The 144,179-nt window shown below is 41.6% G+C and overlaps 1 protein-coding gene across 7 annotated transcripts; it reads left to right on the top strand.

Annotated features, from left to right (window-relative positions):
- The first annotated feature begins 65,258 nt into the window (after positions 1-65,258).
- fgfr3 (fibroblast growth factor receptor 3) lies at positions 65,259-133,246 on the top strand. Of its 7 annotated transcripts, none has more exons than XM_026151206.2 (18): positions 65,259-65,719; positions 69,964-70,189; positions 88,467-88,739; positions 93,584-93,637; positions 101,118-101,287; positions 109,496-109,619; positions 109,781-109,971; positions 115,992-116,136; positions 116,763-116,938; positions 120,410-120,558; positions 120,743-120,864; positions 121,036-121,146; positions 121,234-121,424; positions 121,790-121,912; positions 122,319-122,389; positions 126,962-127,099; positions 128,079-128,184; positions 128,491-133,246. In XM_026151206.2, exons 2-18 carry the CDS (start codon positions 70,042-70,044, stop codon positions 128,653-128,655), a joined length of 2,457 nt encoding a protein of 818 aa, XP_026006991.1. In that variant the 5' UTR covers positions 65,259-65,719; positions 69,964-70,041; the 3' UTR covers positions 128,656-133,246. The 7 variants fall into 7 exon arrangements, with proteins under 7 accessions (XP_026006991.1, XP_080149910.1, XP_026006989.1 ...); XM_080293784.1 differs by having other exon boundaries at positions 93,584-93,649; positions 116,766-116,938; XM_026151204.2 differs by having other exon boundaries at positions 93,584-93,649; positions 120,413-120,558.
- Positions 133,247-144,179: the final 10,933 nt, after the last annotated feature.

Raw genomic sequence — 144,179 nt, 5'->3', positions numbered from 1 at the left:
TGAGAATGGCCCTGACACCATTCCAGTCCAGTTTTGAAATCCTGGTAGGGCAAACTAAAGCTCAATTCATTTTAAACAGCAGCCCTATATCTAATGTAGGCCTACTGTGTGTTTCAGTGTTAACAATAAATTTTGTTGAAATGTTCTTAACTTGTATTTTCATTGATTTGACAGTCTATTGTTCATACGTTCAGATATTAATTTGCACTACCTGCTTGCCACACTGTTAAACTCAATATTGTCGTCATTACTCTAATCCAGTCTGCTTTCTTTGAGCCAATCAGCCTCCACCCTTCATGGTTTGTGCTCTGTGCTCTCCATCATTCTCACTTTCAGACTCGCATTTGTGCAACCCACATCCTCCCTGTCCCAACCTCACAGACACCACAGCTGGAGCTCCATCCAAGCCCCAGTCTTCATCTTTACCACTCATCTACACTCCAGGCGTCCTGTCCTAAATCCTATCACCGCTTGGATTCCTCTGTGCCATAATGGGTCAACGGAGTCTAATTGTCAAATATATTAATTTCTCTATGTCAATAAATCATGTTTAAGTCTTTCTGAATATCTTTCCTTACTGAAGGAAGACAGTAAAAACAAAAAGCAATAATATGGAGTCCGTCTGCTATCAGTTTACAGTTCAATGAGGTTAAGTTGGCACTCTGTACTTGCGATCCATGTGTGATAATCTGGTGATCAACTGTGAAAAATTGTCAGAAATCGCACACACATACACAGAAATTTGCAATAAATACAAACTGATATTAGCTAAGCTACATAAAGTTTAACTCCAACCAGAAACTCAAAGATTTGAAACAAATTCTTCCAGAAATAGTTACAAAGTTGCTACAGGGTGGGTTTAATACTACAAGCCACAGGAGCTAGAAGCGCAACCAGCTGGCAACTACTCGAGTGCTCTTTTGCAAAAAGATATGTTGTAGATAAGTTGGATCATCTGCACCGACAAAGTCAGACTGATGCTGGCAATCAGTCAGTGTTCCTGAGAGTGATTGCAGTCAGTCCGAGTCGGACCACAGTTCTTTGATACAGGCTGCTTCTTACCAGGCGACCTGTGCAATCAGCTTGCAATCAAAAGTAGTCGTTGCAACTACTTGCAATCATTCTCCAACAGCCCAAATAATTTAGTGCAAACATCAGATTTTTTCCTGGTCACAAGGAGGTTGGCATCTAGCATTACTAACTCATAAACATGATTGGTCATTGGAACTACAAGTTTTAGCTGTATACACCACTATAGTGGGTTTTAATTGAGTAAATCAACACAGCATAATGTTAAATATAAAGATTGTTTTTAATACTTCGATGAAAATCCCAGTCAGTTGTTTGGTTTTTTTACATTGCACATATTAAGGTTTGCAGAAACAGTACCTCGGGCTACGTGTTCTTTCAGTTCTCAGTGGTGTTGCACCACAGCATGCGTTGGGCCTGCTGGTCCTTCCAAAATAAAATTCTGGAGGAGTAATTTACTACCAACAAAAACACTCAGTGGTGCACTCTGAATATTAGTGTTATTGAAACTGAAGTTCCATAAAAGAAAGAAAAAACAGACATTCAGAATCAGTTCAACTTAAGCTTATTTCTAAATACAGAAATGTCACACTGCATTGAACAGATGTTACTGTAAGCAAGTAATTTGATATTCTGAAGTAATTTTATATATAAATAAAAGTGTACATCAATTAGGAGATTTGTTTCCTAGATGAAATGTGACATTGCATTAAGATTGTTGAGCCAGCATCCTGCAACACACAGTGGCTCGGTCTACATGATGGTCTGTGTTTTCAAAAGTAAAAGTAGAGTATTGCTTTTTTACCACTAGAAAACAACATACGATTATATTATAGCCAGTTTTTTCCCAACAATTCACTTCTTAAAGGGCGAATGCCTACATCGTCCTTTCACACAACACTGTGGTGCTTCATGTGCCAGATACGATCCAGCAGGTAATGGCTTACTTGAATGACTGGGGGAAACAGATGGTCAACAACAGCCCAGGAGAGACGTCTTTGAGTGGGCCACAGCACCAGGAGCTGCCAACAAAAAGCTCTTCAATCCAAAGTCCAGGGAGGGAACAAAAGGCCAAACGCAGGGTGAGTCAAGCCTTATTCACTCAGCAGCTGGCTGGGAACCAACAGGTCAGCAAACCCAGCACTTCTCAAAGACAACAAGAGAGAAACTCAGTACAGTGTGGCAGAGACGGATGGACAGCACATCATCGGAGAACCAGTAAAATCACTGATTGTTAGAAAACGTAAAAAATGGGAAATGTTAGATGAAAATTTGTAAATCTTGCAGGATTTGAATTTGCAAAAAGCAGAAACACATGCTCCTGATGAAATAATAAGGAATTTTTTCTCGCTCGTGTTTTTGAATGCAACCCAGAACTTAATTGACTGCTATTTGCTCTCATGCGGATACGTGAAATAGATAGAAATACAAATCGGTCCATTTAAATGCATTTTGAGTCAAAGCCGAAGCCTCGTAGGGCATCAGAGTGTTCATTCCTGCTGTAATTCATTCAGATTTTGATAATTATTTCTCCTGGGCAGAGATAACCACTACCAGACAAGTGAGTGTTTAATTTAATCTGTGCATTTGCAGACCCTCAACCGCAGCTGTGATCAGTGCCAGTGTTTACACTGAGACAACAGTGCAAACAGCCACCTTGTATATTTTAGAAGGCTTGTGGTGTGATTTATAATACAGTACAGTAAGATTGGCTGTAACTGCCTGTCTACCTGCCTGGCTGCCTAATTACATTTTTTCTTGTCTGTCTGTCTCGCTCTTTTCTCTTTTTTTGCTAGATTCAGTAGCCTGACTGAGCCCTGTTAAAGTTAATAGCTCTCCACAAGCACAGACGCCCAGACAAGCCAACACTAATAAAACTCAAGCAAATTATATCAGAGAAAAGGAGGCACCGAGGAGTCATTTTGTTATTGGGTTCGGCATTCCTCAGCTTCGGAGAGGGACTCTTGCGTCATGCAGAACTCGCTCCGAAACACTATAAAATAACAAAAGGAATAATGCAGACTGTGGGATTGAATATGCACATGGACTCGGAGCATGACTGAGACATTGTTGAGGCCTGGCAGCAACATCCCGACAAGGTGAAAAGTGTGCTGGCAAAGCTCCTGTCCTCTTAGCGTCTGTCATACACCATATCCTGTGGCAGACTGCTGGTATTAGACATCTGGCTTGTTACTGTCTGCCAAAATACAATTATCACAAAGGTCAGCAGAATATAAATGTTAAGGCAGCACCACGTTCACTGTGATTAAAGCAGGTTGAAGCCAGGTAATTTGATTAAAAATTATCCTGGAATCTTGAAATATAATTTCTCCTTTTGTTTTTTAAGCCATTGTCTGAGGTATAAAAATAACATATCAAATAAACTCACTGACTTCTATAAGTATCCTTTCATTTTGTTTTTGTGTTTTGGTTTTTGTCCATTAATCTGTACACTTAGCTCTGCATCAGAGCAGTCTTCCAAGGAATTACATTCACACTGGGCAATAATACAAGATGGTTTGCATCCAATTCCATGTCCAACGTCAGTGCAGGAAGTAGTGTGTCCGGTGCATGGCAGGGGAAACACGAGGTATTAAGCCTACAATGTTGAACAGTTCCAGAAGTCAGCATCTGCATCAAAACTACTGGAACTATGTCTTTTTCAGATTATGAAAACCAAAGCAGAAAGTCCAAGAGGTCATAGATTATAATTACTCTTGACCACAACAGGAATACATTATTTATGAGTTTTTTGGGTTTTTTTAAATCATGCTTACGCTTTGTTTGATGCAACTGTTCATATGTTTGAATTTTAGTCATCTAAACCTGTCCACTCAACCTGTTCGTGAGTGGCTGCTGGAGATTGCTAGCAGTTGCTGTGGATTTGATTGCTAAACCACAGCCACACAAGGCTAGAGACTAGTCAGTGACCAACTGGTAACCACTGGTTGCTAGTGAAAAATGCATATTGCTCAGTTGGTGAGTGGTTATGGGAGGTTACTTGGTGTCTTTAAGTAAAATTTATGGCAAAGAGGTCTAAAGGGCTGCACTGAAATCTCCTTGCTATTATTTAGTTCCCTAACCGATTGCTACTGCCATCTTTAGTTTGCATGGAAGGCTCTTACTCTTCTCCAAGCACTCGTCAATTACTCGCTAAGCGGTAATAAAATTAGCTTCACCGCTTTACCATGTTTCAGCATTAAAGCGCAACTTTTATTTTGAAAGGGAACATTCTAGTTGCACTAATTTGAACTTTTAATACAGTTTGGAGATAAAATGGCGAGCGTGCATACAAGTTGGCGTCATTCATGCACACTGTTTGCCAACCTGGCGACCAAGCTATCTGCTAGCAACCAAATATTTTTGTGCTACACCCTCTTTGGCAACAGCCAGCAAACTCCAGCAAGCATTCACCAACCAGTCGGGGTATCCACATTTTGCAGAGAAAGGCCTATAAAGTGATTTAACATAAGTGACATTGGTTCCAAGTGAAACTGGATACAATACCAGTAGTAATGCAGTTCTGTTCAACTCGCAGAGCTTCATGTTGTGGCGCTGACACACAGTTTGGCTCACTCCCCCAGCCTGGCTGGCGGTGTGTATCCCTGTCTGAACAAGAAAGACTGGGTCCAACATTAGTCACTGATTCAACAGAGATTAGCGTGTACCAGAAGTGTTTATACAAAGAAACACTGTATATGAATTGAAAAGTTGAGAGTGTAGCTGTCTGTGACCGACAATGAAGCAGACACAAAAACCTGTGGTTAACTCACCGTGTAAACAAATGACATATTCACAGCTACTAGTGGAGCGCTTTCTCTGTGTAATGAGAGCTCACAGTTCACCAAGGCCCAAAACCTCGGGCAGAGGCTCTGCCAGGCAGTGTAAATATTTAGGGTCACCTGTCGCACAATGGAAAATATAAGCCATGACTTTCACTGCGCGTGTGTACGTGTGTTTGAGTGTGTGTCCAACAGAGATAGAGAGCCCTTAGCATGTGTGTGTTTCTCTGTTAGCGTATATACTAGAATCCACGTCTGTCTGAATTGCGTGTACGTGCGCGCATGCACGTGTGCGTTAGGTCTCTGTGGACAGAAACCAACAGCAGACACTTGCACATGTTCGACTAAAAACTTTGATTCCCCCTTTTTTAAACTTTTCAGCTCTTCCCTCCTGCTGGTACTTTGACAGGAGGCAGAAAACAGTTTGTGTGTGATGTGGAAGCCGTGACATTTGGGGCACCACATTAATCACTGCTCGAGAAATGCCTCTCCGCTTAACATAAACACCATCCTCTAGAAACAGATCATGACACATCGTAGTGCTGAATGCACCAATGCTCGCTTTTGTTTCGTCACTCAGCAGCTTCCGTCCTTTGGCTCTCGTTTGAACTGGGAATTTTTACCTTGTATCTTTTTCTTGTGCATCTTATCATTTATTAGTCCTCTGGCGGAATTAAAGTGCCTTTTAGGTGTTATTAGTTAAAGCTGTAAGGCTCATTTTTTTATTTCTGTTTTTTATTGTTTGATCTGTTATTACTAAGTAGATTCAGCACATGATTATGTTTTACCAATAAAACACCTTACAGCTATGCTCAGATACATATGCACATAACCAGCTCTAATAGCTCTGCCATAATAACTGCCTTAGCTTAGTCAACAATTTTATTTGCAGATCATTTGGTCATCCTTGGTTCAGCGTGTCAGTTTTCTCTTTTGTTTTCCTGGCTGGTTAGCTATATGTGCTCCTTGCATCTTCTTTTATCTATGCTTCTTGTGTCGTTTGGACTGTTCTGGATAATTACTCAAAAGCCCACATTTTCAACTTTTCTGCCTCCAGGGCCCTGCGCTTGGGTCTTTATCTTTGTAACCCATGACAAAAAAAGAGGGTGAAATTGAATTGATTAGCTCATCCTTCACTGATGCTTTCACCCTTCAACCCCCAGAAGATCCCAGCATGGTGGGCAGCAGAACTAGATTTCTAATAAATCCTGCATATATGCAGCAGCTTTCTCACAGAGCAGATTTAAGAGCAGAAGGTTAAGTGAACAAACTGGGGGAAAAAACTGCAACTAAAGTTGAAAAAGGCTTGACATATTAGAGCACATAATACAGAAGCACTGTTAGTTGGAGGCGACGGCTGTGATTTGGGAGGACGGGGGCGACTTTCAGAATAAAAATCCAGTGTTGTCAGGGAACAGGGTTACACTAGGAGCATTTATAGGTGCTTTGAAAAGAGCCTCACAGCCCTTGCGACGAAAGAAAAACTAGCTGGAGACATGGGGGGATAAATATAACTTTGTGTGTGTGGCCTGCGGTGGATACCCTGCTCCTGTTTAACACCGAGCCCACAGGGCTCATTCGCTCGCCGAGAACAGACAGCTTTGACCCCACAAGGAGTCACGGCAACTCTGAAACCAGCAAGTCATAATGTTATCGTCACTCTGCCGTTTTACAGGGGACAGAACAAGGTTTCAGTCTCACATCTGCAACAAATTGAACTTGATAAATAAACTGCAGAATCAACACATGTGTTTGTTGCCTGTGTAACTATCCTGAATGGTCCATATTCAGTTTATACCTTAACAGGTCTGCCTTGTTCTGCGCTGTGCCCGACACTCCCAGAGACATTCACCCGGTTGTGATCCTCTCAGTCATAAGCAGAGGTGGAAAGTGCCTGATACTGGGAAGTTCTTTAGTTAGTCATCCTCCAGGATGGAAGTAAAGTGTATTTATATAGCACCTTTCTACTGTATATAAGGGTTACAAATTAATTCCCAAAAACAAACAGCAAATAAAACACAAGTAATTAATACAACAATCAAGCAGTATCCACAAGTTATTAGTTCTGTTTAATACTGCTCAAGTTCAATACAGGTAATTTCAACTAACTCAAAATAGCATTAATCAGTATTTTGGCAAAAAATGTAGTTTTTGGCTAAATGTTACAATATTATATTTAAGTAGCTGCTGCTCAGACTACAGCTACACTAATCTGGATAAATCTGAAATTTTTTCAAATTTTCTATCGTTTTCATCCACTCTGAAAACACCTACGTTCCTGTACTGTGCATGCGTGAAATGTAAGACAATTTGACCTGCATCATTTCTGTCTGCCGTTTATTTACTTTCCAGTTCTTTGAAACGTCACGGCAAAATGTCGAGGAAAAGTGCCGAGTTTTTTAAATGGACTAACAATGAGGTGAAGTTGTTGCTGTGAGTAACACAAGAGTAGAAAGCTGCAAAAGCGAGCGAGAATATAGACTTGCTCTCTCTCTCTATATGTATATATATATATAAAACAAAGCAACTGCTGTACAGTGCCGTCCGCCATCTTAGTTGAATTGGTCACGACTGCCTCATATGACTAAAATGCGTATCGTTTTCGAAAGCCTCCGTTTTCACAGTCCACACTGCGAAGCGGAAAAAGCGTTTTCAAATGTATCCACTTTGAAGAGCTCAAAAGGAGAGAAAAAGATGCATTTTCAAACAAAAACGTCTTAGTGTGGACATGGCCTTAGTTAACATCACACCTTAGTTATATACAGGAAGTTTGGGGGTTGCCTGAATTTCTTTATTCTGATTATTTGCATCCAAACTGAGATCATCCCCCAACAAGTCACGGCAGATGGCTTCTGGAGCTTTCTTCCTGTTAAAAAGGAATTTTGCATTCAGGCGACTGTTGTTGTGACTCTGCAATATACAAATGAAACTGAATTGAATTGAATGACTTACTTTCTTGATCATCCCCACTCCATAAACTCCATAAACAATCCCCATCAAATTGACAAAAAGTTGAAAATATAAATCATTCACCTCTGGAAATATCAAAGTTGTCATTCATTTCCAGTGCCTGGCATCTTTCAGGCTTCTCACAAGGAGTTTTAAGCAACTGTGACATAAAATATATTATCTGCAAAAGCTAAATTAGACTCGGGTGGAGATGCAGAGATACATTTTTCATGAGTTTCAGCAGACTCAGCTGTAATTTAGGTCATCCCACATCATTCTAACTGATTGGAGGCGAAATGCAGCCTCTGTGTCTTTGTCAGCAGCTTTCTTGCTGTAGCTGAAAATGAGAAGAAGCCTGGCAGCTTTGATGACTGATCAGGTTAAAGAGTCTGGAAGTGTTAAGAGCAGCACTGATGCGGAAAGTGAAAACTGTTTGACGTCATCGGACTTAAATACTGATGTTGAAGCAATGATGTAATCTTTTTTCCATTGTCATTTTGAGAATGTGACATTTAACACATTAATACGAAATATATATCTGAAATATCATCAGTTAGAAGTTTGAAACTTACCTTTAGCCTCTGGATTTGAGCAATGTTCGCATGAGAGATTTCAATTTTTTTCTGGTTAGTCTCAGTAACCCTGATTAGTGTTACCAATTTTTGGTATCGTTTAAAAAGATATATCTATAGATATATGGATTACCTTCCTTTACTAATTAATTCAACTAATTCAGAACTAGTTAGGGTAAACACCACTTTTGTAATCATAAAATTCTGGACCTGTACCCGTACTGGTAATCGCCAGTGCCACCCTTAAGAGTCCTAATAGACACACCTATGGTATCGATTTCAAAATCCTACGTTGCTTTGTTCTGAAGTTATCGCATTCACAAGAGTTTCAGAAAATTTACTTTGACCTTGAGGTCAGTGAGATTCAAACTCATCCAAGATTTTTAGCAGATTCACATCCGATGCGATCAATTTCAAGTCCAACGTCGCCGTGTTCTCGAAGTGTCACAGTTGCAAAATTTTCAGAAAATTCGACACCCGACCCTATCCTGGATGTCCTCTTCTGGCCAGTTGTGTTTCTGCCGTCCACCATGGATCTCTTGCACTTGTCAAAATAGCGACCGTAGAGCTGGAATTTCATTTAGTCAAAAAATGCTTTTCAGGAGTCACTGAACTTTCTGATTGAACCTCACAGCTCTCCTTTATCAACTCACCAGGTGTTAGGCTCTAAATAAGTCTGTGAGGAGTGGAGAGCCGAAACACTTTTGGAGGGGGGCAAATCTAATCAGCTCTTACGCCAGGGGAGATTGATGAGTCCTCGCAAAAGGAACAGATCTATTTCAAATACTAATAGCGGTTCAGCCTGGATTTGTCCATTAGACAGTGCCGAGCTCAAGTCTTCTATTAGTTTTTAGAGAGAAAATGTAAAGAGTCTGCAATATGGATTCACTTTAAAGAAACAGGCTAATATATCAGTCAGCCATTTAACAGGGGTGTGAATCAACATTAGTGACTCAAAGATTACTTTGGCATGTTGAAACGTCTGGCTTTAAAAATTCTAATCTGTTCTGCAACAAATGCTCCACGCCTGTTTTGATTTTTGACACGTAACTCAACAGCAACGCCACCCAGCCTTTTGACTGGTGATTTAACTGGCTGTGCACAAAAAAATAGCCAGCTCATGTCTCTCTCAGTAAGTGTCGTATAGGTTTAAAAGAGGAAACGTGCGAGGTGAGAAGAAAAGGCACCAGTCTAGTGGTGAGGAGTTTATGTGCAACAAATAGATCTGCTGATGGATTTCAGTATGAAGCATTACTCAGAGCATGAATGAATGAATGATTGAATCAAAGTAAATGAGCACAAGATGACAACTGAGGGGGTTTTTGTACATTAACGCGATAAATCAACTGTCATTACAAAAATCACCAAAGTCAAATTTATTTATCACATGTGAAACAACAAAGATTACCAAAGTGCTGCACATTAAAAGTATATAGCCCCAAGAAAAATGACACACAATCCAGAAAAATTCAAAGACAATAAATAAAATAAAATAAAAAATAAAATCAGCCAAAAGGATGTCACACTAGACCCAAATGCCAAGAAAAGTAAATGTGTTTTTAATAAAGATTTGCGTGTACCACATGCACTGTGTGGATATGGAAAGGTCGCCTTGATCGCCTCTCTGCTTTGAACACCACTGCAAACAGCAGGTAAAAACCTCTGCAGTCCCTTCAGTCCGTATGTTGTCTATTTATAAAATAATGTTTTTCAAGATGGACTCTAATTTTATCCTTTTATTTTCATCCACTTATCCAGGGGTCGCGTGGCACCTATCCACTATGTCACCATAGAGTGAAAGGACTGGTCGCCAATTTGTCAGAGGGTAGCACGGGGAGACAGACATAGCTTTAAACCTAATGCCAATTTCAAATCACTTAACCAGTTAAAATGCACGTTTTTGGACTGTTGGATGAAGCTGGAGTACCTGGTGAGAACCAACGCAGTGCTAACCAGTGTAGTTCCAGTTAACGACAAATTCAGATTCATAACAAACCGTGTATGACAGCTTTTTCATGTCTCTAAATAAATGTTGGTTTTTCAAATGGAACTGTTCCTTTCTAATGTGTCCTTTCCTCTTTGTTTTTTTTTTGTTTTATTTTATGCCAACTGTCTACAAGTCGGTACATCTGCTGTAGTGGCCTCGCAGTGACTAAAGTTAGAGTGTTTTCCTTTTCTCCAGCAGCAGAGGTCTTTCACCCTCTCTAAGTTTTACTTTCTGGAGCCACACTATATAATTTTCTCTAAGCCAGCTGAGTCTCTATTTTTTTCCAACCACTAATTAATTATAATTCAGCGCAGTTTGATGCAGTCAGGCCAAAGGAATGCCGGAGCCTGCAAGTCGAGTTGGAGAAGAGGAGGCGGCTGACAGAGGGATGGATAGAGAGTGGGAGGGGAGGGAGGGAGTTTGTGGTTTCTATCTAGCTTGAATGCCCGGCCCATTGAAGGGAATTAATTACTTATATGACCAAAGACTCAGAGGCAAGGACATAACATACTGCTGTCTGCAGAGGTGTGACTATCGCGCCACAGACGATTACCGAGCCTTGTCTAACCTCGAGCGCTTAATTGCTCTAGTCCCGAGCTGGTGTTTGGATAAACCAGAAGAGCTGAGGAACAGACACTTAGCAACAGGTCTGAACTCTGACAAAGCCACTTAGCTGCCACAATACACTGTGTATGAGATTCATGTTTCCAAGCAATTATGGTGGAATCAACACATGTAAATGGACAATATACATATACATATGTATATATATGTACACGATTAATCCAAAACTGGGGAAATTTACTTGTAAATTTGAGACAGAAGAATAAATAAATAGAAAAATAGACACAAAAAAGCAAAAATATTGTACAAGACAAATTAGAGTTACAAAGTTACTATACACAGTAAAGTCCACTAGAATACATGTCACAGAGATTTTTATATGGACATAAAGTGCAGTGGATTAAATACACTTTTTTTTTTAGCAGGTGTTTATCAGATATGGTATTTTACAGTCTGACTGCTGTTGGTTCTACATCATCTGTTGAACCTTTAATCTAATGTGACGTCCCATGCCATGGATCAAACATAATTTACACAGTGATACCAGAAGAGAAAAGGTAAGAGTTTGTGTGTTCTTTGGCAAACCTTAACATTGCAATTTTTTTTCAGGTGTATTTCTCTCTGCTGACTTGACAAAACTGACGAGACTGCAGTTATTTCACTCATGTTACTTAGGACATCAGCTCCAGGTATGCAAACAACCCACCTGAATGTCAGGCAAGAACATCAATATTGACAAAAAAAACACCAATAAGAACTCCACATTACAGCATATGATTGCATTTTGTATGACCAAGGGCCTGCTACTCTTTTTTAAAGTAAAATATAGTCTGCAGCACTTGTGTGTTGAGAAAAATGATAGATTTGCTTCTTAGAACAGTGGATCAGTGTGTGATTGCAGAAAATGTGAAAAGCATGAACAATGTGCAGCTGAATTGTGGAGATAGACAATTCAAGTGTATTAAACAGTTTTGTTTGAAGAACTTTTTGGGCTGAGCAGAATCGGTCCACGATAACGTCCCAGGGTTGTTTCTCTGGCATGACCCGCCCCTTAAAACTATAACGTTATAAATACCAGAGCGCATTGGCACCAGTGGCTCCCGCTCCCAGCTCGACTACACGTATCGTTTACACGTCTAAATGTTAGCATTGGTTGACAATCATCAGGTGCCAAATCGCCCACTGAACTTTAATTCCTATGAATTATAGGCTGGATATACTAGTCGCAGTGACACTGCCAGTATTTCATTTCCAAGAGCAAAATAATGAGTGAGGAATACGATGTAAAAAATGGTGCGATGACCCACAGCAGAAAACAGATGTTGTCAGCTATATGTTCTGACACATTGATTTTGAGTTTATTTCCAACAAGATCTGAGTCAGTATGATTTGGGGAAAAAACATTTGCTATAGGTTTAAAGAGCAAGCATCCTTTAATACAAAAAACATATGTCCATTTTTGCAGTGCTTAAAGTGGTAATTTATGGATTTGATTTACTGGAAGACGATATTAATGAAATGGGCCGCTTGCACTGAGGTGTGAAACCACAGCGTGGACTGTTGCACATTCTAACTGCTCACCCTGAGAGTGCAGTCAGAGAGGACGTGAAAAGGTCCACGTGAGCTCTTTTCTCCTCGTCAGAAACAAAAAAAAATTGCATCTCCAAGAACCTACAGTAGCAAATTTTCTGTGATTTCTTTTCTCTGCACAGCCACGGAATCAGCAGTTTGCCAGATCTTTCACCAAGCACACGTGTCCTGTTCTGCTCAGTAAAAGCTCTGGCTGCTGTTTGTGCACGGTAGCAAGAAGTACTAGCTAAATAATAAATATTCAAACCCATTTAAGGACCCTCAAAGCTGATGATTGAAATTCAGATGTCTGAAGGATGTGCTCATGTGTTATTCAGAAATATGGCCAAAGAAGGTATTCCTGCATGATGGAATTAGTGCTGTCAAAATTAACATTATTGTTTTATGTACTTTTATTTGTATCACTATATTTTATTTATTTGCCAGTGTTGATGTCTAAAGTTATTTTCTTTTAAGAATTAAAACACAACTGTGAGTACTGCCTGGAGGACCTATATAATCTTTTAAAGAGGATGAAAATAATTTCTCTTTTTAAATGTTTTTGAAAACGTATCACTGAGGGTGTCAAAGAACAATTTTTAGATTTTGGGAGTTGCTGATGGAAGAGTTTTGGTTTTTTTTAACACCTCTGTGTTCCCACAAAGCAAATATCAACAGAAAGTCTTGATGTTCCAGAGCAGTTAATGATACATTAAATTTCACTTTGTCATTTTCGTGCAGTCCATTAGAGAACCAAAAATGCCCCCATTTCCCATGTTCTACATTTCTGCGGTAAGTCTTTGTGCGTGCACTTACACAGCCTCAATAAAAATTTCCTCATTGATTTAGCAGACGGATCTCAGCTTCAGCCTGCTAAATCAGTGAATTTGCTGATGTAGGCCCGTGTGGGTGGTCTGGCTATTCTGTCTTACATTACGACTTGTTCTACGGGGCCGACGATGTCATCACTGCCTTGTCTGCATTGAGTTCACACAGTCATCACACACTTAGGGGTTGAGGAATATGATGAGGAGGGGGGGAGGATGATTTATGAACACTTTCAGTGTGTTCCAGTTTGCTTTCACACTGTCACTGACTGTAGTGCATTCAAGCTTGAGATACACATTATTCATCTTTCGCTCTGTGTTCATGAGAAGAGCAGCAACCAAAGCAGAACTTAGCCGCAGGGCACTTTGGTCAAAGCAGACTTTAAATTGAGCAGAAGATTCTGCTTTGCAAATATTTTGTGAAGCTGAAGTGAAGTTTAATGAGACGCCTGCAGATCTTTGCTTTGTTTAACTGTATGTCAGGTGGGAAAAAAGAGAAATCAGCGCCACCGCAGACGTGGACCAGAATCCCTGTAGGAGAGCTGGGTGCAGAGAATGGGAGTGGATGAGATGGAGCCTCCTGCTGAAAGATCAATATTCTGAGCTAGAGTTGTCACGATAGTCACAGTTATTGTGACCAAAAGAATTCACAGAAATTCACAACTCACAAAAAAAGTCAAAATTATGCTTATTTTTTAGTTTCTTTGTCTTTATTAATTCACTATCCGGTCTTGAAGTGATGACGTGATGAATCCTGCTTCCAGGTCCAAACTCTACTCTGCGTTTATTAAGGCTGTTGTGTTGTTAACATGTTTTAATGCTTTGTACCTTGGTCTATTTAATCTGAACAAGTCCCTAAAAAAGGCAGTGATCACTGTCGGCCTCTCTCGGTTTTTATTACAACTGTTCATTTTAAAGCTCAGTTTTTAAAACCTTACGATCTAACTACAGCCCAGCCCATGCATAAATAAAAAAAATTATAGCCTGGTATTGTGGATGGATTATCTCAGTTGATCTCCTGACTGAAGTTTGGTCCGTTTACAGCATCCTGCCATACAACTGCATTTGTACCTACCACTGGGAACCCTCACGCTAACTTTTATCAAGTGGGAAAAAGTTAGCGTTCATCCTCCAGCTTCACTGTGCAATGTGTTTATATTATGCTAACCATAGCTGTGTAGCTAGCCACCACGTAGCACATCATTATATACAAGCTAGCCCAACTTCAGTAACCCTACAAACGTCACTGCTGTTTAGTTTCAAGTCTTCATTTATGTCAGAAGTGATAGCAGAGCTGTATGTTTTAATTTTTTCAGAAATCTCTCGGTCAGAACATGCTATATTATGTTTAGGTGGAAACTAGCGAGCTAACTCCCTGCTAACTCCGTTAAATTTCATTGTTTCTCATGGATGTTTGGATTTTAAACTTAATTGTTACACCTGGTGGAGCAGTAACAAGGTGAATTAACATGTCTGTTTTTTAATATGTGAACAAAGCAAACAAGCCCCACAAGGCAGTTTTTGCTATTACTACCCGTAAACTTTGTTATTTTTCGTTTTTGTCTCTTGTTCATGCAGGTTATTTCCTGAATAATTTGCTTACTTGAAATGACTTGAAAAGAATCGATATGATTGAAATCCTTGATCTACAGGAGGCCCTTCACTTCACAGAATTAATAACGTGTCTGACCTTTCTAACTTTACAGCAGGGCATCGGTAACAGTGGGTTGAATCCAGTAAAGTAGAGCCAGTGTTTTGGTCAGAGGTTACGGTAAGAAGCTCCCCGAATTGCCGTCCAGTTATAGCTCAGCAGTCTGAATAACATGCTGCCCAAATAACCCAACATACACACATAACACTCATAGAAAATACATGGTTAGCATCCTGAAAAACAGCAATATACTTTCACGCAAGAACCAATGCAGCTGTTTTACTCTCCCATTTTGGGGAAAGGCAGCTGTGCCGTGGGCATCTTCACCACAGGGTGGTTGTTTGCAGAGACCAGTTTAGACCTGTTTGTCTCACATCCATCCCTCCGGGCCCTCGGGTGGAAAAATTTCAGCCCCGTCCTATTACTGTTCAGCACCACAAAACCTGTACCCAAGTGCTTGATCGTAACTTCTTTCAAAATGAGCCCAACAAGAGAAATGCTTGGACGCGGAAGTTTGAGATCTCTGACTCAGGCTGGGTCTTCATAAACACAGAGCTGTATGTTAGAGAAAGACTTTATCCGGGATTATTTTAAACTTGAGTTTACCAGAAATTTCCGTTGCTGGACTGTAAAACTTGCCGTTATCCTCGGCTCTGTCAGACAGGGCATTTAAGGGTACTGATTTGTTTCTGGCAGTGTACAGAGAGGACTTTATTTGAACACCTTCATTCACACTTGTCCACATTTCTCTGACGTACAAAATGTGCACTCTCCCCCCCATTTCTTTCTAATTTTTTAATAGATATAAATACACACCCAGTTAGTCTGTTGTAAACCAGTTTTTAATGGGACATAAAACTTTTTTCCATCAACACCACGCAACTGCTGCTGCACACAGGAGCATTTAGGAGGTTTATACTTAAATACCTCCACTCAGGCTCCAGAGGAATTTGTCCATCACAAATTCACAAGAATTCCTGCATCACAATCTTCTCATTGTTTTCCTGACTGGCTCCTCTGTGCTTAAACTCTCCTGGAGCTCCAGCCTCACTTTCCCTGCACAAATTACGCATTTAACCTATGAGAAGCGTGTCCTAAGGAAAGAAGGGAGAAAATAGAAGTTTGGCAAGGAATCAAGGAATGTCAGTGCAAACAGTGGTGTTGCTCTAGGCGAAACAAGGTGTGGCAATACAAGTTTCAGATTAAGATGATACTATAAATAGATCTAGCTTTAACTCTGATTGCTAATGCCAATCATGTGGGAAACCTTCAAAAGACATTTCCCACCAGAAATGGATTTTTTTTTCAAGTGATCAGACTGTTCTGAGCCTTTTTTAACTGACGATACGTGGACTCTGTGGAATTGCTTTTGCAGGATAATTCAAGAAACCCTCGCAGAACTGTTTAGTACTGAATCACCAGTAAATGCATTTTTAAAAGGATGTTAAAGGGAATCTTGAGTTGCATACAACTTGATCAGTTTTAATTATGAGTGGCAATTGGGGAAAGAGCTATATCGTGTCTTTCAAGGTTACCGAGGAGCGTCAAAAAACTGACCTTGATGTATATTCGCCATACCCAGTTTAAAACCAAAACCAAGCTCAATGGTTAATGACTTTTGAAGTCAAAAATTGTAAAGCGGTGAATTTATTAGAGCCGAGGGCTGTTAGACCTCCACACAACCCAAAGTGTGCTTGCTGCTGGAGGAGTTGCCCTCACGTCTGCCCATTAAAAATAATCCAGGTTTAAGGCGCTTTATTGTTGGCTTCTCTTTACTGACCCAGAAAGCTACATTATATTGCTATTCAACTAGTCGCGCACATCCCCAGTTTATAATATCTTGAACCATGGCTTTGTAAGTAGCCACAGGATAGCACCTAGCCCAATTTCAACAACCCTAAAACATTAAAACATTCAGTAACCCTAATGGAGTTTTCTGTGACAGAGTCAGTCAGAACATGGCAATTTATCTTTAGGTGTAAATTGGCAAGCTAACTTCCTAATAACTTCTTACACCATTTAACATGGTAAATCTTCTTTTTTGCGGATGCCTGGATGTTCAACTGTATTGTAATACCTGGGAGAGCAGCCACACTGGTCGTTCTCTTACAGATGAAAAAATTTGGACTGTTTTTATCTCTCATTGATGAACTCTGTTGCAAAAAGCATGTGTTTGATTGTGGAAACCAAAGAAGAGTTTGGACTCGAAAATGGCTGATGAAGTCAGACTTAAAAATCAGACACTTCAGTATCTCGGCCCCTCCTGTACCAGATTTGTCCAACATGTTGTTGTTGGTTTTTTTTTAAAGAAATGTATCCTGTGTCCTGTTCCGTTGTTTTATCCATACTGTTACTTTGTCATTTTAATCCAGTTGACGATAGCTTTTTAAAAGTAAAAAATAAATGAAGGCTAGTCTTAAACAAAAGGTTTGATAGCTGTCATCAGGATGTAGTGACCAAAATATTAGAAAGTATAAGAGAATTGCCTGAAACATAATGACTACAGGTGATGATTACATATTCAGCACAGTGGATGTTCATTTCCATATGACGCGGCATGCACTGCACCGACCGCTAGCTAGAGCGAATGACCAATAATCTGTGTTGCGCTGGTCGCTGCGCTCTGCTTGTATGTCGTTGTTTTTGTGCCTGCCCTATGTGTACTAGATGTCTCGTAAAGAAGAAAGCTGTGTAACTATCGCTTTCCACTATCAGCAAAGCGATAGGAATGAATGGGTTTTACAGTGCGTGGCCATGTGTGCTGCATCCTTCGTGAAAGGGGCTTTACAGATGTTTTCAGTCAGTCAGTTGCTGTTCCCTTGCGTAATTCTCACTGATGGCTAGACTAAAATAAACACCCACTCTTACAGTAGAAGCGGCCATTACTACAAAGGTCAGAAGTCACAACAACAACCCTTGGATTTACTGAGATAGCAGCTAATAAACATGTCTGTGTTTCGTCATTTATACTACACTTTTTTTTTCTTGTAAGACATGACTGATTACAGCAGTCTGAGAGCTGTTTGTGTTCAGCAGTAGTATAGTGTTACTGCTGAATTGTTCATTTGGCACCGTTAGTGAGGATCTGCAATATGAGTCACACCGTCAGTGAATCATGTTTTGCCATTTCCAGGGATTATCTAAGACTGGCACATGAAAAAGATAAATGTTTCCTTTTTCACCTTTCCCTCCTTTGTTTCGGTCTTTCGTTCACTGCCTCTACTGTGTTTTAAATTGTTTCTGTCACTTTTATGCCTTTTTTTTAACTTCACGCTCCATAGATGCCTCTCCCACTCACACTTGCCTCTTTCATCCTCCCCTTGTGGCCTTCTTCTCATCACATCTTTTTCTTTTTGCTGTTTCCTCTTTAGTCTCTTTTCTTCAACCTTCTCTTCTTCCACCCTTCTCCTTCATGTTTCTTCTGTCCTCCGTCCCCGCTCAAATCCTTCTCCAGCGTTGTTTGTCGTGCTCCTCGCCCCATCAGCTGCTGCTGTGGTGGCTAGGAGGTAGACAGACAGCCTCAGGAGATATTTGTGGTGCCAGGAAGACATAATAAAAAATAAAACCGGAGGGACGGATAGGAAAATCTATTAAAGGGACTTATTCACGTATAATGTGGCAAATATTGCTTTTGGTATCCCTGAATAATATTGTTATTATCCAGCAAAAAAACATCAGCCAAAGACTGTCTAACAGGCGGGAAACAAGAAGAGGCATTTAACTGCTGAATGTCATTCCCAGCTTAAATGAGTCTCTCTGAAATAAGGCGTACAAACAGATGACTTATTCACACCATACAATGCTTAACGAAATATCTGTTAAGTTTGTAGATTGTGTAACTGATGGTGTTTGTTTGTATTTACCAGGAGAAGTTAGGACCTCATGGTTAAAATATGAGGCTTCTTCTGAAGTGTTTAGTGTCTTTTAATTTGAAATTGCACACTTTCTTGTAAAATCTAAAATAGGCAAAAACTTAGAATCGGACTTTCCACATGTAATAAAATCACTAAAACTATACTGTGATGTAATAGGAATCTAAGAGTCCAATAACTGACAAGCACAGTAACTGCCACACACCATTACCACAATAGCTTCCTGTTCAGTGCTGACCCAGAAAGCTCAGTGAATAATGTTTTAAAGAGTAAAGGAAACTAGTATTCCTTACAGGGTATTAGCTTTATCTGATATGAGATAAAGTTGACATCACACTGAACAACCTAGCTCTGTTTGTGCGCCTTTAGGCACGGGAGTCTTTTAAGCTAAGTGTTACTGTTAGCATGCTAACATGCTTGTAGAATGCTAACATGCTACTGTTAGGGGTGGGTTTGATAATCGATTTATCAATTAAAATCGATTCTAGCTTGGATAACGTGATATCGATTCATTAGAATCCTGAATCGATTTTTTAATATAAATTTATTTTGCCCGAAACACCAGAATCTCAGGTTAAACCTCACAAATTTTCAACAACCACCAAACAGCTAAAACAGTAAATGAGAGCACGTACACGGATTCTGTGCAGAGATGTAAACACAAAGCGCGGACCCGACGGATCAGAATCAGTGAGATGTCGCCTTTTTCACACGACGGCACGGACACGGTCGGGGCTGAAAGCCGACAGCTCGCTGATTCTGATGTTTCGGCGGGTCCGCGCTTTGTGTTTACGTCCTTTTTGCGCTAGATTCAGAAGTTGTAGCTTTTATCTCTCTCCAAACAATATTCACTGAACCAGCAGCAAAAGAAGATCCAAACTACGCTTCACATAAACATCGTCATGAATCCCCTCTTCCTTTTGCTGTTTTGTTTCCACCATGATAAAATCACACTTCATGCACAGCTCTCTCTCTCTCTCAGTATACTTCAGGAACAGTTTCCCATCTAAAAATCTGTTTTCTGCATTATTCGCTTGCTTGTTATGCACAAGTCTACCGTTGTTTACAGCGCTGTCGGCCGCCGTTTTTTCCTTTTACTTACTTCCGAAAAGAAATCCTCATTTCTGCTGTTCAATACTGAATAAAATTTAAACTTTAAATTATGCAAAATTACCAGGAAAATCACCTTCATGTTTTTCTGTGTTTTATCCTCGGCTACTTTGACACAAAGGCATCTGCTGTGATGCTTGCACCTTTGATAAACTCTCGCAAGTGTTAGCTTTCTTTTTATAGATATAAAAATATAGTAATGTACTGATGCATGATCTCAATTATAATATTTCTGACTGTCTGAGGCAAAATTTCCCCGATTCGGATCGAATCGAATTGAATGAAATCGTGGGTCGAATAGATTTGGGACCTTGTGAATCGGAATCGAATCGGTTCTACAAATCAGTGACGATACCCGGCCCTAGCTAGCGTGTACATATTTAGTAAAAACAAAACACCAATTGTAGCCGAGGCTGATGAAGATGTGAAATTTTGAGGGGCTTTTTTCTTTCACCAGCATGTTGGACAAAATCACATCTTGATGTGATGACAGCATTGTATGCAATCTCTGAACCAAAGTACTGCACAACCAATCAACAGATTAGCTTTCCCTGAAGTAGCAGGCCTTAAGGATGGGAAAGTGACTAAAAAAAACTATAGTTAGGCATGAGAATGTTGTATTATCCAGTTTATACTTTGCAATTTTGTTTAGTGATGATGTATAGTCTCCTATGGGGTGTGTATAGGGTTGCCAACCGTCCCTTAAAATACGGAATCGTCCCGTATTTAGAAACAAAAGTACACGTCCCGTATTGAGCTAATAAGGGACGCACTTTGTCCCGTAATACAGTGAGAATCAAAAGTAGTCTATAAATGTTTATGGAATTAACGCTTTGTTTGAAAACATAATTCCCAGCCCCTCTCCTGCTTTGTGACCAATGAGCTGACAGCACACTTATGACAATTCGAGTATGACAATTCAGATTACCGCTCATCTCATTGGTGGAGGAAAGGTCGCTTGCGGAGAAAATACAGGAAGACAACAGATGACCACAACAAGAAGCATGGCCAACAGGGGAACAAACGCCGACTCTGCGGTGCAAGTCTCGGATGACAGTACACCTAAAGCTGGGCAAACACTGTGCGATTTTTTTCAGTCACGTTATTCAGCTCCTGCTCAAACTGCACGATTGACTCGCAGTTGGTAGGTCACGATGCAGGTCTCACACTATACCGCCCGATGCTCTGATGCGACCTGAGTGCTCACACTGTGCCTCCATAAAATGAAGGTTATAACAGAAAATCTGTCGCTCGCTCTGTCTTTCACTCACACAGACACACACACCACCACCATCAACTTTGCTAAATTGCTAATGAAAAACATTGATCAGGCAGCTGTGACTGAGCAGCAGTGTAAATCCAACTGTTTTCACGGTTGTTGTGGTCGTGATCATTTTGTGATGCCACATCGAAAAGGCTCGGATGAGCTTTCCAAAGTTCTACAAGTTGTGCCTCCATCGCTTGTGTCCAGATCACACGCTGCACAGCCGTGCTGCGCCGTCTTTTTCACCAACGTTTACGTTTACGTTTGCGAGCGATTGATGATCGGGAGCTGGTCGTGAGGTGTTAATCACTTCTCGTTACCCCACGTATACTACACGACGCACGATGAAGGCCAAAATCGGTCCGATCACTCAAAAATCGGCTCAAAATGGGCCAAAAATCGCACAATCAACTTCAAGTCAAATGGTTAAAAAAATCATTTCACACACAAAAAAAGAGCTAGAAAATTCACCACACTGGGAAGGGTGAAGACAACTGGGTCGCCCGGCCCTGGCCACGAGGTGTCCCTTATTTATTTTTCAGGGAGTTGGCAACCCTAGGTGTGTATGACGAGTGTACTAACTGATTTAATATCTTTACTCAGCATGTTTTATCTCTTTGCATCAAGTTGTAACATATAGCTTCATGCTACATGCCTTCATGTTATTATTTACCTAGAGTGCAGCATCTGAAGCCTGTAAGTTCTTTGTATTCCCATGACTGTATGAAGGTGGTGACAGCACCAGTGGTGGCCGCCAAGGTGACGGGATTTTAATTTGTCTCGCTCAGCCTGCTGTCTGGCAGCGTATGTTAATCGCCGAGATGCCACTCTAACGGTTTAACAATAATAACGGACCTGTTTAATAGAAATGAATTACCATCATTATACAGCGAGGGCCTGCCAATCCCAGCAACTGTGAGCACTGACACAGTCAGAGGGGGGTAGACAGTAAGCTGGAGCTCACTTCTCTCCTCTGCAGTAAAGTGATAAATGAGGCTGGTGGAATACTGAAGACCTGGCTGCATAGATAGGCAGCTGTCAGGGTGAAAATATAGTTATACGGTTGCTCTCTTCACCACTTTACTTTTCTTGTTATTTAGCAGGTAATTGCACCAATCAAAGTAATCTCTACTATTTAGTTGATATGATAAAAGTGACTGAATACGATCTAGTCACGGTCACTTTTAGGATTACTGGGGAAATAAAGTTAGCCAGTATTGATTTCTTTCATAGCGTGAAATGGTCCTTTGACAGGCAACACACAAGAGCAGGGCTCAAAATGCATGATGCAGAACAACAAGGGTAGAGGACAAAAGGCAGCTTTTTAATGAGCAAAGAGGGTTCAGTAAACAGGACATCAATCCAAATCAAGCAAAGAAATCCAACACAAAGTACAAGGACAGTCTGGCACGAAGAGAGCAGAAGACAGACGAAATACAAAGAGGGAAGGACAACTAAACACAGATGGCACACTTTAGAGAAGGGCAGTTAATCACACAGGTGGGAGAACACAAGGACAAGGAGTGGACAGTCTAAAACAAGATAAAGTTCCAAATTAAAACATGGAGCTGACAAACACGAACAGAGACAACACATGACTAAAGGTGGCAGTTTTCTTAATTAATTTCAAGTAACTAAAAATTCCTCTTGGACAACGAAAAGTTATAGCACACCTAAATCCTGATGAAGTTCACATTTCAGGGTTTTATCCTTGCTCTGCCCTACATGGATATAAAAGATCAAATTAAAACACTAAAGCTGTGTGCATTTAAAACCACAGTTGGCAGCTCATGGTGCTTAATGACAGCTTTTGGAAAAATCATCTTTTGTTGCTGTCTGTCAAAACAGCCCGGTGACGGGTGTTTGAAATGCTTCTGTTCAGGCAACATTTCATGACAGACAATAAAATTAAATTAAGTTCAAACCACAGATCAACAAAGCCAAAGACACAAGCGATACATTTAAAGAAGCCAGAGCACTGATATGACAAAGAAAGAGGATGTGGCACAAATTTGCAGGTAAACATTTATTTTTACCCTAATATGCTGGATAACAATGACTGGAAGACCTCCAGCTCGTTCCCCCAACACGCAGCGAGCAGGTTCGTGTGCCTGCACATTTATGGCACGCCACCCAGCCAAAGAACCATTGTTTTATTGTAGCTTTACACAATGCGAGTTGTTAAGCCTGAAAATGAACTCACATTGAATCAACAGCAGCTTGGGCTCGGTTCACTTTCTACGATTGCTGTTGCAGGGGAAGAATGCGTCCACTTTAACAGACTATTAGGAGCTTAAAATGCACCTGCAGAAGAGCTGGTTTAATATTTTTACATGTTTTTAGAAACTCTCCAAGGTAATTTTTCAAGATATCATGTCTAAAAAAACTATAATTTGGTGTCCTTTTGTGTTGGCAGCTACTTTGTCTTCATTGTCTCATTTGTAAAAGAACACTTTGCACTCCTCCCACATACCCTCATTTATTTTGCTGAAACTGAACCACTCTTTTTTAAAAAAACCAAAAAAAAAAAAACCCAAGAGGATCATCTTTCATCATAAATTCCTGATGAGTGGAGCTGAAATTATCTCACATGTAATGTGGTCATTGTTATGTTCTTACTCCTACAACATTTCAGAACGCTTCCACTTGTCAAAAGCAGAAAGCAGAAGGAAACAAACCGCGAGAGGCTGATTCACAGATCCCACCGCTGCAGACCTGTCTGATTCCATAAAGTTGTATATGCAAACAACGTCCCGTGCAGCCAAACTTCTTTAGGTAACAGGGTTGAGTGATTTTATTTTTGTCACCTCTCGGGTATGTATCTAGGTTGTCGGAACAGGTTTGTGCTCTAGCGCTTGGCGGCCTGGCTCTTTCGGCTCAGCTGCTGGTGATTAATGAGCTGTCAGTGTGGAGGGAGGCTTTAAAAGACAGCCTTCCCCTGGTCAGAAAAGATAATTACTGTTGATCACTCGCGCCGTAAGAGTAATAACTGTCTGCCTGTCTCTCTGCACATCTGCCTCTGCCTACGTGACTGTGTGCCTGCTTTTCCAGACTTTACCTCCTACCTGTCTGACTGTTTAGCTGTCTGCCTGTCTGAATTCGTGCCAGGGGTGTTACCAAACGGGTCTTATTGAAATTTTGTTTCCCATCATTTATGATTAAGCATAACAAAGCCTGGATAATAGATCTGGTTGAATTCTCTCACTGAGCTTTAACACAGAATGCGGGGGCACTAGTGGAAAAGGCTAATCAGAGGAAACTCAGTCAGAACTTTTGTTTATTTCCACATACAAAAATAGAAAGGTTAATAATTTTGAAAAGTTTCAAAGTTACTAAAAATGCAAAAATTTTCAATGTTTTCATTTCAGCATTAAAGGAAATCTGTACATCAATCCGTATCAATACATTGCAATCTTTACACATTTTAAATTAGAGTAGCAGTGTGAAGATTAACCTCAGAGAAAGTTTCAGGCTAAGGTCCAAACTCAGACTCAGACAGGATGAGACAGAGAGAGAACGGTTTATTGGTACATATTCAAAGGGAGACACAGTCCAGACTTACAATTAGATGCAGAACACTTGCAAAAGCAAAATGCAGAAAAAATCGTTTAAAGGTTCAAACGCAGCAGGTATGTCAAAACAGACGAGGGTGAGGACGGGGAAGCAGGGGAGTCAGCTACTGAACTCGCACTCATGCTTTCTGCATCATCAATAATAAGTAATATCAGGTGAAAACAGTGACAGTCTTTTATAGTTTCAATCCAAAAGAAAAAACAGCTTCAGTCTTAGAGAGCATATTGCAACTGAGTTATATAAGGATATAATAAAAAAGGGTGTCTGCAACTCTGCTATTTATAAAATTTGTCTTTTCTGCTGATGCTGTAGGTTTAAAGCTTCAGGAAGTCTTCAGTCTCTCAGACTTTGTTCACAGTCTTTGTTCTAACTAGGAAAACTGAGAGCTTGCACATTGCACTGCAAAATATGTGCTATATTTTAGCTAATGCAGCTGTGCCTAATGAATTACTGAGCTATACTGTTAACTATTAGGTGACACCAGCAGCATACAAAGTGGTTTCAAACTAAAAATGCCATTGATTTAAAGAAAATAGCACAACTTAGCCTGAAAGTTTCCATTTTTCTATGTTTTCTAGAATTGCAACTATAGTCCAGTTATTGCGTTTCTGTCTGAACCCAGGCTACAGCCACACTCTGTGTGAACATACAGGCTTATGTGTGGCTGTAGCCTGTTTTTCCTCCTGATCCTCACTTTGAGATATTCTTACACTGTAAAACAGACAAATGTGGCAGATCTTGCCCGAGAAAGCATTTGTGTGTCTGATTGCCCTGACAGTGAACAAACGTAAAAGGACCCAGTTCCTTCCTGTGTTTCTGCTTCCAAACTATGTGACAACAGGTTCTTTTTTGTAAGCAAAAATCAGCTATGCAGTGCACGCTGCACACCTGGTGGCTGCTTTGAGCTGCTTAGTTCTGCACACACATTTGTCGGGAAAATATACTGAGCAAGTGTTTGTGAAGAGCTGCAAATGTGTAAATATATTATAAATTGATCCTCTGCAAACCAGAGGAGAGGTTTTGCCAGAAAAAAAAGAGGCTGCTTTAAGGGTATGAAGCTCACAGACATGCAGTAATGGTCTTCATCTTAAAATATCATGTGCTGTAAATTTTGAAAATCCTAAATTTCAAGTTCAAAAATGTTATTCTTAAATCATTGATGATTGTCCGATGAGCCCCTCATCCTCTCTGGATGCCCTTTTTATAGCACTGATACTGGCACTGACCTTTATTAGTATTATTATTAAGCTTAGTGCCACTCTCCAAATTTTAAAAATGTTTTAGTTGCATCAAATTCAAAATAAGAACATGGACTTCTAAAGACAATAAAAAGACACAACTGATATCCTGTCTTTATACAATTTTAATTAAATATTTGCAGATCTTTTTTTTGGAAAGAGGATTGTGAAAATCAGTTTCATTTGAAGTAGTTGCTCACTGTCCCACTTTGAGCTTCTGCTTTTTCTTAGATTTTTCTTTTCCCTAAATCTTTTTATGTCCTCCCATTCAAACAGTGCCACTGTGCTTCATTTCCATTCTGCTCAGAAATATAAATATAGAGAGACAAAGATAAAGACCTTATTTGGAAAAGTGCCATTTATTCATTTTTGCACAACTGAGGCTTCACGCATCAAAATCCAAAGACTGCAAAGATAAAACTTTGGTTTAAAAGCACAAGTTGGTATTCCTCTTGAACTTTCAGTAAACATGCTTCCATGTGGCTTTTCTTCTTTGTCATCATTTCTCTGCAATCTTCCTTACCACAGTGCATATAGTAAGTTTACATATAGCTCTATGTTATGAAGCTTTCCATATATTAGCCCATATAAATCATCGCTCTGACAGCAAACTGCTCCAGCGTAATGACCCCTCTTTATGTGGGTTCTTCAGAGCCAGTCCTCGGTGCACATACAGATGCAATTACTTGAAGGATGACATGGCTTTCATGTGGTGCAAGCTTTCCCTCTATTGATTCACTTCATCTTTCAACTTGACTATTATCAGTTTGGATGTTTGTTTTTTTAAATCGTGTGCTCCTTGGAGAGCTCAATTCCTAAATGTATCGCCCTTTTGAATGCACTTTCTATAGCTGATATATAAGTTCAAGTTCAAAATGGCACAACGCTCTCTCTGGTTTAGGGAGAGAAGCCACCTCCAGTGGGGGATTTCACGGTCTCATTCATGTGTGATGGGAAGGCAGGGCATGAGTTGGACTGAGTTGGTGCAACGTCAGCAGTAATGCAGTACAGCAGAGTATTAGATGTTGCAGTGAAAGATTTACCAGTCCAGCTGCATTCCAACCCTCACCTATGGTCATGAGATTTGGACAATGACCGGAAGCTTAAACTTGCAAATACAAGCGGATGAAATTAGTTTCTTCTTTTAGATTGAGGAATTTGGACGGCCAGAGCAATCTCTGAGTTCAGATAATAATAATGGATTGGATTTATATAGCGCTTTTCAAGGCACCCAAAGCGCTTTACAATGCCACAATTCATTCACTCTCACATTCACACACTGGTGGAGGCAAGCTACGGTTGTAGCCACAGCTGCCCTGGGGCAGGCTGACAGAAGCGAGGCTGCCATATCGCACCATCGGCCCCTCTGGCCAACACCAGTAGGCGGTAGGTAAAGTGTCTTGCCCAAGGACACAACGACCAGGACAGAGAGCCCGGGGATCGAACCGGCGACCTTCCGGTTACAGATACGCTTCCCAACCCCCTAGATGAGTTATTTCGATCTGTAGTAGGCTACTGGTGTGAAGTCTTTGACCAAAGAATCAAAAACAGATTTTATGAGGGTCGCCTGAGAGCCATGTGCTATCTGTCTGGCACTGTGGAGCCATAGAGTATCAGAATTGGCAGATCCATCACTGGCACCCTGTGCTTTTCACAGATGAGGGCAGGTTCACCCTGAGCACAAGTGACACACATGAAAGGGTCTGGAGAAGCTGGGGAGAACGTTATGCTGCCTGTAACGTTGTTCAACATGACCGTTTTGGTGATGGGTCACTGATGGTCTGTGGAAGCATATCCATAGAGGTACACCCAGACCCAGGCAACGGCACCCAGGTATCAGGATGTCCTTGTTCCCAATGTCAGACCCTACGCTGGTTCAGTGGGTCCTGATTTCCTCCTGGTGGAAGACAATGCCAAGCCTCATGTGGTGAGATTGTGAAGGCAGTTCCTGGAGGATGAAGGAATTGATACCATTAATTGGTTCCCACGCTCGCCTGACCTAAATCCAATACCACACCTTGGGGATATTATGTTTTGCTCCATCAGATGCAACCAGGCTGCACCTCAGAGTGTCCAGGAGCTCAGTGATGCCCTGGTCCAGATCTGGCTGGAGATCCCCAGGAAACCATACATCGTCTCATTAAGAGCATGCCAATCAGTGAAGTATCTATCTACCACACATCATTCCTTGTATTTTACTTAACACTGTAAATGATTGCAGCATGCCCCCTTCTCAAACAGCCTGAAGAGTTTTCATGTTTTCACTAAAGACACTAATCATAGTTTCCCATTAGGATCTAAAGTGCATGGCAGCTGCCAAACATAACATTAAGTCAAGCTGACAGGAATGCAGAAATTTTCTATATATCCAATATCTCAAAAATACTTGTTTTTCTTCTTGATTTCACTCTCACTGTGACCTCAAAGTATTCCTTTTTGAACATCAGGTCATCAGTTCAACACATGCCTCTGAAATTGGCTCCTGGCACCGTCCTGCATTATTAAGTTTAGGGTGGGAAGCAATATTCCTCCTGCCCAAGAGCACTACAGCTTACTTGGACATCCTCAGCTGCTGGAGCCATATACAAACATTGGTTCCTTTAATTAAGGGTGGCAATGAAAGTGCAGAGTAATTAGTCACTGCTCGAGTCTGGGGGAAGAATGCAGCTACACCTCCACGAAGACGGAAAGATTTAAAGCTGCAGACCTCCAATAAGATGTGTTTATCTTTGATTATGTACGGTTCTCCCTTTTCTTTGTTTTGGCATTTAAATTTCTTGATGCGTGAAAATGAGCACTAATTACCCACAGTCGATATGATAGATGTAGACAAAAGAGGTCACATTTTTAAAGACTATCTGCCTGCCTACATTAAAACGGCATTGAAGTAGCATTAAAACTTGATTACTGATGACCTGAAGGCTAGGGATTAACCTCCAGTCTTTGGAGCTGATAATAGTTCATTAATAGAACCTGATATTAATAGCCTCAGTTGCTGCTGCTGCCAACCCACATGCATGTGCAAGCAACAGTTTTGGCTTCTTACAGAGAAAGTAGTTGTCTCTGAGATATGCAGCCAAGAGACATGGATGAGTGTGGGTTGCTGGGTGTTGTCTGAGATGGTATATTAGTGTGTGGGTGTGTATATTGTACTGTATATTAGTGGTAGCAATGTGCACTTTTAGACATCTGTAGTGTTATGTTTGGGGTTCAAAAACCGAACCAGCCACTGCCTAAGGACTTGGCATCGTCTTGCTTTTAGGTGCAACAGGCATGGACTTGCAAAGTATGTAATTACAAAATTGGATGTCTTACCAGCAACACAGCGATTTTGGTCTACTGCAGGTCTGATTAGCGCTCAAAGTGGCTGTAAAGGGATTTCTGGGATACCAGGATTTACAGATGCAAACAAGCAAAAAGCTGTATCCTGAAATGAGATTTGCTCACCTAAAAACTCTAATAGTCTGCCAACACCCATTAACCCCACAGATTTTTTTCATTAACATCCCAAGTTCATCTGCACTATTAAAAAAAAACATCTTAAAAAAACAGTAATGTTCCAGCAGCTGGGGCGCCAAAATAATACCGTAAAATAACAGAAAATAACTTCCTCATAAAAACACGGTTATTTTCAGTAATGACAATACAATTTGTTGCCCTAATTTTACATGGGATTTTGCCTTTTCCAAGTGCTTTTAAACATTAAATTTGGAACATTTTAATGTGATTAAACAATGAAATTACCTATAAACAAGGTCAATGAATGTGTCAATATGAATAATAATGCTTAAATTCACAGAAATATACAGTTAACAGTTGGGTTAAATAACATTATTTGATGTAAAAAAAAAGTTGTATATTCAATTATATTTGATGTAATACTACATTATACAGCACAAAATAATTTGATTTATCTTTCAAAACATGTCAAAAAACTAGATATTGGCTTTAAAATTACAATTCACTGTTAATTTTACATAATATCACACGTAAATTTAGATTTGAAGCGTAATTTAGCATAAATTTCCTGAATATTTACTGGACTTTCAGTTTGAATTAAGTGTGCTCCCTGTAAGATTGTGGGTTTTATCTGTCACAAAACACCCAAAGAACCCTTATTAAACAAAACCCCTGATTATAATTACATCAAGATTATGTTAATTCTTGATCATATGTTGTGTATGAGCAGTTTGTAGATGTTTATTTTACTTATAAGACATGAGACATTGTTTCAATCATTAACATGGATTTTACTGACAAAAGGATAACCCTTCCTGGAACAATCCAAGAACAACTAACATTTATGCATAAACAAAGGCACGTAGAAAAAAGAATGTAATGCAAACGCACATTTGAGCCCCAAAGAAGGGGACGATGCCACCTCGAACGTTCATCTGCCTCCCCACATCTGGAGCAACGAAAAGGGGTATATTTGAGGCACATAACCTGCAGGTTTAGAAGTAGCTCTAGCTTTCTGAAAGTCTCACATTCAGGGCTGCTGCTGGCCATTTGGGTTCCCTTGGAGAAATTTGCAAAGTAATCATATGCAAAGAACAACTCGAGTAAAACAAAAGCCTCATTGTTATGCTGATTATACTTAACTGATAAGTATTGATATGTTGTAAGTTGTCACTTTAACACAAACTTTTACCAAAATAACTGAACGAATGGGACTGTGTTTGCAGAGCAAGCACCACAAGTGTCAATGCCTGTTACAATGAACTGAGATGAAGATGATACTTAAGACAATGCTACACCTAAAGCAGGACAGAGTGACAGAGAGCCTGTCAGCAGACAGTAACATACCAACTGGCTAGCACTAATGCTAGCTAAATGTGAATAGGATTTGCAGCCTATATTTCACTTTTCCTCTCTCAAGCAGGCCACCCGTGCTGTTGACATTGACCATGAACCAGAGACCAGTGTTACTGAACAACAGATATAGTTATCCTCAGGATAAAAATAAGAACTTTTTATGCTCTCCACTCATAGTCTGCAATCAACGTCAGAACCTTTGGATTGACTGCAAGGTTTTTCTTAGACGTGTTCCACTCCACTTTGGATCCCTTGTCGGGGTTTATCATAAGGCATCTGTCGAATGAAAAACAACAACTTCTTTAAGAAACTGAGGACTGGACTGTATGTGTTTTTTTACATTTGGGCTACTGGATAAGAAATGTTCGTGCAGTAGTAAGAGCCAAACATCAGGATAAGTGCGTCGCTAAAGATAGTGATATGGCCATTCACAATTGCCTGGTCCACAGATAACATGAAGTTCTCGGCTGCCAAAGTAGAGTTTCCTGTTGTGTACATGAACAAGAGACAAGGGGACAAAAAAAACAAGTCCACACATGACTCAAACAACTAACTGCAATGTTACAACTAGTGCTGTCAATAGATTAAAAAAAATTAACTAACTAATCTCACAATTTTCTGTTATTAATTGCGATTAATCTCAATTCCTTTATTAATAGCCTGGCTCCAATTACATTTTTTTATTCTTTATATTTTAAGTAATTATCGTTGTTCACCGAAGTCCAGTGGTCTCCGGTGAGAGCGACATTCCTTACTTGCACAAGCTTGCTGGACTGCTGAGCCCTCTGGTCCCCATACAAAGTGTGCAGTCTCGACACAATGGTTCCTCTCGAGGGCAGATTGTAACACTCATCTCCTGATGCAGCACGAATGACTTCTCTCAGTCCATCATCTTCTACTATGCTAACTGGTCGGCAGTTTTTAGCTATCCAAACAACCAAGGAATTGGTTACCTTTTCTCTCACATTTTTTGTTATTCGTCCACAAGCACCATACTCCTGAAGCGTAGACTGGCGAGGTCCCGTAGAGGTGGATTCAGTTGGGTGTTTTGCTCTCAGGTGATACGCCAGTGATGAACTGCTTCTGTGGTACTTGAATTCAGCGTTGCAAATTGTGCATCTTACTCTCGTTTTGTCCAACAAGCCATCAGGCAACTTCTTAAAGAGAAACTTTCCACCCAAAAGTCCGCCCTCGTCCATGCTTGCGTGTGTTAGCTAGTGTTAGCTAGATAGTAGCATGGTGTCACTTCTTCTTCTTCTTCTAATCATTTCTGTCAGGCCAAACGCCAGCATAGCACACTGTTGCCCCCTCCTCCAGAGGTGCTCATGACTTTAAAGGTCTTAGATTACAGGAAATTAATAAAAAAACAAAATCAGCGTTAAATTTTTTTAATGCATTAAACATTTCGCGTTGATCTTAACAATTAACGCGATAATTTTGACAGCACTAGTTACAACTGATGTATATCAATTACGTACACTGGCATGCAGTTTGGGCCCTACGATCAACTACAAGGTGTCTAAACTTTTGCTGAGGGCCTTTTCCTTTTCTGTTTAAAAAAGTATGAAAATGATTTTATTTAAAATTAAATGTCATCTATAACTTTAAGCCATTTGGAGATTATTTCATCTTCTACTTGCTTAACTGTTCACATGAACTTAAATGTTGACCATGGGTGCCCAAACATTTACATTAAAGCACCACAACTGCGACAGGTGTAATCTTTTGACATCCTTAAATGCAGCAATACTCACCTTTACAGCTTACTGAATAAATTTGAGAACTCACGCTACTAATCTGCAGGGGAAGAAAAAAAACCTTATGAATCATGAAACCTGCCAAAATCCAAATACATGTATGCAATGTACGTTTAAATGTAGTCAAATAATTCGCCTCAGCTGCTTTAGCCCTACTTCCTTTCCACAAAATAGAAGGAAATACCTGGCTTACATGTTCATTTTATTTTACAGGGCAAAGCTAGCACAGTGGGCTACTTCTATTTCCTATTTCTCTCACTTCCTCTCACTTCATCACGCAGCACATCTTGGCACGCACGAGCTCTCTACAAGAGTGCAGGTGCGTTGCTAGAGTGGAACAGGTCGCCTCTTAGCTCTTAAGTTGCATACTTACTTTCACATTAAGACAAATGCATCAGTGGCAGCTGTCATCATGGGCCCCCTAACGGGTATTAGCGGTGTAGGAACTATCCACATAGCAACTGCTGTGTTTACACGGTCACAGAAAGCTGGCAGCTAACAAATTAGCGAACAACAACTCTGCTAGCTAGCAAGATAGCGGCTGGTCTAGCTGTATACTAACTGCACCTACACCTTTGCCTTCAAAGCTAGGGATTCCATGCTCAGTAAACTACGAGCCATAGTGGTCAAGCAATGCCAAGTTAATTCTACTAAGCTGAGTTTGATATACTTGCCTTGCAGCACTGCATGGATGATCTTTCAATCTCTCTCTTCCACCGCGCTTTCCACAGCCATACCCGCGACCTTGTGGTTGTCAGTTCTAATTCATTGGCCGATGTTTATGGTCATGTCGTTATGTGTCCGAACATCCAATGGCATGTCACATTGTTTTCATGACCGCGCCCTCACCCCAGGTGCAATGTATTTTCACAATCTAACTATGCATATGTACAGAGAAATATATTTGGGTAACAAGGAGATTATGTTTTATTACATTTACAGTGATTTTATGTTATTTTACATTTTACATGTGAAATCACAGTCGATTTATGTAAATTTGATGATATTGTGGAAAAACAGTACACAACTGTAAAATACACAGTAAAATAATTTGACATTACTATTTTTTGGAACAGTGTGGCTCATTGAATTGAGAATTAGGATTCATCGGTTACAACCATTTTAAAACCAGACATCTGCCCACTCATAAAGCATGGTAATAACTCGCAAATGTGATGGCAAACTCTAATCTGTTATTGAATAATGACTAACCAGCCCTGAAGTCTTAGTGGCTTTTATTCATACAAATATATTACATGATGTATGCACTTTTAGTAGATGTGTATTTTATCAGCTTTAAAATAATATTATCTGTAATCTGAGCAATTCTTAAAATTATTCAGCTGCTTTCAGATCTTTTCATGCCAAATGCACTGATGGCAGTGAAACTGTTACTTGGCGGCTCAGTAGCCAAAACTTTATACGACTGCAAACACATTTTTATGATTAATGATGCTTCTTGACTTAAAAATAAGTGAAAGTGCAAACAGTTACGTAAAGGAGTTTTACATTCAATCTTTTTTTCCCTATGTGATTCATGTACAGCAGAATGGACAATGCTGATACTGAACACTGTAAAAGTTTGATAATGAGATCCGCTTATGTGCAAATAATCTGAGTGTGTTAAAAACTCAGACTGACCAGCTTCAGACAGTTTTTTCTTACTCTTGGATGTGTTTGATGCCATAAAAAGGAAGCATCCTTAATATAGTCATCCAGGTCAAAGCCATAGCTATGAATGTAGAGGCCCCGCCCACCTGCTTTTTAAACCCACTGTTTATAAGGGGCAACCAATAGGAAGAAGCTGCTTATAAAAGTGGTTCTCAGACTTTTTTAGCGCACACCACTTCAGAAGCTTAAAAAAAAGAGTTCAACCTCTATCAAGATTAACTTTTAGTCCAATTTCTAAAATTAAAATTTCAGTTCATTTTCTCACCAAAAATAATGCTAACAGCTAACGTTTTCCTTGGGTTTATGATAGTTGTCTTGATGTATGCTCCAAGTAAGAAAATCCCAGAATTTTGATACGGTTCATCTGGACGTTGCAATCTAAGCAATTATGCATTTTAAATTTTCTGGGATTAATGTAGGTAATCCCCTGGTCACCAACACCCTGACTACAGTGGCTCTATGCCCCACCCGGTGGGACCCACCCTATCGTTTGAGGAGCACTGGCTTAACATGGCTTATTTCAGGCACTTCCTGAAGAGGCTACTTCAAATATAAGAAAATAAAGGATTATTTTGAACTGACTCATCCAACACCACTCTAGTAGAGTCCATAAATACAAATTTGGAACATAATAGCCACCTATTATGTTTTAAAAACCCAGCCAGTCACATGATCTACCTTATTGATGGGAATTTGCTCACTTGATGTGGAGATAACTTGAATTTTATTAGATGATATACTATCAGATAACAGGCATGTGAAACGGCATATAATTGGTACCAACAGTGAAGACATTAATGTGTTCTTCGTTTCCAAACTATACACCAAACTAAAGCTGTTTAAATTAAACCAAGCAGCCAATGGACAAAGAGTCTTGAAAATTCAGCTTGTACTGTGCACAAACCCATCAGAGGTCACCATGCATCACTGCTCTGTTAATTGTTTCTCACCTCTGGTATTTCACACCTGCCGGGAAATGTCGGCACAGACCCAGCAGCCAGCAGCTGAGCCAGGGCATGATTGATATCTGTGGTTATTTCACTCGGTCCCTTCACCCGAAGGCGTGGCTGCACTGCGAGCCTCTTCGGCTGCTGTTGTCTCCCACGCGTGTTGCTATAATTCTTCACCGTTGATTGTTCTGGCACACCTTGAATGCTTTGAGGAAAGACAGATTGATTGCACATTTAAGTGCGAGAGTTCCCGAGCAGATATTCGGAGACACGCTGCATGCACAAACATACATGTGCTGCACGTGACCTAGCTGACACACTCACAGAAGGACTTCTTTGCCCTCTTAAATCTGCTTCAGTCATAAAAGGGCGGTGCAGGAGAGAAGGGTGTTTAAATGATTATTAATCTAGGACACAGTTCAGCCAACAACCTGATACATGGCTGCAAGCCAGCACTGGGAGCTGTAATGGTTTGTGTCTTGTAGAAAGTCGACTAGTGATATCCCAGTAAGAAAACAGGTTAGTCAGAGAATATTTTTCTAGTTTCCTGAGCTTCCAATACTCCCGACAGCTGTTTCAGTGGTAATCAGGTGTACACGTTGTACAGACAGGCTGTACTGAACACACCTTAATGAGTGGCGAAACCAGACTATGAATACACAATCTGCCATTAAAATACATATTTGTGTAACAAAATGAAACAACAACAGATGAAAGAGATTTTTTGAAGTGCATTTAACATAACATGTAACCTTAAACAGTCATGTGGCCACTTGTGCTGAATGAATCATGTTACGATTTTGTTTTGTCATGCAGTTCTTTCATTAAAAGAACATTGTGGTGGGCCTGAGAGGTCAAATACAGCAACTTAAGAAAACCCCAGCAAATAGAAACTGGAACAGAAGCACATAAAACACAGCGGTTTTTGTGTGTTTTGTAATTGAACAGCTAAAACATTCACAAACTACTTTCTTGTGTTTAGTGAGGGTCTTTTTGTGAGATTTACGGCACTGTTTGTTTTTATATTTCCGTTGTGTTTGATCCAGCGTCCATTGTGCTTTGTGTGCTTTTACAGCTATTCACTATTGGGTGTTTTCTTAAACCTGTAATGCCAAGTGTATCATATTTGATATATGAGTTTCTGTGAATCTGTGAGACCTATACATCTAAATTCTAGAATTTTTTTATATTTGGGAGAAGGTTCAATAAACACTCCATTTTCAAAAAATTTTAATTTCCTGGAAATTATTTCACGGTTCAAGCTTTACACACTTGTTTTAAGGTGGATTATATACAGGGGCGTAATTTCCAGGGGGGTTATGACCCCCCCCCAATAATCAGACCAAACCAATATAACACCCCCAATAAAATTATGAACTATCTTGCATAAATAGGCTGTTGATTTTCTTAACTCATTTCAGGTATTACCAGCAAAATAGTTGCATGTTTAATCATCTGGGAATTTACCCAAATGTATTTATTTAGAGATCTTGACGCCCCCCCACCCCCCCAATGTTCAGCACAAAGTTACACTGATGATTATATAACATGAAAAACTGGTGTCAATGTATTTTGCTTTTCTACATCCAGAGAAATACTTACTCCGCTAACCTGCACCCTTTGTCTCCACGATAACCCACTTCACTGTGATGCATTTTTCTTGGGGAACTGGTATATTCAGCAGGTTAGACAAAGATTATGCGACCACAGGGAGAACATCTGTCAGAGAAATGAGACTAATGTACCACTTATTGCCAAGACACTTTTGATTAAGGCTCATTTGCATTGAAACAGTGAAGGCGCGTAGCTGAATTCAGGAGCTACCACAGCTGTTTACTGAAGTGTACTGACATGCATAGCTGCAAATTCATATTTATGAAAGACTGCACATTAGGAACACTTAACTTAAAGAAGACAAGGAGTTTGAAGGTACAGGGATGGAGACAAACATCCCTTTCTAAAAATAAAAAATACATAAACCTGTAAATTGCTACATTCCCCTTTGTGTTTTCTTCACGTTAAAGAGAGAGTCGAGTGTCTTGTTGCCCTTAACTCTTAATGCTAGTTTAATTGCTCTCTGACTCTGGCAGTGGTGTTGTTGTTAACAAAGCAGGAGAAATCTTCTCCTCCTGAAACAAAGATGGAGAAAATTCAAACAAGAAATTTTGCTCAAATGAATGTTTTTTTTTTATCCAGATATTACAAAGGCTCATTATAATCCTTCACTGATGCTCTTCTTGTGTTTTTCTTTCAATAGTTTGAATACAGTTCAGTCATAAGTGGCTAATTTATTTACTTAGAAGTAACATGAGTGAATCTGTCCAGTATGTACCTTAAATTTTAACCAGTTATTATTTAATTAATTAGGTGTTTGTAGTAAATAGTTTCATTAAACTTTTGAGCATTTTATCACACAAACAACATCAACTTGCACTGATTTCTGCTTTCTTTGTATCATTTTTAACAAAACCTCCCCTTGCGGTTTGAGAAATTGGAATTTACTACAAATTTACTCACTAATACAACCTTAAGTCACGACAAAAATACATGCATGCTCATTAGTTGCAGGTGTCTCAAAATCCCTGTCACTGTCTGTAGTATTGGATGTTAAGTTGCATATTGGATGAATGACAGAGAGTGTATTCTCAGCCTGCATGAATTCTTTCTAATAAAGGTACAGACGAGGAGAGACAGGTTAAAGATTCAGTGCAGATTCAGAGTCAGACCGGGCTTTATCTTTGAACAACAGTAGTCAACCGTTTCAGTAAATCCACCAGGAATGAAACATAATACTTTTGGGGTTTATTGTGGGAGGACTGACCAGCACTAACACCCTTTCCTCAAAGATCCTTTTTGTCTTAAGTGTTCAGTGGTGGACAGAGCAGAGCTAACAGGCGCTCCTAGCGCTTAGGCAAGCAGTTGTGAAAACACATGAACCCCGGCGCCAGGGATCTAACTGTGCTTTTTTGACCAAAAGCGAGAAGCTCTGGTTGAGATCACGGGGCTTGGAGGGGGCAGTGGGAAGGCCAGAGTGAAGATGAGGGGCTTGAAATTGTGGAAGATTATTGTCCGAGGCCTTAATCGGGTTTTTGAGGCAAGGCTCAGCGCCTTTAAAGGGGGCGGTTTGGAGTCAAATAATACTCACTCCGTCTGGAGTGTGGAACTCCTGTCAAAACAAGCTATCGTGAGAATGCAAGGCCTGGCTATTAGAGGGCACAGGGGAGGGGAAAAATCCTACCCACAAGACCAACAAAGGTGATTTATATGAAATAAAAGAGTGGAAGAGTGAATTCAAAACGGTTATTCAACGAAAAAGAAAAAATTATGGAGTGATACTTTATACTGGCAGTATTCAAACACTATCTATCATGGTAATATATGAAAAGGTATAAAATCTGCAAAAGAAATAATTGCAAAAAATGTGTTAGTACTTTACTGCTTCACAGTCTTCTCCATTAAACTGCTCAACAGAGAAATATAGTTTCATTAGAAAACAGTAGAAAACAAATACAACAAATTTACTTTGCAGACTAATCATGATCTCATTGCCCCATCCTTTTAGTTTAATTCATTTCAATTTTATTCATATAGTGCCAAATCACAACAACCCTCACCTCAAGGTGCTTTATACTGTAAGGCAAAGACCCTACAATGATAGAGAGAAGGACCCCTACAATCACAACCCCCTATTAGCAACCACTTGGCGACAGTGGGAAGAAAAAACTACCTTTTAACAGGAATAAACTTGAGCTATCAGCTACCTGCCACAACTGGTTTGTGGTGAGCGGAAATACAAGACGGGACAGGAAGATGTGCTGTAGAAGAGAGGCACAGAGGTGGAATCGAGGCACAGAGGTGGTTGTAGCTTAGGAGGTAAAGCAGGTCATGTACTAATCAGAAGGGATGTGGTTCAAACCTTGGTTGCTCCAGTCTGCTTCCCAAATATCCAAATTCTTCTACTCTGCACCTACTGGAGTCTGAATTAAGATTAAAAAGCATTTTTTTTAAAGTGCTTGTGTGAGTATAGGTGAATGCTCAGGTAGAGTAGAAAAGCATGTCATTGGCTGGGTCTTTTGATCCGGCATTTTGAGTTTCATACCTTTTTGTATAATGATGTCCTTGCTTGTATAGTTGAGGCTGTAGTTAGTTCTGTTTCCCTATTTAGTTCTTGTCTGCCGAGGTTCCTCTCATTCTGTCTTCCCCACTATGTTAGTTATAGTGTTGTGTCTTCAGTGTGCAAGTCTGTCATGTCCCCTGTGTCAGTTAGACGCCCTTTGTGTGTCTCAGTGTGCCTTGGTCCTCTGTGTCCCTTTCTGTGTGTCTGTGTTTATGTGCACATGTCCCTTCTCAGTTTATGTCTCCATGTTTCTTGTTTTATTTTGAAAGCCTTGCGTTTCATGTTCAGTGTGTTTAGTTTTGCTTCCCCTGTGGTGTCATGTTCGTTTGTATCGGCTGTGTTTCCCGTGCGTTTCCACTTCCCTCATTACCCTGGTGTGTGTTTCTGTGGTTGGTTCACCCAGTTTATGTTGTTGTTTAGTTTCGCCTTGCCTCTTGTTGTGTATGTTTCTTATTCAGGCATCAATGAATGGCTCGCCCTTTGTTAAATCATAGTTTTGTTACAAGTGTCTGCATTTGGGTCCACCTCCTCTCTCCGCTGTATAAGAACCAGTCCATCTACCATTAATGTGCCGGACAAAGTGCATATCATGAGGTCTGTTTTATTTATTAGTCCTGAATATGTTTAAATTAATCTTCCTTTTTTCTATTGAAGTTCAATAAAATGCCTTTAACTTCAGTATGGAGAGAAAATATTTCTTTGGAATCACGGCATGTATTTATATCCAGACTCAAGATTATTCAAATGGCAAGCTTGGATGGTATGCACTCCTACTGCATTCCAGTGCTTAGCTCGAGTTGCTGTTTTACAGGTGTAGCATGTGTGAGCGAGCATTTCAGCTATACACAGACCTTAATGACTTTACTTATGATTGTATGAAATATTACTTTGCAGCATTAAACCGGCCAAACTAACAATAGAGTGAAACGTGAGGCTTTTAGATCAGAATTTGCGCCCTATCTGAAGCACTCTGCTGCTAGTGTTGTTCACGCTGAAGTGCTCTCAGAGCTCTTTCTATTACCATGTGTCATTTGCGGTCTTCTATTTTGGATGCGACCTATTTAAGAGTGATGTGTGTGTGTTTATGCAGTCCTTTCGCCCCCACAGAAACACTAAGGTTACTATGCTGCAGTAATTGCGCTCCCTGCTTTTAGCTGTCATAACACAAAATGTTTAGGCTCAGGGAGAACAGGCGAGGTTGTCAAACTGAACAAAACCGCTAACCAGACATAGTAACCCACGTTTAACTGCAGGGGATGGCTGGGCTGCTATATAGCATCACTTAAAGAGGGAGGGAGCATAAAAGTGGGCAACTGTCCACTCATACCAGACAATAAAAGAAGAAAAAGGGGAGGGAGACATATATATATATATATATATATATATATATATATATATATATATATATATATATATATATATATATATATATATATATATATATATATATACACTGTATGAGAAGAGGCAGAAAGGAGGGAGGGCTGACTGACCGACTTTGAACTTACTCCCAAAGAATGCTTTTGAATGTTGTTTAGCACATTTTAGATTTTGAGAGGCAGACAAAGGAAGTCAGATAGACACAAAAGCAGATGAAGTCTGGTAGACACGCAAGCTGAAATAGATACAGACAGTTAAAAAATGATAGAGCTAGCAAGGTCAAACAGAGTGATAGAATTCCCGATCAGCATGAGCTACAGTTCAGCTGTAACCTTTTTTTATTCAGGCTATCAAGCCTGGTCCACTCTGGTGTTATTACTTTGCCAGACTGGGGCTTTTCAGATGATGAGTGATACTGAGGACTCCTGGCTTTGAGTTAGCTTTGGCCAATTTTTTGTGCTCAAACAAAATTTTTAAATGAACCACAAAAGAGAAAATGGTATGAGCTTGGTAGCTGAGAAATTACCATTTCAGTTGAATATGATGGTACAAAATTCCATTTTGCTCATTAAGAAAGTAACAACATCCACTAATGTGTTACTTTTTTGCCTCTGACTCTCTGGCTTTCTGGCTGTATAAATAAATAAAGTTTTAGGGACATGATGTAGTCATCAGTGGATGTGTTCACATCCTTGGCCACAATCTTTCCATAACCTTGTTAAAAAAGTTTATTTATTTGTTTCATCCCAGCTTTATTCATTGACTTCGAGCAGCTCAGAGAACTGCCATGTGCCCCCCCACCACACACACACACACACACACTATCTATTAGAAAAATTTCTGGGGGGTTTTGTTTTGTTTCTTTTTTCTTTTTCTTTTACAATGGTTTGTTTGTTTGTTTGTTTGTTTGTTTAAAAAAACTATAAATTAACATAAAATTTCTGTTTTATGGTTACAGGACAAACTGTATTTTTTCACATTACAGGTGAGTCACTCTGACAAATTTCTTTAATTCATTACATCAGCATTTCTTGAAATTAAATGTCTTTTTATTATTTTAAATATTTTATTATAAATGGTCCTGGGTTCAGTTCTTGTTGTGAACTGGTGCTATAGAAATAAAACTGAACTGAACGTTATGATATCTCAGGAAATAAGTGTGTAATGAAACTTCTTTACACTGACAAAAACAGGCAGTTTCATTGGTCCTGCCCATTTAAGATTAAAGTAGGCCTATGTGGCCCACAATGTAAAATTAGCTTAAGAGGTTTTGATAATATTAGTGTACTATTAAACCCCTTGTTTCAGCTATTAAGGCCTCAGTCACACAGGTCTAGAGACCTGTCAGCGACCATCAGACATGAGGGAAAAGATGTATTCTCTATCTGGTGGGAAAGTAATTGGCAGGGCTAGAGAACAGTCAAAGGCCCCCTGGTAAGCACAGGTCTACAAGGAAAATTGTGTAATCTGCAACCAGTTGGCAAGTGGTTGTTGGAGGTTTCTTGCAGTTTGTAATAGCAGGTCACTGGTAGTTGGTTGCATACTGTAAACACTTGCAAGTATTTACAGTATCAGTATTGTTATGAAACCTAATATGGTCAGTTTTTTGGATTAAATATATAAGTGTAACTCTCTTGTAACATTGTGCAATGTTTTAAATGTAATTTAAAGTGGCTCTAAACATAAAACATTTCACGAGCACTAACATAGGTGACTGAAACCAAACAATTTATAATGCAGCCCTTTTATTTAATTAACAAGTTAATTAAATGCATTCATTATATTTAATTAATTGCTTTTAAAAGGAGCATGGATGGCTTATTTTGTTAAATGCCACGACTCCTCTCTCCTCGTACCCCTGTCTTACCTCCTTTGCTCACATCTCTGGTAGGAAGGACTAAGATGCCAAGAAAGGAGTCAAGGAGTCGAGGAGAGCTGTGCACCTTGAGAAATGAGAAAGTGGGTTACGGTGCAATCGATCTGAAGCGAGAAGTCAGAGATTTCAGGTTAAACGTCCCACTCAGAAGTTGGAGAAGCCACACCAAAACAGACTTCAGAGATGACAGCAGTGCATCTAAACTTATCAGTGGTGTTTTAAGTGTTTGAATCATTTCAATCAAAATCATTCGTGGATTGCATCCCACGTTATTCCATTATTGCACAGAAGCAGACAAAAACATCAGCGAGAGCCAAACATTCCTAGAAAAAGTGAATACTGCACTGAGGTATCTTAATCTATTTTCTTTGTTTCTAACTGCATTAGAGCCCAGTATCTACTCTCTTAAAGGACCATCCTCTTTTGTTTCCAAGGTAACCACCAACTGGCATCCTACTGAACCTCACCTACTATGCAACGTTAAAGTCCTTGCATGCTTTTGTATGGATTTCCAATTAAGGCTACTCGCCATTGTTAATCACACAATTACCCCCGGGACTGCAGAGAGCCTGTGAAATTGATTTTAAATCTTATAATCATGATTTTTAAATTTAGCCTCTTTGTACAATCAACAAATGAAGAATCTTTGTTGAAATAAAATTAACACTTGAGTTATTTGTGTTTTGTTTTGCGGACTGGTTAAGCACTACTAATTAGTCACTCTGCTGCGAGTTTGTTTTAAACATTTGAACAGTCTAATCATTCTTTACAATTACAGAAAGTTTTTAATCACCTGCTGTTTGCTGAAGAATTTAATTTGATCCACAAATTAAGAAAATGTTTCTGACGTGATTACTTTCTTTGTTTCCAAGTTCTTGTCACTGGAACGCAGGCTGAGTGGGTGTGTTGAAGGCAGTAGCTTATCCCCAAGGGAGGAAAGACAGGTACACAAAGAATGTAAAGACTGTGCCATATCAGATCTAAGCGTTGAGCTGTTACCTACCTCCTCTATGCTATACATATCGAGGATTCGGTTGCTTCGGAGTTTTGAAGAAAATGTACATATTTACATTGACAGGCTTCAAGAAGACTTAGATTCTCCCACAAACGTCAGCTGTCTGGAGTGACACTTTGACACCGCATTATTCTTAGCATGAGGTTTTGCATAATGTAAACATGTAGCCATACTTGTCAATGTGAATGCATATAAAATAGTACGTGTAAGCATGCTAGAAGTAGTTTAAGAACCATTTCTCCTGACTAGGTTTTTAGCGAGTTTTGGGGATCACATTTTTGTATATAATTTGTTTTTAACATTACAGATACAAATGCAAGTCCTGTTTGGACTGACATAGCAACATAGTTGAGGAAAAAGGGAAGGTAGTGATGTTTGCTATCTTGCTGTTAACTTCACTGTGAGATATTAGTTTCACAAAAAGGATCACCTAAAAGTTACAGTGCATAAATTCTCACTATAGATGTTGGTAGATTCCAGATTGTTTTTTACTTATGGCTCCCATTTCAAGTCCATTATCCTCGCTACAGTGACCACCGTAGAGCAAACAACTATAGCCTTTGCTGTAAATATGTCTACAGTGTCAATATGCCAGGTGTCTATATCTATTCTGTGAAATTTAGTGATATTTAGAAAACTCTGATGCAAGTCGATGAGCCAGTGAACATCCCTTCTGACCAAAGACAGTGATACTGAGGTCAGTTGTTGAGGATTCTGTCAGTAAGGACTGCTGTTTTTGCAGTTAGCTACTGTTAGCTGCTGTTAGCGGCTAACAGCAGCTAACAACATCCATTTTCTTTGAAGTAAATGTAACTTTATTTGACTGTGATGCTTAGTGAATAAACTCACATTTAAAATGAGAAAGTAATGAAACTGCTTATCAGATGAAAAGTGGGATTTTTAGGACCTTTAAGCCTAAAAATTATGCCTGTGGGCTGGCATAATGTTAGCTTATAACCAGTTGTTATTGTTGTTTAGCCAGCTTGTTGTCTGCAGTTTGGAGATGGAAGGATGCCATGTCCAGTCTTCTGACAATAAGTAACTGTGACAATATCTATAACAAATAATCATTTTTATGCATGTTTTTGTATGTTAGGGACCTGACTCTAAATTCAGAAGCTCGGGCTTGAGGTGAGCAGGAAGAAGATAAAGTTTTAGTCAGATGTTAGTTGTGCTTTGTCTTTCCTTGACCTTTTCACTTCTTTGGTGAAGGGAACGCCATCTCAGATAATAAAATATAGGTACAATCCTTCAGTGTATCTTTTTGAGCACATTAAACATTGTTTTTTGTTTCCAGTAACATTAAAAAAATGACTGATGAAATTATGTTGCTTTAGTCCGAGATAATTTGAAGATCCAGCTGATTAACTTCACTGACCAGAAGATTTTTGACATCTTGGTGAAGGCACTTGTTAGCATACACACATTCAAGACAAAACTGATCGCACAGTAATTGTGTATGCAGTAAATCTGAGACAGTAATTTCACATGTTTTCCAGGGAGTTCAAGTGTGAAGCCCACCAAAAATTGACCACACATATCACACGTCAACCCAGGCTGCATTTCATCTTCATCTGAAACATGCATAATGTATAACATTGATTTCCATCAAGCTTTGAAGGTTGCACATAAAAGGTTATATGTTACATAAATGCAGATCTAAAAGTGTTTTATAGAGAAATCTGTCTTTTTATTGCTCCCTGCTGCAATAATCATTGCACTGCACAATCATTATTCAGCTTCTCATGTGGTCCCTGGTGGTCTAATTTACTTGTCTCAATTGCACATGCTTGTTTTAATGCAGGCTTAAAAAAGACATGTCAGGCGTTGTGACCATAGCACAAGCTTCACAGGGTTAACAAAGAACTTAATACAGTTCTAATAAAGCCAGTGTTAAGTGTTAGAGTTACACTTACACCTGCCTTCTGTGTTACATGAAACCTGGTGTGAAAATAGACTTACTAAAGAAGCCATACATGTGTACATTTGTGTTGCACATCTACTGTTAACAAATCATGTTTGTCTTCTGGTCACTCACACTGAACGGCACATACGTGTGCATAGAGCATGTAAACGCTATCTATGAAAGACGAAGGAAAAACTTCGGTTGATGATGCATGCATTCACTTTGAACTCAACAAAAATAAACAATGTTACCGCAGCATGTTTTTCCTTCACAACCTCTTAACAACGTCTTTAAACTGTTTAAAGTTTTGTATTTGTTGTGTCACCAGACTAAGTAGGTCTGCATATAAAACACAGCAGGAAGCTTAAGTTGAGCTATTAAGTTATTCTTAGTTTAAGCAACACAATATAGTCTTTATGTCATTCAAGTTATTGTCTTTCTGATACCTTCCATGCGAGGCTCAATCCAGCTCATGGCGAATTACATTTGATTCTGTAAACTCTTTGCATATTTACTTAAGAAAAACTTAGGGTTACAAAGAAAGTGGTGTAACTGGCTAAGAAACAAAACAGACTCTCAAACCTGATTTATATAGAAACTGAAGGACAGAACTTTACTGTACAGCTCACTTTGTGTGATTGACAAGTTAACAAAGCAAAGAAAGGGCACGCGGATTAGCTCTTAGCAACAGCACGGTGACAAAACAAAGTCAGAAGAATACACAGTAACGCTTGGAAATGAATAGATGGCATTACGTGGAGAAATGTCTATTATTGCACATAAAATACGGTAAGGGCCCTACAGGTATTTTTATTCATATTTACACTATTTGGACAAAAGTATTGGATCGCACCTCTTAATCTCTGAATTCTGGTGTTTATTTTCATTGCCAAATGTGTATGAAATCAAGCATTCAGCCATGCAGTCTGTTTTACAGACGTTTGTCAAAGAATCTGTCTTTCTAAGGAGCTCACTGAATCCAAGCGTGGTGTTGTAATAGGATACCGCTTTTGCAATAAGTAAGTTCATGAAGTTTCTTCCTTCCCAGATATTAGATAATCAACGGCAAGTGGTATTCTTGGAAAGTGAAAGTATTTAGGAACCAAAGCAGCTCAGCCATGAAGTGGCAGACCACGTGACATTACAGAGTGGGATTGTCATGTGAATTGAGCCCAGTGGGAATTCTGGGTCCCACAGACAGGCTGTATGTCCATGTGGCACGCAGATTACAATCAATCAATCAATTATTGATACTCTGCATCTCAACCTGTTATGTACATAAAGCAAACCTGTCTACCTGTTATCTATTCCAGCATCTCCACCACCATGGGCAAGACCAAAGAGCTTGTCAGGGAACTTGTTAATGATCTGAAGGCGTTTGGGATGACGGTCACCAGGAACATTACTGGTAACACACACTGTTGTAATGGACGACCCCCTGCTCAAGAAGGCACGTTTACAACCCAGTCTTAAGTTTGCCAGTGAACATCTAAATGGTTCAGAGAAGGTTTGGGAAGAACAGGACAGAAACGAACAGGACAGGACGACTTCACTACATTGAGGGGCCAACAGACTGGGCTATGTACTGTAAAATTTTGTACAAGAGCTTCACTCCATCAGGCCATGTCCCACTAATATGTTTTTGTTTGAAAACGCATCTTTTCGTCTACGTTTTGGCCTTCCATCCACGTTTTCAGACGAAAACGCCGTTTTCAAATCTATCCGGGCTAGTGTGGACGTAGCCTCAGCCAGAACACTAAAGGTGGGTCATGGATAGGTCTTCTAGGAGTGGCTAAATAAGACGCACATTAAGGTCATCGAGTGCCCTTGCCAGTCGCCTGACAGAAAATTTGTGGAGAGAGCTGAAGCTTCAAGTTGCCACGCAGCAGCCAAGAAGTCTAGAGGAGTTTCTCTGAAGAGGAGTGGGTCAAAATCCCTCCTAAGATGTCTGCAAACCTGATGACCAACTACAAAAAACGTCTTACTGCTGTGCTCGCCTAAGTCATGTTTTGGTTGAGGATCAAATACTTATTTCACTCAGTGACATGAAGATCAATTTATCACTTTTATATCATGTGTTTTTTGTATTTGGTCTCTCTGAATTAAAATAAAACTACCATCAAAAAGAGACTGTTTATCTCTTTTATATATATATATATATGTGTGTGTGTGTGTGTGTGTGTAGTTGCTTTTTTTTTTAACAATTTGGAATATTCCATTATAGTCCTGCACTTTCCCAAAAGTTAGCCCATAACGTGGAGAATATGCTTAATCCCATGCAAAGTTATGACATATGGTCAGCGGCTTAAGTGATCTGGAGCCATCTTAAGATGTTAGTGGAATGCTATTCCCAAAGGTAAATAATGGAGACAATGCTCAGAAGATATGGGAAAATATTGACATGGCTGACCTCGCTACTTAACTGATTATGGCCGGTAACATGCCACAGCTGTTTATCTAATAGCTAGCAGTGTTTTGTTTTGTTTTTTAAATGTCAAAATCTCTGCTCACATTTTGGGGGAAAATCACAATTTTAAATTTGAAAACCAAGTTATGTGTTGCTGGTTTTGTGGGGACTATGTGGTTGTTAAAATCATTTTAACAACCACATAGCGTCGTTGTATTTATACACTTTAAATGCAGAAATACACCAACAAAATGAAAGAGGACAAACAGCCGGTGTAAACAGCGTAGATCTCAAAAGATTTTAGGTTTAGGTTTACATTGGTAATATAAATATAAATTAGCCTGTTTAAATGCTCTAAACTGGTACACACATCAATCAACACTCTTTATTCTCCCTCCTTTTCCCTCCGTGTAATCTTTGATAAAGGAACAGACAAACATCAGGAGACTTTTACACTTCACAAGTTACACTTCTGCACAAATAACTCAAACACAGTCAGAGGGCTAATCCTGCAGCCACAGGGCAAGAACTTAGCACAGCCTGCACAGGTCACCACAGAGACACAGATAACCATTCATACTCACATTCACACTTACAGGTTAGAATCACCAATTAACCTAACTTCACTAACCTTGTCTTTGGACTGTGGGAGACCAATATGACCCAGTATTGGACTGGTTTTAGCTGTCAGACAAAAGGTCTCGCGGTTGAGTCTAAAATACTTTGGTATGCTCAGGTCCTGTGGCTGCAAAAAACAAACCAAAATCATCACCCGTCCACCACTGTGCTAGACAACTGGTATGAGACGTTTATTCGGATATTCTGTTCTTGGTATTTCCCAAACGAACAGACATCTCTACCTTGGTCTCATCTGTCCCAAGGACATTATTCCAGAGGTGGTTTGTTCAGATGCAGCTTTGCAAACCTAAGCATGTTTTTTTAGAGAGAAGAGGATTTTACCAGACAACCCTTCCAAACTAGGAGAGGTTGGTTTTTCACACTGCTTTTGCATTTTGGCTTAGTTTTGTTACACAGATAATGATGCTGTATATTTATCTAAATTTAAGACCTGCTGGTGATCAGGTCATTTTTATCATGTGCAAAACCTTAGAACTGAAAATACTTTCTCTCACAATGACTGGCGGTCTGTTTAACTGAGATGGGTGCAGCTGTGTAAAGCACATGCTAAATTCTGATCGTATTATTTGTTCTTGTTCATACGTTCTTACTCATCTTTCTAACCAAAACTGGTCCAAGGCTGCTTCCAAGGCTTCCAATTACTGATTACCTGTGTGTTTCTCCTGACCCCACAACCCACACCATTACCGGGTTCCTCTAGTCATCAATGACGATCAATAGTCTGAATAGAATAGTCTGAAGGACACTCAGAATGTGCATGAGAATTAGGATTCGGGGTTTTATTTCAACAGCTATTCAGAACCAGATTTTAAGTGTTGATACAATAGAAAAACAATTATTCCGTTTTTTTGATTGGCATTTATCAGATAATTATGCTTGGCAACAGTTCTGCTAATTTAAATATGGGCTGCTGTGACAGTTCTTTGTTAGGCAGACATTGCGAAACTCTACTGTCTACATTTTGTCCTTTCTCTTAGTTTAATAGCAGCTGTGTGTTGTTTGGTAAGTTAACAACTGCAAACTGTAAAGAGGTGAGCACTGCAGGGCCCCCCTTTGTACCTTAGCAGAGCTGAATGGGAATTTGTCATCATCTGAATGAAGACAAACGACAAACAGTGAATAAAACCAGCCTGCAGCATGGCCACCTTCTCTAGAGCGTCATAATGTGCGACTGCAGATGTAACTACACATTTTTAAAGAACTATTGGGGGAAAATGATGGTGGTGGAGGTTTAAATTGTCTAAAAGCGAGAGAATAGCAGAAACTGAGCTGCACTGCGGTTTTAAATGAGACGTCTCTAATTGACAGCCTGCTCCTCCTCAGTGTTTCAGACGGCATCTTGTTGAGGGTTCTTCTCCGTTACGCCTGTTTTCTTTGCTGGCCTGTGAGTGATAACAAAACCCCCTCTTTAAAACACTCCTCAACACAACACCCCGCACCCACACCCCCTCATAAACACACAAACACTCTTGGTTTCACATGCCTGCGCACAGCGTGAGATGCAAGCAACACAAACCCCCCACATACATCATATCACACTGAGAAACGAGTGCAAGTGTGCACACGTTCACGTGCACGCACATGGACACACACAGCCGCATAATTTGCCATGCACACGCTCACACTATCTCACACACATGCACACACTCACTTACTCACATGCAGGGAGGGAGGAGTCAGCGCTAAAAGACTTGTAATTTGTGTTTTGCCAACAAAGGCTGGCTAATCCTGCAGTGGGCTTTGTCGCAGCTGCTATTTTGTGTGTGTGTGTGTGTGTGTGTGTGTGTGTGTGTGTGTGTGTGTGTGTGTGTGTGTGTGTGTGTGTGTGTGTGTGTGTGTGTGTGAAAGAGAAAGAGAGTTAGGGACAGAGCGAGAGAAAGACAACGTGGGGGTTAAAGAGAAGACAAATTTAAGTGAGGGATGAAGAGAAAACTCGAGGGAAAAAGTGTGAAAGAGAAAGCCAGTGTGAGAGTGTGTGCGTGTTACTCTTTGTCCCAGCTGTGTGTGCATATCTGTGGGGGGTGGCAGTGTGTATTTGTCGCCTCCTCCTCCTGCAGTTTTCTGCATGACAGAGCTCATTTCGGCTCATCTCCTTCTTATTCCCATGGCCAATCCTCCTCGCCCTAGCCCAGACCTCTGCTCCTCTGGCGGCCCATGGTGCCGAGGGGTCGTGGGGGTCATGGGGGGAGAGGAATGGAAGAGCGCAACGCTTGTTGGAGTCGTTTAGCTTAAGATGGAGATGATCTCTCTGATATCTGCAAGGGGGCCTCAGCCGAGTCCAAATAAAGTCACCAATGTGTGACAGGTGGAAAGAGAGGGAGCTAATAGCTTTGGAGAAGTGAGGGGGTTTTCCTCCTCCAGCCTCCTGCCCATCCGACTCCATTCACAGGCTTAAAGAAACCACTGAATCAGAGTTATCCAAAGAAAGGCAAACCAGCGGGAGACTAATCAGATTTAGCCAAATTCATCAGCTGCCACAAAGTGTCTTCAAGGGGCACAGGTATCCTAGTTTTCGCTAGTTTTTATACTTCGGTTTTTTCCCGTTTTAGTTCCACAACATTTTGTTGTGTCAGGTTTGGGGTTTTTTTGTTTTTTAAGAACTTGCTGACAGGCTTGTGCACTCGATCCAGTGGCCTGAGGGAACCAACTGACGTGCAATCTGTAAATGCTGCTCTTTTCAACGAGCGGCAAAGTTGCGAGCCGCTCTTGGCAAATTCCCTCTATGTTGGAGCAGAGATTGTAATCTGCGTGAGGGTTTTTAGTGTTTGTGCGCTGGTATGAGTGACAGAGTACACAGGTGCAGCTCTGTAACAGTTTTTAATCTTTAAAAAACTGACATGCAGCAATAAAGAGGAAGATGGGTAGACTCTAGCTCAGCGGTCCCCAACCCCCGGGCCTCAGACCGGTACCGGTCCGTGAGTCGTTTGGTACCGGGCCGCGAGAGTTGAGGCTCAGGTGTGAAATGTATGGTTTTCAGGGTTTTTATCGGTTTTCAGCGTTATTTTGTTATCGTTTTTATCATTAACTCGGTTTTCCTGGGTCTTTTCACGTGTGTTATGAATAAATCTTCTTTTTTCGGTACCGGTACTAGTTTTATTTTGTTGTATTTATCCGCGACACCTTAAAGGCCGGTCCATGAAAATATTGTCGGGCATAAACCGGTCCGTGGCGCAAAAAAGGTTGGGGACCGCTGCTCTAGCTGATCAGGGATTGCCATCTCAGCCACGTCATCACTTTTCTATGTGTTTTTTTTTGGGGGTTGTTTGTTCCTTTAGACCAATTTGAACCAGCGATCCCAAAAATATTCAAGCATATGTTGTGGCTCTGACAAATGCACACAGCACAATTTCACAGCAGTTTCCTCTGTGTGTTGCTGGGCATATCTACTTGTTACCAAAGTGAAGACAGAGGTAAGTGTACGTAGGTAAGTTATTTTTCTTGGCTTGTTACACTACGACATGAACTACCCTGGAATTTGTTCAAGAGTTCTGATAGGTTGAACCAGAAATCATGTTGTCACTCTTGATTGAAGGGTTAACAAAGTTGTGATGTTGTGAAATGTCACACACGTGGGGAGGAATAAAGCTTCGGAAACCTGATTGTAAGGCATCATACGTTTTAAGTGGTTTCTGTCAGCTGACTGTCTCTCCTCATTTACTTAAACCTAATGATCCTGACCATTGCCTTTATGCTCCAAAATCATAACCATGAAAGAAAAGGAAAGAGAAAGTATAGACATTAAAAGCATCATGACACTAAAACAGTAAGAAGGCCCTGGTTAGGGGATCGGAAAGGTCGGCTGCAGTGATAAGGTTTCAGAAGCTCTGCTATATCAGCTCTGTCCACGTAGAGCGTTACTTGTTAGTAACTGAATTTTAAACTCCATTCTGAATTTCCCTGGAAGCCATTGAAGGGACACGAGAAGAAGTGTGACATGTGACTGGCAGCTTGTTTTTGTTAGCAGGATTTCTGCTGCACTCTGCAGTAACTGGAGACGAGCTATGGACAATGCGCGTGAAAAGTGAATTGCAATAATCAAGGTGGGAAAATACTAAGGTGTGAGCTAGAATTTCCACATGACTGAATGACAACAAAGGATTAATACTGAAATATTTCTGGTGTGAAGGAAACAAGGCCTTCAAGAGTGAGCGCGAATCACCTAACCAGCAAACTGAAAGGAGGTGAGCACAGAAATAGAAGGTCTGTGGGCTGGTTGTTTGCTTTGTCAACTTTATGTTTATATGTAAAAACTACAAGAAAGATCATATGTGTGTCCTGATTAGGAAAGGGATTTATGTTGGTGTGTGGGTGGTGAGTTTCACATCATTTTATGGGGTAACAAGAAAGTAATGTAACAAGTAGTATAAGGCGATTCATAAAGTAACGCACTGCACGTGTGTAACAAAGTACTTCTCTTAGGTAACGATGGCAACGCTGGTCATAGAGACAAAGTTTCAGTATAAAGCTGCACCTTCACCTACAACATACAACCGTGACGTGTTCGGTGTTTCTTTGCCTTTAAGTGACAGATCGGGGACGGGTGAAAAGCACTGATGATTGATAAACGCCGTGACATACCTCCTGTCTGCCAGCAGCACTCCTTCACAGGCTCGTGCACTGCTGTTTCACAGGAATGCAGCTAAAACCAACGACCAGCAGTCGTCTATATGCAGACGCAAGGCTTTATGAATCATCAAATGCTCTTTGTTACACACATCAGAGACAGATAAAGCTTTAACTGACAGTTGCATGGAGTCTCGTCTGGACATATTGTTGAGTTCATCAGTATTATGCAGTGGCACAAGTTCATATAAACTATTGTTGCCACATAGATATGTCTGGACAATAGTGGCAGTTTTCAAAGTCGCACTGGTTTTCTTTTATGGATCAGTAAAAGAGAAGAAAAGACTGCGATTGTGGTCGTGGTTCAAAGAAATCTGAATTTCCCAGATGTTATTTTTCCTTGGGAAGCTTATTCCTAGTACAGTCCCTTTGTAAGTTTTCCCACGTTTGCTTTTGCACAAATTCTGTGCAGCCCGAAATCATAAAGTTCAAGTGTGACGCACAAGTAAATCGGTAGCATCGAAACAGTTGATGGAGTACACGTGAAGTCACCGTTGATGTGCTCATTCTGTGTTTAAACAGATTAAAGAATAAGTGCAGAGCAAAGCATGTGTGCACACCTGTTTGGAGGGTGATGAGGTAACAAGGCCTTGTTTCAATGCACAGCAGATGAGATAACATCTAGCTTGACTGGCGGATTGTAAATCAAATCTGTCTAAAGTCAGTCATCAAGGCACTCTGTATGCCTGCTTTCACCGGGGCTTTACAAACAGGTCTGACAAGCAGTGTGAGTCTCTCCTCCACCTTCACCTCTCCTCCCACGCTGCTGCGCTTGCTGTACTGCAATCCAGTGGACGAGCCCAGTTCAGTGCGTAAAAACGAGAAACCCGGGGCACAGTTCCGCCTCTCCGCCCTCCCACTCAGTCATTAAAACAAGCCACATGCAGCCAGCGGAAAGAGAGAGAAACTATCTCGCTCCCGTCAGATGAAGGCAGCACGGATGTGCTCGTGTGATGAGAACATCTGAACAGATACCACACTGTATCACAACAAAATTATGAGGGAAGGCGGTGCCATTGTGTGTGCAGCCAGTATTGTTTTCACTGTTAAGCTTCATTAAGATCGCAATACCCACAAAAATTTCTACCCCTCCCCCAGCTCTGTGGTCATCCCTGCAACACTGCCACTCCTGTGTCGGTGTAATAGCATGGATGTGCACTGGATGCATATTCTGCTGCTCTGCGAAAACCCATCTCCTTTCCCAAATGTATCTTTCTTCCAAGGCTCTTGGTTGGAGCGGAGGCTTTTTGATGTTAGTAAAAAAAACAACTGAAGGAGCGCCTAAGAAGAAAATAGCGGGCTAAAAATAGCCTTTGGATGAGGCGCAGGCGGAAAATAGCCTTTCATCTGTCTTTGCAGCGTGCATTTTTATTTTTGCTGCTGTCCTCTTTGTCAATCACAGGGAAGGAAACCCTGATAATCTGCATGATAAATGATTTTTTTAGTACAGGTGAGATCAGTGAAAAGAGGTTCCAGCTGGACAGAATGACACTTTTTCTTTTGCAGCTGTTAAAATAAGTTGTTTTGTCAAACTGTGTTAGAGATTGTCTTTTTAATTGAAACTGAAAATGCCAATTTTACACCACGTTCCATGAATAATTGAAAATACTACTCGATTTATTTGGATGAAACAAAAGCAGCAACCCCTGAAGCTGCAAAAAATTGCAGTTCCCCAATTGGCCACTTGAGGCCTTGTCCAAAATATCGACTTCCATGTTAAAATGCCCAACTTTAAAGCATTTAAAAGCATTTCACATTCCAGTAAAAGAAAAAAAAGCAGCAGCCTATTCCAGCGTATCAAATTGTAACATTGTAAATGTAACCAGTAACGTAACCAGTATGTCTTTATGGCATTTTGGCTCTTGCTGGTAAGCCGAAGAATGGAAGTGCAGCATCTAATAAGGTTATTATTATGAAAAGGTCTGTTTTATCCACACAAAAACTTTTAAATAGAATAGAAACAGTAATTATTTTTTTAAACTAACTTAAAACTGAAGTTTTGCTGTTTGTGGCCCTGTTTTCTAACCATTTGTAGTCTTTCTCACACGACAAAAATGATGTCAAATCTGTGGTGCTCAAATATGTGCACAGTATATCACAATGTGTTTCCCCCAGCTGTTATGCTGCTTAATTATTTTTATAAGAGGACCTTAAGCAGTTCCTGTACTTGATTCTGGCCTATTTCATCATCAGTTTCCACAATGACAGACTTGAAATGATTTCTCCTCCTATTACTGCACAGCAGAGAAAGTTACTCAGTCTTTGTTTTAGGGTGAGTGACACAAAACCAAACAAATTGGCATACAACAATGGTGCTGCTGATGTAGTTTCCTATCATACTTGCGCCATTCAAGCTCATCTCTCGCTATGATGCCATGATCCTCTTGCTTATTATCCTCGCTGCACGACCTCCACCTCCTTTCCACTTCTGTGTCACTGTATCAGCAGCAGCCTCAGTGAACATGCGACCAGATGCCTCTGTGCCTTTTAAAATGTAGCAACGGTGTGGCGTGATCAGAGCGCTGCCAAGGTAGAACTCAGATGCTCTGATAATGTGAAACTTTAAGGAGAGACAGCCAAGTTTATATAACCTCAATAGCAAAATGTACACACTGTTTTGGCTATGTGCCCGCTCACCACTGTGCAGTGCATGTTTGAGTAGTGAAATGTATAGTCTGCTGTCTGATGTGTGTCTTGGACTGTCCTTTGGAGCCGAACGTGGAGTCGTTTTGAATTTTCATCAGCTTCGGAGACAAAAAAAACCCTCCAAGTTGTCACTTTAGTAAAAGTAAATAACTCACAGTGGGAAATGACTGCAGTGCAAGAAAGAGAACGATACAGGATAGCATGCATTCTGATAAGCATAGGTAGGTCAAAGAAGGGAACACATATGAAATAATGAAGGGACAGACTGTGCAGCAGTGAAAAGAAAAAGAATAATGGAAGGATATACGAGAAAGGCTCAAAGGATAAAAGAAAGGACAACATAACAGTGATGTGAGCCCATAAAATCCTTAAGAATTCAACAAAAGGTTAAAATCTGCCATCAGTCAGTCTCATTTCACTAACTGATTTAAGGAGATTGGGTTTGTTAAACTGTTGTACTTCCTGCTGTATTTCGGCTGCTGTGTGAGTGTGGAGACATACAACAAAATGTTTCTCTGTAATCCAAACACACAGCAGCGCGTCTGCCATCTCCACCTTGATACGCTGAAGATCAGTAAAGCTTTTTGTCACACTGGCTGGCTGGCAGCAATGCAGCTGGCAAACTTTAAAACACTCTACAGCTGATACACAGCAGGCAGGGGTGATTTTTCCATACTCTATTTTCTTCTACTCTCTGCTTCTTGCCAAGAACTTCCAACTGCCTACTTAACCGAGATATTACTTGACATACAAGGCTAACCATCGGATAACGTTACTTCCTTTGATCAGTTTGAAATGTTTAAGTGTGTGCTGGAACTTGAGAGAAGACTACATATCAATATGTAGAAAAAGATGCCTTCCTGGAAATTATTTTCATTTGTCTGATTTTGCTTTCTTTTCTCACTCCTACAAATCTACAAAATATATATTTTGCCATGCAAGCACAGTGAGAAACTCATGCTCTGCGTCACACTCTGGCCTCACATAGAGCATTCTCTGTTGTTTGAGTTTGCTTTAAATATAAATGAATATGTGTGGCGTAGCATTTCTTTTTGTTTGCTCCTTGTAAACAGCAGATTTTCTCTGAGTTTTCTTGGATGAGAGGTAGAAATTAAGCAACCTGCTTTTTGACTCTAAGAGGTTTTGGGGGGTGAGTAGAAATACAAACACAGCTGAGGGCTTGCTTTGTTTGATCTGTTGACTCTCTGTTTTACACCTCAGCTCGTAATCAGAGCAGAAGGGAGGTAAAGCCGAATTTGGAAATGGAGACACGCGGAGTGTGCCAAGTACCCGGCATGGAACAACCAGGCCACTGTACACTGGGATAACAGAGAGATTTAGTATCTCAGTGCTTCTGTGCCAAACTAGCATTGAATAGCAGTCATCAAGGAACTTATTTTAATTCACTCAGAGGGCTGTTTTTATCCACATAAGAACATTTGCAACCTCGCACCCTCAGCCTCAGGAAGCTCCACTGTCACGCAGAGGGAAATAATCAAACTCAGATTACAAATCATAAATTTGGCCATTAAAATATGCAGATTACAAAAAGTAGCAAACATCTATACTGAGAATCTGTGTGCTAAAAGTTCAACCAAGAGATGCGTTCCTCATAAATGATGTATTCATATATTCCATCTAAAACTAAACTACAGGAAAACAGTCCGCCAGATACAAACTGAATGTTCATTAGTTTTTCGACATAAGCATAGATGAGGGAGGGAAGTGAGAGTAGTGCTGACAGCAGGAGTTTCCACACTACTGTAAAACTTGTATTTTAAAAAAAAGTGCTTTAAAGATATTCTTTTCTAAATATTGAATAATAAGCAGCTTAATAAGTAAAATACAAAATTAATGTGGGTATTGTAAGACGAGGCAACAGAGATGAATCAGACGTTAGAGAAATGTGGTGCAGTTTCTGCACCATCTGATATTTGTGCAGAGGATAGTCAGGACCTGTTTAGGGCCAAATTTATTAAATGGGACAAAATACTATGTGAGTGAAATCTCCGAGCAGCGTTCATAGGTGTGGTTAGCTTTACAGGTTATTTACAAAAGATGCAATGTTTTTAACATCAAGCACAAGAAATAAGACTTTCTCTCTGGTTTTAAATATTGGTGCAATGAGCAGCAAGCAGAATGACACAAACAGGATTTAAATATTCTCCTAAGTAAGACAGGAACTCCCATGAAGTAATGATAGTACTTTTTCTATGCCATTAGTAAATCTGGCTCTTAACATCCATAAATGTGACATCAAGTCAGCTGATAGAGGAATCCATACAGTGTGATGCTTCAAGCTAATTTCAACCAGCAGTGATGGAAGAAAATTCTCTCAGCAAGTAATACGAACATATTTCACAGCTAGCCGTTGAATATCTGTGCCACAGAAATGTTCCTTTACAGTAACATGCTTGCAACTTATTAATTACAGCTATTGCAACCCATCCACATTTCTTCCTACTGCTACGATTAATGTCACTGTCCACCCTGAAGGTCCTGAAGCCAAGTATGGTCACACTGTGGTCAAGCAAGTTCCTTCCTTCGTAGCTCCCCAAAGGAAAGTCGACCAACAGAGCTAGCATAAAAATGGCTTGTTGTATTAAAAGATTCTGCATCTGCAGGACTCTACAGAAAAAATGCCCTTTTATAATGCTGTTTTCTACCTAAATAACACGACAGTAGCTCAGCTTATAAGGCATGAGTATGTCTTTGATGTAATTAAAACCAAGAAAAAAAACCTTTAAACTAATTCTGTAGCCAACAGGTAGTCAGTGTGCTATAGCAAAGATGAAAGTGATACGTTTCATTTAGCTTGTCAAAAGTCTGGCAGAGAAGTTTGGAACAAGTTGGAACTGAGGGCGTAGTTTTGGCTGAGCCCCAGTGGAATTACAATAATCCAGACATGACAAGACAAAAGCACAGATGATGTTTTTTCAAGGTTCACTTAAGATTAAAAAAATATCAACTACAATAATACATTATTCAAGATCAATATAATTTTTTAGAGTTTGGTTAAATATAGATTTATTATAAATTTATTATAAATAAATAATAGATTAGTATAGATTTATTTAAACGATTTAACTTTCTTTGATATTCGTATGTCAGAACAAGGTTTAAAGTTAATTATTACATCTAAATCTAAGATCACAGGTTATATCAAGTCATAAAATAACAAAACATCTCTCCATTACTAACACTCAGGGGAACACATAGTTGAGTATCATCTGCATAACAATGAACATTGATCCTATAGATTATTTCTCCCAAGGAAACTATAAATAGAGTATAAAATGGGGGTAAAAATGGGGAAATGATTTCTACTAAAATTACAAAAAGGAATGAAACTAGACAACAGCAATATGATTTATAACAACATCACAATCAGTTATATCAAATGCAGAACTCGTTCAAAAGAACATGATCTGATATCAGAATCTTCCTGTTTCTGTGCTGTGGGTTTGGAATCTGGATTGCTACTGCCCAAAAACATTTTACTTCAATAAATGTGTAAGTTTAAAATTGGTTCGTTCAGAAAAGGTTAAACTCCTGCAAAGGTTATAAGCAATAAAAAATATATTAATAAAAAGATTTTAATGGCCAAAGGTCGGGCAGGGTAAATTTTTAGTAATCAAAGTGGAAAAATGTGAATTCTCTGCTTTTTAATCAGGACAGTGAAAGGTCAAAATCAAGCAGATGTCTGGAGAAATATTAATTTTGACTATTCCATTTATGATTATCTCAATTATTCTGTACAGCATGCTTTACTGTTTTACTTTTTCTCTGTAAAATTGTTTTTTAATTGTGTTTTTGGGTTTTGCACAGAGGAAGTTTACAAAATGCAGCAGTACCGAGCAACCACATTAAAGCCATTCACTTGCCATTAACAAAGCAACTTAATTTCTTTCTCAGCTGCTCATTTTGCACAAGTGACTAAACAAGAATTTTATGCCCATCCCAATCTTTAGCCCTCCTGCTGTCAATAACTTAAACATTGCCTGTTTGCTCTGATCTGTTTGCAAATGTGCAATAGGCACCCAGGGGAACGGAAGCTCAGTATGTCCAAAGTTTGTCTTGACGGGGCAATGAGTATAATCAAAAAGGAGATTTCATTTTTAATTGAAATTTGCAACTTCCAGCATAGTTCTGAAGTATCATATACTGCGTTGCCATCACAAATTTCCCAATTTCCTAGTTTTTGCATATTTTTCACACTTGAACGTTTCAAATCATCAAATAAGTTTTAATATTAGACAAAGATAACCTGAGTAAATACAGAATGGAGCTTTTAAATGAGGATTTCATTTACTAAGGGGAAAAATTATCCAACCCTGCCAGGCCCTATGTGAAAAAGTAACTACACCTCCCTTTAAATCGTAAATTAACTGTGAGTAACCATATTTTTTTAAAGCTGAGTTCAATTTCACTAGACACACCCGGGCCTAATTACTGTCAGACCTGTTGACTCAAGACATTCAAAATCATTTCTAAGGCTTTGGCATGATGACAGCCCTTATCTACAAATGGAGAAAAGGCGGTGAATGTTCCCAGGAATGCAGGTGTGACGTCACTCAGTCAAGGTCAGCGTTCATCATGAGACAATAAGAAAGAGACCAGGGCTGAAACCACTGCGGACCAAAGCGCACAAAGCCTCGTCTAACTGTTGCCAAAAAACATCCTGATGGGCCTCAAGACGTTTAAGAAAATGTTTTGTGGACTGACAAGACAAAAGTAGCAGGTTTGAGTCCTGTTACATCTGTCGTAAAACCACAGCACTTCAAAAAAGAACATCATACCACCAGTCAAACATGGTGGTGGTAGTGTGATGGTCTGGGATCTTTACCGGCACAACCACCTACTAGGTTTCGGGGTAATTACTTTTTCACACGGGGTCAGCTACGTTAGAATAATAGTTTTTCCCTTAATAAATAAAATATTTTTTTAAAACAGCCTTTTGTATTTACTTGGGTCATATTTGTCTATTTTTGGGGGGGAATTTTCTAAAACATGCAACAAAAATGTAAGACTAAGGAATTAGAAAGGGGGAAAACTTTTCTCAAGGCATTCTACTATTAATTGTCAACCATATTCTTATATTATTTAGAGAAAGTGACAATCGAGGAGTTCGTCAAAGAGACCACAGAGTCCTTGTGCGGCTCAATGCCACATTGAGAGCACAGTTATGTTGTGATTTACTCTTTTCGGTCTTTAGATGCATTGCTCTGCACAAACGTCCAGGGGCTCAGACTCAAGCTGTCTGTTTTGCAACTTCACCAACAAGCTCTCCACTCTCACAGTGACGAAAACACTAGCCCATAGAGCGAAAATGACTTGCAGCTCAGTGGTCTTCTAGAGAGGTGTAATGGCAGTGACTGTGCCAAACAGGTGGACTGGCTGTGCTCTATAACCTTTTCTCTAAAAAGCTCCCATTACGCCCAGCAGAGGAGAGACAATACAAAACTGTGTGCTGGAACCCCGCTGAGCCTCAGGAGAGTGTTCAGCTCACCTCACACTGCGCCTCAAACCTGTCAGCCTCATTTCGCTTTGAGGTGTGGGCGCCCATCGCAATTTGTGGTTACAAGGGAGTCGCTGCACGCATGCACTCGCATCGACTGTTTCCCTGTGTTCTTGGGTTTGGTCGCACAACTACTCGATTGCCAATAAGCTTGCTCTAAAAGATGCTGGGGGGAAAACGCCATACTAGCAATGCCCCAAATTATTTTGTGATCTAAAAAATAGTATTAGTATTATATTGTTGCAGGTGAAGCCCTATTGGTTGCACTGATCATGGTACATAGTAAATAGGTTGTGCTTATTATGAACCTGGCAAGCCTGTTTGTTTTATTAGCCTGGATTAATAGTCACCCATACTTCTTGAACTAATGTAAATTATGCAAATGCACCGACGTGTGATTTTGCTGCAAGCTGTCCTGTTTGCACTGAGATCTGAGGAAACAGAGCCTGATGACAAGCTGTCATGTTAGCAGCATAGCACCACTGTTTTCAATACACATAAATGGCCTCAAAAAACTCTGGCACGGTTTGCAGCTAGTGATAAAACCGAAGTGAAAGCTACAAGTTCCAACAAGTCAAACAGATATCCAACAGTCGGGGCTGTGTATAAAATGTAAATAAAATTAAGAGCCAGTTTGTTTTATTGTATAACCTCGCTTCCAGATAATTGACCTTTTTGGATTGCGCCTGCTTGGGCGCGCTTGTCTCTGGTTTCACATACTTTGTGTCTGGGAACGTTTTCTCTCAGAATAAAACTGTTTTTTCTCGTTTCCAATCCCATCATTCATCTCACAGCCCCTGTGAGTCATATAGTGTCTCGCTGGAGTGGTCTCAACCCCCTTGTTGAGAGCCGCTGATATACAGTATGTTAGCGGGTGCGTGTGACGACAGCAGTTGGTCACTAGCGTATGTGCAGGACCAAGAAAGCACTGCCAAGTGGAGTGCGAAGTGACCTCGGAGATCGACTCCCTCCCATTGTGCTGCATCTTTGTCTGGCCCGAAACTCCGGTGTTAATGATTAGCCCTGCTGCTTTTGTGCACCTCTTACAGACAAAACCAGTGCGAGTCAATTGGCTGTTGCCCACACAGGCAGTGTGCTGCGACGAGGCCCAAAGAGAAAACAATCAGGGCTGCCTGCTACTCGGGGTTATCAGTGAAAATATGTGCCGTGATAAGCTGAATAATGTAATGGGTGAAAAAGAAAAAAAAGAGAAAAACACAGAATTTATTAAAGCTGTCAGTTTCTTCTGGGCATGCTTCGGATAATCAAGTTAAACTCTACGGACTCAGCGTTGTTGTTGTTGTTTAATTTTTAACTCCATTTTAAATGAAAAGGCCTCACCTTTCATCTCCTGCTGATCTATTCCCTCGAGGGGTTGGGTGGGGGGTGGGGTGTAAGTGTCTGTATGTGTGTGTGTTTGGGTGGAGGGGGTGTGTTATGTGTGTGAATACATATGTTTGTGTGAGTTCATTAGAAGTTAGAGTGTCGTGGGGGAGCTGGGAGGAGTTTTGTTTACGTGTGTGCGTGTGAGTGTGTGTGTGTGTGTGTGTGTGTGTGTGTGTGTGTGTGTGTGTGTGTGTGTGTGTGTGTGTGTGTGTGTGTGTGTGTGCACAAAGAGGTCATTTGGTCAGTTTGCCCATCAGTACTTGAGCTGTCTGACTGAGCATTCTCACCATCTGTATGACCTCTCCTCCCGACCGACTGGCTTTTGTTCCCGAGCTTGCCTGCCTCCCACCAGCATTTCTCACAGAGCTCTGTAGTACGAAGGGTCACCGGGACTGGCCTTCATCATTAGTCTGCGCTCTTCGTCTTCACCAACATTAATGGGGACCTCTTTGTTCTTTCACCATTTGACTTTCCCATGAGGTCGGGCACGGGTACAGTATCACCTGTATGCATGACGTATGTAGAAAAATACAAAATAAAGCAGAATTCTTTGTCTATTAAAGCCAATGAGCAAATATTAAAGCACCCAAACATCTATATCATGTATGTAATTTAGATTCATGTCTAAAAACCTTCATTCACTCTCACACGTATGTCAGTTCGTGCACGTCTGACACATATTGTCACAAATCACTGACCACCTCTGCTGAACAAATAGCGGCACACTCCTCAACCTTCCTCGCAGCCACTTAGCAGAGGTCTGCTGCGCTTTATGGTGTCATAAAGTTGCCTTCTCAAAACACAGTTTAAGAGATGTCGGTAATTGGTGTGTTGTTTGACGCAGAGTCGGGTGCTATCGCCTCTGTCCTGACTGCGGTAATTAGCCAAAGGCTGCAGTATATGGCAGATTAAATGGGTGGTTAATGGTAATTTGCTCTTCACTCAGCACACTTTGGGGTCTGAATGGTCAAACGTTTGCATTGGCTGGTCTCAATCTTGAATGACAGTTCTGACAGATTATCGCATGACTTACAGTTTCCACAGTAAGCTGTAATTATTAGACAGCAATAAACCTACTTAAGGGAAAAGTACATATTTAATAATGTTTAACAGTGGAAAATAGAGGCGGTAAATTTTGAATCAGCAGATGCAAGATAAAGATCAGCAAAGCTTACTGAAAATGCATTGCTTTTGGCATGTATCCCTCAGCTTTAATGGTGCTTACGCAGAGCTACGCTGTATGCACCATGCACCCCGAAAACCACTGGCTGCAACATTCTTTGATATTGAGAATCATAGAGAACAGTCAGGGAGACGAGCAAAAGAAGTGATGGCAGCCATCAGTATTACTTAGAAGCTTTTTGAACATTGGCTACACCAGAAGCTCACAAAGGTGGGTGTTTTAGGAGAGTGTGTTTTATTTAGTTTCCCGCCTTTTAAAAAAAAAAAAAAGATAAATAAGTTAAAAATATTTTACAGTGGGGGTTTTCTCATATTTGTTATATCCAGGACAGATGGACACAATATAAATTCAACAAACTTCTGATCCAAAGACGTTTTCTGGTGTAAGTTTTTTCAGTGAACGGAACTGGTTGAGATCCCCCTCACTCTTATAGATAACTAAAAGTCTGCGGTCAGTCACCATGTGCGGACACTGTATTCATTTCCATACAGCACGCTTGTCTTCATTACATCTCAGAGCCATCTACTGGTGCCTCTGTACCCACGCTGAGTGTCAGACTAAAAATTCGGGGCTCATAAAGCAGCTCAGGATTCTCAAGTTTGAAAGAAAGAGATGGGAGGCGCTTGGACCATCCATCACTGGCTGCCTCTAGCGGACCCCGGAGGGGCGGCGCGCCGAAATCTGATCGCCCTTCCCCCGCTGCTGCTGTTTGTCCCAGCGGCGCGCAGGCTGGCAGAGGGAGGCATCGTGGACTCAAGAGGAGTGATGAGCGTCACACAATCGTACACGCGATGGTTCCGCCTTCAAAATAAAAGCTTGATATCTAGTCGCCTTATTGAATAGGACTCTTTTTGATGACTCAATTGAGTCCGCCAGGCTGATTTAATTGAGTTTGCTGCTAACGACAGCTAGCTGTGCTTCACTTATTTGTCTCCTCAGATGGCTCTGTTGGTATATCATTTTAACATATTTTAAATTTAAATTTACATATTCATTTATTGAAGAATGCATTCAGATTTTCATCAAATACACTGATTCACAACTTAACAATGATGACAGGATGTGAGCAATTAAGCAAAAAATACAATTAAAAACAGAAAAACATAATAAAGACTCTTATTTAAGTACACACAAGTACTAAAGTGCATGAAACGATACGATATAACCATTGCTGCATTACAGAGTTCCTTTGTAGATGGCTCATAGGCTGGCGAGTGCTTTTTTCCCCTTACCTTTCCTGCATTTTCATAATTGAACGAGTGCCTCGGAGCAAAGCATGCGTCATCGGATCCGAGCCAAGGATTTTATTTTGAAAGTAAACCTGGAACTCCTCGTGTTTCCCAGCGGTGCACGGTTGACGGCAGCACCTTGCAACTCCTACTTCACAGACAGCGAGAGGAGAAGAGTCACCACTCTGCGTTGGTTGATCAGAAGCGACGAAACGCACCGAAACTGGCATCTGCGCCGGAGGAGACGCAAAGGAACCGCGCATCCCGCGTCCCCGTCCGCCTCGTCCACTCTGCCCCCTCGCAGGACAGGATGAAAGGACTTTGGAGGACTGGACACTTTGGACAACGCGGACAGCAGCGCGCGGCGGAGGACGGGATTTAGTGGAGAGAAGTTGGCGAAGACACTCGCCTTCAAGTCGTGAGGGGGGGATTTGTGACTCTTTTTTTCCGCTGTCGCTAAACTGCTCTCCAAGCGCTGGAACGTGAGGATTTAAAAGTAGTTTTGTGGGTTTTTGTGAAGTTTACCGGAGACTAGAGGCTATTTCACCAAAGGAAAGCTTGGTGCCATCTAAACTCTGAAGGCTGATCTTTTCTGTCAAAACGGGATACTGTGGGTAAATATTATTATTATTATTATTATTATTATTATTATTTACAAGCAGGTTGCGCAGACTCAGACACATAAGTCTCACAGCTTCACTTCCTTGTAGATGAGGACAGGTTAGAGCTTTGAGCACTGTGTACACTGCGTGAGTCGTGAAGCAGCCCCGCGGCTGTGCCACAGCACAGGTGGCGTGGAGGTCCCTGTTTGTGCGCAATTGGCGCATCTTGGCCAGTGTCAGCAGACTCTGGAGGAATCAACAGTCAGTGCGCAAATCTATTGCCACGGGTTCGGAGCAGGAGCGCAAAGCGGCTTCTGTTGTAGCTTGTGGAGGTGTGTGTGTGTGTTGCTGAAATTACGCACGCTGTAAGAAAAAAACGAGTGGAAAAAATACTGTAAAACATATTTGGGTTGGGAAACGTGTATGCTTTTTCCAGCAGTTGATTGAGTTTGGTTGATTTTTCAGTGAGGGGAAAAAAGTAATTTGCGCTAAAGCGTTCTCTCCACATCCAAAGTCATTCCCTTCATCCTTTCCAGTTTTTCAGTATTTACAGAAAAATCCACGAATGAGGGAAACTGTGAAACTGAGTGTTTTAGAAAGAAAGAGGCCAAATGAAATCACGCACGCTTATCCTTACACAAAGGGTGGTTTGTGGTGATACCTGCCAGATTTCGTTTGAGGTGAGCTCGCTCTTCATTCAGAATGAATCGAACCTATCCTGATTTTATCTTGTTTTTTTTTTTTAAATAAATAAATAAAATCCAGCCATCCCCGTGCTCGTTAGGATGGGCACGCCGTTTCTCCTCACCGCAGTAGTGACGTCTTCTCAGGTTTGGCGCTGAAATATGAATTGCACATCTCTTTCACAGAGCCGCACTCCCCCAAATCCTCTGATCATCTCTGAAGTTAGAAAGCGGCGGATTGTCCCCCCTCCTCTCCCTCTCAGTGAATGAACTGTGCGGTTCTCTCCCCTCAGCAGCAGATCACTCATCCCCTCTTCAAACACATGCGCATCAATGGGATTCAGATGGTGATTTTTTCTTCTCCTTCTTCTCCTTTTTGGCCACTCAGCTCGGCTTTGACTCCCACCATGTCAACTCCCAACCCGAAGAAAATTATTAGATTATTGCGTCCTGCGAGAGAGACGCTGAAAATGAGATTTGGGCTCTGTTGCTTTAGCTTATTAAAAAAAAAAGAAGAAAAAAAATGCTGTCATAAACAAGCGTGCGGCCGATAATAGTTGTGCTAATGCTCCAAATTAATTGTATCTATTGACCCGAGAAATAATGCGTGCCAGTGTGCAGCTTTTTCAATCAGAGGCGAGCCTCAGACACTTTCGGTTCCAAATGAGACTCTGATTGCCTCTTTTCATTAGTGAAATTGGCCCGAGACCATCGCTCTGCTCCTGGTTTAGTGCCTTTACGTTTTCCTTCTCGTTCATAAAGAGAAGGGTTCATTAATCTGCTTCAGCTTGTCTAATTTGACAGAGAAAAAGGATCATTACTTTCATGCACAAACACTCATTTATTATTTAAAGAAAACAAACTTATGTGACCTTATCTGAGCTTTACACTATACCTCTGATATAAAATTTGTGCCTATATATGTAAGGACTTCTAGTCTTTCTGTTCCCCTGTAATTAGGATTCTCACATGTCTGAGGTAGTAAAAGCTGAGTTTATACCAACCTTAGTACGATTTATAACATTTTAATGTCCCCCAGTGTCTGCTAGCAGCACTTTATGTAGTCTTTATAATTTCAAAAGGGACTTCGCTGTCCATCTGTATCTTCTGCTTTAACACAGAGGACAAAGCCCTGGCGTTCGGATCTTTTTCCATGTGCAGGCTGAGTCTCAGACGAGACGCCGCCCGTCTGAGTGTCAGCCCGAGGTGAGCTGAGCCCGGAGTCACCCCTGAACCTCTGACAGCTCTGAAGTGCCGAGCTCTCCTCTGCCTCTCAGCTGATCAATATCTCTTCTCACCTGAGGACTCGTTCGAGCGAGCTCTCTGAAGAGAGGGTGGCTCAGCTATGAAGGCAGGCAAGAAGTCGTGAAGGGACAGGCAGAAGGGAGATGGTGGGTGTGAGACATGCATTGCATTGCAAAAGAAAAAAGCTGGAGTGGAGAAAGGCGTGCTGCAAAGGAAGATGACCCACTTGTGTGTCTCTTTATTACCCATCTAACCTCCACTTGGCTCCACTCTCCAAAAAAAACCTCTAATCTCCCTTTTTTCCCCACCAAGAACACAAAGCTGATCCGGCCCCAGCCGCTGATTATCCGACTTAATTATTAAAGATTGCTGACACTCCATGGAGGTGTGACTAGCATGTGACTTCCTCACGTCGCTCCTCACTGAGGATAGAGGGATGGCAGGGATTTGAACCCGGGTTGAAGCGTTTTTCCGCCCCTGAGCTATTACAATGTGAAGATAGTCCTGCATGATTAATGCTCATGCCTTATTCATTGCCGTAGTTGTGTTTCCCTGCCATGCTTTAAGAAAATATTAGCATGAAAATTTGAGGCTTTGAACTCCTCTCTCGGTCTTTGGGATCCATATTACCTCATGTTCTTCTTCTACTCAGCTATTTGAGGTTGTTAAGTGATATCAAAGTGTTTTTAGCTGGTTGTGCTGTATATGAGGGTTTCATTTTCAGTGAGGATATCAGGTAGTTGTGTGTAATAAGGGGCACACATTAATTACTGCTCTTGCACATGGCTGTCATTTATTTCACCCAAATGCATCAATTACACTGCAGCACTTTGCTGCTCTTCAGATTCAAACACTCGCCGTGGACTCTGGCCTAGTCTAAACCCCTACCTGACACCAGATAAGTCAATGCTGCTATTGTATTAGATCTTCTTCTCACATGGTTTGAGAGGCTGTCATGCTACTTGTCTAAACAGATCTACGGGTTGATATGAACCAACTCTGAAGCCCTGTCAGCTCTCCAAGTGTACTGCCTTGTAAAAAGCTACTATTTTATATATATATGTATGTATATATTTATTTCTGTGTGTGTGTGTGTGTGTGTGTGTGTTTCTGTGCCTGCCAGAGAAAACAAAAGTTTAGATTTAGAGAGGCCTGTAATCAGCAACCTCCACGGCCTGAGAGCGAAGGCCTTATTGTGCTATATAAACAAACCTCAGCAGCATGTAGGCGTCTCGTGTTGTAAGAAGGTGAGGATGGGCTGAGACGGGAATAGAAGGACTCCTGGGAGTTCATAAGGAGAACATTAAAGGCTGAAGTATGTTGACGGGTAAAAGGTGCGGTGGCACTGTTTAAATTAGGACACCGTGTGTGTGTGTGCTGCTTTATTTATCCACGTGTGTCTTGTGAAGTGTCCCCAGTCTGTGTTTTTCTTTACTGAAGCTCGATAACGTGCAAATGCGTCCTCGCACTTGTGCCAAGCGAGGAGTGGGTCACAGGTCCTGCAAGGGAAAGAAAACAGTACTGTTAAGACTTAAGACAACACAACCTTTCTTTTGACTGTGTGTCTGTGTGCAATACACCTCAGTGTGTGCAAGTGAAGCTCGTTCTGTAATGTTAGCATGTGTATTCAATAAACGTCTCCGTAGGAGTGTGTGTGTTAAGGTAGACGTCCCACAACCAAAGGTATTCAGAAGATTCACAGACCCTCTGACGTTTAGGTTAATAGTGGTACCATGTGTGTTTACGTGTGCTCGTGTGGGAAGATTTTTCTTTTACTTTTCTGGGCATTTCACTCACATCTCACTGGGCATTCCAACTTTTCCTTTCTCGGGAAAACTTAGGGGCTGAACACTCTGCTATCCCTTTCTGTAGCCACCATGCTGCAGTCTGATAATGGAGGGTGACTTTGTCGAGAAGAGTCCCCGGGAAAAGAGCGTCAGGCTGTTTAGCTCTGTAACAATGAGCAAGTTAACTGATTGATTGTTGAGCTTGTGATCTGAACTCACGGTAGGGTACTGAAGTTTTCACTTTGAGCTGTTCGTGTGTTGGAATTTCTGTTTTCCCATCCTAAGAACCAGGTGCTCAGAGAAAGTTTCTAAGAAAAAACTTTGAAGAGGGATTTCCCGTCTAATCTTTAAAATCTGTGTGGACTCTCAGGTCAAAACAGGTTAGCATATGCACAGACCCCAAGGCGCTTTGTTGCACTGCGTTCAATGTACAGCCATTTGATGTTGGTTTTTTTTAAGTTTCAGACTGTGTTGATTTCTGTGTTTATAGTCTCAATGGACATCCTGGCTTCTCTTTGACAGATTCTGCTGCTTGTTTCAGGTCCGTGGTGGGGAGCTGTCGGACAGATTCTTGCGGCATCTGCGGCCGCCCTTCTGCTGGACAGTATGCGAACGGAGGATGTTGTCTAAGTTGGAGTCGGGCCTCGCTGCTCTGCGTCTGACCTCTTCGCCCAGAGGAATGACTGCTCTGTGGTGCTCACTCTGGCTTTCTCTCCTCCTTCCTCTCACCGTCGTTCCAGCCGGGCTGCCCACTGCTCAGCCCACAGGTAGGAGACAGACATCCAACCCCACACTGCTGATGCCACATTATTAATTGTCCTAAGTCTGCTTAAGACGCTGAGAAAACTCATTTTGAATTTTGTGCCTCAAACTTATTGCAACATAATTTTAGAGAACAATTTGAGCAAAGATGCCCTTTAATGCGTTGTGATTTATATTATTAGCTAAAAATACCAAACTCTGAGTGGTTCCAGCTCCTTTTTTTAATCGTGATTTGAATAATCCACATGTTGGCTTTACATTGAAAGGGTAGAAAAGGTCATTAAACAGTGCTTCTTGTGCACTCTTGTTCATTGCTTTCTTTTCCATGTTCTTTGAAAGACATTAATTTTTCTGTGTTCATCACTTCAAATAATGGTATTTAAAAGTCCCATTTACTGTTTATGCGAATGGAGTCCTTTCTCTTTTTCAACAAAAAATTTTTATGACGTTTTTTGTCCGAGGAGGATTTAATTGGCCTCTTCTCGGTTCGCTGAGCTTAGCGAGATTTTCCCTCTTTGTTCTCGAGGCAGAGAAATACCCAAAGATCAATCCAAAATAAACTTTGACTGCGTTTGCTTTAATCTCTCCATATTGCTATTAAAAAAAAAAAAAACAACACAGAGTAATCTTTATTCGTAGGTGTTAGCCAACACTTCTTTCTCTCCCCTCCCTTTTTTTTCCTTTTTATGTGAGGGTTATTTAAAATGAGTCTTTGACACTCTTTACACGGTACAGCGCATTAAGAAAGACGAGGAGCCCGGGCGCCTGCTGGAGAGGGCCCAGCTGTCTTACGCAAGCTGAGACACTTTGTGCATGAGTGTAAAAGATTGTGGTATTACAGCTTTTCTAACTGCTGCTTTTGTGTGTACAGTTTGTTTTGGCTGTCGCCCAAATAACTGAGGTCAGAGCAGAGATGCAGACTTTGAGATTCAAGACTTGGACTTAAGTCACTAAAGTGGAGACTTGTGTTTGTGGGACTTAATCTGCTGATCAGTGATAATGAACACAGCTTTGAGAGATAACAGCTAAATAGCCACATTATCCTCTGCATCCAGCGACTTAAAAAGAGACTTGTCCCCCGCCCTCTCTCGTGTAAAATGCATAATGTAAGGAAAGACAATGTGTGATTCTGTCTGCCTGATTGCCTTCCCTGCTGGAAGCCATCGCAGTCTCTCATGCGTGGGATCATCCAAAAAGCTGAGTGTGTGTCTGTGTTTTTTTTTTTTACCCCCCTCTGGGTGGCGGGTGTTCAGGCTGTGATCTTCATGTACCTGCAGCCAAATGCACGCGGAGCCCACGGCTCTGAGGAGGATATTGTTTCAAGTTCCTAATGTTGGGGTGTGATGATTCATCTGATGTCAAGTGGATAGCTGTGGTGATAACACGTGCAGCAGTGCTTCTGCCAAGGACGCTTCCTGGTGCAATGTAAAGCTTTTTACCTTAGAATCAAACTGAAAACGCGAGACTCTTTGTTCACCTTCATAATTACCCACCCAGTCAAAACTTGCTGGAAAGAAATGGGTTTTGCTAGACGTCTAAACAGCTCTGAGCTTTCGCTGTTAAGCTCCCAGCATTTTTGGGTACAATTTTTTTTTGAATGTAGGACAGCTACATGAAGGTTAGATGTATTTGCCCATTTATTTACATCTACATGTAAATTTAATTCCTTTTCAATGGTGCGTTGCATGGCAACCTTATTCATTCAGTCGTCTGGATTGTCATAGCGCCTTATGACCACACCCCTAAGATAATAGACATGGTGTTTTAGAGTGGCTGATTAGCTCAACAAGCAAACAAAGTGGGTTGTGGCGATACTCCTTTAGGTCATTTTATGATATTGTGTTTCTGATGAGGGTGTAGGCACATGAGGTTGATCTAAATGTCATTTTTTGATTCAAATTGCACAGTGGGTTTGCATGTAAAGCAGCATCTTTTTCTTAAAATGTCCTTTCAGAGAGCTGGAAAGACTCTTTTTTTGTCACATTTGGCTTTTCAACCAAATCTTAAAGTTGTTATGTCTGCTAAAGTTTGTATTATTTCTTCCGGGGGGGGGGGGGGGGGGGACATTTACAGGCCCTATTTCCAGGTCCAAAACAAACACATCTTGGGCCAAATCAGATCGAATATAAACATTTTCAGTTGATATTTTTGGGCTAAAGAAAGAAAACCCTTGACTGATCGGTGTAGAAACAGCGAATACACCAACGTCTGATGTTAAGTGGGTACTTTCTTTACAGCCTTCGTGACACTTGGAAGTCCTGTTGTGATCTGGATATTATTTCTGAGACTTGTTTCGCTTGAATATCTGGCACAAATTAATGTTTGGGGGGGGGTTGTCATGGAAGTGTTGTTAGCTGTTTTTCTTTCAGTCATAGCAGAAATAGTAGTAAATACAGGTTGGTTTTGTTCACACATCATCTTAAAAGTGATCAATGACATTATCTGAGCATTGAGTTAGCATTAGCCAAGAAATTGGCTAATGCTAATGCTAAAACAAACACTAGCACACCGACAGTTATCAAGCTAACTTGACAACATGTTTATTGTGTTGTGTAAATTAATAAAGAATACACTTAAAATGCTTATCATTGGTTCAAGAATAGACTTTAATATAAAAAAAAAAACAGTTTTCCCGTTTTTTCCATTACAACAATGTGATTGGTCAGTTTGAATGTTGATCCCAGACCAACATTACTATGAAGATGCAGAAATACCAACAAGGGAATATCAGACACACCCTTACTTTGGCTAAGAGGACTACTCTGCATTCGAGGGTTAAAGCTACATTTTTATTTTATGTGAAACTATTAAAAATCCCCAAATTTCAGGTTCAAATTGATTTTTAAAAAAGTAAGAATCTCAAGTGTTGACAATTCATTGCTGTCCAGTTGGGACTGCTCCTCGTAGGCGTCTCTGGCCTGCGTCTTGTCTCCCCCGTGGCCCTCTGGCCTCCAGGAGAGTTCTCCACATCCACAGATGGACGAGCAGTAGGGGTAAAATGAGTGTTGTTTAATGGCAGATGGCACAATTTCCCCTCAGCAACCGCAACACCGGGCTGCAAAGTTGTCACTTAGGTTTTGTGTTTTCCGTGTGTGGCACTGTGTGACTTTGGGGGGAAGTGTGTGGATTAGTGTGTGTCAGGATCAGCAGGTGTTAAGGACAAATATGCCCTTGAAGGTTTACAGCTGGCCTCTAAATATCAATTCAGATCTTTTTCAGTATGTTTAAAGTGTGTAGTTGTTTTGGTTGAACTCTGGTTGTGATCACTGACCTCTGTTGGCTGCTGGATAGAAGTTATAGAAGGAAACCGCTTTATTTTTAAGCATAAACATTTTCCACAATGCCTTCTTAACAAGTAACAGTAATAGATCATAGTAGAAAAAAAGGTCGTAATTACCCTTTAAAAAGTCATCTAATGGTAATATAGTGGGTCTTTAAAAATCCTGTTTAAAGTCAAGCTGTTTTCTGGGTGTTTATTTATGTGTGTGTGAGGTAAGCAGGCCTTATGGTGTGTGTTAAGTTGTGTCAGTGCGCAGCGTTGTTTATTTCTCCAAGAGCTGGTGTCATTTGCTGTGACAAAAAAAAAAGTTTGAGAGGCCAAGTTGACTGATGTGAGAGACTGATGACATAGAACAGAGACTGTGTGTGTGTGTGTCATTCGTAACCTTCCCTGAGTATTTACTGACCACACACACCCCCTGCTGATATCCCCGCGGAGCTCTGATGGAAGTATACGGCACATGTGAATCAGCAGACATGCACATTCAGTTTTGCCATTGCATCGCTGTGTGCGCACATTTGTGTTTACGCGTGAGCAGAGTCTGCAGTTAATGCGACATTATAAATAAAAGAAGGCAGAAGAAGAAAATGTGTGTCCGCATGAGCGAGAGGAAGACGCACCGTGGTTGTGTGGTCACCGTGTCCTTCAACTAGAGAAGAAAGCAAGTTGTTTGCCCCGTTTAGAGACTGAAAATGTGTGCGTGTGAGCGTGTGTGTGTGTGTGGTCACGCCACCCCATCGGCAAGGACTGTAAATGTCAGCAGGAGGTGTTTGGGTGATTAGGCGACTCGTTAAAACCTCAGCATTTGCCGATTTACGCTCATGCTCTACAGTTCACACACACATCAGTACACAAACAAGCATGAGTGCACACACACACACACACACTCTCGTTCTCTGCCTCTCCTTGTTTCTTACTTTTTTTCTACACACGCTCACTTCTACACACTTTCGAAAACCTTTGATGTGTGCTGTTAGTCTTTGATGGTGACAGCATCTTCCTGAAGGTAACAGATCTATACCTGCGTGCATGCATGCATGCGTGTGTGTGTGTGTGTGTGTGTGTGTGTGTGGACAGAGATAGTTTCCAGTCAGTATTTATGGTGTGGTCAGCTGTTTCCCATCTCATGTCTGGAGGAAGAGTTCTATGTAATCTTTGTAATGGATGTATTGATGTGTTTAATCAGGATGTTGCTACTGTCACAGCAGAAGCGCTTTACTGTGCTGCTGTAGTGCACGTTAGTTTCTTCTATATCCACCTCTAAGCCCTTCTTCACACTCTGAGTTTGCGTCAAGCAAGCACCCCTCTAGTCAGATGTTTATTTTTATTATTATTATCATTATTAATACCCACCCACAGCAGCTCTTTCCTTTCCAGTATCCCTGAGTGTCCCTGAGACTTCTGGTCAGTCCGAGTTTCCCCTCTTTCTTGCTCAGATGTCCCTGTGGAGAATCCAGTTGGCTCTATCATTCTAGCACCATCAAGTCCTTTCCTTGTCACCTCTTACATGAGCTGTAAGTGATCTTACAGCTCATGTAAGAGGATTGTTAGTTGCCTTTGTGTTTACCTACTTAGCTCAAACGCTCTTATGTTCATAGGTCTGCACATGTTGCCAGCTGTGCAAAGTTTTCCTTAAACCTTCTTGTTTTTAACTCTTATTTTTTAGTCCTATTTCTTTATAGAGAGTGACTAAAAATAAATCATCTGATCTTTAACAAGCATCTATTTTAAATCACACCACAATGACACTGATCGTGTTGACGATTAGTCATCCGATGCACTTTCTTTCTTTTTTTAAGCCCTAAAGCAATACTCGTGTACCTTCTTGGTCTTATTTTGCATATTATTAGTATTTTTATTTCTAATTGTTTATGGTGGAGCAGTCTCCACATCGCTAGCCTGTAATTAGCCAGTTCTGTACATGTGTGGGCTCAGCGTGGCTGCCTGTTCATCACAACTTCAGCGTAAAAAGTTCCTCCGTTGTGTTGTGTTTTGGTTTTCACAGTGTCTGCGCGAAGGCTCATTTCCCCGGCAACATTATCGAGAAATCTTTCTGGCAAGTGGAGTAAATGTTCTGGCCAAACAAGCTTTGAATGATGATTTGTTAAACAATGGCACTTCTGTCCTCAGTCTGTCAGGCATTTAATCCAGTAGGCATTTCAGACACGTTTGTGGATGGGAATTAATCATTACAAACAAACTCACAAGGGATCATAGCGGGGTATTTCTCCTAGACTCTCTGCAGTTGTACAAACACTGGCACCAGTGTTCAGTTTTTACATCTGTAAACCTACACATGTTACTGTATTCACACAGTTTTTTAACAAAGAGTAATAAATGGTAGTTGATCATTTAAATCAACATTAAAACATGTTGTGTTGTCTCGTCCTTCTAAGCACGTTATGCATTAGGCGGCACTGTCTAGACGCAGTGTTTTTCCAAGGATAACACACAGCTGAGCATTAGTGGAAAAAGCCTGTTGCTTAGCAAAATGTTATTAAAGGTTTTCATATCAGATCACAGACTGAAGTGAAAATGCTCAGATTGAACTGTGCTATACTGTGAAACAAAAACCGGCTTGTATGTTGGGACCTCTGCTGTGTGAAAGAAAACCCGTCTTTGTCAGGTACGAGTTGGATGCACACCTTGGTGCACCTTCACTAGGTAGGCAAAAAAGAAACACAAAAAATTAGCAGACAGCTGTAGATCAGTAGGTCATTGTCTGCCCGCGGCCTTCGTACGAGCCGTGTCTGCAGGCCACAGCTATGCATGTATTATTACACCTCATTAATGCCCTTTGAAATCCTCTCTGCACACCGTTCAATGAATTATGGATGAAAAAGGCCCGTCTGTGTGTTCTGGTCACGTCTAACTCCCCGCCACCTTTTCTGCATTCTTCTTTGCCATATTTGAATGCATACATATATTATACAACATTTTAAGCCTTAAAGCCTCCTGTGTATCTGCTCATTTTTCTCCTCTCTGGCAAGTTTTCAAATCTCCATCAGTTTCTAAGCTCTGATTCCTGCATCCACTGCCTGCTTTTTTTGTTTCTGTTTTTTTTTTCTCCACCAGATGATGTTTGCAGCACGTACGCACACTCGCCTGCCTCGTACACACCTGTGCATGCCCTTTGCTCTACCCCTGGCTGCGGTTCAGGGCGGTTCTTAGCCCGCTGGCTGACAGTGGCATTGACATATGGTCGGGCTTTTAATTACAAAGCTTCCCCTTAAGGAAATTGTTGAGATACTTAACAGATAAGGCAGACATGGAGCAGAACAAAAAGGCTCATTGTATCACATCAGGAAGACCGCTCTCGGAGGGCACACGGGGAAAAGAGAGTTGGCGATTAGTCAACTGGAGCCACAGTTGAAGCTGACAAAATATTTTTGCACTGTGAAGTGATGGGTTGACAGGATTTTTTTTTAAGTTAGGTGTCTCACTCTTTCTGTTTTGCCTTCTGTCCTGCTGACATGTGGATTTATTGCCACCATTGGTTCAATTGCATAATCTCACCTGAATCTTCAAGATGGATGATGATTGCAAAATGTACCCAATATACACCGTGCATGTCTAAACGTGTTTGTATGTGAACAACCTGACTGTAAGCGTGTGTGTGCGCGCGCGGTTTGAGCCAACCCCATTGGAAGAGGTAATTTTGTTGCTGGCAGAGTCAAACAGATGGCAGGTTGCGCGCTGGGCTGTTAGAAATCCAGCACACACAGACACACACAAGTACCAAGAGAGTCACAGTCCTGGCTTCATGTCCCACCCATCATTAAATAGTAGCTTACGTCTGTCTTTCCACTTTCTTGTTCTTCTATTTGCACCAATTACCATTTTTAATTGCATTTACTCCACCGTTCTCACTCATACTCATCCTTACAGTGATATGAACAGCACTCATGTCTTTATTTCCTCTATACAGAAACTCAACTCAGTGGTACTTCATTTGTCTTACAGGTCTCCGCTGTATCAGAGGACACGCTGTCTAACTTATAATAAAGGATCTCGTTAGCGGGAGTCAAAAGCATATTGAGTCATTAATAACGTGTATTTTCAAGATAATTAGACTAATAAAAGTCACATGGTGAGCAAGTTTACTCCAGGCCTCCCACGTGCACTGATCACTCTCCTCCTAACAGGTCCATCTCTCTCTTTCTTTCTTTCTTTCTCACTGACCACTAACCAGAAGCAGAGCTGTCTGGCTCTGCTGCACCCCATTTACATTTCTGTGAATGGAACCAGAGAGCCAACAGACAGTGTTTAATGCCGTGTGTGTCGGGGAGCGAGGGAGGGAAGCAGTTACTGCGCAGTATGAGATTACCTCCTTGCTTGTGATTGTGTGTGCGTGTGTGTGTGATTGTGTGTGTGTGCATCTCTTTCATATTCTTCTGTCCTCTGTCTTCCTTCCCCTTCATCCCTCCTTTCCCTGTCCCGGTCTTTGTGTCTTTCCTCTTCTTCTGTGTCTTTCCCTCTGCTCTTTTATTTCGTCTCCTTTACTTTAACAGGTGACTGTGATGCAGTAAGACTGAAAAAGGTTATACATGAGCAGTAGTTTCTTTCTTTCGTTCTTTCTTGGTTGAATCATCTATTTCCTGCCTTGATCCCCCCCAAAAAAACCAAAAATAAAAGACCTGGGGTCTCCACTCACACCCTTGCATGCGCTTCTGTTTAATGCTCCCTCGCATCCAAGGCAGCTGACACATCTAATATTGAAACCAAACTCCCTCCCACGTCTCGCTCTCTCACCCCTCTCCCCCCTCTCCCCCCCTTTATGTTATTTTGCCAGGAGAGCTAAAATAATAAAGCCTTGTGCCCTCTGCAGAGCGTAAGGGAAGCCTTTTTCCTCCCTGGAAAGAAGAGAGCGAGAGCGCTCGGTGTGCTGGCTAGCAGCAGAGCAGTGACAGAAGAGCTGACTCCAGATTTGTTTTTATGTTGGTTTTTTTCTAAACCATCAGATTTTTTTTCCTTTTTCAGAACTCCCATGAAATGTTAGTTTTGAGCGCGGTGGATGTGTTAATTGGCCGTCTTTTCGCCTTGTGCGCCGTCTTTCTCCCCGTCGCCCGTGCACCATGCAGTCAGTGGTTTATCTGCTGGCTGCCGTCACAATCAAACCAGGAAACAGCCTCACTTCATTTTTTATATTATTGATTCTTTGTTTTTCCAAATGTGTCCGCTCGCTGCATTTTGGGGCGTCACCCTGCATCAGACTTCGTTAGGAGCTATGATGTCATCGGTGACCTTTATCGACTTCCTCGGCTGACAAGGAGTAACTTCAACAACGCTGATAGAACTGAACCCGATCTTTACTTTTCTGACACCCTGCTGATTCGGTGGCCTCTAACTGACAGAATCTGTAAAGTCAGACTTCCACAAAGGAGAGCACAGCTCCAGCTGATAAAGAGGCAACACGGAGCACGGCTAAATACCAGCAACCTACAGCAGCGCTCCAAAAACTGTACAGCAACACGCTTCGCTCATATGACGATGCTTTGAAATACATTTTTTTATAAAGGCTGGAAGAGCAGTTAATTTGTAATTTTATAAACTGTTGAGGCATTTCTCTCATTTTTATTTTCGCAGATAAAAGCCGCCTTCAACCCGCCACCAGCAGCAGCTTTTAGCTATCATCCGTCTCTGGCCGTTTAACTGTAAAAATCAAGTTTGAATTCTTTGCTCAGTGACAAGTTGGTGCTGGTCGAACAAGAATGCAACTGAAATTTTTCATGTGTATGCAGTGCTGTGGAAACACCAATGGATGCTAAAGGAGCGTAGGCGATCACATGCAGGTTTCAGCCATCCTGATAACTGATTTGGTTACCGCAAGTAAATCAAGCTGTCTGGGCAACTGCTAAGTAGTTAGTAATATTAGCTGCCCATGTCTTGTACTTAGAATTATTAATAAAATCAATTTTTTCATTAGTGAGTTTAAAATGAAATCCAGGCTTTTTAAAATCATCCCTGGCTCTAAAAGCCTTTTTGCACAGTGGTAACAATGTAACAGTGTAGATGTCTTCGGACAACTGTGCTCCAGTTGTTCTTCGCCCCAAACAGAGGCTCCTCTCTACGGTCAGCCTGTGCTGTGAGTGGAGGCAGGACCTGGAGGGAAGCAGGAGGCAGGGATGATGAGATTAAAGGGCTTTTCCTGCCCCTGCCCTGCTCTCATAAGCTAACATACTCTAACAGTACTTCATTCAAGGCTTTCACCGCGCTCAGACAATGACCCGCAGGGAGCTGTAATCTTGATACGTCCTCTGTGACATGTTCCTCATTTTTCCTTGTCAGGTTAGAGTGAGAACAAAAAAACGACTATAGGGAGAGCAAGACGAGAAGAAGAAGAGAGAGACGAAGTGATGAAGTGGTCGGTTGCCCAGAAAGCTTGGGATGTTTTTGACCGTGTGCCAGGTGATCTGAACCATGTGGCTGAGCCCAGCAGCAGGTTTCAGAGGAGGCAGGTTGGAACCAGGCTGAGGGAGAGACCCGCACGGTCCCGCCGCACTAATAAACCGCATCATAAACAGAGCAGTAAACGCTTTCACGTCCTGCTGATCCCAACCCCAGGTCTCATGCAAACATACACCGCAAACTCCCCCAACCACCCTGGGACACGAGTTAACAAAGGTAGACCAAATAATGCTGATGTATGCGCTGCTTGATATCAGTTGAGTTTCAATTAAATTCCCCAAAGGAACACAAAAGACATCAATCTAAAGTTTACTTAGGACACATTTATCTCCTGCAACATGTTTCTGGTTCCAACTGTGCTTACTTGAATTCACCTAAACACGGTTAATGCTTGATAGGCTAATTACCAAAACCCCAGTTGAGGTTTTAATTTTCAGCTCTTTGTTAAGTGAGAGAGAGAGTAAATACGATTACTGTAGGTTTCTTCACCAGATGAATGCACAACGCCGCCATCAAAGTTTGCACCGTTGCCAAGGGGAACAGACTAGACACGGAGCGATCCAGGATTTAGGCTTGTTTTGTAAATGTGTGTCTGAGTGCTCGAGTTGAGTACTGTGATCAGTGTTAAGGCACACTTTCCTTTTTAACACACACGCACACACATCGCTATCATTGTCGAGCCAGAGATTTTGCGGGGGAGGGTCGTCGCCGCTGGAGAGTATCAGAAGTACACTTGCCACACTGGGAGGTCAGAGTAGGGTCCTGGTCGGGGTCAGTTGAGGTCAAAGTTTAATGTTTGAATCAAGCATCTCCCTGAGGTGTGGTCGGAGATGGTTTCCATCAGCTGAGACGCCTTCAGGCATCACTTTGAACCCTTTAAAACTCTGTTTCAGGTCAGATGTGCAGTAAACGTGTTTGTGGTCCAGATGTTTAGCTGTTCATGCGTGCATTCATTTGTCTTGTTGCTAATCACGTGATGAGTTGTTTTGTAAAAGACGAAGAACATTGATGGATTTAAGCAGGAAAAGAAAAAAAGTTCTCACACTACATTTTCAGTTCTTGCAAAAACGTTTGTTTTTCATGCGTTTGCTCAGATTTTTCGAGTTTTACCTTTTTTCCGATTTCCCACATTCACTAAGTGTTTTCCGAGTACCGGTCTGCCCCCCTCCTCCTCAAAGTCTTTGGGAAATCATGAGTGATTTGACTTTCCAGAAAGTGGCACTAAAATTACTACTACTCGACTACTCGCTCTATTAGGAACACTCGAGTAAGAAGCTGTGACGTATGAATTCAAAGCTCTCAAAGCTGTGCTGTAATCAGATTGGTTCCTCCGCGTTGTTCGGGGAAGGGTGATTATGTTGTTTAGTAGGCCCCCACACACACACACACACAGACACACACACTCCGCAGACATCCTGGCCGTTGTGGGGCGAGCTTCTTACACTTGTCTGTTGAATTGAAACTAGGCCAGTTCGTCTTTGGAATTACAATTACCGTGGACCAAACCCCGGTCCTATTCTGAGGCTGAAGGGATGAAGGCGAGGTGGGGGGTGATGATGAGGGTGTGAAAGGAGCAAAGACGATTGGGCGCTGCCAGGATACCCTGTATGTACAGTAGCTTCCGATGCTCGTTAGCGCAACTGAGTAGAGGGCCAGCCACCGAGGAGGGATGAGGTGGAGGAGGAAGGGAGGGTGAAGGCTGGCACAGGCCGGGGCGGGATGTTTAGAGGCAACGTCTATCTTTAACTTGATTTTCGAGGCTCTTTTGAGAAGGCGCAGCTCAGGCTCACAGAAGAATAGAGGCAACAAGCTGGGGGAAACCTCACCCCTCTCTCTCCTCTCTTTCCCCCTTCCTCCTTGATCTCCACCGAGCCATCCCTCTTTTCTCTCCAGTCTCCTCCTGGCAGGCTTCTCCACAACGGTGTGAGGTTGTCAGGCTGGCCCAGATTAGGGGCATTGTCCGAAGGTATTTACATCCGGCCAAACCATATTAAAGAGAGATTAGCGGTTTTGCAGCACATTTCGAAAAAAGAGAAAAGCAAAGTGTGGGGGGAGCTTTTCTAAGATGAGCAGGATTTACAATTGGCATAGCTGTGAAATGGAGGAAGAGAAATGCGCTCTTTATGGCGAGGGGAGGTGATGGTTGTTGTTGCTGTTGGGGGTGGTTTGTGGGGTGGGTAGGGGTTCCACAGATCCTGTTTGAAGGTCATGTGATGCTGGCTCGTCTGGTGGGGGTGTTGAGTTTGCCAAACGGTTGGCAGCCAGTCTGGATTTACAACATAGGAAGCAGAAGTAAAAGAATCTGTTGGCGGGACACAGTGAGCAGACGGGCTGCTGTGGAGGACATCATGGTCCGAACCAAGCTGTCCGTCTGCGTTCATCGAGCTCTACGGGAAATATCTTTAGAGGGTAATTTAGTGTTTTTATAACTCAAAGTAACTTTATTTTTTTATCTTAGTGTTTATGATTTCTTTATCACGGCTGATAATTTAAAAAGTGAGAACAGTGCACGTAAAGCATCTGGCGGAGTCATAGCGAGCATGCGTCATGTGTCTTTCCTCCTGCACGCCCGACCCAGACAGGACCTTAGCCTAAATAAAAGTGATTAAAAGTGATCATATTAGTGTAATTTGCTTACTGAAGATGTGTTTTTATAAATTTCTGTCTGTTGTTTGACCTGTCCAGGATCTGCAGATTAAAATTAGCTAGTAGATAAATTTGATACAATGCATCTTTTCTCTGAGGAGATTATGAAAATCTCCTGCTGAACAAATTGAAAACATGTCCTGATTCTGATCTGGGCTGACTACATCTCAGGAGGAAGAGCGAGTCATCCACTCATGGTGGTTCATTCCCTGGCTGCTCCGGCCTGCATGCCAAAGTATCCCTGGGCAAGAAACTGAACCCCAAGTTGCTCTGTGATGTGTTCATCAGAGCTTGGATGTGTGTGAATGTTGGATAGAAAGCGCTTAGGCATAGAAAAAACCGCTTGTATGATTGTGTGTGAATGAGGGATCTTGAGTCTTAGAGTAGAGTAGAAAACCATTTTCCTAACATTGCACGTGCATATGTGTGAAAACAACTTAAGATTCAGCAAAAGTTAGTCATTCTCTGTGTAAAATCCTAAAACCTGTTTGTTGCCCTGTGTTGAATTAGTGATGTATTTGCTTAAAAAGACGAAGTCCGGCCTTTTTCTGCAGTAGAAGCAAACAACTAATTACCTTCTTGAAAAGACCATTTACTGCTAAATTGTTTGCTGCTGGTTTAGCATCGGCACGCTCCGCACATGTTGGAAACATGGCCTTGTTGTGTTATTAGCTGTAGTGAGGAGGAGGAGGAGGAAAAAGAGGGCGCTTGATAAAGATGAACGTCTCCCCGGCCCATCTGGAATCCATCACTTTCAAGAGCAGTTTAGAAGCAGATATGGTCTGAAAAAGTATGTGCTCCTGCTTTTGTACCAGGCTCAATAAAAGTACCTGTTAAGCCCTCCTTCCCCGAAGAAAGTGAGTCCTGTTATCGGTCACCATTTACGATCCCTCTTGCCTCTTTGAACCAGTTTGGATTCTGCCTTATGTAAAACAGCCCGACTGAAGCAGCTTCATAAATCAACCCGGACCATCATCAGCAGGAAGTTAGGAAGGGTACTTAAACAACCAAACTTTTAAAGGATTAGTCTCTCAGCGCTGAAAGATGAAACTCGACGTGTTCGCCTCCTTCAGAGCAGAAAATGAATTCATCAAAATGCAGCATCGTGATGCATCAACGTACTTGTTTACTGACGGATGTGAACTTCAGAAAATGCTCTCTTCACTCTGAATGTGTCAAGAAGGATACGTATCAGGAAACATCCCACCCAAATACAGAACGTAATATAAAACCGCATCTTAAGGATTCTTGCTCGACTCGACCCTGCTTGATCTTCCTCTTTTCCCCCATCGCTCAGACGTTGGCGTCAAAAGCTTAGATTTAGGGGGGGAAATCAGATCTAGACATGTAAACAAATATAGTGAAAACAGGGTGGCAGACCACAGAAACAGGAAAGCCCAGGGATGCACATGCACGCACTGAGAAGGCAGAGAGGAGCGTGCCTTATTCAAGATTGCACCGTTTTTTATATTTGTGATGTTGGCCTGCATTTGTTCACATCTCTATCAAAACCTCGTGTTCTTTCTCAGAGCGAAAACCTTTGAGATCTGCTGACAACTTGAGAATTTCCCTTAAAAAGTCCTGATATGACAGCGGCCACGGCGACAGCTTCTCGGTCTGGCCTACACTCCTTCCTGTTCCTCGAGATCCGTCGCTCAGTCCTTCAGTGTGTGCGCTCGAGTGGGAGAAAGACAGGCGTGGAAAGGTTCCCCCACATAAAGAGGCCTTTTCATCGAGAAGTTTGTAGAGGATAAATAAACCTCTTCAGAGGCGCAGAAAAAGATGGGGTCTGTGAGCGGCACGTTAGCGGACAGCGCGCGGTCCTATCTCAAAGACAGACTTTATATTATTCTGAAGGGCTATTTGTTATGATATTGAGCCGCGAGGGTTAGAAGGGCCAGGAGGGCAGGGGTCTCTTGATTTATGGAGTGACTGTCCAGCCTGTACTGCACAAATATACGCACACATATCAGAACCCACATCCACTCTAGCACACACACTCAAAAACACACATCACACATTGCTTCCAGCTGGCTGCAGGTTCCGTTGGGAGATTTCCACCCTCAAACACACACACAGACACACACGGCAGGAAGATCTAGATCAGGGGTGTCAAACACCAGGACCCAGAATCGTCCCTGCAAAGACGTCCAACTGGAGAGCTTCGGTAAATGTGAAAGAAGGCACTCATTTTCAACATTTAACTGTATTTTCGTAACTTTTATAGCTTTATCTTTACTGATAAAGACCTCCCATATGACCATTCATGCGGTACCAAAGATTACACAGTGTATCTATTGGATACACTTCTTCTGTAACTCAACGCATTTGTTTCTTACAGTTTGAGAGTCGTGCTGACAGATTTCTTACTACAGCATTTATCATTTAAAAAAACTGAGGTGTACTGTTGAAATTGCACTTCTTTTTCTTGTATCTAGGATATCTCAGTGATTGACTGTGTTGTTAAACTTCTTTACACTGACAGAAAGGGGAGTTTCACTAATATGGAAGCCTGTTTCTGCCACTAAAAAAAAGGATCCATAACTCAAAATTTCGAGTTACTTTCTCGAAATTTCGACATATTAACTCGAAATTTCGATTTATTAACTCAAAATTTTGAGAAAAGCAACTCGAAATTTCGAGTTAGCGCTGCCAATCAGTAATCTACGTGAATGACGTCATTTCCTTGTTACCCGGAAGCTGAAGCCCTCAGCTACAAATGCTACAGCTAAGCTACCGGTATTACATCCAGTCGTGAATGCACAGATTGCTGAGTGTTTTCAGCCTGGCTTCACAAATGATGAAATCCCTGTGTTATTAGCTGAATCACATGGTGTTACTATCAGCAAACGTATTCGCAAAAGCGCCAATTTGTTGGGATCCGTTTTTGAGTGCGCGATATGCTTCCGGGTAACAAGAAAGCGACCTCATTCACGTATATTTTGGATTGGCAGAGCTAACTCTAAATTTCGAGTTATGGATACTAGCTTTTTTGTTTTTATTTAGTGGCGGAAACGGGCTTCCATTCACTAAGGATCAAAGTGGTCTGTATGTGAAATGAGTTTGTCCCCGACCCCTGATCTAGACTGGATGCTGTCAGCAGGATAGTTGTGCTCTGGATGAATCGCCTCTGGTTTGATGATTTTCCCTGCGTTTTCATCAGAACTCGTGTTTAATATCTAAATTTATTTTGAAAGTCTGCATTATGATTTTTTTCAAAGTAGCCAATTATTCTTTAGTCTGAGTAGCGCTGTACTTCCTCGGCTCCTGCTAAGGTTTCTGGGAAAGCTTCCTGTGGTCTTTCAAGGACTCATTTCAGATTATTAGGCCTCACTCTTTCAGATGCAGGGAACCACGTGAGACGCTGTGGCCGAGTTTTATTTCATTCTGCTGAATGAAATGAATCAAACTACCTTTGATTCGTTTCTTATCTTAACTTGTATGCAGGAAAAAAGTGCCCGAGCAACACCCTGCTTCACATTTAGTCACTTCCATAAGCACCCACCCAGACGCTGCCTATTAAAACCCCATTCTTCCACAGCTAGGCACACAGCAGCCGGATTTTTTTTTCTTTAGGTTATCAGCTGCTAATTAAGGAATATTTCTCTGTGACTCACCACCACGAGCACATTTTATTGCCGCTGAAAGAGCCGTCTCTTGTCAGTGTGATCAAACACATCACTTCACGTAGGAGAAGTTTCACTTGAAAGGTGCAGCGTGGAGACCCGGGTCTCCACCCGAGCTCACCGGCTGGTACATCTGTCCTGAGAGGTTGTGCAGCCGGCACGGCGTGAGGCTTTTTCAAACCAAAAATCCACTTTTTATTCAAAGCACTTTCCAAATCTGCATTTCAAAGTGCAGGATCTGAGAAAGAAACACATATTTGGTCATTGATAGTGACTAAGAAAAGGGTTCTTTGCTCCTTTGTGCAACATCTGAAAAATTGAGGGTTTTTTCCTCCCTTAACGTCCAAGAAGTATATTTTTTCTTTGTTTTGCTCTTTCTGTAAATTGCATTTGTTTAGCCTCTGGTGGTGTAAACATCCAAGTGGTGTGCAAATGTTTGTCCTATCCATTTTCCCCAGGATCAAAGTGAAAAAGGAAAAAAGTATTGTTTTGCAAGCTGGATCACATGAACGCCTCGCCTCGCCTTGCTATTAACAAATCCTAATTAAATAAACTTTACTGCTTAATCCAGATTTTTCTCCACTAAAGCCATAATCTGCTTAGAGTAGATTTGTACACATTATGAATATTACCAGTTTTCTGGAAAGAAGGGCAACTTTGTGGCATGTTTTAAGCCTGTATGCTAATATTGGCCAATCCTTTTGTATATATATCAAAACTTTAGCACATAAAAGTGAGACTCTTTGAATGGTTGCACATTATTGTGTGCAAGGAATAAAAATGGTTCTAAACCAAGTCAGTGCCTCATACAAAGAAACACTTCTAGCTGCTGCTGCTGCTCATTCAGAGCTGCCATACGAGGTTGTGCTCGAGCGCTCGCCTTCCATAAAGCACAAGTGAGCTATGAGTCTCTGGAGATTATTATATCTATGTCATAAACCCAAATTTCCCATGTTTTAAGACCTGGAGATATTCTGTGGCCTGTATTCTGCCTTTGTTCCATAGCCATTCATTCATTCATTCATGCTGGGCTTGGATTTATGCGTTCGGCACTGTTGCCTCAGTGTTTTTCTTCTCCTGAATGGACCTTTTTTTTTGTTTGAACAAAAAGCATTGTAAATGCGGCTGTCAAAGCCAGAGGCTACGCAGAGAACTGCACAGCGGCGTTCAGCACATTGACTTAATATCTCCAGGATTCTTTAATGGGTCGATGGATGCAATAAGACAGAGAAAAAGACGCACAAATCATCTGTCCCGTTCATTTTATTCATGATCCGCGCTACATGGGAGAAATGCGTTGGGCTTGTTGACTCCAACACATTTATCTAATGGCTGAAGTTGCTTTGTGCATTACTTGTTTAAGTTTAATATCAGGGTGATAGTTAGTAAATTAATTGGCCTTTTTTTAAAATCATGGAGCGTTTCTCCAGAGGGCTGCGTTCACGATCGCTGCTTGAGTAACATCGTTGCCCTTTTAGCGGGTCAACAGTGGGTGTATTTGCCATCGCAAATCACACTCTTAACACACCTCATTCACTGTTTCCCATGGGTGGGTGGGTGTGCACTTGTGCGAGCAAACAAGTGTGCGTTGTGTACTCTGTTGCCTGAGCAGCTCATTCGAAGACTTTTACAGTGGCTACATTCCCGCGTGTGTGAAAGCGTCTGTGACGTCCTCGTAAGTGTCCTAAATGTGTGTGTTTTTTAAAGTGTGTTTGCTTAAATAAGCTAGTAAATAAACCAGTGGGCGCATAAGGCCATCTTTCTTGTGTCTCTGCAATGGGTGATGACGTGTGATTAAGTTCAGAATAAGAAGACATCTCTAATGAGGGGACTGCAGGAGACACGATGGGAGCCAGAGTTTGTTTATCCAGACGTGTCCCTCCATGTCTCCACCGTCCTCCAGTGGAGGCTGGCATCCTTAGCAAGGCTTGTAAACATGTTGATTTTTCCTTGGCTCTAACCAAGCTGGCTCGCGGAGCTCGCGGAGTAAATGAGCTGGTGTTTGACCAGGGCCAGCTGAGGAGGAGGCGTGGAGACGAGGGAGGGAGGGGTGAGGGTGGGGAGGTCATTTCCACACAGATCTGCATACTCGACAATTAAAAAAAAGTTGCACTTTTCTGACTCTCAGGGTCAGATTACTTAATTCTGCTACTTTATTGCTTTTTTGAAGGTTGATATGGGCAGAGGTGTCCGATCTTGCTTTATTATCAGATTGTTTTTTGACTTAGATGTGAGGCTAAATACTGACCCCGTGCATGAAGTTGATTGCATTTATTAAAAATTTCTTCTTACATAAACCATTCCTTCTTTTTTTGTTTGCAGACCCTGTATCCAGCGAGACGGCCTTCCTGGAGGACTATGTTCTGGGCATCGGGGACACTCTGGAAATGTCATGTGACCCGGAAGAGCAGGAAGACCACACGGAGCCTATTGTGTGGTTAAAAGACGGCGCTGGACTTGTGCCTTGCAACCGGATACGGTTGGGCCAGAGGATACTCCGCATTATCAATGTGTCGTATGACGACTCCGGGGTCTACTCGTGCCACCTCGCCCGGAGCAACACGCTGCTCAGCAACTACACCATCAGGGTGACAGGTGAGAGCGTGGGGAAAGTGTGTAGAAAAGACAAAAGTTGTTGAGTATCTGAAAACTTTAAGTAGGGGCATCTAGCCTTATATTTAAATGCAAAAGTGGAAGGCAGATACTTTAACTGTTGAGCTTTAAATAGGATACGAGACCCACAATATTTTTAAGATAGTTGAGTTACTAGCAGAGCTCCAGCAGAAACAGGCGCTTTGGCTGCACCTCGCAGAGCTCTCTGAAATCCGACCTGTCTCGGTTGTTCTGCCTGTCTGACAGACAAACCGAGTCTGAAAGTATTTTCTATCAATAAATATACTCAAACAGTTACAGTAGCGCTGTCTCTACATGACAGCTGTTTATAGAGAAACACTGAAAACTTAGCTCAGGAGGAAATTTCTATTATTTGCTACTCCTGCTCAGTTTCAGCTCCATGTCATCTGCCTGCCAAGCTGCACACACACACACACACCAACACACACACAAGCACATATCCAGCATACCGGTACAGGCTTTCACCAGCTAACACCCAGCAAAGCTTCACACAGATTCCCACCTCCTGATGCATAGTCAAAGGTGAAATTCATTATCCGGCGAGGGGATGGGAAACATTTTAAACAAGTGTGCGATGCAAGCGGAGCTCTAATAGGAATGCTTGTGTAGGGGGTGGGGGAGGCTCTGTGTGTGGGTGTGTGTGTGTGTGTGTGTGTGTGTGTGCTTAAAAGTGGAGCCGCATTTACCCGTAAAACTCATGGACACCAACTGAGCCTGTTATTGACAACTAATTAGAAAGCAATTAGCTTGAAACATTTCATCATTGAAAGCAGATGGGGTGGCAAGAAATGAGAGAGTTCACTCTCAGCTCACTCACCCCACCTCCTCTCACACACACACACACACACACACACACGCACACACACACACACACACACACACACACACACACACACACACACACACACACACACGGATGCACTTGTTTGGCAGAAAACTGGGGAGAAAATGGGCATTTTCGATTACTGATCAGAGGTGGTTCTCCTCCCGGATCTTCGTATCAGCTCCAAACTGCACACCAGGACACTGTGCAAACACAGTACCTTCATCAGTGACTTAAAAGGAAGAATAAGAGGCGTTCTCCTTTAAAATCTGACTTTTTTTATGAAGAAGTTGATAAATAGAGATAACTGAAGCTGGTTCCACCTCCACTTAACATGTCTCAGGTGTTGCACAGGCTGCCAGTTCATTTCACACTAATGTCTGACATTTCATATTGTTTCGGCTCTCCGTGCATGTTTAAATTACTCAAGAAGCCAGACTTCTTCCAGTATGCGTTTCAGTATCCTGTTTTTTCCCCCCTTATACCGCCGATTCTCCTCCCTCTACTTTAAACATAGAGCCTCCGTTTTATCTAAAACACACATGGACTATTGTGTTTTCCCTCAAATATTTGAGCAAGGTGTCAGAAATTTAGGGGCGGTATCAGATTTAGCACTTGGACAGCTTCCAGGCAGTAGAAAGGGGCCAAATCTCACTGTACACACACAGCACACATGCAACAAGTACAACTACAAACTGAGGTTTGTACAAAGGAGTGCGTGAATTACTTATTGACAAAAATTCAGTTTTATTTATAAAGCGCTAAATCACAATAAGAGTTGCCTCAAGGTGATTTATACTGCAAGCTAAAGACCCTACAATAATACACAGAAAACCCCAAGAATCTGGTAACCACCTTTGAGTAGGCACTTGGCGAAAGTGGGAAGGAAAAACCCTTTTAACAGGAAGAAACCTCCAGCAGAACCAGGCTCAGACACAGGCAGCAACTGCTGCGACCGTTGGGGGTGATGGGCATGACAAAAGACTTACAGTGGGGCAAAAAAGTATTTAGTCAGCCACCGATTGTGCAAGTTCCCCCACCTAAAATGATGACAGAGGTCAGTAATTTGTACCAGAGGTACACTTCAACTGTGAGAGACAGAATGTGAAAAAAAAATCCATGAATCCACATGGTAGGATTTGTAAAGAATTTATTGGTAAATCAGGGTGGAAAATAAGTATTTGGTCAATAACAAAAATACAACTCAATACTTTGTAACATAACCTTTGTTGGCAATAACAGAGGTCAAACGTTTACTATAGGTCTTTACCAGGTTTGCACACACAGTAGCTGGTATTTTGGCCCATTCCTCCATGCAGATCTTCTCGAGAGCAGTGATGTTTTGGGGCTGTCGCCGAGCAACACGGACTTTCAACTCCCGCCACAGATTTTCTATGGGGCTGAGGTCTGGAGACTGGCTAGGCCACTCCAGGACTTTCAAATGCTTCTTACGGAGCCACTCCTTTGTTGCCCGGGCGGTGTGTTTTGGATCATTGTCATGTTGGAAGACCCAGCCTGGTTTCATCTTCAAAGTTCTCACTGATGGAAGGAGGTTTTGGCTCAAAATCTCACGATACATGGCCCCATTCATTCTGTCCTTAACACGGATCAGTCGTCCTGTCCCCTTGGCAGAAAAACAGCCCCATAGCATGATGTTTCCACCCCCATGCTTCACAGTAGGTATGGTGTTCTTGGGATGCAACTCAGTATTCTTCTTCCTCCAAACACGACGAGTTGAGTTTATACCAAAAAGTTCTACTTTGGTTTCATCTGACCACATGACATTCTCCCAATCCTCTGCTGTATCATCCATGTGCTCTCTGGCAAACTTCAGACGGGCCTGGACATGCACTGGCTTCAGCAGCGGAACACGTCTGGCACTGCGGGATTTGATTCCCTGCCGTTGTAGTGTGTTACTGATGGTGACCTTTGTTACTTTGGTCCCAGCTCTCTGCAGGTCATTCACCAGGTCCCCCCGTGTGGTTCTGGGATCTTTGCTCACCGTTCTCATGATCATTTTGACCCCACGGGATGAGATCTTGCGTGGAGCCCCAGATCGAGGGAGATTATCAGTGGTCTTGTATGTCTTCCATTTTCTGATGATTGCTCCCACAGTTGATTTTTTCACACCAAGCTGCTTGCCTATTGTAGATTCACTCTTCCCAGTCTGGTGCAGGTCTACAATACTTTTCCTGGTGTCCTTCCAAAGCTCTTTGGTCTTGGCCATGGCAGAGTTTGGAGTCTGACTGTTTGAGGCTGTGGACAGGTGTCTTTTATACAGATGATGAGTTCAAACAGGTGCCATTCATACAGGTAACGAGTGGGGGACAGAAAAGCTTCTTACAGAAGACGTTACAGGTCTGTGAGAGCCAGAGATTTTCCTTGTTTGAGGTGACCAAATACTTATTTTCCACCCTGATTTACGAATAAATTCTTTACAAATCCTACCATGTGGATTCATGGATTTTTTTTTCACATTCTGTCTCTCACAGTTGAAGTGTACCTCTGGTGCAAATTACTGACCTCTGTCATCATTTTAAGTGGGGGAACTTGCACAATCGGTGGCTGACTAAATACTTTTTTGCCCCACTGTATGACTAATGATTAAATGGTTTAAACTCTTACGAGTTTATGGACTCCATCACTTATTTCAAGTGCTGTTTAATATAGCGTTAACAAAATCGATCCGAATACAGTAAAATAGACAATAAACTGGGATTTACGATGTGGCTACTTTGTCGGTCAACCTTTTTACGTGATGTCTGATTCCACAGATAACAAGATGGCAGCTGTCAAAATGTTTAAGGTGGTTACGTCCATCCTTTATGTCCAGTCTATGGCTACACTGTATCCTAACTGTATGCTAAAGCTAAACTAATCCTTTCATCTATTGAGGCAGAAGGCTTTAGAGCTTTATCAGTGCACTAAAATACATGTGCCTGCTTTTCTCTATTATTTCTCTCTTTTATTCCAAAGTTTTCTATTATGTAATTCATTTTGACAACCACTATAGTGTGTTAAATACTTGGTTTACTGATACAGTGCTGGCACCCGTCTGATCCGTCAGTCAACTGTAACTGCTGCCTTGCTTCTAAGGTGCAAAGCACTAGCAGAGTGGAGTTGTGGGCTGAGGTGTCCAATAATAGAAACAAAACCTGCTAGTTCCAGGAGCAGTTTGAGTTGTCGAGGTAACAGCTGGCTCTCATTAACCAGACCCGTGGAGCTGAACCAGAAAACGTTGAGGTCACATCGAAAATAATTACAGCAGCGGAGTGAAAACGTGTGATACAGCAAACCTAAACAAGATGGAGAGCAAGATGGAAAGTAATTTGGCGTAAACCGGCGCGCTAACCGTTAGCAAGAGTTAGGGTCAGTGTGTGTTGCAGAGATAGCTAGAAAGAATAGTTTTTGTGCGTGTATCAGCACATGTGCGCACACTCTTGTGCAAGTGCGTCTCAGCGACACTAATGACCCTCTTATTTGTACCGTCTGTGGAAATGTTTGGATTGCAATATCTGAGAGAGCTGCCACGCTACAGAGAACGGTGGGCTCATTCATGAGTTTCTGAATGAACAGCTTTAATATGCATTCATGCATCTGTGTGTGTGTGTGTGTGTGTGTGTGTGTGTGTGTGTGTGTGTGTGTGTGTGTGTGTGTGTGTGTGTGTGTGTGTGTGTCTTTGTGCTTGTTTGTCTACTCGTGCTTGGTTGTGAACACCCCCTTTTCCCTTTATCTCCCTCTTGTTGCATAAAATACATTCTGGTCTACAAACTTTCCACATGTAATTTCCTTCTTATCCAAAATGCAAAATAGTTCAAGGAGTTGTATAAGAAAATACACTGTATTGTGTGTTTTCTCATACAACTGCTGTATTTTTTAAAATGAATTATTGCTCATTTATATTATTTTAAATGAAATAATTTCATTCCAGCCATAAATTAATAATTAATTAAACTCTTTTTTTTGTATTTTCTTTCGTCAGATTCTCTGTCGTCTGGTGATGATGAAGATTATGATGAAGACCCTGAAGGTGCAGGTAATGAAAATGGTGAATTCTTTTCTTAAACCACATTTCACAATCAGAAAGTATGATATGTCTCTCATCAGGAAATGCAGTATTGTGCAAGAGTGTTGAACCAGTCCTCATCTCTTTATAGTTTGCAAGGAAAATGGTAAATGGGTACAGCGATTTCTTGAAACATGTTCAAACATATGTGGAAACACAGAACATAGGTCAACAATAGAGTTTGTAGAATGATAGCTTAAGTCCATATTTATTATGAACACCTTTACTCTGCAATGCCGATTGAACTCTCTTAGTCAAGCTTTCTTTAAGCAGTCTTCATAAATGGTTCTCCAGGGTTCTTCAAGGACATTTAAGGTTCTTCAAGGTTCTTTGGTTTGTTCTGTTCTCTGTAAAGATGATTCCACACTGCTTCAGTAATGCTGAGATCAATAACTGATAGGGGTCTACTGTGTGTTTTTATATTCAGGCATGTTTTTATTGGATTGGCAGTGTGTTTGGGTTCATTGTCATGCTGAAAATGAAGCTGTTGCAATTCAGATACTTTTCAGATTGCACTGCATGGTGGGTCAAAACCTGATGGTACTTTTCTGCTTTTAAAGCTCCATCAATTTTGATAAGATCTCCAACAGCACTGGTTGAAATGCAGCCCTAAACATGACAGAGCCTCCACCGTGCTTTAGCTCTACACATCCCTCTGTCCTCACCTGCTCCATATATATGATGTAAATTTGAACCGAAAAGTTTTAAATTTGGATTCATCATACCATGAGACCTGTTGCCACCGACTGCCAGTAAAGTTCTTGTGTAATTTGCCATACCTCAGTTTTTTCCTCTGTTTCATTCCATAAAAATTCAATTTTATTCAGTTTTATTTATACAGCGCCAAATCACAACAACAGTCGCCTCAAGGCACTTTATATTTTAAGGTAGACCCTACAATAATACACACAGAGATAAACCCAACAATCAAATGACCCCCTTTGAACAAGCACTTTGGCGACAGTGGGAAGGAAAAACTCCCTTTTAACAGGAAGAAACCTCCAGCAGAACCAGGCTCATTGAGAGAGAGAAGGAAGACAGGATGAAAGACATGCTGTGGAAGAGAGCCAGAGATGAATAACAAGTGTGATTCAATGCAGAGATGTCTATTAGCACATAGTGAGTGAGAAAGGTGACTAAAGAAGAAATACTCAATGCATCATGGGAATCCCCCAGCAACCAAATTGGCATCAGAAATCAACACCATTTCTGATGAGGCTTGGAGGAACTGAAGGGCCAAATGCATCTTTAAGGTCCTGTGTCAGATATTTATAAAGTTATAAATTCCCTATGTCGTACATAAATGAGCTCTTCATATTATTTACACCACACTTGCACTTTTATCCTCAGAAGTTAATGTGCAGTTTACAATTTAAACTCATTTCATTTGTCATAGTGATAAAAGAGTTCATCTGCAGGAGCAACAGCACGTCCCCACAAAGTTGCTTTTATGGGCCACTGTGTGACTACAAATGGATTTATGCAGGCTTGTATGAGCGTAATCAGAGTTGTATATCTGTAATTGACATTATATGGCTCTTATAATCGCTCGCATTAAACCTTCCCCCACAAGCACAAAACTAAATGCCACTGTCGCACAGATCAAAGGCTGCTGTTTCTCCAGCAGGTAACAGCCCCTCTCACTGCTCTTTTGTGATGTGAGCTGTTTTGGCATTCAGAGACCTGCGGAGTTCAGGTGTAGGTGAACAAAGAACGAGGAGGGATGGCTTTCACTGGCTGCACACACTTTACACGCTCTATTCTGTCAGCTAGCATGACTCCAGAGAGACAGAAAGCACCTCCACCCCTCTCGGCAAGCTCTCGACCAGCCAGACGCCACACTGTGCTGCCTTTGTTGTACCATACGGAGCGAGACAGCAGAAGGTGAGGTGCTGACAGTCAGAGACGAATCTAAAAAATGAGAGGAAAGAGTTGATGGAACTACAGTAATAAAGGGAAGACAATGGGATGTAAGTGAAAGGTAAAAGATAGAGTGTAGGATGCAGAGACGAAAAAAGGGGGAGTCAGCAGACTGTATAAAAGTGAAAGCCCAAAACATGCTAACGATGTCAAACAGACCATGATATGTTGAACCAACTCCCAGTCCACCCTTAACCACTCAACAAAATTGGTGCCAAAAGCAAAATGCGCAACTGTTTCAGTGACAGAGCGACAGGCGCACGCCCAGCCGAAATCAAAGCCCCTTTGTGAAAGTCGCTACAAAGATCCAACCAAATCAAACGTCGTCACACTCAGCTCAAACTAAAATAAAACTGAAGCTGAGGCAATGATTGTGGGACATACTGCCGCTCCTGAAACTCTCAGTGCCCCGTGGTCATCATTAACAGTTCACCCAATCGTTTGTTATCCAGCTACAACGATTGCATGGCGAGAGATGGATCGGGAAGGGGAGATGAACTGGTGTTCAAGAGAAACAAGAAATTTTAAATGTTCTAAAATCATGTGAAAAACAAGCAAAGCTATTCCACGGAAATATAAATGTGGCCACTCCAGAACCAACAGCAACTAGGTGTGTCCAAAAAATAAATAAGAATAAGAATAATGCTTTTTAAAGTGATCTGGAATTAAGATGGTGCTCATTTAATGATTCTGGGGAACTTAGTTGCATCTTATACCAGTTTCTAAATGTTTGATCTGAGGTCATCTTACAAATGTTTTACTTCTGTCAATATCAACATTTAAACTATTCAACCTACTCAATATGTGTGAGAGACTCAAACCTAATATTGCTTCGTTTTCATGTTTGACTTTTAATCTTTCAGACTTGATTCAGTTCGACTTCAATTAGAATTGATTTAATTGATTGCTTTTATCCAGAGAGATAGAAAAAATGAACAAAATAAATACGTTTTCTTAAAGAAAACTTCCCGATGCGGTCTTTGTAGTGCAGGCCGCTTTGGAAAAGCTTGCTAACAGCTCCAGCGTAAAATCTCTGAATGCACAGCTTCACGTCGCAGTGAAAGCCTGCAGTGTGTTTTTTCTAAACAGGCTGAAGTGGCAGAGGCGGTAACAGCTTACGGCAGACATCCTGAATGCCGGTAAATAGCCTCAGACTGCCAGACTTAATCTCTTAAAGTAAGTCTACCTCATGACATATAAGGCTCTGATTTCCTGACCAAAAGCAGAGGGATTAGCCCAGAAACTTTAAACCCCTATCGCCGCTTAATGTCCGCAAAGCCAATGCTAATTAGCCAGCTGTAGCAGGAAGGAGCCATGTGACAAACCACACAACCAGACAGAGTCCCCGAAAGCAGACGATAACAGATATGTGGAGATGGTGAAAATGTCGGGGTATTAATTAATGAGAAGAGAGGGCGCAGGAAACAAGGAAAGGAGGCAGCATTAACCTGACCACTTTAAGAAAAAGTTTCCAGCTGGGGAACTAAAATATTTACTGAGTAATTATTCATCAATGAGAGTTGCATTGTTGCTGTCGGTAGGCTTCTTTTGTTAGCCTCAGCAGCATTTTGAGATATTGAGAGTGAACAAAGATATCAGGGAAACAGGTGGCCTCCTCTGTGCAACACATGTCCAAATTAATTAGCGGTACCTTTGCAGCTGAAACAGCGTGGTGTGCATTGTTTTCAACATGTATTTCTGTGTTTGTCATCTTTGCAATTTTATGGTCTTGGAGACACAAATTTAGCAGAAACCAACACAGAGACAGTCTTGATTCATTTGCCAGGTGCTCGTATGAGAGGTTTTCTCAATAGGATGTGGATGTCGTCACGCAGTTTTGCAGGTGGATTTCAGAACAAGCTGAAGGTTGCATTCAAGGACGAGTGCGGTCCGACCCAGGAGTTAAGAGCGCTTGAAGTGGGGAGGAAGAGGCCCTACCTGTATGATGACCTACATGATCTTTAGAGCATGGCCCTAAAGAAAACTGTTGGAGAGCCAAGGTGGTTTCAAGGACTTTGCTGTCTGTGGACTATTTTTGCAGTCACAAAACTTGTGTAAAGTGACCAGAGCGATGCCAACTTCAGCAATGAGTGCGCAAGAACCTACCACTCGAATCTCTCAGACCTGACGTTTGATCTCTCAAAATATGCGTAAAAACTTGAAAAAACATTTTAAAATGGAGTGCCCTGAAGATGCTGCGCTGACAGATGGGCAAATACAAAGTGAGCAATTTTTGAACAGCCGTCCGCCCTCACACGATGAATGCGAATTGAGTGTGTGAGTATTTTTTGCAGCATGGAAAGCAGCGAACACACTTGGAGCCTGTGCGAACTAAAAGGGCAGCGTGTATGTGAACGAGGGTGGGAGGGTTAATCTGTGCTGTGCTGTGCTCCTGAGCTATGCAGCCTCCTTGTTTACCCTGGCAGGAGAGCAGAGAGCTGGACGCCGGGCCACGCTACGCTGCTCCACAGCCGCCATTCCTCCTGCTCTGTTTGCCTTGAGTCCCCGCAGGCCCTCCAGGGCAGTGTGCCTTCAAAGAGCCCCAGTGTAATCTGTAATGAAATCTGCCTGTGTGCTCGCAGGCGTCAGTGAGGGCAAATTATACAATTACACAATTAGACCCCCCCTTTTTTTCCCCAGATCGGTGTCTGAGCGCTGAAGAGACTTGTGCCGTGGCGATCAGCACTGCACTGTGTCGTGCTCCAGCTAATTGCTGTTGTACTCAACATAGCTGATAGAGGAGCCACAGTCATGCTTCTCCAACCTGCAGCACAGATCCATGAGCCAGAAAGACGTGAGCGCACTAAGAAGTTTATGAGAAAATCTTGAAAATTCCAATTCAGTTACGTTTTATTTAGGCGCTTTATATTGTAGACCCCAACAATCATAGGAACCCCTATGAGCAGGCACTTGGTGACAGTGGGAAGGAAAAACTTGCTTTTAGCAGGAAGGAACCTGCAACAGAACCAGGCCCATCGAGGGGCATGGGGAATGGTTGGGGGTGAGTCAGACATTAATAATGACTAATAATGAAATGTAGAGCAGTGTATAAACACAAAGTGAGTGGAAAACAGATGAGTGAAGGAGACTCACAGCATCATGAGAAGCAGCCTAGGCCTATTGCAGCGTAACTTAAGGGAGGATTCTGGGTCACCATATCCACCCTAATTAGAAAAACAATATAATAATAATAATAATAATAATAATAATAGGGGAAATCCCAGCTCCAGACCAAAAAGTGGACGGTCTTCCTATGTTAGCTTGTGCTTTTTGCACAATATTTTGCACCATATCACTGAGTTTGAGTCTTACCTTAAGGGCTGCAGCCGCAATGGGGAAGAATATACCTGCTGACAATGTGACACTTTGTGTGCCTGCGGAAACAACCTTCTTCCTTTGACTGATCTCTACCCCGTCTGTGTTGGTGGGATTTCTCCAGCCACACTTTGAAATCTGTTATCAAACATGAAGCAAGCAAGGCGGATCACGCTCGTGTATTTATAGGCTCCCAGAGAGATTCCCCTCGCAGTTAGCCTCCGTGTCTGACAGGTGGGCATGACACTGTAGCTGCTGAGTTGTGCTAAGATGTTATTGTAAACCAGTTTCCACTACAGCGACTGCATATCCGTGCAGGGCAGGGTTATCTGTCGAGTCCCTTCTAACCCCCCTCTGCGAGGGGTTGAGGGGTGCCAGCCCTCCCCTCCTCCGTGCCTCCTCGCCTCCCTCCCAGAAAATCCCACTCCCCTCTTCTGCTGAGGAAATACCATCCTGCCAATTAGACACGGGATGGGATTCCTGCGTGTTGCTGAGCATACAGAGCAAGGCTGCGCAGTAAATCAAAAGCATGCTGAAATCAAAATATCGACGGCTTTTTCTGAACTGGAAAAGGCTGCGGCTCTTTCACTTTTTTCCTTCTGGTGGAAAGTGTCTGCATCAGCTCTCTGAAAAGTAAGCTGTTTTAAGAATCGGCAGAGCCAGCATATCGTATTTTTGAAGCACCAGAAAGAAAGCTTTTCAGTCTCGCGAATAAAAAAGATTTTTTTTTTTTAAACTGTTAAATCACCGTCCCCGCTTAATCACGGCATAATTTCACGTGGAATAAACATTTGTTTCGGCAAGCTACTAATTGGCTTAATGGTTCACAGGAGGTGATTGTTACATCTGGAACACGTTGAATGAGAGGAGACTTGCTCGCATGAGCGATAAGTACAACAATGGGCAACAAATTACGAGAAGATTTCAAAAGCTTCATCCAGACTGCCTGACTGACGGCTGATCTCCTGATTCCACAGAGGAGAGCGTCAGTCAGAGCAGCTGAAGGTCCGCGAATAAAACAACCTTCGTGTGTTATGGTGACAAAACCACGGAGACTCCTTTAGTCCGTCCTGTGAATCCACCTAAGCATCTATTTTGGGTTATAAGCGTCATTGTGGCTGAAGGATCAGCAGCAGGAATATGTTTTCAGGCCCAGATGAGTTCAGGACCCACAGCAGCAGCAGCAGGGGAAGGAGGAGGATGAGGAGAAGGACCACACATTGGGTTAGAGACTTGTTTAAAACCTCACTGAGCGTTTCTGTTTGACTGAGTGTGTGTCTGTGTGTCAGTGTGTGTGTAGGGTGGCTGATTACCATGCCAAAAAACAATGTGTTCAGACTGCTTTTGGAGGATTGTCCCAGTGTGGAGTGTGGAACTTCGCTCCAGAGACAGAAAAAGAGAGATGGAGGGAGAGAAGTCATGAATTCAAACAGACACTTCCCTTTTAAGGTGGAAGCTGTGTGTGTGTCTGTGTGTATGTGTGTGTGATTGCACGTGGAGGGTGTTTGTCTTTGCGAGCTGGGGAGTCTCTAAGTCAGCCAGTGGTCTGTGTGCTTTATTAGCAGACACACACACACACACAGTCTGTTTAGAGGGTTCAGTAACATCCTGTTTGTTTGCTTTCTAAGAAGATAGGTAGGTGTCTTTAATCGCTGAACATCTCTCTCAGTCTGGTTGCAATTACTCTGTGAAGCTGAAGCCAGAGTTTGATGGTAGGAGCCAAAGTGTCAGAAAAGTATCAGAACACCCCAGACATTTGATAAATAGACACACAGTAGATCAAAGGCATTTATAGGTAGATGTTATATCGAACGGTGATTGACATCTCACCTGAGTTGCCAAGATGAGACGGGAATTTGCCCGTTCAGCGCTCGAGGGTGAGAATTACTTTTTAACTATTGCCTGACTCACTCAAATACACACACACACACACACACACACACACACACACACACAAGCGCGGCTATTGAGATGGTGCCTGTGTGCCGTCTTTTAACAATTACAAAAACATGTAACTGTAAATTCCTGGAGGGTCTTTCCCCAAATGTTTTATGATCTAAGAGTAAATGGAAAACCGTAGACAGATCTGTTTGGAGAAAAAAAAAAGTGGCATCTTCGTATTGCGTGAGTCTGCCTTATCTATTTAATGTCTTTGAAATGGAAATATTTAAAAGTCTTAAGAGTTTTCAATGAGTCTTTTGTGTTTTCCCAACAGAAGCGCCATATTGGACCAGGCCAGAACGAATGGACAAGAAATTATTGGCCGTTCCTGCGGCCAACACCGTCAAATTCCGCTGCGCTGCGTCTGGAAACCCACCACCAACCATACACTGGCTGAAGAATGGCAAAGAGTTCAAGGGAGAGCAGAGAATGGGAGGCATCAAGGTGAGAGCAATAACATGTTAACACCTAAAGGTTAAAGGAGCAGGACTGTGATTTATAGATTCAAATCTTCACACAGCACCAAAAAAATCTGCTTGGCGGAGTCTCATGTTCTTCCCTGTTTGAGCTACTGTCAAAGTGCCTTTTAGCAAGGCATTTTAATCCCCTGCTGCGTGTCCATCAGTAGATCAGTGTGGGTGTTGCAATGTTCCCTGGTGTGAATGTCTATAACTGGGAGACTGTGAAGCAGAGTGCTGAAAGAAACTCACGCTCTGTGAATCTTCTCACGGTAAATAAAGGTCAGGAAACACGCCATAGTCGAGGACACCCCCGGCACTCAGAAACGGATAAGCTGAATATGAATTTAGGGTCAGACCGCTGTGCTGAAATCAGAATGGTTCACAGATACATGCATGCTCGCGTGATAGCTCAGTGTTGACAGTAACCCAGTGCAGCAGACAGCTGTTGTGCTCAGTTTTGTCATCGGATTCACTCTAAACACTAGGCTCTCGGGTGGAATGGCACTGCTTAAAGTAGCGGGGCTTGGTTTACTTTTGTTTTCCCTTAATGGCCCTGAGCTGCAGAATTAAAGGACAAACTTGGTGTGGTAAGACCATCGGAATTCAAACAGTAAAAACGTGTGTTTTGGTTCAAAATAAACTTCAACCTAATGGCACATAAATTCTAAAATTATGCCCAGAGATGTAAATTCTTTTGAGGGTCATTCAGCCTGTGTCTTATTATTTTGTCCTTCTCATTCTTCTCAGTGCTTTCCTAAAATGATGGTGGGGAGACTGTTTTAGATGCTAACATTCACATATGTGGTGAATTATGTAAGGGAGAGCTGCATTAATTTGTTACTTTCTAACCTGAAATTGCTGTCATTTCAGCAATTATGATTTATTAAAATGTAATCAAGTCATTACTAATGTTCCAGAAAAAAATGTACATGAGGTTTGCCAACATTTAGTAACATTAGCCACCCTAAGTTAATGCTTTGTCTGCACTTCTATACTTAAACTCACTAATTTCAGAGTATTATAGCGCTCAAATTACTAACTGTGGCTACACTGAGGGCTCTAGAAATATCGAATAGTGTCTCCTAACAGTCACTGTACACGTGGACAAACATTTTTCAGCCAGTTAAAGGAAGTATATATTATCAGATAATGACGGCGTTGTTAGCTAGCCATTACTAGCTAGCTAAGAGCTAGCTAACAAACTTTTTCATTTCGAGGCATTGCAGTTAAAACCCAGTTAATAAATGCAATTGGGTTTTTTATAAGCGTGTTAAACTGTCATCTTCACTGCTAAAGAATTTAGTATTATGTTTTGTGAAAGCACCACAGTTGTGCTAAACGTTAACGTTATTTCTAGATAGTGTTACAGTAGGCTGTCAGAATTCACATACTACACAAGTAGGTATGTAGAGGACATAGTACACTAACTGAGAGTGTATTTGCAGAATAATTGCTGAATTAAAAATGAGAAAGAGTGAGGTTAAAGAGTCAACTGAGACAGGTTTTTTATTACAGAAGAGAGGGAAAGTGTCCATTTGAGCTATTTCCTATTACTCTAACATTTCATCTTCCACTTTCAGCGGGGTAATCATGTGTCAGACTGCTATAGAAGCAGTGAGAGACATTTGGCCTTTAAAGAGTTAAATGTAATGAGACTCTTCAGCTATTAACAGTTTACAGAGATCTTCAACATCTGCTCCCAGCAGACCAACAGCAGTTGTCTCCCTCTCTCTGTCCCCACTCTGACACACACACAGATTCACACACACCTGCCACCAGTCCTCAGGACGCTCCAACTTTGACTGGAGTGGTTCCCTGACAGCAACTTTTAGCATGTGTAGTACACATGAAGATTAATGGATGAGAAATTTTGTTGTTAGCAGCAAATTAATCCCAAACTGAGCGCTCAGAGCACTTAGATGTTTAATCCAACTGTTCAACAAATCTCTGAGTTCTCCAAATCCCAGAGTTGTTCTGTACTCACCAGTGTCCAGTTAAAGAGCACAGCGGAGGTGTTTTTAGCATTAAGGTCTGGTCTTAATGTCAGCGCCATCTTTGTATTTTCCTCACACAAACTCCGCCTATGCAGTGTGTATAGCTTGGTGTGTTTGCCCCTGAAGCAGCAGTAACCATTTTGTACACCTTTATGCTTTAATACATGCTCCTATGGGATGCTCCATGTATAGTTAGAGGTCGATATGTATAGCTGCCTCTTCATACTAAGCCTTTACGAAGTATGTAAAGTCACATTGACCTCGGGCTGGCTTTATTTGAGTGTGAGCTGTGACACTAACAAGTCATTAACACAAATTCCTGTACATGCTCTGCTCTGTGTAGCTTGAGCAAAACAACCACTGCTGTGGGTTTAATTGTATCTGTGGCCACTTGTACTCTAAGGATAAAATGATCCAGTGGAATGGGACGTTGTAGTTGCAGTACAAGCGTAGGGACTGAATAGGTTCTAGTAGTGGCTTGGCCATTTCTGCACACTATGGCCTCAGTTATTTCACTGTTATAAATGGTTAGCATTAGCACACGTAAGAGCACGTCCTGTGATTATTAAGACATTCCTCTACGTGTCTTTATCAAGACGTTTTCACACGCTCCCCTCGTCCCTCCCTTCTTTCCCAGAGATGCTTCGAAATCCATTTAGCTAATCACCATGTGACCACTGTTGGCCTTAAGGGAGGTGAACAGAGAGGTCATCCTCTATAAAATCACAGTGCCGGGTGACAGACAAGTCTGTGACCCAGCTACGTTTCAGTGAGGTCAAGGGTGACAGCTTCAGTCCATCTCAATGCCAAGAACTGCTGCTCGTCATGTTATTCTGCTACTATGCACGCCACAAATAACGCCCTTCTTCAAATGCAGACCAAGAAATTTCCATAATGGCTTAATTTGCACTAAAAGATATTAACACTGAAAATCTAGTCACATTATCCTCGGTTAAGTTGATTGATGTGCCTGATAGTATCTAATATAATTTAATTTGCCTTTTTTTTGTTCCTGCCATATGCTTGAAGTTGTTAGTCCACAAACTACTTTTATGCTTTATTCCTTAATCCTCCATCTCTTATTTTTTTTGTCATTTTAGACACAGTAACTAATGCTGGTCATGTTAAACATGATCTATTGAGGATACTTCTTTTCTCAAAAAAGTCTAAACTTGTAGCACAAAATGATATTTACAGGTAATAGTCATTAGTCTTTCAAACTAACAGCTAAAGTTTGAATAATAGTTGTGTTAATAGAAATATATTGGTTCATCTTAGTGGGCTGGGGGTGGTTAGGGGGGTCTCGGAGTCCTGACAGCCTGACAATGGCCTCTTAAAGACTCTATTCCTCCAACAGGTCGTCAAGGTGAAGTCGCTTCCTCCAGCATCTATACTGAAATGACAAGATCATTTTTGATGTGACAGCCATGGTTAACTTTGGCTGAACGAATTGGCTTCGGATGGGGGGATGAAACGACTCTGTCGCACATATCTCAGGGCTTGGAGTGTGCTGGTTGGGGACTGACTTGCTAACTGATCCATGCTGACGGGCACAGTGGAGTCCACTCCATGTAAGCGCTGCCCACCAGCCAGTTTGTCATTTTCTCTTGAGTGCCTTCAGATCTGCGGACGTGTGAGAGAAAGGCACTGACTGAGTGGACCATTAGGGTCCATTAGCCACCTACAGAAAATACGTCCTGTCTTCACGCCAGAGTGCTTGAAAACAGCCTTTCCGAGGATGCACTACGTTCACCTTTGTTGCTTAAAGACTTCCGCTTTAACAGAGGGTTTGACAATCGCTCTTTTCTTTTGCAAATATGCACACGTCTAAACTAGTCTCCGGTTTTACTTTTCTTTTGAAGAATTTATTGAAATGTAGGGGGGAAAGTGGCACATTGACTCTTTTGTCGATCACCATCAAAACTCTCATATTTTAAATACAATTAAGATGTTGACATTGAGCATTTATCCTGAAGGTATCTCAAAGCAAAACAGCTTACGTCTATTTTCAGTGGTTACAATGTAATCAGGGATAAAAGTGCTCTCTTGAGATTAAGGGTATCTTTTACAGGAGGCTGAAGTAAAATGATGGCAGAGATAATGTCATCTCTGTGGTAAAGAGATTCAAAGGTGTTATTGTAGGGTCTTTATCTTACATGAAGTGCCTTGAGGCAACTGTTGTTGTGATTGGGCGCTATAAAAATTAACTGAATTGAATTTCAGAACAGGCAAGAAAACAAATGGCAGAAGGCAGGATTGTATTAATATTCCACCCATTTTGAAGCATTTTTTCTGGCCACACAACACTTTTTTTTTTATTAGATCAATGGATTTTATACTTTATTTTGCATAACTAAACTTTTTAAAGCTCTTTCTAGATTTTTTATTTTATTTTATTTTTTGTAGGTCAAGCTGCATTTACCAGCTGCTGACAACGGTATTATCAGACAGTCTGGCTTTCAGTGTTAATGTCTTTCACATGCTTTCCATTCTGGAAGGTAATGTATTTCTGGGGGAAAATGCTGACTACAACAAAGGGATTGTTTAATTTACAGAAGAGGATCAGCAGAATGATCCGTGTGTTAGCAGCTCCAGTGTCAGTATTTGATAGTCTAACCCTACAGGCCTGTATATTTGTACACTGACACCTTTTTCCCCATGCAAGCTGGAGGCTGTTTCAGATATTCGCTTAAAATCTTGCAAGCACTTTACAATTCTGTTGAAATGCAACCGAGAGAGCTAAGCGGTGCATTAGCTGAAAACTAAAGGAAACTAAATAGGATGTGTGGCTCATTTATGAAATGGAAAATAAAATTCCAGCAGTGCGATGTGCATTGTTCGCCTTTCCAGACAACTGCGGCGCTCCTTATTGTGAAGGCCAAGCCCTAAAGGTTAAAGTTCAGCCGTCTATTGAGCCATCAGATGGACGTGGCAAGAGATGGGCGTGTTGTCAACCCATTGAGCCAGCCCGAGCCTTCGACAGACAAAGTCATCGCCGTTGTATGATGCCACATATGGCGGATGGGATTTTGTTGTGCTCATGCTAAACTTCGGCAGCACAAGCGAGGCTAAAGCTGACAATGTAATTATTGTGTTTCATTCCTTCCAGGTCGCTCAGCACTTAACTGATTTTTCAATCCCTGTTTTGACAGCTTTCCAAGACGGGGCTCTTAAACTGGCTCCACACTGTTGCTTTTTAAGACTTTAAGCACTTTAAATCCTTGTTTTTTCCACTCCGGATTTTAACACAGCCTGGATTGTGAGTCTCAGTAGGCCACGCAGGAATTTCTACACATTGCAAGATTATTTTTGGACTCCTTTTTTTAATTTTAGACCAGCCGCACGTCTTTTTCCCCTCTCGGTCATTTTAATCAAACACATCGCAGATATCAAAAGATAGATGATCCAATTTTTTGTTGTTTTTTTTACTCATATACTTCCATTTTTACAGCCTTCTGCTGTCTTGCAAAGCTAAACTTTACCAGCTTTAATAGCAACCCCCTTAGGGCTGCATCTCTCTGTTTCTACCTTCTCTATGGGTCAAATTAGACGGTAGCGCAGATCCGGGCCACTGGTCCGCTCTGACACACTCATAAATTCTGGTAACTGGCCCCGCTGGTTCTGACAGAAGCTATTTTGTGAGGTGAAGACGGAGAGTTTGGACTATAAAGGGAAAAGAGCTTCCTGTGTTTTCTCAGACAACTAATACACTGCAAAAAATGTCAGCATCTTTGCCAGTCTCTCAAGCTCGCTCAGAGTCCAGAATTTGATGAAAAGACGTGAGAGAATCTGCCCATTGGATGAGGGAACTGAAGTGTTTTCGATGGCAATCCCGGTGAAGCAAAAGGAAATGCCTTGAAAGGCAGTTTACTTTGTCCCAAAATATTTCAGAGAAAAAATTAACACAGAATACAAATTTCAAGTTGTTTCTCTGTCCTTCTCAGACTCCTGAAAAGCTGGTAATGTCTCTTTCAAAGTGCACTTTTTGCAGTGTAAAACTGCCTGTCCATTCCCATGGCATGCTCTGTGCGCTCCGTACATCCACAGCCAAAGCCTTAAAACCTTTAAAGCCTTGTATGACTCTAATGTAAGCTGCTTAATAATTTAATTCTGGTTGGAATCTGGCATGATTGGAATGGATAGGATTATCACATTTGGGGACTAATGCTACGAGTTCAACAGGGGTTAGCCAGTGTAACATGGTAATAAAAGCCAGTGATGTGTGTTTAGAAAATAATGAAAAGTGCCAGGAGGAATTAAAGTAGAATGGCACTCAAAGTTAATTATTACCGCAGACAAGAAGTTCGGTTTCAGTAGCCACGATATTAGTGGCAGTTAACACTTTAAAACCGAGTGCGTGTATCAGACACAGATGTCTCGGGCTAGGTGTGAAATCAGAATCTGCAATGTAACAGCAGCTGTCGTATAAATGTAGTTGCGCAAAAGCTCCATCTGAACTGAAAGTTTGCAAAGAGTTACAAAGCAAAGAAGTCATGCTTTGGATCGCTCTCTTTCTGTATCTCCTGGTGGTCTTGCCCACTACTGAGCTTGAACTTGTTCTCATATTTTACCACCTTTTCGGTTCCCCCTGCATGTGTCGCCTGTTTTCTGGGGGGTTTTTATCCCTTCACTCCCCTCTCAGCTCAGCTCAATCCCAGCCACCACAGCACAAGGCGTCACTCAGCTGCTCATGAGAGCAGCCATTGACTTCGGTTTGACTCCTGTCTCTGAGAGGGGTAGACGGGGTGGAGCCAGCCCTTCTGAAGAACCATTTGCCAGCGTCGAGCGAGCCTATGTTACCACGCAACTGCAAAAAGCACACACAGGCATAATATTTACACTGTTACATTATTTTCCGTATACGCCTCCAAGAGTGGGAGTCAAGAAGTGTATACTGTAAGACAGACAGAGGAGAAGAAGAAGAAGTAGGGGAGGAGAATTTGATCCTCGGCATACAAATATATACATATATATATATATATATATATACCTTCTGTGAATGGCTGGCTGGCCACCAAAATGTGTGGGGTTAAATGTTTACAAAAACATTAAACCTTCTCTGGGTCGGCACATTTTCCTTTGCGGGTGATGTTAAGTGTTCCACCCTGAAAAGCCTCCTTGTTGACATCACTCACTCCCGTCGTTAGTAATTCTGACCTCTCGCGGAGGAGTTCACTCTGCTCCTGTCTCGCAGCGCTAAGCGCCACACGTTTCCACTTAAACCGTGGAGGTCATTCCTCTCGGCCCGTGGAGACTCTGCTTATCGATGCGTGGCGGGTTCTGTCTTCGCGCCTCGCGGTGCCGGACCGCTCGTACGTTCGCTCTCCCATCCGATAGACTTCTGAATCTGTCAAGTTAGTATCTGTCTGCTGCTGCCATCCAGCCACACCTGGTTTGAATTACTACACACAATTCAACACTCGGGTCTCCGGGGATGGCTTGCTCCTGAGTGGCACAGTGGAACCACTTTCAGAGGTGCAAAAGAAGAAAAAAAATCCTTCTGCCCTCACTGCAGGCGGAGAGAAGAAAATACTTCTCTGCTATTTGAAAATGTCATATTTCATCAAGTCATGATTCCAGTTAGTTTAACTGGTTTCTCAAACATATGGCGTGTGCTGTGTTCTTTTTCTTGAAAAGGCCGTTCCTTGTGATTTATTCAAAGCGATACCTGATGGCACCACTCTCTGCAGCTTCCCTGGCCGCTGCGGGCACGCGGAATAATTTCCCATTAAGACGTTTACACCACGTCAAAATATTGCGTTCTGCTAATCACATCTGTTCTGCATCAAGCGGGATGCAATTAATAAAAAGAGGTTACAGTTGTGTTGTCGTTTGAAATGTTTGTTCAAAAGGGTTTGCACCTCAGTAAACATGCACTGCACAAAGGCCTCTCCTGTTTACCGAGCGGTGCGCTCTGTGATGTTTTATACCAAAGGATATCAAAGGAGGGAATAGCTCTGACAGTAGAGAGGACGCTTTTCTATAGCAATAGCTGATATTTATTGGAGCAATTTCTCTATGGTGACCGTCTTATTAAACGTAGGAATATACTAAATGGGTATTTGTGTGTTGCTCTCTTGAAAATATGAAAGCAAATTCTCCCAAAGACTTCTGCACCCTTGTCATTTTTTATGACATATACTAAATATTCTCTCCTCTCTCATCTCCGTCGTCCCTCCACCCCATCCAACCCCAAGCTGAGACACCAGCAGTGGAGTCTGGTGATGGAGAGCGCCGTGCCGTCAGACCGGGGAAACTACACCTGCGTTGTGCAAAACAAATACGGCTCCATCAGCCACACCTACCAGCTCGACGTGCTCGGTGAATGTCTTTTCTCTTCTGCTGTTTTAACAACACATAACTTAACACACAGCAATTATAAAAGAGCTTATTTTTAGCTGTACCTTAAGTCTAAATTTCCTGCAGCATATTATTGCCACAAATGAGTTGTGGTAATGACTCTATAATTTCTTTTTCCTCAGAGCGTTCACCTCACAGGCCCATCCTCCAGGCTGGTCTGCCAGCTAATCAGACTGTGGTGGTGGGCAGCAATGTGGAGTTTCATTGTAAGGTTTACAGCGACGCCCAGCCTCACATCCAGTGGCTCAAACACATTGAGGTGAACGGCAGTCGCCTTGGCCCCGACGGTGTTCCCTACGTCAACGTGCTGAAGGTGGGTCTGTAGCTCAGAGCTCTTTGTTTTACATCTGTAATGAGCCTGAGTCTCACTGCCTGGAGTCGATCTCAGTCTGCGATAATTCTACTCATAATTAATCTCTCCTAATAGTTCTGTTTAATGAGCTTTTACAGTAGGTGGGTCTGTGGGGCCCACAGGCTGTTTTCGCTGCAGCCTGAACCCGAAGAGCTCATTCCTCAAACACCATACCTTCATTATGGGGAAAAAACACACACCTGCATTTTGCGACATACCACACCATATAAAAATGGATTCTCATAAACCTAATAATAGCCCTGTAAATAATTTTCTCCACTTAACCACGGCACCTGCACTGCTTCAGTTTATTCTAATGCTGGCCTGAGCAGTGTGGTTCCATACTGGTGATGATGGAGCCAGTTCACTTATAATTACAGTGTTTTATTTTCTTTCTCCTTTTTCTTATTTGTTCCTTTTTCTTTTTTTCTACTCATTTATGTCATGATGAAACAGTAAGAGGATATCATTTTTAAGATTGTCTCAGACACACAGCTCTGGCTGTCAGCACAGACGTTCTAATTCAATTCAATTTCAAATCAGTTTTACTTGTTAAGGTCCAAATCGTAACCGTTGTCACCTCAGATCACTTTATATCGTAAGGTAAAGGCCTTACAATAACACAGAAAAAACCTAAACAATGAGATGATCCCCCCGTTAGCAAACACTTGGTGACAGTGGGAAGGAAAAACTCCATTTTAACAGGAAGAAACCTCCAGCAGAAGCAGGCTGAGGGAGGGGCAAGGGGAATGGTTGGGGGGTGAGCACGTATACTAACTTAGTGCAGGATTGTACCCAGTGATTGCGCATTGTGTCTCTTCCACCACTCTAAATGTATTCATGTTTCTTTAATAGGCTAACAGTAATTAATCATGCTTAACCAGCATTTCCACAAGCCAATCAGTCGAATGCCGCTTACTGGTTACATTCGATTTGAATAAAATATGTTAGGAGGAAGTGCACGAAATAGGCAATAGCTGCATTTGCAGAGAAATATTTGTTATTGTTGAGATAAATGTCATGGTTTATCCAAATATCAGCTGTTGGTATTTCAGTCTCATTGCAAATCCCAGATTTGTTTATTTAACCACTGGAAAGGAGATTGCCAAGGCAGTCATGTTTGCATTGTTTGATTCAGTAAGTGACAGACTGACAATCACAACAACGAAAAGGTTTTCTTTGTCAGATTTCCTAAAATCTATATTTGGCTACAGCATTATAGAGAAGAAGAGATACTTGACTTTTTTTATTTTGCGCTTTATTTCGTATTGAGTCAAACCGTAATTCAACTAAAGAATGTCAGAAAAACAAAATACATGAATAAAGTGAATCAAAAATCCACCCTAAAGGTTATAAGTCTGATCAGTCAAGGTGGCCCTACGTGTTTACTTGCTTGGGAAAGAACTATTTAATTATAAATCGAGCTGGAAAATGATGTATACGTGACTTGCATTTTCAGATGTCCCTGTAGATTAATCACAACTTTTCTGAGCTATTCAGCGTTGCCCATCTTCAGTTTTTGTCCTTGCCCTGATGAAGCATCTTTTAGTTTTTAAAAAGATATTTTAATTGCATACTTCCTCATGAAGTATTAGGAAAGTGTAGATAGGATTGTCCTCAATCAATCGAAGAGAGGGCAACAACCTTAAACCCACTTCGAGGCGTGTTTTTAGATCTGGGGTCTAGAAAGGAAGACTCCCATCCACATCGCAAAACCCGAGAGGGCTTAGCTGTCTCATTTTGACCGCCCCCCCTCCTTTTTTTCTTTTTTCTGCCTCTGGAGAGAGAAAGAGGAGAGGGTGAATAAAACAAACATCTGGTTTGGACTAAGTTAACTGCTGTGGTGGCGGCAACGCAGGGAGAGAGGCAGGCTCTGCTAACCGCCACTGCCGTCAGATGTGCTGCGTCGCGTGGTTTGAGGAGGAGGAGGAGGAGAGAGGAAAAAGGGAAGAGGCAACCAAAAAAGCCATGGAAAAAATTAGTGGAGGAACACGAGGAAGGGCAGAGTCAGCAGGGAGAGGGAGAGAATGTGTGACAGATTGGTGGGCAAAGATGGAGAGCGAGGGCGAGAACGAGTGGCTGGGGTGTCAGAAAAGCAGCGAGACGGGCGGGAGGAGGGGACGAAGGAAATAAGATGCAAACGTGAAACAAGAAGAGCAAGAGATAGAAGCTGAACAAAGCGCATGGAGAAACGTCACAGTGTTAGCTTTTCACATATGAAAGTAACTGTCCAGGTACAAGAGTGCTCTCAGGTTGCAAATAGATTATTTTGGAGCTGAAGCCTTTAGATGATAACCTTCCTGAGTTGAAGAGATGCTCAAGGCCTGAGTTTCTAATCTTCTAACACATTATTAGAATTATTATTAAAATTTTTAAATATCTTCACACTATGAGTCGTGAGCTTGAAGGTCTGGGTTACTCCATCTTGACATTAAAGTTTCATTGACTTTTAATGTCAAGTCATTTAAATAAATAAATGAATACCTTCACTTGTTACATGAGACGCTCTCCTATCCGCACGTTCAATATGAGGCTATATGAGCCTGGTAGTTTAGCGAGGTGTCCTAGGTGCTCACTCATTTAATGTTGAAATGTCACTTTAAATCTGCTGGATTCACAGTTATTTTATGACTTATTAAAAAACTGACTGTGCCGAAGCCTTTTACATCAATGTAGTGTCATTTAATTTATGCTTGAGCTGAAACACGTGGGTCATTTGTGGATAAGAGATATGGTTGTGGGTGCAGTATGTTGTCTTCGTAACTTCACGACTTCAAACACAAGATCAGCATATAAAGTGTCCAGCAAATCTTTAGAAATGTACGTCTGAGAAGGTGGAGTAAAATAGAAAGCAAAAGGACTGAGAGAGTGAGAGTAAGACAGAGCGAAAGAGGAGGAGAAAGAGAGAGGCCAACAAAAAGAGAGAGAAAGAGGGGGGAAAGCAAGCCTGTCAGCCCAGACTGCGGCTCCACGCTCTATTTTCGACTACCGCATAATTGAAACAGTATTTACTGAGATTTGTGTGTGCCTCCCTCTCTCTCTGTCACTCTCAGTCTCTCTCTCTAGGCCCACCACAGTTCACTCAGACATGATATGCTCTCTCGTGTGTGGCATATACTGTAGAAGTTAAATACAGCTTAGGGTGAGACGAGGGGGTCAAAAAAAGAATTTTTCTTTTCTTTTTTTTGAGAAATGCCTGAATCGTTCTTTTGATGCCTGGAAAAAGAGTTAACGATGAGTGACTCGCCCCGCACGGGGGAGGGAGAAGGAGACGTCTGGAGCCAAGCCGTGGATGTTCATTAAGCAACTATAAAACATGATATGTTTTCTCCTTTATGCGCCGGGCCCGTTTAATAATTTAGCAGCAGTTTCTCTGCGAGCGAAGCACCCAGTCAGATCGTGAGTGTTTACACTCACAGGTTTACACCCTTATAGGACTGACATACTGTAATGCCTTTAAACTAGCAACAGACAGCGCGGATTGGTGCGAGTCTGCAATGTATGGTTCGTGTGTGTTCCTGTTGTTGTGTGTTTATGATCTTACAGGTTTGACATGTTGCTTTTAATCAACAAAACTGACAGAATGACACTATGCCTCACTGTATCACTCTCACGTCATGTTAGCATAGCTTAGCATAAATCTGTAAACAACTGGAAAGTCATAGCCTGGCTGTCTCTGTTTTTTTTTACAACAGCAGCTTATAAAGGATTTATTCATCATGCTTTTCATTATTTTCTATCACATATATACTGTTACAATAGTGGACTAAATGATGAGGATGATAAGACTTCTTTAAATGTTCAGTTTGAGGCAGTTTTTTCCAATGATGGCTCTCTGTGATGTATGAAAACACACGGATCGGCCAATCAGAAGAAAGTTTGCCTTAAAGGGAGAGAAGCTGGATCATTTTTGAGCTGTGAAGCACGTAGAGCTATGTGGAGATAAGAATGAGCGTAAGAGGTCTCCTTTGTTCACAATAAACAATGAAACTAAGCTAATAACACAAAAAAATGTTGTAAATGTAAAAACCAATGTGCAGTGCTTCTTTTAGATGTGTGTGTAGTATGTAGGTTTGCATGTTGTTACTATGTGTTTTTGCAGGAGCTGTGAAGGCCTCACTCTGCCTTTCAATTTTCCCTTTACAGAGTGTTGTCAGTAAACACATTGAGACCCACAGTAAGTTGAAACTGTCCAACGTGACAGAGAAAGATGCCGGGAAGTACTGGTGTCGTGCTTCAAACTTTGTAGGAAAGTCAGAAAACGCTTTCTGGCTTAACATATACAAACCAGGTAAATTCTGAACTCTGGGCGAGAACCGTCGTCACCACATTTGATCTGCTGTGCCTCTTCCTCTCTGCAATGTTCCTCTTGGTTGTGGGTTTTGACTGGCTCGCTGGCTTGCTGACACCTATACACATTCATCAGTGAGGTTTGAGTTCTAATGCTCGCATTTAGTTAGCTAATGGCCATCATCTATTTTAGCTCCACTTTGTCTTCCTTCCCGGTCGATAAGAGAAAGACAATATTGCGCCATTAATTAATGCAAAAACTTCAAAAGTCTCTCACACACACACACACACACACACACACACACACACACACACACACACACACAGATTAAAGCCCACATAAAACCTTTACTGACCAAAGCGTACCCGTACACAAACAAGCCAGTATTGATTTCTCTGGGAGAGCATCCTCCTGCTATATTAATGTGCTTTTATATGAGAGCATGCAGCAGGCGTCTGGATGTCAGTGTTCATTACTGAGGCACGGGGAATAAGTCCTCCACCTCAGCCTTTACTAAGCCACATCAAGCACTGCCTTTGAATCAAACTAACCTAGCGGTCATCACACCAAATGATATTTGAAGAAAGAAAAATCGCAACTGCAGTGATGCACTTTTTAGGCTGGGCTTTGGTGCTTAAAAAAAAAAGTTGTAGTTGATGATACTCTTGATATTTACAAAAAGTGCACAGTGACAAGATGGCGTGTAAGAGGTGGGAACTCAGACCCTGTTGTATTTCTGTGAGTTCCTTTCTCAAGGCACAAACTATTTAAGACTAAGACTGTTTAAATCAAGCGTGCAAACTGATTTACTAACGTTAAATATCTGCACAATTTAAAAAGCTGGGGGAAAAAAAGGGTTTTTTGTGCTTTATGGTGCTTTATTAAATCACCCATAAAACTAACCAGGCCTCTGAGCTCTATTTGGGGATTGCGGACCATTTAATAAATCTGGCTCTCTAAATTTTACTTGTAAAAAATTCAGGTGAAATCCCATTTTGGTAATGACATCTTGCAGCAGTAATCTTAAACTAAAAATATCTTTTTAAAACATCTTTACAAAACCCGGTGCTCATTTGAATTTGTTTTCTTTTAAAAACATAAAGGATCTAGGACTGATCCTTGAGGCATTCCTAGAAAAACACTGATCCAAAGGCGCAAATCACTTTCCTCTCACAAACACACAAAGACCTTCATAAGCAAGTCCAGAACCAAAGGCAAGCTTTGTCATCAGGTCAACTGTACGTGGTTCAGTTTAAACTCACGGGTGCATTTGGAGGCAACAGAAAACTCTCCTTATCAAACAAGCTTACAGAAGTCTGTAAGAAATATTTTGTGTTAGGAAACTCTGTTATGACACTTCTGCCTGTTCTAAATGTGGAAATGGATGCCTGTGTCTTACGATTCCACATATGAAAGTAAATCACTGCTACAGTCTAGAAAATTCTTGATAGGAGTTCATTACATCAAAGAGTGCCTGTGGCGTTAGGCTGAACCAACGAGCTTGTCTCACAGCGTGGTGTAGGTGCTGCTTGGGTGTTTTCAGGTGTGGGTGATGGTGCTGACAACAGTAAACAGGACTGTCCTTTCCTCCAGGGTGCATTTGGTGTTTCTTCTAAGAAGCTTTCGCCTTACGATATATCTTCTCTCTCTGTCTCTTTCTCTTCCCTCTCCTCCCTCTCATCCTCCACAGACGGCTGGCATTAACACTACAGATAAGGAGCTAGAGGTTCTCTTCTTGACCAATGTGTCTTTTGAGGATGCGGGCGAGTACACTTGTCTCGCAGGGAACTCTATCGGCTTTTCTTACCACTCTGCTTGGCTGACGGTGCTTCCAGGTATACTCTTCACTCTGTGGGTCCATTTTCTCCCACCTGTGTTACCTGAAATGTTAGAAACGCCACGAAACTTGTTTTGCTCTGCAGCACAATATTTAACATCAATTTTCAAACCTAATTATCATAGATTGCTACTTGTAAGCACATATTTTAAGTGCGTCGACGCTCTGTCACCATCCCTTTAATTTAACCAACCGAACATGCAATCCATCCTTCACTGAAAGGCGCTTTTTAATCAGAGCAGATCGTCTGCTCAGATGTCTCTGGGCTATGAGGCAATTTAACGACACTTCAGCTTTTGCTTTTCAAGACAATAATTGCCTCCCTGAGGAAAAGCGTATCACAGGTGCAATTACCTGCAGCAGGATAAAACTACACGATGATCACACCGTGGGTTGCTGCCCCAACCCACGGTGTGAATGCGAGCTTTCAGTGAGGAACAACAAGTTTCTGATCTGTTTCTCTTTTGATTTATGGATATTTCTTCACAGAAAATGCTCACTAAAAATCCATTTGGTTGAAGTGTGCTACTGAACAAAGCAAGCTATTTTTGAGTGGGAATTAAAACAAAATGCTGTGTGAATTTGGTGAATTTCAACTGACTTTTCACATTTTCCCTCCTAAAGCAGTGAGTCCACAAAAGGAAGACTACTACGCCGACATCCTTATCTACGTGACAGGCTGCGTGCTCTTCATCCTCGCCGTGGTCATCGCAATCCTCTGTCGTATGAGGATGACCACGCAGAAGACTCTGCCCACGCCTCCCGTGCAAAAACTGTCAAAGTTCCCCCTCAAGAGACAGGTAACAGAAAGTAGATACAAGATTTGCACAAGACTTTCCCAAAACCCTTCTTCTCTCTGCTTGTCTGTTTAATGCAGCTTTTAGTATATAACCCAGGTCAAACTAAGAAAGGAAGAGTTTGGGGTATCTGTCATTTAAATAATAGAACAAAGTATAAATTGGTTAAAGAAGGTTTCTACGCGTCTGTCTGTCCTGTTGTTTAATTGGCGCTGTGTTGACGATGGACGGCAGCACACTGGTGACATGTGTTCACATTTATCTTGGAGCAGATTTGGTTCAGGGATATTTATGCGCTCCTGTGACTGTCAGTGTTGGTTTTAGATTTCACTCTGAGTGTATCACACACTCTCTCTCATCAACTGTTTGCGAAGAAACACAGAGTGGAGCAGCTGCATTGCCGCAGCTTTTAGTCCGAAGAACTCTTCGTGACTTCAAGCTTAGATACAGTATCTACTAAGATCGGGCTAATCATGCTCAGTTTATTATCGAACAGGCTGTTATTGAAATTAAAGCAAGTCTCGAGGGCTGAAGGAATAATTTATTTTGTAAAAAAATTGTTGAGCACTCTTCCAACAAGAGTTGAGACAAAGGATTGATCATCTCTTTATGTAAACACAAAGCTAGAGCTAGTAGCGGGTTAGCTTAGCATAAAGAGTAAAACCTGGGTACGCTAGCTTGACTTGTTAGTAAACACTCAGAGACAGACCGACAGATACAGGATTTTTTTTTAGACTGATGTTGATATTTTAACCCTTCAAGCTCTTTTTCTGACCTTAGTGGTTTCTGTCATATTTCAGGACTGCTTATAGAACAAAATTATTGGGTGCACATCAGACGTTAGCATAGCTGGTCTCTGCTTATGCAGCTACCCTTGAAAAAATAACAGAAACTGCTTCTAATGGTCATCAAACCACATCCTTATTGATTTATACTGAGATGCTAAAATTCGTCATTATCTGTACGGGGGACGCTGTCAGATGTCATCTTTTTGGGGGTAGAATTAAGACTAGAGATGGCACGATACCACTTTTTTATGTCCGATACCGATACCGATATCATAAATTTGGATATCTGCCGATACCGATATGAATCACTAACGTAATATCGGATCGGTCCATCTCTAATTAAGACGCACGAAAAAACATTTCCTCAACATTTGTTATGCAGTTACTTATTCATGGATCATTTGCTAAGATCAGTTGCGGATCGGATCGCGAGTCGTCGTCACCATTTTACGCTCTGTTGTCATCAGTTGCAGAGCGCCCTCTTGTGGACTAACTATACAACGTCAGCACTGATATAATGGTTAAAGTGTGTTTTCTTTGTCTCTTCTTTACTTTTTTAATTGTTATTTATATGCCGTTATAAATGCTGATTCTTATATGTTGCCAAATAGCTAATATAAACCAATTTTTACTGTGCTTTACTGTGAGCAGCTCTAATGCTAACTTTTAACAGATATATGAAGGGGGCTTTCAGTTTTTAGGTTTAATCAAGATAATTCTTTTTTTTTTTTTTTTTTATAATTTCTGCTACAAATAGCATTTTGTGCAATTTATTGTTCACGGTTTGTTTCCCTTAAACAAGCAAAATCATATTAGGAGAAATGAAAACACACTGATGAGGCTTCAAAAAATAAGATATCAGATATGATACACTTGGCAGTACGGGGTTAAAAGGGAACTATTACGCTCTTTTATAAGTCCAAGTTATTATTTTTGGACTCTAGCTTTGCATGAATCACAGTTCAAGAAATCCTGATTTATCCTACGTACTGTAGTTTATCTTCCATCTGAAAAAAGCTTTTTTACCTTCAACCTTTTCTCTAAAGAGAAGGTCGAACAAGAGGTGGGACAAATAGGCTTCTGTGCTCAGAGCCAGAGCTGTGAGTCTGGGTTGAGCATATTAAGGATAGCCACTTTGAATGACATCACAGAGAGCCAAGAACAAAACAAGACAGTCAGAAACAGATTATTTAGAGCAGTCGCACTAATCCCTGTGAGCCTTTAGCTCATTACTTTTGGTCTCTTACAGTAATTATAATCCAGGTAGGGATGTGCATCTTACCATTTCTCTCTGAATGCCAAGATTGTCTGAATGTCTAACATGTAGACGAGTTTGCGATTATCTCTTCGGCCCCACCCTGCTGGCTCCCACTGTGTGCAGGACATAGCCACTATGTGTGTCTGTGTGTTTTGTGCAAAATCCAGCTTTCCGACTCCATAATTAAAGGGTTGTGCATCTCAAAATGGAAACGATGCATTTTTAGAAAAGAAAATATTATTTGAAAGCCATAATGCAGTTCTTGGAAAACAAACAGACTTTTAAAACCACGATAAGGTTTCAGCTGTAAAGGCTGTTATACAGTCTGAGGTTGGGTTTTTTTTGGTACATAAAGAAGTATTGTTAGGTTATATCAAGTAGAAACCTCAACTATCGAAACATTTTTTAATTGTAGCCTCTAAATCATTTCTACTTGTGCGGCGCTCATATAAATGGTCTTATAAGGTAGTGCAGGGAAAGTTCTTATTGCATTTTTCTATAATCTTTGCTTCGTTTTTGTAAAGCTAATCTCCCTGTTCTCTCCTTTTTTTTTCATAACTCTGAGTAAATCTCCTGTAAAGCTCCTGGCATGTTCTATCAGATATTACTTTTCATGCCTCTGAAATTGTGGTCAGGGCCCTTTTTCTCATTTTCCTCCAGTCAAGAAGTCTGGTAAGTGGACATGTTTGTTTCAGGACCCCACCTGAAGGGTCTGAGCCGGCAGACCCTGACATAAACAGATCTATCAAAAAGCAGACCCGAGCCATCGTTTTTTTCCCCAGCAGTCAGATAAATGGCGGGAGGATGCCGAGCCCAAGGGCTCAGCGGAATGACCGCAGATCCAGAAATGGAGCTTGTTGATGGATGGAGATGTCCACCCCACCTCGCCACTCACTCGCCCACCTCTGCATCCTCCTTCATTCATCTTTGTTACCTCTCGCTTCCTCCCGTGCGCAGCCACAGGCCTGCTGTTTGTAAAAGTCACTGACATTGGTCTGGTCCCGAGATGTGTGATGTTTCCCAAAAAGGGTTTTATCTCAAGTCACTGAATGTTGTTCTTTAAACTTCAAAGCGGTTTTAAATTTGACTGGATTTTGCACTGGATGTATTTTTGTCAGTTTTTGTTTTTTTTCACCCCCCAAAAGAGTGTCAAGATTTTCAGTGTGTCACGAGAAAAGATTTCTTTTGAATATATTTTATGTTTCAGGGGCTGGTTCATTTTCAAAAACATCAAAAATATTAGGACTGTTTGAATAAATAATAAAGAGTCAAACTGATCTGAAAAAGGAATTACTTATTCATTATTTAGTTAAAAAATATTTGGTCAAAGATCACGGTTAGATTTCTCTTTTCCCTCTGTCTTTATTTGAATGCCTGTCACCAAACTCTTTTTCAGAGACTATAACAGTTTATTCTTTTGTACCCAAGCAGGTGTCCTTGGATTCCAACTCTTCCATGAACTCAAACACGCCGCTGGTCAGGATCGCCCGTCTGTCGTCCAGCGACGGCCCGATGCTCGCCAACGTCTCGGAGCTGGAGCTGCCGTCCGACCCCAAATGGGAGTTCCCTCGGACACGGTGAGGAAAAAAGCACACTGCACGCGCTCAAAAAAAATTATTCAGTCAAGTAAATTATATTTCACACTTTACATTGTGCTTATGTGACAAAATTACATGTGAAATTTACATGTAATCAAATTACTTAAAGTCTTATGAGTATACACACTGAACTCCAAGTCTGAAATCTGGCCACTTGTTTCAGGCTAACTCTGGGTAAACCTCTGGGAGAAGGCTGCTTCGGCCAGGTGGTTATGGCTGAGGCTGTTGGCATCGACAAAGAGAAGCCCAACAAGTCGCTCACTGTTGCTGTGAAAATGTTGAAAGGTAAGTAATCACTGTGGCTACCCTGCAGGAATGAATACATGACCTTGGCAGTGACAGTGCTACCATGCTCGCTGTTGTTCTGTTTGTCTTGTGTACTGGATTTGCGTTGGTTTGATTGCTTCGGTTCGTATTTTCGTCAGTACAAATGCTCCATTGATTTTCTTATCTCAGATGACGCCACAGATAAAGATTTATCAGACCTGGTGTCAGAAATGGAGATGATGAAGATGATTGGGAAACACAAAAACATCATCAACCTACTCGGAGCCTGCACACAGGATGGTGAGCGCAGAGTGCAGTAACAACAGAATTAATGCAGGACTTAACCATTGCCATGAAAGTCATATTTGTTCTCTGTTTCCCGTGCAGGTCCTCTGTATGTCCTGGTGGAATACGCCTCCAAAGGCAACCTGAGGGAGTACCTGCGTGCACGGCGGCCACCGGGCATGGACTACTCCTTCGACACGTGCAAAATCCCCGATGAGCAGCTCACGTTCAAAGACCTGGTGTCCTGTGCCTACCAGGTTGCCCGAGGCATGGAGTATCTTGCGTCACAGAAGGTTAGCCACGTTGCTTCACTTTAACTCAGTTATCATATAAAAGGATGCTTTGGCCTGCACTTAACTTCTCAATCAGACAACCCCCTATGAGCAAGCACTTGGCAACAGTGAGAAGGTAAAACTCCCTTTTAACAGGAAGAAATCAAGTCCATTACAGCAATGTGTTAATTGCGAAATTGAAAGATAATTAGATTAGTGAATTAAAACTCTAAGTTTAAACTAAATTTGAGGCTTTTAAAGTTCAGTTTGTGCGTTTCATAGTGCAAAGTAAAACTTGTCAACTTGCATCAGTGTTTCAGTATATTTGCGTGTATGCGTGAGTGCAATGCGCCGTGTGTTTGATGCATTTGTTCTTCTTCCCTCAGTGCATCCACAGAGACCTGGCAGCCAGAAACGTCCTTGTGACGGAGGACAACGTTATGAAGATCGCCGACTTCGGTCTCGCCAGAGACGTGCACAATATAGACTACTACAAAAAGACCACAAATGTGAGGCTCATTCCTTCAGTGCTGTCCTTTAGGAAAATATTATGTGTTTGAAGCGATACGATGGGATGGTATTGAATACAGCAGCAGCTTATTACATATGGCTGAAAGTCTTTTCTTTCAGTGTCACGGTCGGGTCGCATCTCAAAAGTAGAATTGAGCAGATTGAGCAAAATTAAAAGTGTATATGCGGATTCCACAGTGTTGATATGAATGTGTTTTCAAGCAAAGGCGTTGCTGCGAATGAAGCACCGAAATGGTCATCAGATTTCTGAAGCTAGCTGAAGTTCAAGCTGTGGTGGTGGCAGCGCGACTAGGCTGAAGTTTGTGTGTTTGTGTGAGTGTTTGGTTGTCAGCTCCGTACAGAGTGCTTCTGCTGACCCAAGCGTTTCTGTCTCCTTTGTTTCAGGGTCGTCTCCCCGTGAAATGGATGGCTCCAGAGGCTCTCTTCGACCGGGTCTACACGCACCAGAGCGATGTGTGAGTTTGCACAAACTAACCGTCACATACCAACTGCCCAGTCGCGTGTAAGCGAGTGCACCGGCGGAATCCGGGTGTTGAAATATCGTGACTGAGCGTGTTAGCATCAACCGTGTGCGAACATGGAATCATAACATTCCCTTTCCAAATATCTGCGGTTCACCTGATAACCCCCGAGGTTCTCGCGTATTAGCCGCGGCGCATTCCTGCATTTGTTCTTTTAATCTCTATCCAACGACAGCAGAGAGAGATAGGAACACAACAGAGTCCCGACATCTTAGTGCTGTTTTATCAGTGAAAATCCAACCTGCCCCAGAGCAGGAGGAGATAAAGAGGGTCAGTGGATTTATCACAAGGTGTTCCCTCGGGGCACTTTCCCCACAGCACTTCAAAAGGAATCTGGGCAGCAGAGACAGTTTTCACAACCTCTGATTGCTTCCGTGTTGGCCACGATCAAGAGAAGAAAGGTGAGGAGGTGAGGCGGCCTGCCTTGCAGTAGCTGTAACATACCACCCCCCACCCCAAAACGTCTTCTCAACCCCCAAGCCCCGCCGGCTACAGCCAGACGCCGTGTCCCCAGCACAGCCATCCAAGCCAAACACAGGCCCCTGTCAACACTGGCTCGCCGTGTGATTACACTAGACTGGGAACAGGCCGAGGGGAGAATCAGGCTTCTCTGTTATTTCAGCAGGTCTGGATTACACAGTCAATCCTCCCGCCAAACCTCCTCCTCCTCCTTTTATACAGTAGTCGCTCTGAAGCCAGTTTACTCTCACACACCCTGGGGGACCTTGACTTTTGACTCGCAATGATTTCTTATTTTTCCCCCTTTTTTTTTAGGAAATATGATGGCGAATCAATTAAAAAACAATGAAAAAACTGTAGTGCATATTGTTTCTCCTGTCAGATTCATGCTTGTTGAAACCCTCCTGGCTCATTTACAGCTGTAAAGGCAGAAAACACAGTGGCAACATTTGGGAGCCATTTTTATAGGATTTTTGTCCTTTCGCACATTTTTCATTTTTCAAGAAAACGTGTAAGTCGTCATTAACATCACCAGTTCTCTTTTCGACTTCAAACACCAGAGTTATTTAGTGCAGATAGAGGCTCAGCCAGCACTGCGGCCGCTGCCAATGTCACGGAGGTGAGGATTTTATTTTGGACAGCTTCGGAGGTGTCAGCCTATAAAAGCTGCAGTGGAGAAATCTCACTGCAGCTTCACAGTGACGCACTAGCCCATTAAAAGCAGGGAAGGTGGGGAAGGTGTGGGCCAAAAGCAGCTGGGTTGTAAAAGCAGGTATGATTAAGACTAAAGCTTTTGGCACTGACACGTTTGCAGAAATGATTTTAAAGGGAAAGAAACTTACCTGTAACTAAATAAACGAATTAATGTCCAGTAGAACAGTAAATGTAATGCTGGTAGGCTTAGAGCAAAGATATGGTCACAGATAGAGTAGATGCCATTCTTTTCATTTAAGCCAGGGGTGTCCAAACCCAGGCCTCGAGGGCCGGTGTCCTGCAGGTTTTAGATGTGTCCTTGCTCCATCACAACTTTAAATGGCTAAATTTCCTCCTCAACATGTCTTGAAGTTCTCCAGAGGCTGGTAATGAACTAATCATGTGATTCAGGTGTGTAGACCCAGGGTGAGATCTAAAACCTGCAGGGACACCGGCCCTCGAGGCCTGGAGTTGGCCAAGCCTGAATTAAGCAATGTCAATATCTTTAGATGAAGATGCAATTCTAAGTCCCCCTATGAAACATTTTAGCACAGCTTTTCCAAAAACCAAGGCTTGCTTTGGATTAAAATTATTAGCCCCCATGATGCTGATACTCAATTGTATATGTCCTCCTGAGCAGTCCCAGCCTATTCTTCTTTTGTGAATCTCTCGAGCTCCTCCAAACTTCCTGCACAGACCCTGGTCGTCAGTTCACCCCACAGTCAATGACACTCACTGTAGACTTCACCAGGACTGGGACACTCCTCAGTGACGTGTGTTGCTGTTTTCTTTCAAAATCTTCACATATCCTTCCTTTATGATTCCTTCTACTGTGAACATAATACTCCCACCACCGTGTTTGACTGTGAGGACGGTGTTCTTGGGGTTGTTCGCCTCTCCCTTCTTCCTCCAAACACAAGCAGTGCCTCTATGATCAAATGGCTTTATTTTTGTCTCATCTGACCAAAGCATGTTTTTCCAGTATGCAGTATCTTCCTCCAGGTCATCCTTAGCATAGTTGAGTCTGGGTTGATGGTTTCTCTTCTGCAGAAGTGGACTTTTTCTCGCAGTCCATTCCTGTGCAGAGTTTGTGTGCGATTGTCTTCTTTGCGTTCTGGTGTTCTGGGATTATTTGACACTTCTCTCAAAGAGTCTTTGAAATCTTCTGCTCCCTACCTCTGCCAGGCTCGTTCTGTACGGTGTGGCTCTCTTTGAGTTTCTTGGTGATACTTCTCACTCCAAATCTTGTCACTTGGAAACCCTCTGATAACTTTTTATGTCCACCTCCTCTAAACCAATTCCCTTTTTGTTGGCACGATGCTTTCACAGCGACAGCTAAAAACCCTTACTGAAGTTTTTATACTGTATATAAATAGAAAGATACATTTTACAAGCGCTGAGCATTACAGAGTTAAAGCACATCCTGTAGTGGTTTATGCTATAGCTCAGTAAAAGTAGTATGTTTAGATATACTATGTTAAAAAGACACATGGGAAAAAGCCTTTCAATAATTTTGCACTTATCTGCTCACAATATTACTCAAAACTTCTTTAACAAAGTCGGTCATTATATTGCGACGCTGATATATTCTAACAGCCTTCATTTTCTTAATTTGACTCATGCCGCTGCTTATATGAGTGGCTGACGTTTATTAATGTCTGCTGTAAGAATACACGATCAGTGGTGTGTTGATTGGTATCATGTGCAAATATTCTTTATTAAAAGTGTCTACAGGACTGAAATCACAGATGGATACCATTCGTCAGAGTCTATTATTAGCCCCAGAAACAGATGATGTTGTTTTTCCGTATAAGTCACGAAGAGAGTCGGTGCTGAATATGAAAACAGCAAGAAGCAATGCTTGGGCAACAAATAAAGCCAATAAAGTTGTGGCTGACTTTTCATTAACTCTCGTCTCCAACCACCTAGCACATGCAGTACTGCCAGATTGTCAGTAACAGGTTTGGTATGATTGGTGAAGAGAAAATCCAAGCAAATAACGAGTTCCCCACTAACGAAATTAGTAGTGGTAGCATGGCCTTTTTGCTACTAAGGCAGCATTGTTCCTCTTCGTCTGTTCGCACATGTACTTTCAGTGGCTTTTCATCGCCCAACAAGGCTGATTGATGAACACATTTGAAGTCGATAGATATTGCCACAGCTATCATTGAACCAGCACACCAAATGCAGGATTATATTCATTCCTCTCCAAAGTGATTATCCTTCTAAATCTCACTAAATCAGCCATCGGTGATGCTTGCATTGAGATTCCGAGACTGTCAGCTCCCGTTGCTGCAGGTGCCCAAATGAAGTGTTTATATCTTCATTGCCTTCTTCTCCTGTTAGTCACCTAATAGCCTGTGAATATTCATTCCTAGCAACCATCAATAAATATAAGCAGCCTCTCTTTTCTGCTCTTCCTTCTGATTCCGACTATCCTGCTGTGACACTGAACACCTGATTTGTTGACATGTTTCCCTCTCTTTGAATATTGATGTCTCTTTTTCACCACAGTCGTCTCTCAGGCTTTCATCCGACTCTCTCCCTCTCTGTCTCAGGCGTGCGCCGTATTCGGATTTAAGACCAGCCGGCTAAGCCAGTGTAGCGGCCCTTTTTTTTCATTTATTCACCCTCTGGACCAGAGCGCGGATAATTAGATTAGACCTAGCGAGAGCTGCAATAGAAGGAGGGGACTCATTCTGATTCACTGGACGAATAGCCAAACAATAGTATGCTGAGTTAATAGACTGCCCGTTATATGATTACTGTCCCTCATTTTTTAGACATTAAGAAATAATACGGGGGTTCATTGGAGCTGCTGCCACCGAGAGACAAAGAAAGAGAGATGATGGCTTGGTTTAGATAGCAGCTGCGCTTTAACGCTAGATGCTGTATAATAAGTTTTCCCATTTATCTCTGCTTCTCCCTTCAGGTCAGGCCTGTGTTGGTGTTGTGGAAACATCATTATCTGCGTCCATAGTTAATAGCTGCCTATTTACCACAAGATTTTTGTGCACGCTTCGTTTTTTTGTGTTGTTTTTTTTCTTGAGCCATCAAAACAACGAACTGATGATTACATCTCCTTCTTTCGTTTACTCGTCTTATTTCTTGCTTGAGGCAAGAGAAGTAGATTTTTTTTGTTTGTTTACAAATATTGACCAGCTGTCTGAAACAATAAGAATTTCAAATGGATTTTTGCAAATTGAGTGCAGTTAACATTACCGAGGATCGATTTTTCCTTCAAACAGATCGATCGGTGGACAGAGCGCATCTGTGTGAACTATGACTGCCTTAGACCGCGGCGTCGCTACGACCTCTGATCTATATTCCTCGTGTGTTTGCGCTGCTGTTTAGGTGGTCTTATGGGGTACTGCTGTGGGAGATCTTCACCTTGGGAGGCTCGCCGTACCCAGGGATCCCAGTGGAAGAACTCTTTAAACTGCTGAAGGAAGGACATCGAATGGACAAGCCTGCCAACTGCACCCATGAACTGTAGGTGTCTGCATGAGTATAAGTGTGTTGCCTTTGTTTACAGGAGGCTGTCCAGATGAGCCAAACAACAGCAGGTTACACCAGGGCCCTGTTATGTTCCTCAGTAATATTCTGTTTATCTGTCATACTGTCATACATTTGCTGACATTCCCAGAAAGCCATAACTTTATACCTCTTTTTTGAAGTGTTTTTTGTTAGGAGGGTTTCGATGTTTTAATGAGTTGTTCTGTCATTAAAATACTGTATTCATAATATGTTTGTATAAGGCAGGGGTGTCCAACTCCAGGCCTCAAGGGCCGGTGTCCTGCAGGTTTTAGATGTCCCCGTGATCCATCACAGATAAATACAACAAAATAAAATGATATGATAGGACGAAAACTGTGGTATTTTGTAAATATAATAATAAACAAGAATTTACTGTGTAATTGTGTAACTTTATTAGCAGCGTCCCCTTTTGAAATGTGCCAACAAGAGAGTAACGTCCTCCTCTCTGCCCCTTAATGCTCTCTGGTCACTATGGTAACACGTAAATATTTTTTTCAAAATAAGACACACAACTACAACACGGGAAAAGATCCAGGGAATCCAAGTTAATGATAAAAAAAACCCTGAAAACCTTAAATTTCACACCCGAGTCTCGTCTCTCACAGTACCAAACGACGGCCAGGGGGTTCGGACCGCTGTTGACCCAAGGTGATATCTAAAGCCTGCAGCACACCGGCCCTTGAGGCCTGGGGTTGGACACCCCTGGTATAAGGGAACCAAACAGCTTGTTGGCCCTGTACAATATAGATATGAGATCATTTTCAACTGTGAATCACTCAAAGCTAAGAATAAAAATAAGGAGCTGGAAATGAGCCTAATAGGGACCTTTTGTGTTATGTCTAGTCTGCTAAAAAAACCAAAACAGTCCATCTAAGACCGGAGAATGTAGTGAACGAGATGCAGTGTGACTAAATCCTCGCTGTTGGGATTCCAGGTACATGATCATGAGGGAGTGCTGGCACGCTGTGCCATCGCAGAGGCCGACCTTCAGACAGCTGGTAGAAGATCACGACCGGATTTTATCAATGACCTCCACAGACGTAAGTCTCCCTGCAAAGCTGCAGAACACACACAACACCAGAAATAAAAGCACACGCAGCTTATTGCGTCACCCAACCATAAAAACACTGCTAAAGAGTCGCAATGAGAGATTCTTTAGATGTTTGGGTGTATTTTTAAAGTTGCATGCGAGTGAACAATGTAAAGCAGCATAACATTTCCAAAGTATTTCATATTCTGAAGACCTGGAATAATACGCTAAACTTTTTTCCAATCATCTGACCACCAAAAAGTGAAAAAGTTTGACTGTGACACCAGAGTCTAACCTCTGACCTCTCCTCTGACAGGAGTACCTGGACCTGTCGGTGCCCTTCGAGCAGTACTCGCCCACCTGTCAGGACTCCAACAGCACCTGCTCCTCAGGGGACGACTCCGTGTTCGCCCACGACCCGCTGCCTGACGAGCCCTGTCTTCCCAAACAGCTTCCCAGTAACGGGGTGATTAGGACATAAAACCTGTGCCGGAGGAGGTCGGACATTAACCTCTTCTCACAGTTTGTGACAGAAATATCACCGCTCACTGACTCAAGCACCTCAAGATACGGAGAGGGACAAAAAAGAAAAAAAAGAAAACTCAGCATGCAATACTTCCACAGTGCTTCAGCTCTTTTTGATTTGTCTTAAACTCTCGGACAAAGCTCTGTTTCGTGTTTTCTTTTTCTCCTCATCCCCACGAACTCTCTTTAAACATTGAAGGATTTTTTTTTTCTTGCCGTTGAACCATGTTTGTGTTCTTCTTTTCAGAAATGAAATTATATTTTTGTACTCGGGCCAGTCTTTTGTTACAGACAATCTGTGGGGTGAAACCATTCCGTGCCTACTGGGATTAAACCTCCTGAGACTGGATTTAGGAGGAGGAAATGAAGGGCATTGATGAGTGACTTGTTGGTGATCCAGTGGGTGGGGGTCCTCCAATTTTCAGTTTGTTTTTTTTTACTACACGGAGCCCTTTTATCGCAATAAAGCGATCTGAAAGAAAATTGATGAACGAGATACCAGCAAAGCCAGCGTGAGCTCAATGACAGGATTTGTTCTTCCGCAGAGTTACTAGAAGACGTTCAGCAACAGAGAGGATCACGTGAGCGTTTCCTCGTGAACGTGTACGCCATCATCCGCATTTTAGCTTCCTGGGAAAAAGAAAAAGTGATAATCATGGAACAAATTTTCCTCATCAAAGATGAGGCAAAGCTTCAGGGCCATTCAGTAATAAGAACAGCGAGGTTATGAGGGGTTTTTTAAAAATGTATCTACAAAGTGATTTATTGTAAATATATAAATGCAAATATGTATCATAATGCTGTCCACAGCCGTGTACTTAAAAGACAAAAAATGACATTTTTTTAAGATATTGTTTTAGGATTGGAAACTTTGCAATCTAGGAGACACTGTCATGAACGTGTAAAACACTTAATCAGAAAAGGTTTATTTGAGTAATTAACGTGTATATTTGTAAAGATATTTATAGACTTAACATGTGGTTCTTAAGTTCGAAAGGTCTAGTTTAGGATTTTTAGTACTGTACGCAAAGATTTCTATTTCAATGGGTTTTTTCCTTTTGTTTTTGTAACTTATTTTACAACCAAACTGCGATATTATTTTCACAACTGGCAGACTCCTCTGGTTTCTGATCCATCTTTTTATTGGTTTGTTTACAGTTTAGAATGTATGACACGAAGATGATTTGTTTTGTTTTGTTTTGAGAGCGAGAGAGTGCGATTTGACTGCCGGAGGACGACTCATGAAGGCTGAAGGCTCCTGCTGAGGAGAACCGGATGTTTCCAATGAGTTCTGAGTTCTGGTTTAGAAAAGTTAGCGTTTGCCGTATCAAAGCGACGATTCACTCTTGCTGGGCAAGAAAAAGCAGGAGATGCGTACCGGGGAGACCTTCTAGTACTTAAACACATATTGAACATCAACAACAATGACTAGCTGTGAATCATAAGAAGCCTTCAGACCCTTTGTAAGGGAAAAAAAATCCTCCTGTTTGGACTGTTTTACTGTTCAGGCCATGAAAAGATTAATGTGTTTGCTTCTATTATTTCAGTTCAATTTATGTAATCACCAAATCACAACAGTCTTCTCGAGGTGCTTTATATTGTAAGGTGAAGAAACTACAATAATACAGAGAAAAACCCAACAATCAGAGCGAGCATTTGGCGACAGCGGGAAGGACAAACTCCCTTTTAACAGGAAGACTTCTGAGGCTGAGAGAGGGGCAGCCATCTGGATCAATTGTTCTTCCAAGTTTTGGCATTATAGTCATTTTTTACATCTGACCACAAAGGCTGGTGTCAGAGTAACATCTCACCTGCAAACATGAAGGTGTTAGCCTGTATTGACAGTTTTCTGTAGAGGGTTAGGGTTAAGATTAGCAGCTACGATGAGGGTTAGAAATGGGCTTCTTCATGTGTAATTGTTAAATGTCACTTGTTTCGTAGTCTAAAAATGACCAAAAAGAGGAATTCAAGTTGCATCGCCTGTAGCTGGTGTTGTTTGAAAAGATTTAACGTAATTATAGGGGGATTTTTTTTTTAAACATGCTTCTGAAGGCTTCAATTGCTTAACTCGTAAAGGTCACAGGGTCAGCGCTAACAAGCTTCAGTCTCAAAACTCTGAGCGCCTGTGTACACTTTCACGGATGAAAAGATCAGCTTGAAGGCAGAAATGTAAAGCTGTTGTCCTTTTGTGCTTGAGTGTGGGGGAAAAAAACACTCTGCCCAAACGCTTGAGATTTTATCGCTGCTCTGTAGTATTAATACTGAAATGAAGGCATGCTGTGCGACTTACAGATCACACGGCAACAAAAGAAACTATATATACAGTATATATATATATATATATATATATATAAATATATAAATATTGGTTTGTTGAATGAGACTCTGTGGTGGGTCCTTCTTCAATTTCCATTTGTTGAGAAAAGTGCCAAATTAGTCTTAAAAGTGTATTTTATCAAATTCTTCATATCTCTGAACCAAATACTGCACTGGTGAATGTAGGCGGGCAGAGGTTTACACGTGCAGGGAAGGATCATGGGATTTCCAAGATGGATGGATCCATCTTTTTATTTTGTTTTTGTTTTTCTTTCTTTTTTTTAATGCAGTCATCTGTCTAGCCGACTCCTCCCTCCCCCAAAAAAGCAAAAGCGTTGAAATGTTTACAGAATCTGTTTTCAGAAAAGTCACAAAAGGGAAAGCGACGTTCAAGTGGCATTGAAGGGTTCACTAACACATTTTACTCGCTGCTAAATGGAAAAGGTGCAGACACGCCGCTCTGCAAAGGCCTCGCTTCAGTGTGTGAGATGACTTTAAACATGTGGTCATCCCTCACCTCACCTGAAGTACTTTAAAGTGTGAAAATTCATATTTTAATTGATTGCTTCACTGGTAGAGCACTGAAACAAGGCCTTTGCGTAGTGAACAGCCACACAAAGTCGTAGTTATTTCTGTTTTCAGAACAGTTTTTGGCCCAAATCTGTAAAGTGCCTGGAAATAATTTAGGACATTGGTTCATTTTGATCACATTTTGAATGTATAATTACCAAAATAAAGTTCTCACTAGAAGCGGGCAACTATTAGCCTGATTTTTTTATTTCGTTTCTTTCCCAAGTGAACAAAACAAACAAAAAAGGCACTTCGGTAAAAGGTTGGATGGATCTAATGAAACAGATGATGTTTTGTTGTATTTATTCTTCCATGCTGGGTAAAAGCTTTCCCTATGGTGAGAGTATTTTTATTCTTAACTATTTCAGTTTTTCAGTGTTGTTATTCATTAAAGAGCCAGAAGAAGAAGAAGAAGATGATGATGTAGAGTAGTAATTGTACTAGATGCTGATGCTCCCCATCAGGATTTGCTCCTGGCATAGTTTATCTTTTATTTTTCATGTTATTTCTGTGTCCATGTCGAGCTTTTTACTCTTGACACTGATGGGCTCTCTCTGTTTCATCACTCTTAAAATGAATGTGTTGTATTTAAGACATGTCCCATTTTTGGCAATAACCAGGACCTCGTTTCCACGGTTTTGATTTTGAGTCATGTGATTTCAGCAACCTGTCAAACACATCTATTAAAGATAATAAATCTTCTATCAAATGTGACGGTGTTTCACAATTCAAATAAAATCGGAATCGGGAGTTTTAGTGGAGACGTTTCCGTATTATTGTGCAGAAGTATCTGCGACACATTAAAAACAACACATATATTTGAGTGAATATGGTTGCTTTGCTACTAAACTGAACAACCCCCACAGCCTCAGCAGGGAGCGACTCTTACTGTACTTACAGTCACGCGTTGACCTTTAAACGCTTGCGGTCACTGCTCGGATTTATTTATTTATTCTCCCGTTTCCGATCAGGAGGGGAGGGAGAGGGGTGTCATCTTAAGTATACGTCTTTCCTTCCCTATATTGCACAACTACACCCAAACATTCACGTCCTTTCTCACGTGGATTGTTTTTTTTCAGTAAGTTGTCAAGCAGCTCCGCACTATTTTCATTTTTCTCTACGCTTCATATAGTTCTAACCTCGCGATGAGTTAGTCCAGCATAATTTATAGTTTGAAATGCGCTTTTACGTTGCTTAAGTATGCACGAGTAGAGCTGTTTTGTAAGTATCGTTTTCATGCATTTGTTTTATTGCCGCCATTTTGCATTCTGCAGGGTTTGTTTGTCGGGGGTTTTGTGTTTTTTTGCAAAAGTTATCCTCAGATTTTTTTTTTGTTTTCACAATCCCGCACTATTTATTTTTCCTCCCTCTGTATTCATGTTTCTAACATAGAAAGGTGGAACTAACCATTTGGCATTATTTGATTTTTTTTTTTTTAGCGTGTGTGTAATTCATAGCTTTTGTTGTAACGTACCTGTTCTGCTCATGGTGAATCCTCTGTAACATTCCACCATCACACCCCCTCTGAGCAAACAAAACAACTTTCCACAACTCTCTCTTTATGTCTCTCTCTCTCAGTTTCTCTCTCTCTCTGTGTCTCTGTGCCTGACAAACTATGCTGTCAAAAAAAAAAAAAGTTTTCAATAAACAATATAATAGCGTTTGCTGTCAGCAGTGTGTCTGTCGCTAAGAGTATGAATTTGCAAAAACAAACTGTTCCTGTGGCAAAAAACGAGTCAAACATTAAAAAAACCCAGACAGATTTTATGATTCATGGTAGAAGTTTGGAAGTGTATGTCAATGAAATGGAGCTAAAATACCACAAAAGTACAAATGTCAGCATGTTTGTTTGCCCGCTGTCTCAGGTTGTTTCGTCTGAACGTTGTCAGTACAGACGCAGATTGCGGGACTTTTCCCTTCTACGCAAACTTACATAACTGAGGGATGAAATGCAAGACTTTAACAAAGACAAAGAAGTTGCTGCAAAGAAACACACTCACTGGAGACTTTACTACATCCATGTCACTAGTACCCAGTTCAGCCTTATTTTGCCTTCAGAAACATTCCTGACAAATTTTGCAGACTTGTCGGTTTACGTCCATGATATAAATCTTGTTTTCTACCACATCCCAAAGGTGGACTGAGACCGGATCACTGCGAAGGCCAGTTGCATTCAGCGAAGTCATTGTCATGCTTGAGAAACCAGTTTAAGGTAATTTGAGGTTTGTGACATGGTGCCTTATGTCAGGATAACACTGTGGTGTAAAGGACACTGTAAGCGATGCTCATTTAAACTGTGGCATTTAAACGATGCTCACGGGGTCAATTTGATGGCAACTTATCAACGATGAGGTAGCCATCATGGGGTAGCCAAGCTGATTTTACTCTAAAAGGAAACATAATTTACAAAATGACTATCATGCTATTTTTTATTATGAGATCATGAAAACAAAAATGTGTTACAAACATGAAAAGCCAACATTTTTTGTCATTTTTGTCACTGATTTCTACACAAATATACTTGTCTTTGCATGCAGAGGAAAATTGGCCAACAAAGACTTCAGCATTAGATATACTCAGTTTGTAGGGCCAACCCTTCAGGCCGTGTCACAAGCATGGCTAAAAATAAATATCCATGCATCCATCCTCTTCCATTTATCCAATTCAGGGTCACGGAGGGTCTGTAGCCGATCACAGGTACCATAGGTCGAGAGGCAGGGTACACCCTGGACAGGTCACCAGTCTGTCGTAGAGCCAACACATAGAAGCAGACAACCATTCTCACTCACATTCATATCTACGGGCAATTTAGATTAACTAATTAACCTAACCTCACTAACTGCATGTGCTGCAACAGTGCTAACCATTGCACCAGCGTGCTGCCATACTGTCTTTAGCAATACCTAAACACGGTTTTTCAGTCAAGTAAAAAGCAACTACAGATAACTGTCGTTACTGGATGGTATTGTTTCCTTCGATTCCCGAATATCTCCATCGACAAGTGGACACATTACTGTGTTATTATCTTATTTAAAGGAGCTTGAAGAGAAATAAGAGACCGAGCGTTTATGCCACTCTGCATAAAGAGACTCTTATATGTACAGAGGAGGATTATGGGAATTCGACCAACACAGAGACACACTTCCGTTGTCCAGCAACAATGGCGCTGTGTGAAAGTCAAATGCTGATTGATTAACAAGCCGAGTCAGCAAACCAAGGATGCCGAGCAAAGACAGTGACCGCACTGGTTATTGTGGTGATATTTAATTTGTAATAGAGTGCGTCCAGTTAGCTTTATGACAAAGAAATTCTTTGTATATTATGACCTCGTCTCCTCCAAGGTAGGGGCTAAACTTAAAGGTCCAAAACCAGTACATGCAGGTATGTAAATCAGCTGAATGTGAAGATGTGTTATTACAATTTAAATACAATAATTAATTGTTTTCTTCAGTAAAATGTGTATATTATCATGACATGGTATGTGTACAGCATGCAGAGAGGGAAACTAAAGATGCTGAGAATTTGAATAACACCTTTAAAGTGCAACAGGAAATGCAGTGAGCAGAGATTTTGTTGCCCCAGTTCCTGTTGATTCTGTCACACAGTGAACAAATTAGCCTCTCATAGCATCTTAACTGCTCTTTAATCAAGTAAAGTCTTTGCCTCTCTGTCTTTGTTTGCTGAGCATGGTTCCACGCCCTCCCTCGCCGCCTCACTGGCTGCAGCTCAGTAAATGGCTGGTAGGAGGGGAAGATTTTTTTCAGAGGGGTACTGAAGGCACGGCCAGGGTGGGAGGGCAAAGCTGGACAGTGACAGAGGGAGAGAGAGGGGTCTATGTATTCAGGCTTTTGGCCCTCAGCCCGTCTCAAGTGCGTCCTGAGGGGAACATCCTGCCCCTCGTTGGAACTTCCTCAGCCTGCTGAAGTGGCCCATTCATGGAGGTCTTGTGAGGGGGGCTTGTTTTTGCTGCTAAATGGATGTTTCTGTTTCAGAGGTGTTTGTGCTACTGGACGCTTTCCACTCCACGCCATCCCCCAGACACACATACTTACGCACACACCCTCTACCCCCACTTTTCTCCTCCTCCTCCTGTTGACTTCCCATTTCCCCTTCTTCTCCTTCTCCTTTTCCCTTCTGTTTCTCCTCCCTGCTCTCAGCTAACTACAGTCTCAGCTGCAGTTCATCAAACTTACACTCCCACTTTAGGCTCCTGTTAGACCTTTAATCCACCTCTCAGCACAGGAGGAGCTGGAGTCGAGGAGGGGTAACTGCAAAGCAGATATAAAGGGATGGATACTTGTTTCACTTCTCTAAAGCAGAAGTGGTGAGTCTGCTAATCAGCCAGCTACACATCTGTATCTTTTCATGTAAAACAGTGCACATGTTATCAAGTGTAAAATGATGAGAAACAGTTGCTTCAGGAAAAAGCTGCATTAAAGAACTGCATCTGTGGACTTCCAGTTTGGGCATCATTTACGTTTTGTTCCCTGAGACTGTTTAATCTGTGAGTCTGATAAGTGCTGCCGTCACATTAGGGGAAACAGTGGTTGGAGACAACAACAACATCAAAAGTACAATGAACTTGCCATTTCTTTGTCTTTCAAATGGCTGCTTTGAAGTCAACTTTGGTCACTCAAGAAGATAAAGCAACAATAACACAGTCAGTCTACTACGTGTCTATTAGTTTGTGATTAAAAACGGTCATATTGGTCAATTACAAGTAATCTGTCTGCAACAATATGGTGACGAACGGCAAAATCTGTTGCCGTCTACATACAATTTATTTTTCTGTGAATGTTCTGGCAAGACATTCAGAATCTCGCCAGAACTTCATAAATGTGAAAATAGTGATGTAGTTACTGTGTGATGGCAAATTAACTGCAAAATGGCATAGGCACTTGGCAAGCTTTCTGTTATATGGATATATAAACAGAATAGAACCATTTGGCAACCAGCTGAATTCAGTCCACTGTTGCAAAGAGATGTTGCACAGAAAAGTTGCACTCATTGGCACAGACTGACTCAGATTGTAACGAGTTGGCAGTCTTTCTCCATTTATAAATTAGACAATTACTCATTAACCTTTTCCCACTGGTCTGAGACCAGTCGTGGTCAGTTTGAAATGGCTATGACAGGTTGCCTCTCACCAGGCAAGCTCTGCAATTGCCTTGCTATCAAATATGGCTGCACAGAGCAGCGAGCAAAATCTACTGAGGAGAACTTTGAAATGTTACTAAAGCCCTATGATAAATAAATCATTTAGCCCAATTACATTTTTTTGCAGGTTTCCTATTTCAAAGGAGGCAGAAAGTTACCCGACATCAGGGCAATCTACCATGGTGACAAACCCTTGAAACTTTTCAAGAATTTGAGGGAAGTGCACCTCGGGATTGTTGGTTCACTGCCATGGAAACTGCTGACATTGTGAGTGTGTCACTTGGTTGATTCTTTGTGCCGTGGCTCCTGACTTCAAAGAAACAGCAGCGTCATCAGGCACGGGGATGCCCCAACCTTGATTTTGAGCATCATCACTGGTGTTACGAGTCGGTTGTACAGCTATGACACAGCTACCAAACAGAAACAGAGCCCATAGTCTCTGAGGAAAAAGAAGGCACACTAGTTAGGAAGGCAACAAACACATGAATTTGTACTCGAGGGTCAGTTTATCAAACCAGAGTTCTACTGTTGCAACAAACGCGCTCGTAAAAATGCACTGAGTGGCAGCGCATTAAAAACACGGATTTTTCCAAAACAAAAACACACAATCGTGCTCTCCGTCAGCTGAGATTTAGCTTTTCATCTTCCTCAGAAGAAGAAGCTGGAACCATCTTTCTCTAAAACTTTGCATTAAAAAAGGACCCTGCAGACTATTAGACAATTCTGCACACAGCTGTTTCTCTGGCAACACATAAAACCAGTTTCATTATGATGGATTCCAGATGTTAGAAAATGTTGAAAAGTTTATGTTGTCAAAAATTTCAATAGAATCGTCCTTTCAACAACTAGAGCAGTCATGAGGCAGGTCTTTGCAGTGCATGTCAACGCTCATTTAAATACCCAGGGTTGTCAATGAGCCCTCACAAATTTGCAAAGCTGAAGTTGAAGCAACTACCTTGAAGGATTAATTAAAGCCTCGGCGTAGGCCCAGAGTAGCTTCTAGCCCCCATCTTGAGACTGGATCTGTTTAATCCAGAACAGGCTAAATCTAGAGCTATTTTAAGACAAGTCTTTGCAACTAGGCTTGAACCTTGCCTGTGAAACCTTCCCAAAAAGAGATTAATCACTGCACAGAAAATATTCAATACGACAGTCAGATTAGTTCACTTGCCTCAAGATTTGAAGGAGACCACTGGGAGTCTCTAAAAGACACATGAATGAAAATAGCATAATAAGTCATGCAGTTACAACGTTACAGTGGCTAGCTACAGCATGATTAATCCCTTTCACGTAAATTAGCTCTGATAACTAATATTTAACAAACGTGAAATGAGTACAGCAGCAGAACTTTTGTATTTTTGTCCCTAAATAATGAAACCCATGGAGACCAGGAGGAAAGTTTTCTGGAAGATTCTCAGACCTCCTGACAGGCCAAACTGAGAGGCCTCGCCCGTGCTGAAAAGCTTGACCATTTTTATCGCTGTCTGGCTTCATGTGCTGCCAAAAAGTTCTTTAATTGTTTCCCATTCAGTCAAAGCCACAAAGCTTCACAAAGCGTTCCAGTATATACAAACTGTGGGTCTTTTTTTTTCCTTTTTTTTTTTTGCAGGCAACTGAAAATAATTGCACGTTTCAGGCTGGCTTTGAAAACGCAGCCTTATGTGTTTCGCACAGTTTGACTGTGAGTCAACATTGGGAGGAAAATCAAAGATGTCTGCGGAGCAGAGGGACTGTTTGTCTCATCATGAGGTCTCAGTGTCTGTTACATACGCTGTGTGCCTGTGACATTAGCATAATGTACATGTTTCTGCAAAATTTTTTGAATTGTGTGTGTGCGTTTATCTGTGTGCATCCAAGTCTGAAACACTACATGCGTGTGGGAGACTATAAGAATGACAGTTTGTTTTGTGAGTGCGCGACTGAGTTCCTGAAACTGGACCTTGGTATGTTGTCACTGTAAGTGTGCCAAATCAGCGATTAACTGCGCTCCCTCTGAGACAAGCGTGTAGCTGAGTGACATTTTGAAACAGGTGTGTGTAAAACAATCCGGTTTTCAGCACTCCTTGGAGAACTGCTGTCCCACTGAAAAGCAGGAATAGACTTGATGATAGTTTAGGGACCAACATAGGTTTGTCTTCGCTTAGCTAGATGCCCTTCTAAAAGCTGGCTTCTAGAGTGGCGGGCGCAGAAGCAACAATTGGTTAAAGAGGTAAAATAACTGTTTAAGTGATTAAAGAGCATTAAATGACAAAAAATCAATAATCTGTATAATATTTCAAACAAATTCAAATTTAAGTCTTACTGTGTGACTGAACGTAGCATAGATTTCATTTTTGATTGTGTTTTCTATTTCAGGAGAGAAGCTATCAGAGCTCCGCCCACAGTGCTTGAGGGACAGGTGATAATGAGGTAAGGACACACAGCCTGAACTTAGCTCATTGTAAACAGGGGTGAATGGATGGCTGGAAGGGTTTTTTGTTTTTGGAGTGCACAAACATTTGTGTTGGCATGTGTGTTGATCTGCCAGTGCAAAATTACCGATCATGATTCTGAAATTGCATTGACCGCATTGTTTGAACTGTGGAGAACTGTTTTGTATTTTATGTCATACATTATGTTTATATGACGAAGTATAAAGAGAGGCTCTCAGTCTTACCACAGAAAAAGTGTGTCATCATTAGGACAAAAGAACATGTTGTACGTCTCCAAAACTCTTGGTGGATATGTACTAACCAGTGCTTTGTTTAAAATGGATTAACTATTCAAGTCAATTCAGTTTTATTTATAGAGCGCCAAATCACAACATCAGTCGCCTCAAGGCACTTTATATTGTAAGGTAGACCCTATAATAATACATACAGAGAAAAACCCAACAATTATATGACCCCCTATGAGCAAGCACTTTGGCGACAGTGGGAAGGAAAAACTCCCTTTTAACAGGAAGAAACCTCTGGCAGAACCAGGCTCAGGGAGGGGCGGGGCCATCTGCGACAACCGGTTGGGGAGAGAGAAGGACGACAGCATAAAAGACATGCTGTGGAAGAGAACCAGAGATTAATAACAACTTCAGTGCAGAGAGCACAGTGCTAATGTTGCTAGCTGGGAAAGACAATACGTAAAATTCACATTATTTTTTTTAGAAAGCTACACACTATTTTTGTGAGGAAAAAAACTAGCTGGTAGCTGTCTCACTAGAGCAATAGATAAGCACCCAACAACTCCAAAAGTCTGTTTAGTAACACTTTCACCAAAGTGACCAGTGGTGGACTGCCTGTCCAGAGAACCAGGACATTTCCCAGTGACGTGTCAATCATTTTGGCCTGCCATGAACAGTTAACACAGTGAGCAACAGCAAAGGATGCCATTGATTGACATATGGCAGGGTGATACAGTATGTTCATCAGATGTTTATCTACGCAAGTGGTGTCCACTAATTACCAACCATCAGCTACAGTGATATACACTGAGCAAGTTGCTTCCTGTGTGACCCCATCTGTATGTGCTATTCCTAGTAAGCACTATAGCTTCACTTTGGATACTTTGAAAATCCAGTGTTCAGGTTAACTGGTTTGTACCAGGCCAGAAGCAGCTATCCACTGCTGCTAACGCAACACCCACAAAGTGTTGTGTGATACATTCTTTCCTTGCAATCCCAACACTAGCCAAGTAAAAGGGCAAATAACACTTAGGTAAGTTAGATTATGCTTTTGTATAAGAGCAGCGTTCTGTATATTTTTGTGTAACAGTTTTCCGTGTGATGTGGCGTCATTATGTGGAGCAGTCACAGATATCCACACTGTGTTCATCAAAGCTAACTTTTTTGTGTGTGGAACCTGTTCGGTTATCTTGCTCTCCACAAACATGTGGTTCTTTAGTTTTGTTAGTGTTTGATGAGGTAATGACCAGTTCCTTTGTTCTGTCCCAAAGGCTCTTTCCAGTTGAACCAGATGCAGCAGAAGTCAATATGTGAGTTTGTAGCCATTACCATGTACCTTGCTTGCTAGCCACAATGTTTTTAGGGGTGGGTTCCCATTTCTTTTGACACTGTTTGCTCCTAGGCAAGGAGGTAGTTTGCTGTATTTCAATTTATTTTAGTTAATCTACCATGGCTGTGTTCCTTTGATGTGTTTGTTGGCCTGAGTTTGGCTTGAGTTCATCCTAAAGCTAACTTAAATATATACCTATGGGTATGTAGACAGGATTTAGGAAGCAAGTCGTTATGTGGCTGCTTGAGAGGATCAGTTACGTTAACTTTCAGGACATCGCTTCCCATACCTGAGAAAATACAATGAGCAAAGAAAGAGCCCAATCCAGCGTGTACATGTTGTGCACAGTATGCAAAGTACAAAGCTAAATTTAAATCAGATAAGGTTTTTGCAGTGCAGTAGCATGGCGGTTAGCATCACTATGTCACAGCAAGAAGGTCCTGAGTTTGACTGCCAACATCTGGCAGGGGTGTTTCTGTGTGGCGTTTGCACGTCCTCCACAGATTTTTCACTGGGGGACTCCGGCTTCCTCCCACAGTTTAGAAACGTGTCTAAATTGGCCATAGGTGTGAATATGAGTGTGAATGGTCATCTGTCTCTCTGTGTTAGCCTTATGTCAGAATAGCGAAGCTGCCTTTCGCAATCTTGCTGGGCTAGGCTCCAGCCCCCTGTGACCCTGATAAGGATAAGTGGAAGAGAATGGATGGTTTTTACAGGCAAAGTTGCAGAAGGTCTCCTGTTCTTTTTTGTTATTTCAGTAACACAGCACTGCCATATTCAGTCCCACCAAATCTTCCAAAATCATGAATCACTCTTCTTCTAATGACCAGGTACACATGCTTATTGTATTGTTGGTTACCGTAGATCCTCCAGTTTTAATAATAGAAGGGTGAGCGAGTTTGTTGATTAAATAAGCACTTTACTAGATTCAAAGTGACCCTCTTACAGGCAATCTCAACTATTTTTGGCAGCCTGTCCAGATTAAATTTAGCCACATGAATTATCAGTAGACTATTTGAAATCCGTCTGTACTACAGGAGGACGGCTGTTCTCTTACTCTCCTTGGTCATCCTCCTTAGAGAGATTAGGAATACCTTTGATGGCCAGGACTCCCTCAGCCTTTCCCATTTATGGAGCATCTGCTCATCTCTCTGGCCTTTTCTCTAATTGTTGGATTAATGGTTGACGGGAAGGCCCTGGTTGTTAAGAGTTGTCTCAGAGCTGTTTTGACAAGTTCACCCGTGATGTGCAATCATGGGGGGAAAATGCCTGTGTAGGTCACGGTATCACAACATTCAATAGCATTTATCAGGGTGGTTGAAGGGAGTGGAGGTTACAACGTGTTTGTGGTTCTTTCTTGTCATTTTCTGAAAGTGTCCTTGGTTATGTAAATACATTTTTGTGTGCTGTTTGAACTCTGATGTCTCACGTATTTGATCATTCCTGCACACATTATTGTAGCAAAGCACACATCAACAGACATGAGGATGAGTGTTGAAAAGTCAGCTATGATGTAAGATGTATTTCAACCTAAACTTGGATAGCTAAGGAAAAGATAGGAAAAGGAAAAGAAACTCACCATCTATCTTTAACCATCAGGTTTTCTTTATTGGTCACAGTTGCACCATTTGTGAGAGTAAAACACGCACACACCGATTCTTGTTTAGTAAACCGTAAAAGCATTTTGGTAGGCAATAACAGCTTCACAGTAACAGAAATGGAAAACTTTTAACCCATCAAAATACATTTACCTTATATTAAAACTTGCAATAGATAATTTCCATGTTCTCAGTATAGATCTACAGTTACGTCAGATGTTCATAAGTAAGTAAGAGTTAAGTTACAGTTAACTTTCCCAGGGGAGTCAGTAACTGGTGGCAGAAAGAAATGGCCAGTGAAAGCAGATTTATAGGAAACAACACTGGGGAAGTTATTATCCTGTTATTACTCTGTTGGCACTATATTGTACAATCAGCATTTATTTCATGATGTGTTTGATGCACTTAATATTAAATTCATGTATTAAAATGCCACCGCTGAGTTTTCCTTTCTTTATGGTAGCATTAAAGACCAAATGTGGTAACACCAAAGTTGCTCTGTTGTGTTGCGATCTGGTTACTGTGCAGGCCGATTTAAGAGAACTCAATTTCCATGTTTAAGCAAACCGTTTGAAATGATTAGAGCTGTAAGGCAATGCATTATCCTGCTGGAAGCAGCCATCAGATGATCGGTACGTTGTGGTTATAAAGAGACATGGTCAGCTCAGTTGGTACTAAGCGGCCCAAAGAGCACCAACAAAATTTCCTCACACTAACACACCACCAAGCAGTGGCCTGAACTGTCGTACATGGCAGGATAAATTCATGCTTTCGTGGTGTTTAAATTCCAACCCTACCTTCCAAATGTCAGAGCAGAAGAGACTCGTCAGTCCAATGTTTCTATTGTCTCATTTTGGAGAGCCCATATGAACTGTAGCCTTGATCTCAGAAGTAGCACCCAATGCAGTCTTTTGCTGCTGCCGCCCATCTGCTTCGAGGTTCAGTGTGATGCGCTTTCAGACACCCTCTTCTCTCCTGTCCTTTGGTCCTGTCAGCTTAAAGCAGTTTGACTATTCTTCTCAATCGATGATCACTGGATGTTTTCTGTTTTTTATACCATTCTCTGTAAACCCTTGACTTCCTTGTGTGGGAAAATCACAGTAGAACAGCAGTTTCTGAAATATTCAGGCCAACAACCATGAAATTCAAAGTTGAACATCCAGCCATCCCTCCATCATCTCACAAGCCTATCCCAGCTGCCATAAGGTGGGAGGCGGGGTACACCCTGGACCGGTCTGTTGCAGGGCTAACACTGGGAGACAGACAGCCATTTGTACTCATATTCACACAGATGGGTATTTAGAATCATCAATTAACCTAACCTCACTAACTGCACGTCTTTGGACTGTAGGTGGAAGCTGAAGTAAGAACCCACACAAACATGGAGAGAACATGTAAACTCCACACAGAAAGGCCCTGGCCAGATGGTGACTTTGAACCGAGTACATTCCTGCAGTGAGACAACAGTGCTGGCCTATGTTGCAAAACACACACATATATATATTTATGCACTGGTCCACAAAACTAAATCCGGCTGAGTGCACTCACAGGTCGATTGGTAGATAAGAAAGGAACATTTAAGCTGCACTTTAACTGGAAAAGAATGTGATTTTGTCTTGTAGCATTGCTCTATAAATGAAGCGAGACTCAAAGACATCATTGTTTAGTTTATTTGCCATGAAATTAGCAGTCATTAAGGCTGGGGAAAATGGTTCCACATGCGAAAACTGTCTTCAGTCTCACATTCAAGGTAAGCAACAAAGACAGCTCTCTCACTCACATTCACTCTCCTGCCCTCACTCTTTTATTTTTATAACCTTAAGCTAGTTGCAGGTAGCCCCACTGAGAGCTCA

The sequence above is a fragment of the Astatotilapia calliptera genome, chromosome 19 (genome assembly GCF_964374335.1).
Source record: "Astatotilapia calliptera chromosome 19, fAstCal68.1, whole genome shotgun sequence".
NCBI classification, from domain to species: domain Eukaryota; kingdom Metazoa; phylum Chordata; class Actinopteri; order Cichliformes; family Cichlidae; genus Astatotilapia; species Astatotilapia calliptera.
The sequence above is the reverse complement of the archived record's forward strand: the minus strand, read 5'-3'. Positions and strand labels throughout refer to the sequence as shown.

Coding starts and splice junctions, on each gene's coding strand:
- fgfr3 (XM_026151201.2), top strand. CDS start 70,042: ATGTTGTCTAAGTTGGAGTCGGGCCTCGCTGCTCTGCGTCTGACCTCT. Junction 121,913..122,318: donor ACTACAAAAAGACCACAAAT/GTGAGGCTCATT, acceptor CCTTTGTTTCAG/GGTCGTCTCCCCGTGAAATG. Junction 127,100..128,078: donor GCCAACTGCACCCATGAACT/GTAGGTGTCTGC, acceptor TTGGGATTCCAG/GTACATGATCATGAGGGAGT.